This window comes from Gobius niger, assembly GCF_951799975.1.
Source record: "Gobius niger genome assembly, chromosome: 4".
In the NCBI taxonomy this organism is placed as follows: Eukaryota; Metazoa; Chordata; class Actinopteri; order Gobiiformes; family Gobiidae; genus Gobius; species Gobius niger.
The window spans coordinates 33,260,403-33,404,581 of NC_136855.1; the positions used below are offsets into that span (position 1 = coordinate 33,260,403).

The 144,179-nt window shown below is 40.8% G+C and overlaps 7 protein-coding genes across 7 annotated transcripts; 4 read left to right on the top strand and 3 right to left on the bottom strand.

Moving 5' to 3' along the window:
• Positions 1–517: 517 nt before the first annotated feature.
• On the bottom strand, positions 518–14,844 carry LOC306961861 (AP-2 complex subunit alpha-2-like). Its single transcript, XM_079554794.1, has 23 exons — positions 14,554–14,844; positions 11,610–11,678; positions 9,619–9,761; positions 9,357–9,550; positions 9,089–9,218; positions 7,216–7,317; positions 7,024–7,132; positions 6,796–6,946; positions 6,559–6,727; positions 5,074–5,211; positions 4,821–5,003; positions 3,839–3,936; positions 3,536–3,767; positions 3,268–3,447; positions 3,050–3,139; positions 2,624–2,820; positions 2,462–2,544; positions 2,280–2,371; positions 2,020–2,141; positions 1,824–1,940; positions 1,667–1,736; positions 1,460–1,594; positions 518–1,384 (listed from the first exon to the last, which is right to left on the bottom strand). Exons 1-23 carry the CDS (start codon positions 14,618–14,620, stop codon positions 1,307–1,309), a joined length of 2,949 nt encoding a protein of 982 aa, XP_079410920.1. The 5' UTR covers positions 14,621–14,844; the 3' UTR covers positions 518–1,306.
• A 5,029-nt stretch (positions 14,845–19,873) lies between these two features.
• LOC306961678 (tryptophan 5-hydroxylase 1-like) lies at positions 19,874–25,999 on the top strand (the record flags this gene model as incomplete). Its single annotated transcript, XM_079554522.1, has 11 exons — positions 19,874–19,963; positions 20,469–20,624; positions 20,747–20,927; positions 20,986–21,086; positions 21,163–21,230; positions 22,822–23,018; positions 23,114–23,249; positions 23,316–23,442; positions 25,133–25,228; positions 25,459–25,592; positions 25,679–25,999. The coding sequence occupies 11 exons, from the start codon at positions 19,874–19,876 to the stop codon at positions 25,851–25,853; spliced, it is 1,461 nt and encodes a 486-aa protein (XP_079410648.1). The 3' UTR covers positions 25,854–25,999.
• A 3,411-nt stretch (positions 26,000–29,410) lies between these two features.
• On the top strand, positions 29,411–51,480 carry cd81a (CD81 molecule a). The gene is made up of 8 exons (XM_079554576.1): positions 29,411–29,642; positions 37,384–37,498; positions 47,382–47,479; positions 47,564–47,638; positions 48,151–48,273; positions 48,892–48,990; positions 49,362–49,445; positions 49,591–51,480. The coding sequence occupies exons 1-8, from the start codon at positions 29,577–29,579 to the stop codon at positions 49,651–49,653; spliced, it is 723 nt and encodes a 240-aa protein (XP_079410702.1). The 5' UTR covers positions 29,411–29,576; the 3' UTR covers positions 49,654–51,480.
• Positions 51,481–55,657: 4,177 nt separating this feature from the next.
• Positions 55,658–90,388, top strand: pkp3b (plakophilin 3b). Its single transcript, XM_079554703.1, has 13 exons — positions 55,658–56,022; positions 65,789–65,877; positions 67,262–67,887; positions 69,463–69,586; positions 69,673–69,877; positions 70,074–70,233; positions 71,689–71,797; positions 74,081–74,245; positions 76,716–76,898; positions 77,002–77,155; positions 78,181–78,376; positions 79,880–79,967; positions 90,105–90,388. Exons 1-13 carry the CDS (start codon positions 55,818–55,820, stop codon positions 90,144–90,146), a joined length of 2,346 nt encoding a protein of 781 aa, XP_079410829.1. The 5' UTR covers positions 55,658–55,817; the 3' UTR covers positions 90,147–90,388.
• Positions 90,389–93,010: 2,622 nt separating this feature from the next.
• ano9b (anoctamin 9b) lies at positions 93,011–111,394 on the bottom strand (the record flags this gene model as incomplete). The annotated part of the gene is made up of 23 exons (XM_079555481.1): positions 93,011–93,341; positions 95,507–95,619; positions 95,705–95,798; positions 95,880–96,002; positions 97,602–97,746; positions 97,829–97,981; positions 101,269–101,465; positions 101,544–101,641; positions 101,709–101,763; positions 103,231–103,342; positions 103,411–103,447; positions 104,579–104,743; positions 105,196–105,300; positions 106,741–106,823; positions 106,896–106,956; positions 107,031–107,124; positions 107,221–107,355; positions 109,115–109,194; positions 109,261–109,319; positions 109,411–109,460; positions 110,375–110,511; positions 110,593–110,715; positions 111,377–111,394. The coding sequence occupies 23 exons, from the start codon at positions 111,392–111,394 to the stop codon at positions 93,308–93,310; spliced, it is 2,271 nt and encodes a 756-aa protein (XP_079411607.1). The 3' UTR covers positions 93,011–93,307.
• Positions 111,395–123,297: 11,903 nt separating this feature from the next.
• Positions 123,298–126,713, bottom strand: tssc4 (tumor suppressing subtransferable candidate 4). The gene is made up of 2 exons (XM_079555279.1): positions 126,610–126,713; positions 123,298–125,198 (listed from the first exon to the last, which is right to left on the bottom strand). The coding sequence occupies exon 2, from the start codon at positions 125,159–125,161 to the stop codon at positions 124,286–124,288; it is 876 nt and encodes a 291-aa protein (XP_079411405.1). The 5' UTR covers positions 125,162–125,198; positions 126,610–126,713; the 3' UTR covers positions 123,298–124,285.
• A 309-nt stretch (positions 126,714–127,022) lies between these two features.
• Positions 127,023–133,889, top strand: shcbp1 (SHC SH2-domain binding protein 1). The gene is made up of 13 exons (XM_079555746.1): positions 127,023–127,235; positions 127,599–127,823; positions 127,906–128,021; positions 128,122–128,330; positions 128,876–128,971; positions 129,049–129,279; positions 129,355–129,532; positions 129,775–129,895; positions 129,964–130,095; positions 130,542–130,660; positions 131,747–131,833; positions 131,896–132,034; positions 133,459–133,889. The coding sequence occupies exons 1-13, from the start codon at positions 127,082–127,084 to the stop codon at positions 133,758–133,760; spliced, it is 2,109 nt and encodes a 702-aa protein (XP_079411872.1). The 5' UTR covers positions 127,023–127,081; the 3' UTR covers positions 133,761–133,889.
• Positions 133,890–144,179: the final 10,290 nt, after the last annotated feature.

The window sequence follows — 144,179 nt, forward strand, 5'->3', positions numbered from 1 at the left end:
GAGAGGCCAAATGCTAACAACATCTTTGGTCGTTTTGCATGACTGAGGACACGCACAAAGACCAGACGGGTACGTAAATCAACTCGTCTAAGCTCAGGTAAGAACATATCTCAGTGTGGAAAAACGTTGGCCTGTTCCTTTTAAGTTTGTGATTAGGGACATGATGTAAGTTGTGTTTCACTCACGCAGACCTTGCACATAGTTTTAGACAATAAAGGGTCTTGGCTTTCAAATTAGGAATCACACTGGCATATAGGCTGTACGCTCTCCACTCAATACACTTTGGGATTTGGATATACATGACACTGGTTTGTTTCATTGTCTTCATGTTTGGTGCTGCTCTGAGGAAACTCCTGTTGGGATCTTGGGCGATACAAAACTGAAAAAAAAAAAAAAAACTAATCCTAAAATGGCAAATAACAGGTGAGGAATAATGAGTTGTCAGTAAGGACACAGAAAGGACATTTATCATAGTGTGTGAAATACAATAAAAAACACAGAAGACTCGATTCGGTAAGACAAGTACAGTTTATAAAACATAGAAATATAGAAACTTTACCCAGTTTGGCAGTGCTCTTTGTAATGCATTCAGGCAAGTAGTGTAACAGTGTATTAGTGCAGACATCACTCATGTTTAATGGCTCCCTCTGTTACAAAGGCACAACTGTGTCAGAGAAATAGGCCCAACATACGGAGACATCACTCACCAGTTGCTACTTAGTGTGGACTCATTATTTAGAGAGATTTTTGTTCAATATCTAAATACTTTATATGTGGTGGTAACGCTAGATTAATCAACAATAATATTAGTCAAAACTTGTTCCTGAGTTGGACAGAGCTGTAACTAGTGGCATAAAAAGGCCTCAGTAACAAGGATCGTACTGTGTCGTCTGTGGATGTGATATTCTACCTAACAAGTGCAAACTCGGTGGGTGTTTGTGTGCAACATAGATTTGATACGCTATAATTTGGCTCGCACCGCTCAGTCTAAGTAAAGCACTCCTCATAGATGTCTGCATAATAAAGAGTTCAAGCAGCATAAACTGACCATTTGCAAACTTTGGAGCTTTGAAACACAAAAAGCCGTCAGAGCTTCTGCACTGTCACCAACGTGTGGCTAAAGTGCTCACAGTGAGTAAATAGGCATGTTTAAAGCAGTGGCGGATTAGTAAAGCTCAGACATTTTCAACACATTTTACACAAACTAAAAGTAACTTAAAAAAAAAAAAGAACACTTTACACTGTACAACACATACATTGCTCTAAAGTGATACTAGCAGAGTAAAGGCACAGTAATGCTGGCGGTCTAAAACTGTTCAGAGAGGAGATCACAGAGTCTCTGAGAAACTGATTCCCGACTGGTGCGGAGGGTGAGGCGGTACATCTGTGAAACAACAACAGTATGAAACACTACAGGCGTACAGATATATGCAGTTACTATGCAGATGGAAGCGTTTACCTGTGCTTGTGTGTTGGGCTCCAGTCTGAGGAGGCAGCCCACCTGAGTGGTCTTTGTGTGGATGACTCCTGCCCCGACGAAGTTCGCAGGATTAGGATCAACCCCGTCCAAGAAGGCAACACCAAATCCAATGATCTGCCCGAGAAACATGGAGACAGAACAGTGTCAGGCGCGATATTACAAAACACCACAAAAATGCACACCGACCTTGGCTTTTGTAACATCAGAGTCCATTGGTTGCTTGGACTTGAATATCTTTTGAACTTCCTGCTGAGGACTATAGGGAAATCAAAGCTAAATCAGTCCAAGAGACAATACAGCTGCGCCACAAAGTAAAGTTACAAAAAAAAGCAATTCATCTTACGCTCCCAGCTGTTTCCAGCGCTGGAAGAATTCTTGTGAATTCATCTCTGTTGGCTGGAAAAACTTGTTGAGCGTCACAGGAAGTTTGACAGCCATGTTCTGGAGAGCGCCTCCGAATCTGTGCAAAAGAACGAGCGACACGGTGAGGCAGGTCCTTTAGAAGTTTGTGGATGAAGTCAGAAGAACAAGGCCTGCACCTGAACTGGATGTTGAGCAGCGGAGCTTCAGTGAAATCAGAGATGCACTCCATGTTGACGATCTGCTGCATCTGAGCTCCTCCCTCAATCACTGGGTCCACAGGCTTCGCATGGACGTCCAGCTGTGGAGACTGGTTAAGGCCAATCATAGCAAGTCAAATTGAAAAACAATACATTTACTTTACAATACAGCTTTACTTCATTATGGTTCCAACCACTGGATTGTTCAGTCGTTTCACTTTCAAAACCTTTTAAAGGATATGAGATTTGAGGCTGTCTGCGCTGGTCACTGCTGAAGTGAAGCTTTGAAACTGTGCAGAAGTCTTGTTGCCATAGAACACATATATTCGACCTGAAAGACATGCCATGTACTGAATTTATGAAGCTCCCGGGCCGGAGTAATCCGGCATCAACTTTCAGAAACAGATCAGTGATCACTCACCAAGATTCTGTCTGTACTCAGACTTGAGTCCGATCTGCAGGAGCTGGTTCTCATAGAGAACACCATTGTTCTTACACACAAACCTGTGGACACAAAGGCACAGTCAGACTTTTAATATTGGTGTAACTGATGTGGTCAGAAAATAGAGAAATGTGCTTGTACCTAGAAAAGTTTTCCTCTGACACTTCAGCAGCTGCAGCAGGAGCAGGAGCAGGAGCAGGAGCTTGGCTGGAGAGGTCGGAGAACACATCAACCAGCAGACTGCCACTGCCTCTTCCTCCTCCACCTCCTCCTCCTCCTCCTCCCGTCGCTGGGGGTGAGTTGAGATTGAGCAGGTCTGTGAAGGGGTGGGAGGCACTCTGACAAGAGAAAGTAGAAATCATGATTGATGAGCTTCTACAAACATGTTAACAGTCTACAGCAAATGAGTGGCATTCAAATCTCACCATTAAAATATGAGAAAGAAATGATACAAAAGGATAGTATGAATGTAAATGCTCCTGCTAAAATGCCACTAAATGAAGCTTGTCACAAGTTTCAATTCTACTGCGAGTAATAATATACTAATACAGTATGTAATTAGAATACCATGATCCCAGCAGAGAGCAAGATGGGACTAGCAGATGTAGGGCGGGGTCTGTTGGTAGGAATAAGGTCAGCCACCACTGAAGCAGGGGACTGATACGGAATGAAAGAGAAAAAGAAGAAGAGGAGAAGAGGAAGAGTGAATGGAAAAAGGAAGGAGCGGAAGAGGTCAAGAACAGGACACTGAAGCAGCAGATTCAGAAGCGCTCACTCAAACAGACCTTGGTAGTGACGTCATTTGGCTCACTGTTGTTGTTGTGCTCAACATTCCCATTGCCGTTCATGTTCTTCCTAGAATCGTCTATGTCTGGAACATTCAAAGAGCCCTTCTTCTTCTTCAGCTTGGCCAGGATCGAAGACTCCCTCTCTGGAAACGGAGGCATCTCCTCTAGGACCGTGGCCTGAAGGAGAACATGTGAAAATTGTGCATGTTAAGTTTTATTCCCAATTAAAAACGACACTGATAACAAAAACAGCTGCAGAGCTGACCAGTATGTCTGTGCTGGCGATGCAGCTGAGCCTCAGGTACTCCACGGCCCTCTGCTGCAGCTCCACGTCAGCGTTGCGGAGCTGGCTGTCGGAGCGCAGCACATCCTGGATGGTGCCCTTCACCTCAGGAAACAGGTTGATGAACTTGATGTAGGCGGACAGCAGCAGGGCCCGGGTCGGCACGGAGCACAGGTGGAACTTGGAGTGCAGGAGATTGAACTGGACGAGAGGACTGGGCAAAAGAAACGGGATTCAGACGTGAACTATTACCGTTAAGACTAAGAAAAGTGGAGCAATAATTACCTTGAGCGGGAATCACCAGCAATCAGGTTACCGAACTCTCCCAAGATGTACCCTCCCACTTTGACCAGGTTCTCGTGACAAGCCGGGGCCTGAAGTGCCTGTCGGAGTGATCACAAAGAGGTTTGAGGGATAACCTTCTTTCTTGACTTCTTTTTCGACATTGATCCAGAAGTTGAAGATGCTCACAGAACAAAGACCAACCCGGATTTACAACAACGTGTCTTCCAGTGATTTAATATCTTTAGGATAAACTAAATGAGTGCTGTGTATGTCGAATCAATGGTTTATCGGCATGAGACCTTATGCTGACACCACATATTTTAAAGATATTGATCACTGAGCTGCAGTTGTCTACTGCATTGTAGCTAATTCTATCGCTAACACAACTTGCATGCTGGCTGTGGAGTATCTGCAGGCACTACAAACCCTAAAATCACAGAGAAATTATTCACATTACCTCTTTGCCTTCACTTAATGCTTAGAATGAAAGAACTTAAATCAGAATCAAGCGTAGTGACTATTAATGCAAGGACTTTGTTTACTGTATTTCATTAGTCATTTATTATTAATGCTAATCCTTTCAGTATGATAACAAAGATCACATACATCATGACAATATTTCTAAGACTCTACAAAGAATAGCTTTTAAGGATGGTGCTCACCAATAGATCAGATGGATAAACCTCTAAACAACAAAGTTTATTAAGGACTTGGCATCAAATAATCTCCCCGACTCTTCCCACAATACATTACGCCTCTATAAAACACTGATTCAATTTATGCCTTACTGTAACATTATCCGAACTCAATAAAGAAGACTAGAAACGATTGACGTGTGCATTAGTGACCGCAGAAACTTTTAGACAGCCCCATCCCGCCCACAGCTCACTGCGTTGTGGTCGTCGCGGACAACGATGCGAGGAAAGAAAAAACCGCAGACGAGGTTGATGTCGTCGAGTCGCCCTCCCGTCTTCAGACTCACCTCAAAAACAGTCTTGGCGGCGTAGCCCTGCACCTCATCTCTGTTGATGACGATCTGGATGACGCGGTACCACACCTCCTCGCTTACGTGGTCCCCGGCGAAACGGATGAGGTTGAGGATCGTGTCCACGTACCATGTGTAATCAACGGCGTACTTCTCGGCGAGGATGGCCACTTTAAGGACCTGGGATATACACACAGTATTTAAGGTGCGATTCCCCTGCAGTGTTAGTTGTGGTAAAATGCCTCCTTACTATCTCCTCTCTGATGGAGTAGTCTGCGTTCTCCAGGTAGCTCAGCATCTCAGCCACAATCTGCTTGGCGTTGCTGCGGTCGCACATGGCGTAGAGCAGGTCCACGGCGCGCTGGCGAACGCTCACATCTCGCTCGGTCTGTGATTAAATCAATAGAAACAATAGAATTACAAGAGTCCGAATGGAGGCGCCCAGAGTCTCCGTTTGTTACCCAAAGATAATACTAATAATACTGGTCAGCTGCAATGTTGTTCTGTGTTTATATCAACACAGTGGCCAAATGTATGGAGTGTCATTAGTGTCAAAAATGTAGCATAATGTATAGATTTATGGAAGTGTCGCATGAAGCCAAATTAATGTCAAAGTAATGTGAATAAATGATGGTGGCCCTACGTTGGTCAGCTTTATAACCGTTCATGTTTATAGAAGCTTACTGTATAATAGTGGTAATGGGCTCGACATACGGGAGGCAACAAAAGGACAGTGGTCAGCAGAAAGGACACACATCGAGTTTCAGCACGGAGAGTATATAGATTATTTTAAGCTATGAAATTGCCGGGTATTTTACAAGATGTGAAGATTAATGAAATTATTACATGTCATTGATGATGGTTTTAAACATGGAAAGCATATTGAATGTTGCTCATTCGAAGACTATTTGGTGGGATAGAGTTTTCTAATAGGCTTATTACTATTGGGGAATTTATAAAAATCTCAGATCATTGACAAAAGTTGAACATTTTTCAACTTTCTTGGATCGAGTTGCAAATTTTACATCGCCTGTCGCTTGGCAGGAGAAGGGAGGACAATTTCCACCATGTTATGCTAGTTCCATAGGAAAGACGAGCGACACAGCGTCCTGATGACAATGATAGTCCAAAAAGTCTAAAAGCTTAGAGCCTAAACCAGCCAAGCTAAAGGGACTATACGGAGTTTAAAAATGTTAAAACTTCCCCCCCTACATGTTCCAGCCATGTCCTAATGTGTAGAATGAGACCAGACCTATTCACCACAAGTGCCTCTAAAATCCTGCACTGTCACTCAAAAAGGTGTCACTTCGGGTCGAGGTGCCGTCATGCACAAGCTTAATATAGGGACTCCAGTTACAAATAAGACCTGAGGTGGCAGTAGTGAGCATAAAATGACCAACTTGAATCTAGTCTCTTTAAGAGGCTTTGAAATCACTAGTATCGGCCTATATTTTGGCTGTTGGTCTTTCCAGTCTCCTCCATATGGGTATCGGATCCGAAATATCCATATCGGTCTGGCCCTAGTGCATAAGTTTACAGTCCAACACACTGCACCAAACTATCCAATCTGATTCATTTACTGTACATGTGTATTTCTCTGTTAGCTGCAGTATATCAACACAACACTAGATGGCAGCACAACAACAGCAATCAGCAATACATTTACACTCAACAACTCTCCCAAACTTGTGCAGTTTATACTGGCACCATGTCAAAGACCGTTCTCAAACCTAACCTTTAAGGCATTGATGACTGTTTCCATGTGCGTCTTGACGGCCTCGTGAGAGAACTCGGAGCTGGCCAGGGTGCACATGCTCTCCAGGGCCAGGTACCGCAGGTTGGTTTCTCTGTGCTGCAGGAACTGGCCCAGCTGGTTACAGGCTCGCACCAACAGCGTGGGCTCACTGTGAATCGGGCAACAAAAAACATCAGGCCACGTAAATGCATTTCAACAGCTGCGGATGTGACCAACCTGTCGTGGTGGATGATGAGAGAAATGGCTTCAAACAGCACGGCGTTCTTTGCGTTGGAGTGCTGTACTTTCTTTGATTTGGGCGGTTCTTGGGCTTTATTCAGGATGGTTTCCAGGCACTCGGTGAGGCGGCTTCGCAGAGCACCATCCTCTGAATAAATGGTATCGGGAAGAATTAGAAAAGTGGAATAATTATGGATTAGGACTTGCAAAAAAGCGTCTTTATACCGGGTGGAGGATAACACTGTAAAAGGCGTAACAATTTGACAGACAGCCACGGGGCAGCAACAAAGTAGTACGTGTAGTCCTGCAGGTCTATGGAGGCGGAGGTCACTATCTGCAAGAGGGGAACAAAGCAAACACTATTATATATATTAAAAAAAATCATAATAATAAAGATGCGATAGAAGAAAAACCTACTCTGCTGAGCCGGGCCACAGCCAATGAGATTGAGGTTTTGAAGTCGTCAGGGCTCTTCTGCGCCAAAGTGGTTATAAGGCTTGTGGCTGCTGTTACTACTCCCTACAATCACAAAAACACCAGCTTAAACTATTCAATTGTTCACAAATAATTGCTAGGTTCAAAACAGGCATCCAGTTGTCAACAGTAATGACCTTAAGATGTATTGAGATCAAATGAGCTACATAACAAAGTGGAATGAATCAACCAGAGTGTAATACTTTGTCCGTGTCAGTCAATGAGGAAAACCGGAGTGGAAGTTCCATTACTGCTCTGTGGGCCTGAGAGGCCCATAATAATAAGTGATCACAGTGTGTTATAGCGGACGTGGCATGTTGATATAAGCTCGCAGAGATATTGGCCATCTTGTAGACTACAGTATAAGCTTAATGCTGACGGCTTTAGCAAAGAAAGTGACTTTAGTGAAACGACTTTGCTAATGTTAATCCTCGTTAATCCACTCACTTGTAGAGTCACAAGTGAAAGTGAGGCAGCCTTGGTTTCTCGGGGAGTTTCAGCAAATAATTCTCACAGTTCAGATGGCAATGTAACAAACCCCACGGCACTCTTGAATGCATATGAATATCTACGACTTCGACTACAGCGTTTATACAGTCAGAGGCAAGTCGAATTTAATGCCATTTGTAATTCGCAAATTTTTTACTATGCCACAAACACAGAAAAAAATTGGTCCATATTCAATTTCTTAAGGGAACAGGAATAGGAATATACTGGGAGAGGCAAATTGCTAACAACATCTTTGGTTGTTTTGCGTGACTGAGGGCACGCACAAAGACCAGACAGGTACGTATCAGCTCGTCTAAGCTCAGGTAAGAATATATCTCAGTATGTAAAAATGGTGGCCTGTTCCTTTAAGATTTGTAAACATTTAATCAAACAGAAAAAAGAGAACTGGACAAAACTGGCAACTTTTGAGCAAAAATATGTGGTCAATTTCAGCAAAACTGCACCTGAATATGTTCTAGTCCATCATTTTGGTATATTCAATGAACTTATGCCGTAAAAATGGTTGAGCAATTCAATGACTTTTAATGCCTTGCGTAAACCCCGTCTCTCAGGGGCGGACTGGGACAAAGAAAACAGCCCTGGACTCTGACCGGTCTGGCCCAAATTAGTGTGAATACGACACTTCCACAATGACATATTTTAACCTCCTACCCCCCCCCACCTTAACCGAGTGCATTTTCTCCAGTTTGGCTTTATCCTATTCTAAAAGCTTCTCGACTGGAGGGCAACAGTGTAACGCCTCATTTGAAAGCTAAGACCTACAAAAGTGATTGTAACTTATTGGCCGCATTTTTGTCAAATTTTTGACAATTTTGCTTTTTCATTCCCTTTTTTGTGGCTTTTTGGCATGTCTTCATCACGTTTTTGCTGTCACTTTTTGTTGCTTTTTCATTGCTTTGTTGTTGTATTTTTGTCACATTTTTGTCACTTTTTCATTGCATTTTTGTTTTTTTGCTTTTTTATTGCTTTTTTTCCATGCGTTCATCCTCATTTTCGCCGCTATTTTGATGCTTTTATTTCATTTCACTTTATTTATTCTTTTTTCAAGGCAATGCAACATAAAATAAAGCAAATACCCAACAAACAAACAATACATTCCATGAAAAGAAGAACAGGAGTTAGATGAAGAAAAAATCTTATAAACTCCAACACCATTCTTGAAAAAAACTTACAAACTAGATGGCCTTATTTAAGCTTCAGATTTGGGTAAAGCTCGGTTAAGGGGAAAATTTAGATTCCAGACCAGTGGCCCATCTGTGCTCTTCCAGCATGGACATATGGCCGTCTCTCCATAAAACAGACTTACCAAATGTTGATCATTTAATAAATGGACCACACGTGCGGTCCACTCTCCCATAGGCACCAGGTCAGGAGATGTCCTGTTGAGTCTGAGAAGGCACAAAGCTGCACTCTGCTTCACACTGTCCATGGTATCCCTAAAATATAAAAAAGGATACACTTTAGCATGCATGAACAGTGTAGAAAATAAGGCAGGTCTGTTTTGCATTGTTTTAATTATTTCTGACGAGCAAAAATGTGGTGGATTTGTGGTTAAACGTTGTTGGCGCACACACCCTGCCACTAAAATCCTTGGAATTTCGGAAGCGAAGGCCTCGGCCATTTCCCTGCTGCCCACGTTGGCGATGCAGTGGAGGGCCAGGTTCATGAAGGTGGGGTTGCGGCTGGCCAGGTCATTCTTAAGGCCGTTGTTGATGAGCCGGATAAGGTCACTGTTGGAGTTCACCAGCACCGAGATGAAAAGATAACCCTGGGAATGCAAAGGAGCTTATTAGCCACTGTTTGTGCCGTAAGACAAGATCATAACAGGGGGCTTACTATTTGTTTCTCCGTATATTTGTTAGAGCTGAGCAGGTTAACAGCTTCCATGTGTCCAAAGTCAATATCATGTCCCAGGAGGAAGATGAAGAGCAACTTGCAAACGTACTTCTTCTTGCTGTAGCCATCCAGAGCTTTGTCTCCTGTTCAGAAAATAAAAATCAATCAATGTGAAATATCCACATGATGGACATAAGTGATATTCCATTATTCATACTTAGGAAGTACTTGTGCATAGTTAATGTATGACTTAGGTCTGTAGTGCGCACCGTAATAGTTGATGATAGAATGCAAAGCTATGTGCTTGGATATGTAACTTTCCTTTGTTCAGAATAGACATTGAAGGTCATGCTTGTTGTTTTCATGCATGTTCATGTAGTTTAAAGCAGGGGTGTCCTAACCTTTTTCACCGAGGGCGGCATATTGATATGTATTCAGCATGAAGAGCCACAAATCAGTGGTCAGTGCATTCAAACATTCAACGGGGTGTATTTAAGAGCGGTTTAAACCACTCCCCACACTTTTATTTAGGCTTTGAACCTTAATGCCAGCTCAGTCTCACAATAAATGTTATTTTTTTAGGTTTTAATTGTGTGGAATTATTAAAATTGCTGTAAAATTACCATATCTAGCGCTGTGTGGTAATACAACAAGAAGCCTGAGGGTCACCAAAAATTGGTCTGAGGGCTGCATTTGGCCCTCGGGCCGCACTTTGGACACCCCTGGTTTAAAGGAACAGGCCACGTTTTTTACATACTGACATATGTTCTTACCTGAGCTTAGACGAGTTGATACGTACATGTCTGGTCTTTGTGCCTGCACTCAGTCACGCAAAACGACCAAAGATGTTGTTAGCATTTGGCCTCTCCCAACATATTCCAATAGCTCCAAACGGGGGTGAAGTTGGAAGCTACCACACTCTTCAACGGGCACAAAGACCAGACGGGTACGTATCAACTCGTCTAAGCTCAGGTAAAAACATATCACAGTATGGAAAAAAACGTGGCCTTACGGACAACAGTTATGTGTTGTTTGAATTCAACGATACAGTCACATTATAATAACATGTATTAAACCATGTTTTGTCACCAGTACACAGCTTAATAAATGAATAAAGCATAACAATGGGCAGAATAAGGGAAACGTGTCCATATTCATTGTGTTGAAATGCTCAACCACAGTATAATGGCTCTTACGCAATCGATTGCAAAACTATGTTTGAATTTGAATTATTATTTTTTTATACACTCTTTTCTTTGATACAGTTTATTTTACGACTGTCTTTCCAATTGCCACAGTTTAATTTGATTGATGATTTCTTTTTTTCCAAATAGATTGTGATATTGATCCCACCCATTGCTTTGTGTCACCAACATCACACTGCCTCATGTATTATTTAGACATTGGCGAAATAAACGTTCATGCTGAAAAATATATACTGTAAAACCATTGGGCTTATCCTAATTTGACCTTGACTCTCGTCAACGCAATCGTAGTTCTGAGGAAAAAAAGCTCTGCGCTGGCATTTTCTCAAAAGCTGACAAGTTGTAGCCAGGAAGAGGCGCATGTTTCCGTTTGTTTGCCTTGAACCGATGCCTGGAGCTGACTCAGCAGCGCTGTCCGCCACAACCACATACTCACTTCGTACTCCACTTGTAAGGTGTAATATGAATCCATGTACTCAAAGCTCTCAGTGGCAGGGAAGAGCCGTCCACTGGAGTTATTCAGGTAAAGGGTTGTGTATATTTCGGAACATGGCCACTATCTAGGAAACTGTGGTCTAGACATAATAAAGGAGAGGATATAAGGGAGGTCCGTGTTTTCAGAGCAATGGGAAGAAGGCAGCAAACTAATTTTAGACGGCCTGTGACAGGTGGCAGAGACACAGCCCCAGGAGTGATGCGTTTGAACTTTTAAAAACAAGGCTGGCACGTCGCATCACGTCAATGCAAATAAAACAGGTCTGAAATAAAAATCAGCCGACAGCTTACCTTTAAACTTGGAACGGATATTGGCAAGTTCTTTGTTTATCCTTTTGATCTCTGCTTCTTTACTTTTGCCTGTCGAAAATGAACAAAACATCAGGAGATTGTGCAATATGACAAATGACAATGAAGGATACTGCATTACTGTAACTTGTACTGTCAATTCTACCATATTTATCGATGTCACACAAAGAATAAAACAACAACTTCATAATATTTTGCAATGCTACGTATTAAATCAACAAAATACAATCTATATTCACAAAAAGAATGGTTATATAAAGCTGGTCGCATATATACTATAATCTCTCCCCCACAATCATTACACGAAATTTTGACACAGACATCCTTAATCTCAAGGTTCTTCAATCTTACCAGTACAAGTGATGACAAAGTAGCAATTTGCAAGACTTTAAATTCCAATTTCCAAAACTAAGCTCATGACCAATATAATTAACTGTGAGAAGTGGTATGTTTTCTTTGCAAGTGATGTTTATGGTATTAGGAAAATATATGGCTTGTAGGTGAGGGAAAAAGCCTGGGAGTCACAAGCTATCATTAGAAGAGATTAGAATATTATTGCTGGCGAGTGGGTAAACATAAATAAAGGAAAGGGGGGGAAACCCTGGAGGAATTGAGACTCCAAAGGGTACAAAAGGCTCAGTGTGGAGGTTACAGTGTGATATCCATAGATTTACAAGACAGCTCTAGCATAACCCAAACAGTCATTTAATTTCTATAGCTGTAGTTGGAGAAGCCTGTGCTTGCATTTGTTGAATTGAACACACTTTGCTGATAAAGTTTATGTACAGCACAGTTTGCAGCCAGTGTTACTTTCATCGACTAAAATATTCAGTATTAATTTGAGTCAAAGTGATATTTTTGATGACTAAAACTAAATTAAAATTCATGACACTAAAACTATGACTAAAATGTCCAGATATTTTAGTCAACTACTACTACTATAAGACTAAATAAAAATGAAAAGGAGAGACTAAAATCCTCCAAACTTCTATTGACAGTCTGAAAGAGTCTCAGATCATGTAAATTCACTGCCAAAGGAGCAGCTCTGAGCTTTGTTCATGTGGGAGAAGCTCCATGAAGCAGAGGACCTGATTAAATATGATTATAATGAATATATTATAAACGTGTCTACGATGCCGTCGGACGGTTCCCGCAACTTCTCGGTTATTTTGCCGTCACATATGTTTGACGTGGACGTATCAAACTCGCTAAGGTTAGGGCCAGGAGTTGGAAAACGCTTACATTTAAAAACAGGAAAAAATTAAGATTAGGAAAATGGTTTGGAATAAAGTAGGAAACGGTGGGGTCGACTCGTCATTCCGACACTTTTTGATACGCACATTTGATACCCGTGGTTGTAAACTCTACTATCCTTAAGGTTAGGGCTAAGGTGAGGTTAGGGTTAGTTTGTAAACTCTACTATCCTTAAGGTTAGGGCTAAGGTGAGGTTAGGGTGAGTTTGTAAACTCCACTATCCTTTAGGTTAGGGCTAAGGTGAGGTTAGGGTGAGTTTGTAAACTCCACTATCCCTAAGGTTAGGGCTAAGGTAAGGTTAGGGTGAGTTTGTAAACTCCACTATCCTTTAGGTTAGCGCTAAGGTGAGGTTAGGGTGAGTTTGTAAACTCCACTATCCCTAAGGTTAGGGCTAAGGTGAGGTTAGGGTGAGTTTGTAAACTCCACTATCCTTTAGGTTAGGGCTAAGGTGAGGTTAGGGTTAGTTTGTAAACTCCACTATCCTTTAGGTTAGGGCTAAGGTGAGGTTAGGGTTAGTTTGTAAACTCCACTATCCCTAAGGTTAGCGCTAAGGTAAGGTTAGGGTTAGTTTGTAAACTCCACTATCCCTATGGTTAGGGCTAAGGTACGGTTAGGGTGAGTTTGTAAACTCCACTATCCCTAAGGTTAGGGCTAAGGTAAGGTTAGAGTTGGTTTGTAAACTCCACTATCCTTTAGGTTAGGGCTAAGGTAAGGTTAGGGTGAGTTTGTAAACTCCACTATCCCTAAGGTTAGGGCTAAGGTGAGGTTAGGGTTAGTTCTAGTTAGGGGAAGTGCCAAAAGGGGTATCAAAAGGAGACGGCAAAATAGCAAAAACAGTTTGTAGTTTTAAAGACACTGACACTGAGTTCGGGAATATGATATCATATCGCTAAGCATTATGGGACTAGCAGCAATTGTAAACTAATGAAGATTTTAGTTGTTCCACAGCTTTTTTTCTCCACTTTTTATACTGCTTTTTATCTCATGTTAATCTATGGAAATGTATGCTAACAGCTGCAAAGATGGCGGATCTCCATGGTAACTGTGGAATTTCCCGAACTCTATTATAAATGCAAAGTCGACTAAATTTACTTGCAATAGATTTTTTTTTTTTTTGACTAAATCTCGACTAAAAATGAATTACAGTTTCATCAAAAGACTAAGACTAAAAGTAAATAATAATATGTTGTCAAAATGAATACTGTTTGCAGCTGCCCTTACGCACACTGCTTGTTTACCTCCACTCGACTCTTTGACAGTGAATGAAATACCAAGTTGTGCCACGTTTTCTAACGGTATACAACGGGACTCGCATCGAAAGTGCAGGTCTCTCATATACCAAACTATTCCCCGTTTTTGCATTAGTGAAAAAAAAATGACAGTTGAGCTTTATCTTCATTGAGAGTGCGGTCCACGCCCTTCTTCCACATGACGTTAGCTTCTGAAGGCTAATAGTTAGCCTTAATTAGCTGGTGTCGGCTAACCAGCTGTGGGCTGTCAAAATTCTTCACCGATTTCATCACTTAAATTTGCTACAGACGGTGACTATTCGCTTTGCATGCGATTGTTGCACTCTGAAAAGGCGAAGACGTCTGTTGTTAACACGGAAAGTAACTTGTACAGACAGGGGCAAGAAGTATTAGATTAACACATGAGTAATAAACAAACTTACAGTTCCTGATGTCAGAGATGAAGACAGCCAGGCCACGCATCCCATCCCCTTTAGACACCGCAGGCATGTTCGTCCTCTCAAATCGTTGATCCTCAGCGTAAGATCAACGGTGTCAAACTACTTTGTCCCGGAGCAGTGCTGCTAACTAGCTAGCAGGCAAGCAGGGTTGAAGGCAGGCGGTGTGTACTCCTGGGTGCCCCGCTGGATATGTGTGACGGAGACAGCCAGGAACCAGACAGACCGAGGCGGGCAGGGGCATTCAGAGCTCACCGCTCCACACCGCCGCTGGAGGGCTGTCTTCAGCACAACAACACGGACAAGTTGACTGCTATACCTACTGGGGTGGTCAGAAGGATGCTTTTCCAGTTTACACTGTACTTAGTCGAGTTTTTGAGAATCTGTACTTTTTCTAGCGGTACAGTTCCTATTTACTCCTCTCCACAACCCTCTTACACCTGAACCGAGCACATTTTTCTCCAGTTTGGCTTTACCCAAATTTAAAAGCTTCTTGGGGAAAAAAAGCGTCAAAATAGCGACAAAAATGAGAGTAAATTATGAAAATGCGACAAATATACAACAAAAATGTGACAAAAACGTGACAAAAATGTGACAAAAATGTGGCAAAAATGTGACAAAAATTGACAGAAAATTCAACAAAAAAGTGACAAAAATGCAATGGAAAAGTGACAAAAATGTGACAAAAAAGTGACAAAAATATGACAAAAATGCAATGAAAAAGTGACAAAAATGTGGCAAAAAATGTGACGAAAAAGTGACTAAAATGTGGCAAAAAATGTCCAAAAAATGTGATGAAAAAGTGACAAAAATGCAATGGAAAAGTGACAAAAATGTGACAAAAAAGTGACAAAAATTTGATGAAAAAGTGACACAAATTTGACAAAAATGCGACGAAAAAGTGCCAAAAATGTAACAAAAAGTAATAAAAAATATGACAAAAATGCAATGGAAAAATGACAAAAAAGGTGACAAAAATATGACGAAAAAGCAACAAAAAAGTTCTGGAAAAAAAAAGAGGCTAAAAATAGAGAGGGCAACAACGGGGAAAAAGAGATCAGTTTTTTAGATCAGTTTTGTCGGTCATAGCTTTCAAATGAGGCGTTACTCTGACCTATAGGCTGTAAACTCTCAGGTCAAGTAGCTTTTAGATTAGGTGGGTAGGTGGTGTGCAGATGTACAGTTAATGCCTCTGGCTCACCACAGGGAAGAGGTTTTGTCCCGGTGATGTTGCTTTACATATGAATCTGAGATGCTTATGTGTGTTTAACTATAGCCTAATGATTTTTTAGGGCTGGGCAATTCATCAAAATTTTATTTAAATTGCAATGTGATGGCCCAGCCACACAGAGGTAACCAGTTCATATGAGATTGGACCTAATGTTGTTATCTGTCCCTTTAAGAACTGAGCAGTGGTGAGGGGCGGGCCTGGAGAGAGCTGGAGGCGGCCTTATGTGGACCAGACCACTGCAGAGGGGGACTGGGGTTAAGGGGGCTTTGTTTGTCCTTTACTTTTGTTTGTTTCTCCCCTGTGTTTCTGCTCATTATGTTTTGGTATGGTCCAAGCTGTATATAAGTTGCCTTTTGTCTCATTTGAGGAGGTCAGTTTGTTTGTGTTATTTAGTTTCCTTTGCACATTCTATTTTTGTAAAGTTACATTAAGTTGACCTCTTTTATCGGCCTATGTTTGTTGTGGCCAATAAAGTGCCTTTTTTTGAGATTTGAAGCCTTTGTCTCATTGTCTCACTGCTTGGTCCCTAACATGCAATCTCTACTTAATAATAATCATCACCTTAACACATGGCACACCAAAACTTTGAAGCGATCGCAAATGTAGGTCAGAGAATACCCTGAAGGTCAGAGGGTGGCAGACTTGCTGAGGTTAGGTTAGGGTGACTGCCTCAACTTGTAAGTGAGACCAGATGTAAGGATGAAGGGACACACACAGTCTTGAGAATGCATAAGTTAGTAAGCCAATTCAAATAGGTAAAAGCCTGAGACCAAAGTGTTCATACCTCAAACACATAAGCCTATATTTTAATCATATTGGCCAAGTGAGTTAATCCAATTTAGATCTTTCTTAGACCTGGTTTAGTTTTGATTTGATCTTGATCCAGACCTGATAAGGCTATGACAATGCAGCAATAGAGAGTATAAGATTAGATAAGAGATAAGATGATACTTTATTGATCTCACAGATGGAGAAATTGCATGGTATGGCATTGTATGGGGTCAGACATCAATTTAATTGCCTCATTAAGCTCTACCAAACTTTTTACTTCTATTTTTTAACTCTTTTGAAATGCAACTCTTCATTTTGAGTGTTGTTTTGTTTTTTCCAGAAATGCGTCAGGGCTAAAGACGAGAGAGCCCAGAGAGACATTGAATGGAAAATGTCTCCTTGTGATCCACAAAAGCCGAGGTACTCTAATTGTATGAAGACAGTGCAGATGGATCACACTCTGAGATTGCTTTTCATTAAGCCTCTCAAAGGAGCAGAGCTTCACCAAGGTCAGATTTACTAATCACAAAATCCTGCACTGCAGAACTTGTTTCTTGTGAACCTCCATCATTCATTTAGTTCTCAGAGGGAGGCAGCAGGTCATATCCGGCTGTAAATGGGCTTTAAACAGGCCAGGCCTCGGGTGCTGCCTCCAAGACTCAGGCTGGGAGAATTAGCCAGACAGTGCAAGACTTCCTGTCCATAATCATGATTCACCATAGTTGCTGGATTAAACAACATGAGGAATTATTTTGACTATATATGATTTTTTTGGTGCCTCTGTGAACTTTCAACTCTTGATTCATCCTGTAAAAGATCATCTCTGAGACCTAGAAGTACAACATGTTCTCTTCCATAAAAATTGGATACAAAAAAACAGTAGAAGGTGAAGCAAGTGCATCAAAAGTCTAAAAAAAGACCACTGAGGCAAAGACCAGTGCTCTTCACGAACAGAGCATGAAATGTGGAAATAACAATGGTTAATTACTTGCTATCAGGGTGGATTACGGTGGATAAAGGCAAACAAAAATGCAGCATGGAGGCTTCTTTTTTGATTGCCTATCTACAGTAATATACCTTAATAGCAAGTCGTTAGCCATGGTTACTTCCACATAAAACAGCACACTCAATCTTTCTACAAAAAAAAGAAAAGAAAAGAAGTAAACAATCACATTATGCTAGCTATGTGTAAATGAACAAATCTCGACTGGATAGCAGAAGAAAAAGGTCTCATGGGTAAAACTCTCTGTTAGTTATTCTTGATTTATTAATTTATTTCATTTGACCTATATTTAACCAGGAAAGTCCCACTGAGATTAAGAATCTTCAAGAGTCCTTATGAAGAGTCCTGAGGGGAACCTATTGTACATATTTTTTCGTGGTACGGGAAAAACTGGTGGAAACCGAAGCAGAGGTGAGTCAGAACATGCAAACTCCACACAGAAAGGGTCCGTCCTGGTGGGAATCGAACCCGGGACCTTCCTGTTTGCGTCACTTTTGTTTGGTGATTGTTGGATGAGTGTGCATTCATTGAAAAGCACTGTCCCAACCAAATAAGTAAAGAACATAACAAAAAGTGTCTATGCTTTGGGGTGGTGGTAGGACATATGTGGGTCTTTTTTCTTGAAGGTGGGTCAAGGGTTTCAGTGGGCCTTTACCGAAAAATTAAAATTGATCTAAAATGACAACAACGCTAAATAAGAGCACTAGAGGAATGGGATGACAGGAGAGTTCAGCTATCTTGCGCTACAGCAGTGTTAATTTTGACAACATATTTTAATTTAGTTTTAGTCGAGATTTAGTCGAAAAAATCTTTTCAATTTTAGTCTAGTTTTAGTCGACTAAAATTGCATGTCAACTGATTTAGTCGACTTTACATTTATAATATTCATGATAATCATATTTAATCAGGTCCTCTGCTTCATGGAGCTTCTCCCACATGAATAAAGCTCAGAGCTGATCCTTTGGCAGTGAATGTAAATGATATGAGGCTCTTTCAGACTGTCGACAGAAGTTTGGAGGATTCTAGTCTCTCCTTTTCATTTTTATTTAGTCTTATTTTAGTCGACTAAAATATCTGGACATTTTAGTCATAGTTTTAGTCTCATGAAAAACGTTTAGTTTAGTTTTAGTCCAATTTTAGTCGTCAAAAATATCACTTTGACTAAAATTAAATTAAATTATTTTAGTCAACGAAATTAACACTGCGCTACAGTGCATTCTGGGAACTCCGACAGGGATTCTGATTTTGAGACTGACGAGTTCTTGGGAAATACCTACACTACATAGTTTGTGAATAATAGTTTATCTTGTGTATAATGGACTTTATCTAATAGGAGTTGTACTCAGACATAAAGCCAACTGTGAAGGCAAGTGTGTTTTTTTGCTGAGGTTTTGCATGTATGAGTGTGTTCTTCATGAGCTCACGATATACAAAAGAACAACGGAAGTATGACACATGGAATTCCTAAATAAAACGCGTGTTGTAAAGAGATTGGAAAATGCTGAACCATTGCAGGCTGGGATTTACCTGCGCCCAGCTCTGGCGCCATTAGAAAACTATTTGTGTGGTCTACCCCCTGCTAATAATCCTGACAATGTACGTCACGCCTCAGTGCTTCTCAGCATTGTAAAATGACCAAGTGGACTAAGAGGAACACGCATACTGCAAGCTTGAATTATGTATATGAGAGGTGTTATGCTAGATTTTTCATTGCAGAATTTGAAACTTAGGCAGAAAAGCATTTATCACCTATGTCTGTTCAGCTCCAACGTTATAAGAACACGAACAGTATTGTACAGTCAGCATGTCTTTTCTCAAGCCCTGGGTCTATATATATTTTTACAGAGAGTATTAATTTTTTCCAGGTTGTTCCAAAATCAGAACATACTTTCTTTAATATAGATTTCTTTATTGTAAAATTTTCCACACAGTACGTAAACGATTTTCTTACTTATTTTTAAGTATTTCCAGCCCATATTAAGTACAGCCATGCTTTTTTAGCCAAGGCTGAGAGTCATTATTTTGATTTTTAAGTTCCTGTTCATTTCCATTTTCCAAAATGTATACAGGTAACATAAAAAGGAACTCCATCAATGTGGCGTCAAAGCCCTTTTCTTACTCACCATCCTGTTACTAATCACTCTCTTGCTAAAATAATTGTGCACCCTCCCTCCAGTGAGGCAATATAAACGCAGGTCCAGGGCTCTGTGCTAAAGCCAACTGGTTCATGCGCTCTCCTGCCTGCTCTGAGGCTGCCTGCTCTGCCAACTCCGCTAACTCTGATCACTAGGACTTGAAAAATGCACGCCAATAAGACTGATGAGAGCCATGTCGGACTCCAGCGTGACCCCGTGGACACTATTTTTGAGGAAGAACAGATCAACAATGAGGTACGTGTCGTCAAATTAATACTACTCCTTGACTTTCATATATTTCATGACGAAATAGAAACTTTTCTCCAGATATCCTTCAAATCACTTTCAAATTTAGACAATAGAAAGTCAGCTTCTTTCCTCTTTGTAACTTTGTGTTTGTTTTCTCTGTACTTCCAAAACTTATTTTACATTTTAACACCATGTACCTTCTTAAAATACAGTATGTTCAAAGCAATAATAGAAATGTTTAGGAACCGAGATTCTTGCCGACACTAATGTATTTGGAAGATGCAGTTGAACTTATGACCCAAGAAACAACTAAATGAATAAGCATACAGATTATTCCTTGTAATCTGTCCGCACACGCAGGGATTACACCGGGTCTATCAAATCTGATTTCGCGCATCTGAAGTTTATGTTATGTAACCTCAATAGGCGCTAAGTGTAGAGCAGTGTGCCATTTGGAGTTGATGTGGTTGTCGAAATGGTTGTGTGTTTGTTTGTTTGTTTTTTATCTCAGATGCATAAACTTGCTGTCAGTAAAATTGATGAAAAACAGGACAAACGGAGCGCAGAACCTAGAAGGGCGTCGAGCTCTGATAAAAGTGGCTCTACCATCCTATTCTCGCTTAAAAATGAAGTTGGAGGACTTGTTAAGGCACTAAGGCTTTTCCAAGTAAGATTTAGATTGGAGTTTATTGGCGTTGTGTCTGGTGATGTGATGTGTCCTATAATTCTCTGGTTATTACTATATACCGCTTTGCTCAGTGTGCTATGAACAGGTATCTTCATTTGCAGGATAAGCACGTCAACCTGGTTCACATAGAGTCACGGAAATCCAAACGAAGGAACTCGGACTTTGAGGTTTTTGTGGACTGCGACAGTGACCACATTCAACTTAAAGAACTGGCTCAACTTCTTACGAAACACGCGGAAATTGTGGACATTTATCCGGCAGAGTCCTCTCTACCTGAGGATGGTAAGTTTATATTATATTTTGTCAGATAAATGGGGAATTCTAAGGGTTTGTTTCGCAGTGATGTCTGAAGTGCCCTGGTTTCCAATAAAGATCAACGACTTGGATCTATGTGCGAACAGGGTTCTGATGTACGGATCAGAACTGGATGCAGATCATCCGGTAAAAGACAAAACTATGGACTCTGTGTAGTTTCAATGGTCAAAACGGTGAAGAAAAATATCTTTTTTTTTTACAGGGATTCAAAGACAACATATATCGTAAAAGGAGAAAGTATTTTGCAGATTTGGCCATGAGCTACAAACAGTGAGTAATGTCCAAAGAAAAAGTTTAACAATGGCAATTTATATTTTTATGAACAATGAAACTGAGAAAATCTGCGCAGAGCATGTCTGTTGGTGTTTGAACCATGGTGCCCCATAGGACTGGTTTAGTTTTCTACCCTCCTGGAATCGCCACCTTAACGTGGTAAAGAGGTTTGAGCACCCGAATGATCCTGGGAGCTCTGTTGTCGGGGGCTTCGTGCCCCTGGTAGGGTCTCCCAGGGCAAATAGGTCCTAGGTGACGGATCAGACAAAGAGCGGTTCCGAAGCCTCTTATGAGAGACTAACAGGCCCAGTTAGAACCATGAGGCCGTCCTTCTGTGGACCCGCCACCTGCAGAAGGAGCCATTAGGGGCTGGTGCAGTGTGATTCCCCAAGACCCGGGAACAGACAAGTGGAAGAAAATGGATGGATGGATGGATGGATGGATGGATGGATGGATGGATGGATGGATATTTAGTTTTATTTGATGACCATGAAACTGTGCTTTATTGTTCAGTAATCATTGATGGATAAAAAAAAAGGTTTTCACCCCTGAAAGGATTGCCCGTCGAAAAATTGTTTCATTAACATACATTTCTCAAGGTAACGAACAAAGTGAGAATCATGTAATTTGGACACTTGTGTACTATGCAAAGGAGTATTTTTACTTAAGTACTTGACTTAAAGGGACAATACGGAGTTTAAAAATGTTTAAATTATGTATTTTCCTCCCCCTACATGTTTCAACAATGTCCTAATGTGTAGAATTAGCCCAGACCTGTTCACCACAACTGCCTCTATAATCCTGCGCTGTCTCTCAAAAGCGTGTTACTTCGGGTCCGAAGTGCCGTCATGCACGAGCTTAATATAGAAGCTACAGTTACACGTATGACCTGAGGTGGCAATAGTGAGTATAAAATGGCCAACTTGCATCTAGCCCCTTTAAGTAGAGTTTTTGAGGATCTGTACTTTACTTGAATATTTTTTTTTTTTGACTTACTTTTACTACACTACATTTGAAAGATAACATTTTCTACTCCACTACATTCCTATAAAAGCTCCAAAGTTAAAAGTAAAAACTGACCACATATTTTGTCCCACTTTGCAAGAAAGTTTGTCCCTATCGTGTTGCCGTACAGGTGGTTAATTTGAGGGAAGAAGGTCCCGGGTTTGATTCCCTTTCTGTGTGGAGTTTGCATGTTCTCCCCTTGTCTGCATAGGTTTCCTCTAAGTGCTCCGGTTTTCTCTACTCTTAAAAACATATAGCCTACAATAGGATTCCCTCTGGGGCCAGGACTCAAAATTAGATTAACCTATTTACAAAATCCTTTGGTATTCAAAGCAAAAAAAGTACAAATTTTACGTTTAACTTTAAATACTAAAGGATTTTGTACAGCCAATACTCAGTACTTACACTAAACAACTGACTGAGCATCTTTTACTTTTATTGGAGTGATATTTGATCAGCTGTACTTTTTCTTAAGAAACAAAATCAAGTACTTTGACCAACACGCCCTCTGAAAAGTTAACTGAAATCAGCAGGGATAGTCTTTTGTAAGTCCGGTCAATCTAACTAGCCTTTGTGTTGTCAGCGGGGAGCCTATTCCGCGCATCGACTTCACAGCTGAGGAGGTGCGCACCTGGGGAGTGGTGTTCAGAGAGCTCAATAAGCTTTACCCCACTCATGCCTGTAAGGAGTATTTGAAAAACCTGCCCCTGCTGACCAAACACTGCAACTACAACGAAGACAACCTACCTCAGCTGGAGGATGTCTCGCACTTTCTCAGAGGTAGTCATTGAGATGTTGTATGTTATTGAGTTTCATGTTCTGGCCTGGTACTAGCCGTGTGTAATGACTGTGAGCTGTTTTGTGCTTTCCAACAGAGCGCTCAGGCTTCATCATAAGACCGGTGGCAGGTTACCTCTCACCCAGAGACTTCCTGGCAGGTCTGGCCTTCCGAGTATTCCACTGCACACAGTATATCCGCCACAGCTCGGAGCCCCTGTACACCCCTGAACCGTGAGTACTTAAGCTCTGACACAAAGCCCGGTCTGGTAAAGTCATGAGTGTGATTGTTGATTGCAGAGACACCTGTCATGAGCTGCTGGGACACGTGCCTCTCCTGGCTGAGCCCAGCTTTGCTCAGTTCTCTCAGGAGATCGGCCTGGCCTCACTGGGAGCCTCTGACGACGCTGTGCAGAAACTGGCAACTGTGAGGAAACGCACACGACATATTACACCAGTGATTATATGTTACACCACATTACACCCCACCAATAAAAATATGTACAATAGATTCCCCTCTCAACCCAGGATTCCCCGCTTTAATCTCAATGGGATTTTCTTGTTAAAATAAAGGTCCAATAAAATAAAATATAAATCAAAGTAACAATGGATGACATTTGAGCTTAAAGGGACTATAGGGAGTTTAAAAATGTTAAAATTATGTATTTTCTTCCACCTACATGTTGCAGCCATGTCCTAATGTGTAGAATGAGCCCAGACCTGTTCACCACAACTGCCTCTAAAATCCTGCACTGTCACTCAAAAAGGTGTCACTTCGAGTCAGAATTGCCGTCATGCACAAGCTTGAAGGAATTGGCCACCGTTTTTACATACTGAGATATGTTCTTACCTTAGCTTTGAGGAGTTCTTTAGGACCTGTCTGGTCTTCACCCGTGCCTTCAGTCACGTAAACACAGCACAGACGGCGTTAGCATTTAGCCTCTCCCTCTCTCCTCTATAGCTCCAAAACAGGTCAAGATAGAAGCTACCAAGCTCTTCCACGTTTTCCCTATTTCAATATGGTTACGTGAAGTGTTACACTACAAATTATAATTACACAAAATTAAACAATGTGGATTTTCTAAGCGGATAAAAGGGGGAACTATATTGTAAGGCGTAATAATACCAGGAGTAATTTGGCATCCGCACAGTAAAGTGAAGATTACTGCGCGGATTTCGAACTACTCCTGGTGTAAATGCTAACGCCGTCTGTGCTGTGTTTACGTGACTGAAGGCACGGGTGAAGATCAGACAGGTCCTAACGAACTTGTCAAAGCTAAGGTAAGAACAAATCAAAGTATGTAAAAACGGTGGCCTATTCCTTTAATATAGAAGGTGCAGTTACACATATGGCCTGAGGTGGCAGTAGTGAGCATAAAATGGCCAGTTGCATCCAGCCACTTTAACTGTTGAGCTAAACTGGTTTTATACTTTCTCTATGGTATATAGTCAACACCAAATCTAAACCATTACACTGGGCTAGTACCAGGAAAGAACATATTAAAGGCCATGGTTGGTAGGTGTTTACAAGGGCTTAAATTTGCAGGCAATACAAAATGCTGTATCTGGCTTGCTACATATCAATGTCAGGACAGAACACAAAGTGCTGAAGTAAGTCTGTGTAGTTGATAATAACGTTTGAAATAGTAATAGTTCATCAGTCTCAGATGTTTCACCTGGAACACTTTGTATTGCCTTTTAATATTGTTGACTGGACTGGTTTGACTGAGGACCTTTCATGTTTGTTTCAAATGCTCCCTCTGACTTTTGCAATCTGATGCAAGAATGCAAGAGGCCCAGTTACATTTTCTTGTTGAAATGGTGTCAACAGTGCAAGTTGAAAACACAGGACTCATGCATGTAAACACGCCATGCCGGATTTTAGCCAATTTCCATCTGTTTTGCCGCATTTGCACTCCCAACACACTCTCATTTAACCTGGCTTATTGGACACATTTTTGGTGGAAGGGGAAACTGGTGCACCAGGAGGACACACACACTTTTTGGTCCCGATAAATGACAAACTAATAAATTGTGTTTATAAGACATGAGAAGAATATGCATGTTTTTTTTTAGATTATCTACTTTTTTTGATGGTTTGTTCTGTTGCGTTGCAGTGTTACTTCTTCACGGTGGAATTCGGCCTGTGTAAACAGAATGGAGGTCTGCGGGCTTATGGAGCTGGACTCCTCTCCTCTGGCAGTGAGCTTAAGGTACACAATGATGCTTCATAAAATGGGGGTCAGCTGTTTGCTTTCATTATTATGCTATTTTCACATATACAATTCCTTTCCTTCAACCACTTCATGAGCATTCTACCCTTTCGCCATTTCACTTGCTCTTGAAATACATATTGTCATGAGTTTTGAGCAATGCACTTTTACTGCAAAGTTGGTTGCTTTAGTGTGGTTCAACTCTGGTAATCTAATACTGTTTCCCCCAGCATGCTTTGTCTGGCACAGCCCATATCCTCCCATTCGACCCCATGGTGACCAGCAATCAGGAGTGTAAGATAACCACATTCCAAGATGTCTACTTTGTTTCGGAGAGTTTTGAGGAGGCAAAAGACAAAATGAGGTCAGCCCAGCAACGATACAAAACCACAACATCGTATCTATATTTTCATACACACTAGTCTACAGTGAGGGTGCGTTTCTTTGCAGGGAGTTTGCTAAGACCATCCGCCGGCCGTTCTCATTGCGGTACAACCCTTACACCCAGAGCGTGGATGTGCTAAAGGACACCAGCAGCATCAACAGCATGGTGAAGGACATCCGGCACGAGCTGGACATTGTTGAAGACGCGCTGACCAGATTGAACAAGCACCTGAGGGCATGACCTGTGTTTCGCAGCGTGGAGGAGGCGGTGTGCCATAGGGCCTCATGTTAGACCCGCTGTTTCAGAGCAAATCAGTGAAAGCATAAGGGGAAAAGTCAAGTGTCCTATACGATAGCAACGTTTTGTTTTGAATGACTGAAAATCATTAATCTTTGTTGTGTTGTATGTCAAATGTCCCTTGTCAAATGTCAGTGGAAAGGAATTAGAGCATGTGGAATGGCGATGCAGTGATTGAGTAGAGAATATTAGCCTTGAGTTGACTGCCTTGAGTTTTGTCAAATTTATTGAAGCATTTAGCACTCTTGTTTCTGTCAACGCAATGCACAAAAATCTTTGGTTGTTTAGAAACAGTAAAATGTCCTTAGCTTGCATATATCTCCGTCAGTAGCTATGGTTCACTCTGTTGTTGGAAGATGTTTTGTGAGTCCCACTGCCAGACGTAACAAACCCTCTGCTAATTGGATAGAGACAGGCTTCATGTGGATGATACCAATCCTATGCCAATCCTGTGCTCGTCTTAACACGGTCTGTGCAAGTGGTCTTAGCCCTTACGTCAAGTGCGTGTGACCCACATTTCCCAATGTTTGTTATGAATGCCGTGCGATAATGTAATGCTACACTTATTGCAGCTTTCGAACGTGCCCAGATTGCGCCTAAAGGCGAGAGGAGATCAGGCTTTTTGGTGTGGCTGCAGCCAAGCTCTGGAACAGCCTAAACATTAGAGCTGCTCAATCTTTAGAAGTATTTAAAGCAGCTTTAAAAACACATCTGTTTGTGATTCAATTTAAGCAGAATTCTTGATTTGTGGTTTTGACTTTACTTTTTTATATTGCTTATATTGTGCCTGTGTTTTCCCTGCATGTGAAGCACTTTGGGCATGTAGCGTTGTTGTAAATGTGCTATGTAAATAAAGTTGACCCTGACCTAATTGTTGTAGTATTTATATTTATTATTTATTTTAATGTAGGCATAGGTTATTCCCCAAAAATGAGGATGGTTTCAAGGCCAAAGAGCTGTACTGCTTAAAACCACGGGATATCACTCTTAACTAAAACATATAGCCAATATTTTAAATGAACAATATGCCTCCTTATGTCAAAAGGGAAGTCAGACAATGGAGTAGATCAAACAAACAGGCCTCTGAGGTATACAGTGCCCTCTAGGGGTCAGGACACTTTCTTGTAATATTTGACAGTATTGGCTCTATATTACTGTGCACTGTTGTTCCCACTAAACAAATATTATCAGGCTGGCAGTGGAGCCAATGTTATTACATACATCCTCCAGTCCTTTTACAAGGTTTCTACAGGTTTTAGCAAGTCATATTTAATGCTTTTTAAGTCCATTTTAGTGCCTACTACTTTTTAATGCAAAAGAATCATGGCTTATTTCTCATTGTGAGATTACTTAACGTTCAATCAAACGGGGAACAAAACATACCTGTCAAACCCTATAGTTTTTGACAAATGTATGAAGTAAAAATAGTTGAGCAATGTCATTGAGAGGGTTCTGCCTCAAAGGAAAAATTATATCATCGAAGAAATTTAGATTTATTGCCAGTTTGAATGAAATGTAATGCTTTTTTATTTCTTTGAATGCCTTAATTTTGGCATAATTAATTTAACAACCTCAATATTGTCAGTTCTGTTACATAAACTTGAAGGGTAAAAGAAGAACGAAGCTTCCCGGTGGTTGTGAACTGGCCTAGTGTGATTCATTATCATAAGAAGGTCACATTTTTGTACTCGCCCGTCCCAGGGGCTATCTGTGTAGTCTGCGCTGAAGGTTGTGGTAACCCTCACATCATAAGGATAAGTTAAAAGATAACAGAAGTACATTTTAGGACGCATCATGATTGAGACAGAATGGGCAGGCTTACAAATGATGCAAGTATTGAGTGTATGAATTGTGCAATCCAGTACCAGAGGCCAGCAAAATGTAAAATAAGAAAGTGTAATTGCTGTAATATTATAATGGCTGTATTTGGTTAACTTGGGGCTTTCATCTTTCCTTCCTCACAGAACAATAGCCCCAGGTGGTGGAGAGCTGGTGGCCACATGTTGAACGAGTTAACCAAAAATGCAGTCTCCACACACTGGCACTTGTGGTAAGCTCATTAAAACTTAGCACCAAAGGCCAAATAGCTTTTTACCATGATGGATGTTTCCTGTTTCTCACAGAGGAAAGACCATTATTTTATGATTGAATATAAAACCATAATGTCGGCTAACAAAGGCAAGTGCCACCAAAGTTTTACAATGATTTTAGACAATGACATGACCCTTCCCTTAAATATAAGAGTTCAGACAAGTCAGAATCAGAATCAGAATAGTTTTTATTGCCATTGTTCCTAAACAGGTTCACAAACTAGGAATTTTTTTGGGTGAGACGTACAACATTAAACATAAAAACATATAACAGAGAGTTTAGATAAAATAAGCTATAAAACTTTAAGCTATAAGGCTTTAGGGGCATGAATAATAATATTAAAATAAAGGTGAGGTAAAATATGGTAAGACAAACACAATTGACATAGAACAACAACAACGGGATTGGATTTACATATGGTGTTGTAGAAAACCAAACAACAACAAGACTTCCCTGGTCGCACCCACGTCCAATTATAAAAGGTTTGCCGTCCAAGGACCCAAACTGCAGAGCGCACTTGCAAAACACCTACAGTATGATGCATCACTGAGTTAAATGTTTTTAAATCACAGTTGAAAACACATCTTTTCAGAAAAGCTTTCAACGCGTGGCCAGTGACTCGACGGCTGTTTTTATTCCCCTCTTGATTTCATGTTGTTTGACTGATGTTTGTGACTCTTGTTTTTACTTTGAGAAGCACCTTGTCCATCTCATGGCTTATCTTAGTGCTGCTTGGATACACTGGTTCTTTCGAAAGACCTTACTTTGATGCTCTTCAGTACAGGGATCAGCATTTGACTTGAAAGAAAGTAATGGTAAAAGTATAAAATACATTGATTGATTGATTGATTGATTGATTGATTGATTGAATGATTGATTGATTGATTGATTGATTGATTGATTGATTGATTGATTGATTGATTGATTGATTGATTGATTGATTGATTGATTGATTGATTGATTGAACAGTGTATGGACTGACACTGCCTAATGTGGGGCACATAAACTCTGGAGCCTTTCTGAAATCAATACAATTTAAAACATTCAAATAATAATTAAACTATTGAACTCAACCAGATATGTAACGGATTAGTCCAAATTGCCTGTTTTTTGTTTGTTTTTGTTTTGTTTGTTTGCGTTCAGTCATTCATTCAGTCATCATTTGCGAAATCGTTCCAATAAATTCAACCAAATTACCGCTTAAAATAGTACTTGGCTGCATCTTTTACTGTAAAACTGTTAAAAGAAAAACGACTGTCCAAGTTACGGGAAGAAGCGGGAAGGAAAACGATGACACTTTTCCACCCGCTCATACGCTTGGGCATGGTCTGGTCTTACGCACGCTTTATTGTGACATGTTCCGTGGGAAGCGTCGTGTGTCAGGGGCGTCGGGGGCCGCTTTCCTCAGCTCAGAGGGAGGAGGGGGCGGAGTTGGGTGTTGCCTCTGTCTCCGAGCTCCAGTGAGGATTTCAGTGGAGATTGAAACACGCTGCCTGGCCTGCTCCTGCCGCCGCCGCCGTCCCGTTAACTCCGCATTTCTCCGAATATCTCTCCTCCTTCACCGCACGCGCCATCATGGGAGTCGAAGGTTGCACCAAATGTATCAAGTACCTGCTCTTCTTCTTCAACTTCATCTTCTGGGTGAGAAATAAACCACACAGCAACCTTGTTTTGTACCACGCCACGAGTGCGTGCGCGTCGCCCGCCTCCTTTCTTGTCTTGCGCGGGTTTGGGTATGTTTATCCGTCGCGTGCAGCAATGCAACGTTGGAAAAATCAGCGCAATGTCTAGTGATATACTCGCAGCACACTTTTGTTTTCGCATTTCTTCTTCAAAATATGCGTCAGCGTACTGCGTAAAGCAGCGGGACAACGCAGTGCACTCCGTTAAATTGCTCCCATAGGCTGTTGATGAGCACTGATTGTTTTGTGGCGCTAAAATGTATTTATCGCGTCAGGTGAAATTGTTTAGCATAAGATGATTGATTTAAAGTCGTGATTGACAGTTATTTATGCGTAATAACCACAAAACGGTCGTTGCCACATGTGTCCACTTTCCATGGCGTCAAAAACAATGTAGATGCATTTTATTTTCCATTGTAAGGGAAAACAACTGTGTAAGACCCGTTTTCCAAAGCCCAAAGCGAAGTCCGTCTTGCCGAGGCTTTGGGGAACGGCTTTGTTTGGATTCCATCCTCCACCCAACTTTTGTGAGCGTGCATGTTTGTGCGCGCGAGGGAGGTGGAGTTTGGGGGGGGAGGCCGTGGTGGTTTCCATTTGGTGACTCAAGGCCCAGGGCTGGTTGACGGATCATGGAAACGTTTTGAGGGTGTTTAGTTCGTACCCTCCTTTTTTTTTAAAATCCGAATTACTGTGGCACTTTTTAATTGACCATTTAAATCCTTCAGAGAGAACAGTTTCCATCTTTTACCCAGCCTTTTTGCTTTGTACGATACAGGAGATGTTTCTAATCTCACTCCCACTTCAGTACATGAGGAAATCCTGTTTTTTAACCCATTTCTACAGTAAGGGCTGTGGCCAGTCTGTGACGTCACCCCACCTACTGCGCCAAACGAATACTAAGTAGCTTGTGTGTATCATTTGCCAAGTTTAAAGATGGTAATTCCTTTTGCCTCCTGAACGTGGAAGCTACTTACTAAATGAAGACAGAGTTTGCGGCCCACGTCTGGCCACATCCTCACTCTTCCCGTAACTTGGACAGTGTCTGGAATGGACACATTATGTTAGTTAGGGTGCATTAAGGGCGACAGGCGGACATGTTGCAGACAGCTTTGTATAATGAAGGCTTTACTGGAAATAAGCAATCAGCGGGGGTTGTGGCAGATGAGGGCTGTGCAGGTAACATGTCTTTTAGGTTATGTAGGGTAGAAGGTTGTTCGTTAAGTTTCTTACTGTGAAGTTAAGTTGGATGTTTTTCTGGTTACATGAAGTACATTATAATTTCTTTACATTTTTTGTCTATTTTGGAGTCTTTTTAGACCTGGTTTAGTCAGGATTTGATCTTGATCTAGACCTGGAGGCACTAGGTGTGAAGAGCCAAGGTTCATATTACTTATTAATCACAGCGACGCGTATAGTTGTGCCACTGGGCCGAGGAGATGTACCGTCAACCAGCCAAGACACGACAACCATGAGGTGGCTATCGGAAAGTAGCAAAATTACAGTAGATTAGATCAGGGGTCTCCAACCTTTTTTACCCGCCAAACTACTTTTACACAACAAGAACGTTAGAGAGCTACTTATGCTTCAAAAACACTTGTGTAAAAGGCGACTTGGGTGGACTTCACCCTGGAGAATGAGTAGAAAATGACTTGAGTTTAGTCCTTATACTTTACAATATTGACCAAACTGTTTGCAGATTGTGTTCAGCATCTAAAATTTGAGTTATCAAGCATGTAGAGATGTAGAAAGTCTTTGGCGAGCTACTAAGAAAGGCCTGGCGAGCTCCTTGGTTGGAGATCCCTGGATTAGATTAATAGACATTAGATGAAGAAATGGTCACTGGACAGAACTTTAAAAATAACCCTGTTCTCATTGAAGAGTCTCCTGAATATCGCCTTTAAGTAAAAGTGAAAGTACGAAGCTGAGATTATAAATAACACTTTGCCTTCACCACGCACTGCTGTCAGTCGTGACAGTTGGTGCTGGGCTCTAGCTAGATTTAGGGGCGGTTTGTGAGAAGTAACCTGCACACATTCCCGTACAAGTGGGGGGAGACCTTATTCAGAAGTTTTTTTCTTTGAGTTCTAAACAGCATAGTCGTATGAAAACATTTAAACGTAAGGTCTCATTTAACGGAGCGTTGACAAAGGCTATACCTCGAGAGTTTAAACATGACTGAATCTACTGTAGCTGTTTATTTGCAAACGGTACGCTTCCATGTGATTTACTTCTGAGTTAAATGCAGCCATCTTTCTGAGTCATTGAAATAAAGTCTTCCAGATGTGATGGGAGCAGGATAAAGTGGGCGTGGCACAGGAAAGCACAAGTAAAGCGGCCTGTACGAGCTTTATGTTCAACAGCGCTCTATACATTGGTAATCATGAATATCTTATCTATCGCTACTGTTAGCTGCTGTTTTCCCCCATATTTCCATAAAAACTCCACTCCTGCTTTTGTTCTTTATCCTTTGCTTAATTGAATGCCTGTATCTACATCTAAAATTGTGTTCTCATGTTTATATGCTCAGTCGTGTGAACTTTTTGTGACCCATTTGTATGTTTTTTTTGTTTGCGGCTCATGGACTAGGGCTGAAACTTAAGCGAAATCCCTACTTGGGTCAATCTCAATTAGAGCTGGGCAGTTAATCGAAGTGGAATCGAACTCACAATCAGCACTTTGGTCAATCTCAGTAATCTTCATGGGGCTTTAATATCGTCAGGTTTACAGCATTTCTTTGGTAGAAACAGCAACTAGTTTTGGAGTTTGGTTGGGACAATGGAAACTTTTTGTGTGTTAAATAAAACTGGAGGAAATTGTTTTTGTTAGATCTGAGGTTGTTCATGGTAAATGGACTCAACTTATATATTCCTGTTCCTTATTGTAAAGCGCTTTCGGACTGATAAAAGGTAGAAAAGCGCTTTACAGTAAGGAACCAGTCACCCATTCACGCTCTCATTCATACACCAATGTACGCAGACACTGGAGGGTGAAGTGTATTGCCCAAGGACTCAACGACAGTGTGCATTAGTGGGAGCTGGGATTCAAACCCACGTCCTTCCAATCACGAGACGACCCGCTCAACCAACTGTGCCAACGTAGCAAGGGTGTTGCAGATTATCTAGAAGGCAGGCATCAATAAAATTAGTCTTAGATAGTACCAAGACAATGTTGAAAAATGACTGTAAAGTGTTGTTTAAATAAGGCTATTTAAACAACACTTTACACTTTACACTTTACTCTTCTTTCAAAATAATATTCTAATAGTAGTCAGTTTCATCTTTCTTTTTAATCTGAAATACTTCCAAACACCCCCTGAAGGTACCCTTGGTTGGGAAAAAACTGGCCTAGATGTTTGAGGATCGTTTTTGGATCTATTGTTTTTGTGTTCTGCCTTAAAACCATTGAGACATTGTGCCCGAGAATTCCAAGGAGTTTGCTGTTAATGCCAAAGAAATAATCCCAAAGAATGCCTGGTTGTGCATAGGGCTGGGTACCGTCAAATGAATAATGGTATTGAAAGTAGGTGCCGGAAAAAATGTGTTTAAAAATGTTAAAACTAAGTATTTTCCTCCCCCTACATGTTGCAGCCATGTCCTAATGTGTAGAATGAGCCCAGAGCTATTCGCCACAACTGCCTCTAAAATCCTAAAATCCTGTCACTCAAAAAGGTGTTAATTCGGGTCCGAAGTGCCGTCATGCAGGAGCTTAATATAGAAGCTGCAGTTACACATGAGACCTGAGGTGGCAGTAGTGAGTATAAAATGACCAACTTTCCTCTTTTCCCTTTAAACAAAGTTACTTGGTTGTTTCAGCTCAAATAAATGACATGTTTAAAAGAAATAGTCTTTTACGTAATAAATATGTTATCTGGTTCTAAACGACAAATATTTTAGTATAGGCATCGAATAAAGTATTGTATCGTAAACGAAGTATTGTTAAGTAACGGTACCCAACCCTACTTGTCTCTCAGTCTCTCATCTCCCCAATTTAATGTATATCCGTGTAAACACCATTGCTTGTTACACGTTTGTTAAAATGGAAAAACTGACTGTGATGAGTCTTACCAAATGATTGGTAAGACTTGTGAAAAGTGATTGTAATGCGATTGCTGATACATTACATCTCCCGCGCAGGCTCCTCCTCCTCGCGCTTTAACACATAGTCCACTTTAAGGCCTTTAAGTTTTATTGGCTCCTCTAAAGTGCTCTTGCCAGTGTATCTGTCAGAGCTGAACAAGTCCGGCGCACGGGTGAAGAGGCGGCCTGTGCTGTGTGTGGTGGAGTGGTTAGCCCCAGTCCCGCTTCTTTTTTTTTTTAAAAGGGAGACCTCCTGTTTCCATAAATCAAAGTGGACTCTGAGAGGGTTAAAAGGTTACTAGGCAGAAGGGGGGGAGAAGAAGAAGAGGCAGCAGCGTTCGGAGCCGTCTCATGGGAACAGCAGGCCACACCCCACCCTCCCCCTCCCCGAAATACCACCCACTTCAACATGCCCCGCATTCTACAACACCCCCTGCGCGCCGGGCAACGGGCAGAAATAGACAGTGGGGGAGTTAAAGCAGGAGAGGGGAGATCTAACTAAAGATACTGTCGACCAAGGAAGGATGGTGGCAGAGTGATTCATACTTCCGCTTTGCAACATAGAAAAGTAACGTTGCGCCGAAGGAAATTTGGCAAGATACGATCTTCCTTCGGTAGATTCTAGTGAATGCTGTGACATGATAACGCCATGTTTTACACCGTGCTCTTAAGTGGGAAATTTACGACAACAAATGCACCGTTTTAATGAGAAGCACATGCTCGGCTGTCTGCCCTGTAAGAAGCTTTACTCTGGCTGATTTGGTGGCTGCTCCCATTTGTTCCAGGCCTAACTGACCCGCTGAAAATGCATCATTATTCATCATTAAGTGTGATGCCCTGCTTTATAGATTAGTTGTCAGTGTAGTCATTTGAGATGCATTAAAACGTCTTATGTGGGGGTTATTTCAATTTATAATAAAAGCACCTTTTTCAAGCTTTTTATTGTAAGGTTGCCAATGAAATATGTCAGAAAATACACGATCAAATGACATTTTTGGCTAAAGACACACAGGAAATAGGTCTGTGAGCCACTTCGTTGTTTTAGTTCTTTGCAATGAGGGAAAAGTATTCATTATTTTAAAATGATCTGGCCAGTGTCTTTTTAAACAAATTTTGGATTATCGGATTATCCATGTTTTTTTTCACGATTGATGATTGCAAAGAAGATGAGGCTTTTAAGGCCCATTCAGCCCATTTCAATATAGTTTGTTTTTCAACAGGATTTAGTTGCGAAGCTCAGAAGCTGTTCAACTCCAGCTATCTAAATGGAAAATGCAGTTTTGCAACATCTGATAAGAGACAAGCAGGAACAAATATGCAACTATTTGTTAACCTGTTACCTGCCATCTGAGGGTTAGGGTTAGTTAGCAATTGCATATCCAAATCTCAAAGCGTATTGACAGGAGAACTTACAGCCAATGTGCCAGTGTGATGCCTCATTTGAAAGCCAAGACCTTCTAGTTTAACAATATGTGTGATAGAAACACAGGTTACATCACATTTGCCCGTAAATCTGACTCTAACCCTAACCCTAGTCTCTTGATCAGGGGAGATGGCAAGCAACAGGTTAAGCTTCGAAAGTTTCACATTATATCTCGGGGGATTCAAGTTGATCTTTTTATGTTTATTATAGTAAAGTGTGTCAGGAGTCTGTTGTTTAACTTTTGACACCTTTTTTCCAAATACTGCAATCCAAATGGCCAAATCACCAGTCAAAGTTTGGAATAATTCCTCTGTAATGGAGCGTTTCCTTGCGCTGTAGCGGCCCTCGCTGTTGGAACTCACCGCAGCCTGATTTCTTCCATGTTGCTGTGATTCCAGTCGAGAAGGAGCGATGTGCGGCTTCCCCCGAGTGACTCAGATTTCCCACATACCATAATGATGGCTCAAAGACAGCTCCGTCTATTTTTTTATTACCATGTGCTTTGTTGTGATGTTTGCGCTAGACCCTCTATTGTCATCGCTCACGAGCTTTACCTTGACGTCAAATCTTCGAAATGGTTGTTTATGGTTTTCACAGTGCGAGTCGTGATTCATCTCATCCATGTGGTAAAGAGTTGGGAGTTCACTTAAAGTTAGTAAGTCATTTTGCAGTAGCGCTTGTGTGTGTATGTGTGTGTGTTGAATTTCTGCGCTCATAGCAGTGACGGTGTTGATCTGGTTGCTAGGCAGCGTCTGGCCTCCGCTCCAGTATGGCCCCGGCTGAGAAAAGGACAGGGAGGGTGTCTAATCCCATTTTAGCACAAATTTAATAGCCCCGACCAGCGCTAACAAGTCCTAAGTTGACATTTAGATTCGGATCAGTTGATTTCTTCTTCTTCTCTCAAATATTATGTAACCCGAGAAAGCTATTGAGGAAAACGTCTCTTTACGTTGCGCTGCGTGGTTAAGGCTCTTCCTGTGCTTTTGCTGAAGTATAGGCTTCGACGAGTTAAATTTAGAACGTCTTTGTCTTAACAAAAAGGATAAGCCTAATGTAAACCACCTTTTTAAGAACAATATGTTTCACAGCAGCTACATCTCGGTCTTTCCCCAAGGAAACGGGCTGACGGAAGTGGAAAAAAAAGTTGTGGATGTGTGGGGTTAGGCCTTACTTTGAAGAACTTATTTTATTTTCGTTAAATAATCTGTGTAGATACATTTCCACCGAACGTGCGATGCGTGTTGGGGTTGGAACCTTTTACAAAAACACATTTTCTGTGTGGGGCCCGATTTTAAGAGTTAACACTTTCTATTATATTACAGTTTAATTTAAAAAGAGTTTATTACCTCCCTATCTTACACCAGGGCCTCCTGATGGTGGAAAGTTCTGGTTTTCAAATGGGGTAAAATAAAGTGCTTTCTTCCCTCCCTACTGGACAGTGTTCCTTCCAGGGTCTACAAACGAGCGCACATTAAAAAATAAAATAAAAAGAGTTTACTACTTTTGGACAATTTCTACTCTTTTCATAAGTGAGATCTTGTACTTGTCTGTTATTTCAATTCATTATGCCGATCAGAATCTTTGTAATGAAATTAAACTAAAGACAGGTACCTTATTATATAACATATTTTAATATAACATAATTTTAGCCAAGATTTATCTTTCAATTTTAGTCTAGGTTTTTTAGTCAACTTTACATTCTTTCATTGAAGGTTTTGATGATTTTAGTCTCTTTTTATTTTTAGTAGTCATATTTTAGTTGACGGAAATATCTGGACCTTTTTAGTCATAGTTTTAGTGTCATTAACAACTTTTGATTTAGTTTGAGTCTAATTTTAGTCGACAAAATCAACACTGGTACCCTCTAATGCTTTTTGTGTATCCTCCCTCATATTTTTTTTTTACCAAAGTTATATATATAATAAAGTTTTAGCCTAAATACAACTGTGAGAAAGTAGTGATGTTGTTGTTAGAGTACGTTAAGCATTAGATAAATGTTGTGTACTTTGTTTACCCACACTAAACGGTCTTATGTAACCAGCCCTGTAACAGTCTCCTCAAATCACCTTTTGCGGGCCGGCTTAATGTACACTGCGAAACATCAGTTTAGCTTCATTTCACTGCAGCGTAAAGTAAATAGTTTTTCATGTTGCGGTCTTGAACAACCCTAAGTGGAAATAATCATTATGTTTATGTTCCAGCTTGCAGGAGGTGTGATCCTGGGTGTGGCTCTGTGGCTGCGACACGACCAGAAGACCAGCAGTCTGCTCGGAATCGAGTATGAAGGAACTCAGGCCCCCAACACTTTCTACATCAGTACGTACAAATCTAATGCTTATGAAAGAAAAGGCACTATAATGCAAGAAAATATATCTTCATCAAGCTCTAAAAAATCTTGCATCTTGGTTGGGTTTATTTACTTATTTTCACATGTGTCTCTCCTATGGAATAAAAATTTGCTTGTCATTAAAAATAATCAAATTGGCTTTAAATCTAAATGTATTGAAAGATTATGAGATAGCTCGAAAAAATTATACTATAAGTTCATTGAAAATACCCAAATTATGGTGTAAAACATTAAGTTGCAGTTTTGGCTGAAATTGGCCACATTGGTTTGCCAGAAAGTTGTTCTTTCCTCTCTTTGATGAAGTAATTGCAAATCTTAAGAAATTAAATATGCACAGATTTTCTTTCCTCTGTGTGTGCCATTAAAATGTAGTATTTTGGCATAAAAATTACATTAAAAGGAATTAAATTTAAGTTGCTTCTGCCTGACTAAATTGGATAGATAGAATATTGATTGTCTCCTTTCGGGGGGAAATTGTCTTGGACAACTAGGGTAGGTACAAACAAAAAACACTGTGCAGACAATGAAAAGCATATACATCAAAAACCACATGCATCAAAAACCAGACACACCCACACACACATACCTGTGGCAGAGTTCATGTAAACCTAAAGCATCAAATGACCACAAATTTACAAGATTACAGTCAGTCTAAGGCACCAAAGTTACTCCCCTTCGGCCAAAAGTAATATGAAACATGTACAACGCAGTACATGTTTGAACCAACTACAAAGTTAGTGAATGTGTGGCATTACTTTGAAGAACTGAATGGCGATGGAATCTTATTTTATTTTCGTTTAATAATCTGTTTAGATAAATTTCCACCTAACTTGCAAACATTGCTGGGGTGAAAACTTTTTACAAAAACACATTTCTATGTGGGGCCCGATTTTAAGAGTTAACACTTTCTATTTTATTACAGTTTAATTTAAAAAGAGTTTATTACCTCCCTATCTTACACCAGGGCCTCCTGATGGTGGAAAGTTCTGGTTTTCAAATGGGGTAAAATAAAGTGCTTTCTTCCCTCCCTACTGGACAGTGTTCCTTCCAGGGTCTACAAACGAGCGCACATTAAAATGTCTATAGTTTCAATTTATAAAGCCGATCAGAATGTTGATTGTAAAATTAAAGTAAAGACAGGTGCCTTATTACATATTAACATATTTTAAGTAAGGGATAATGTATAGAACGCTGGTCATTATCGGGAAAATAAGTACCGACAGGGCGAACCGGACTTGTTTCGTCCTGAAGGGGCATTATCCTGCTTATTATTCGGCTATTTGCCAACTGAACACACACAACATAAACTTCATACACTTTTATGAAGGCCGAAAGGTTTATTTAATGCCTTACTTTTGCGTGTTGCTTGGCAACGTTTGGCTAGGCTAGTTGCAGCAAGGCTAGCTACTTATTGCTAGCCTAGCTACTCAGTTGAAGGTGCAGTTGGAGGAATGGTGGTGAATCTCTGGGTAAATTGAAAGTCGGACTCATGCTAACTTCACGAGCAATTCCCCCAACTTCTCTCGCAGTGACGGGGACAGAGATAATGTCCGCTACTACGTACGTGCGGAGTGATATGAAAGACCTGTATTACAAGCACAAACTCCGTTGCTCTTGGCAGCGGTCATTATTTTTTTCAGAGGTCCTCAATTAGAAAATAATGACTGGTAGAACGTTTGAAAATCCCATTCAAATCAATGGAGTGTTTTACTTACGTTATGAAGAGCCGTATAATAATATAACATAATTTTAGCCAAGATTTATCTTCAATTTTACTCTGGGTTTTGTTTACATTATTATTTTGGAGCAAGTCAAAAAATGTTAGCCTATACCTGTGTGGCTCAGTGGTCAGAGTGTCTGACCAGTGCACCAGTCGTTCTTGGAGGAGATATTTCACCCAAATCGCCTTCGTGACTGTTGTGTCAGATTAATTTGTGGCAGTTGGTGCAGTTTGGCACACACGCTTCCGTCAGTTGGCCCAAAGGTGTCTTGCCTGTAAGATTACTCCCCGCGAGTGAGTGGTGTGAATAAATAGTGCAATGTGTAGCGCTTTGGGAATCTCGAAACGGGCTGAAGACCCAGTGTCATGTGTAAGATACTTGACTCAAATAATCTGCGTTCTATGACTCATTCGCGTTCTATCACTAATCTTTGTGTAAAAATGTTAAAACTTCTATTAATGTAAATGAGATAAGCATATTATTTGCATTCCATTACTAGTTTAAAGAGGTTCTAAAGCAGATATTGTGTATGTACATTAAAGGAGACATATTATGGCATTTTATGATCATCTACTACACACATACAACATTAATGAACACTTCGAACATTGCAAGAGGCAATACTGACCTAAAACAACTTGGAAATAGAAGCAAGTCATCCATTTCCGGTCCAAAGCCCACAGAATGGGTTCAGCCCTGCCCTTAAGCAAACATCATTCAAAACACAGCATCAATGCGAAAATGTCTCACAAAACAAAACAAAAAACCTTCATGGCACAACCAGTCGCCATGAATGTAAAACATGAAGAAAGCATATGATGGTGAATAAAGCACTGCCCAGTTTCTGACAAAGCGCAAACACGAGGAGGGTTTTCTAGTGATGTAACATTAGTGTCATAATCAGGTTTAGCTTATATTTGTATTGTGAGAAGTACTTATTGGAGCTTCTATCCCATGGTGCTTCTCCTTGACATCCAAAGAAACCTTTTCCTTGCGGAGACACTGTAATAATCCAGAAATGAAAAGTGTAAACGGATGATGCGCTCTACAACATCATGAACACATTTGGTGCTTTTCCTGGATAGACAGGGTGGGGGGGATACAACTAGATGAACATACAAAGGCAGGGCAGAGCAGGATTCATCAGGCAAACGTGGATCGATCAGAAAACCACTCAACTCCAAGTACCCTAACTACACATTGAAACCACCCTAACCAGCTTAAAAGTCAATTTCGCCTAACATGTCCCCTTTAAGTCGGACGCTAATATCCGTTGGTCATAGTTTCCGTAAAATGTCTCGAAAAAGAAATCAGAACGAATGGCTCTACCTTACTTTGTGCTTAGCTGGTGGAAAGAAAGCATTAACTTGTGTCTTGTAAAAGGAAAACTGCAGGGAAGCGAAACACACACCTGGAAATAACCATAGCCAGCACCAGACCACACAGTTTCGAGTTTGTTTTAACTTAAGTCTAAATTTAATAGTGGAGAGGTTGACTTGCGAATATATATGGGTGAACATTTTGAGGAAACACACTGAAAGGCCTCGAGGTCACATTCAACCGTAAAATGCACGTCGACTAGCTGCGTGCTAAACCAACGAGATCAAGTTAATGTGAAGATGTAAATAAATAATGCATGTGGGAGCTAGTATTGACAAACCATTTCCTTTTGGAGTAAATGAACGCGGCTTTATAGTTTCAGACGCTAACAGTGCAAAGATATGTGTAATGATAAGGCCACATCAATATTAATGGCCTCCACAAATGGACATCCTTTAGTTGTTGACACCGTATTGATTAAGGTAAAAAGGTATTGTCCATAACTGATGAGGCAAAGAGATAAAGAGGTGACATTATAAGAGCCTATAAATTTTCAGACTGCAAAGATGTTCGCCAAACCCCCCAAAAAACGGTCTGAATTTTAACCCCCAAAAAATGTGCCAAATCATTCAGGTTACACCCAGGTGCCAATGCTGAAATATAAAGCAGACTCATCTTAATTACATTTGCTAAATTAGTGTCTGGTCTGAGCCGCTAATCCTTTATGAGTGGTGCCGTGTGCTTTTGCGTGATGTTCCGTCCTCGAACTCTGAAGGCTTCCTCCTACAAACTCCTGGGATTCTCAAGATTTGTTTACGAAATTGCTGAAAGCGCTACACACATGCGTCATACTTGAGCGAGCAAGTATGGGATTGCACGGAGGGACGCGCTGTTTAGGAAAAAAAGACAACTTTGCCTCAAATGGTCTTCAGAGTTATTTATAAATCATTAGTGCTGTTGTAGTATATCTTTTCACTTCCAATTGCAATTCCATTTTTTTTCTACATCTAGGCTTGGTTTCATCCTTGTTTTATTTCTGCGCACAAGTGTTGCTATGCAGACTCTGTTTACCGTAACTTCTGATTTCCGAGAAACTCATTATCTAAATTTATCAGCAGACGACTATAAATGTGTGTCCTCATGAGAACGGCGGAAGATAAAGGCTTTTATAGTGCTTGTTTTGAACAGAAAATTATAAATCTCTTTGCAAATGTCACTTGGCCTGTTACAGTAATTAATGACTATAACAACTTATTATTCACCGCTCAATATTTACGATCAGTACGTGTATTTGCATTTTTCCCCCAATATCTTTTTTTTTTTACTTTTACCCAAGAGATTTACATGTTTTGAGTTTCAGTGGCATAAAGTGGGCTTCAATATCATTTATCACAATATCTTCCTGTATCAATACTGAACTTAAAAATTTGAAACAAGCCTAGATGTCAACAACACGCCCCTGCATACATTCCCCCTGGGCCCACAGTAGCCTCCATGTGCGAATATGTGAAGTGGTGTGAAAAATGCCCCTCATCGAGTGAGTGACGTGACCACACCTCAGCGAGGGGGGACACCAGCGACTTGTGACCGGCCTCAGTAGCTTATCATGGGACTTGAAAAACACATGACACTGTTCTCTTTCAAAAGCTGCCCACGTCAAAGCATTCATCCCTCTTTGTGTCCGCATCAATAATCTGACTCATCGCCCTGTGAGGAGCTCGGATCAAACGAGAGGATGAGGAAAAGACGTTGAAACTTGTGTGCTAGCGTGGTGCTAAAATACTCTGGTTCTGTGGCGCCTTGTTTTGTGTTGTCTTCTAGCGGGGGCAGAGCTGCGGTTTTGGTCCAAAAAAGAAGCTTCTCTCCATTCAAGAGGGGAACTACTGAAGGGACTTTTTTTCTCCAGGGTGATTGCGTCCTAAACATTACATAAAGCCTCCCTCTCATACCCGGGGAGAGAAGAAAAAGCCCAGTTCGGTGTCGGAAAAAATTCCTCACTGGCCCACCCTTGTCCTTCTCCTCCTCCTCCTCCCTCCTCTCTCCTCCTTCATCTGCGAAAGTTTTTTCCTCCCCGGGTTGGTTTCTTTCCACTGTCGCTCTCCTGCACTTCCCCATCTGGTTATGGTTAGCGTTGGAGTCGCCGTCTCACTACTTCTCCTTTTTTCTCTTCTTGTTGTTCGCTGTTTCTTTGTCTGCGCCCCTCCTCCTCCGTTTCTCTCCATCCCCTGCTGCCAGGAACTTTTCAATATGGAGGCTACTTTTTTTTTTCTCTCTCTCTTCCCTTCTCCCTCCCTCTCCCGCATACATACAATTACCCTGCAATGTTTTCTTCTGCCGTGCAGGGCTTGGTTTCCGTCCGAATCCATTGTTCCAAGTGGTCTTTGTTTTAAGTTTTTAACAGTACTACTTAACTTTTTGGCCCAAATAGGAATCATTGCAATGGGGGGAAAAAAGTGTAGCTTGTGTCCTATGTGCTGCGCCTTGGAAGCAAAAGGTTGTTGGTGTTTTAAGCTTCAGTGTAGTAGTTGTAATCATGATAGGTAGTAGTCAGTTTCCCTTTTGTGCTGTCTTTTTAAAATGAAAAATCCCTTAACATGTAGCAGCTGCCCTGTTATTTGATACAATTCCATGGCCTTTAAGTTCCTCTTTTAACAAACGTCTGAACTTGTTGCATTACTATCTGAGGAAGTGGATACTTATTCATCATTCTAAAACGAAATGAGGCACAGACTAAAGCATTGTCTTGGCATCATCTGCGGCCACAGTAAGGAGAATCTAATTAAACCCGAGCAAGCAGCACAAATACATTCCATATTGTAACAGCATTTCACATTGGATTCTGGGCGTGGCTGATCAATAGGGCATGGACTTGCGCTGTAGTGATTGCATTTTGAGGAGTCACATGATGAACGCTTGTCTTTTTAATTTGCGAAAGTAGAAAACTGCAGTCTGGCCTGGGGGTGTATTATTCTTTATGCATGAACCGCTGTACATCCAGGACCTCTCTCTGGGTGTGATTCCTCATGTTTCAGAAGAGAGCAGGGCTAATGAGAAGAACAGCTGCACTCAGGCCTAAGCGCCATCGTTTGAGCGCTAAAGTACTTTTCCCACATAATGTGTAACCATAAGCCCCACACGACCATGTAATGGGCTGTGTTCAGCCGGAGAGCAGGTAATTCAGCCACTACCAAACACATCTCCTGCCTCGAGATGAGCAGAGGAAGCCTTCAGGAAGTCATTACTGAGGCCACTCCACTCACGTCCACAGCAAAACATTCAGTCATTAGTTACTAAGATTGTTATTAGTGATTCATAATGGCCAGTATGGCGTATATTTGGCAACAAACAACTTCAACATTTGTATTCTATTGATGTATGCATTACGTATCTATTATTATCAATACATATATATTACCAGTTACAATACAAATGTAAGCCCATATGTTTCCCTCCCTTGTCTTCTCCCCCTCCCACACCGTCCCAGACTGGGGTTCAGCCCAATGTGGGGGCTGTACAATAGATTCTCAATTCAATCATCTGAATACATTTTAGACATGATTTTCCATATTTAGCCCTGCATTATCGGTCTTTTGAAACAGATTTAAGATTTTTAGAAATGTTTTGATTTGCCATGATTTGGTTGATATATAGAAGTTTCTATTTGTTTCCCCTTCATGTTTAATGCAACCTTTAATATTGGTATTGGATATAATTTTTTAGTCACGATCCGTTACGTATTTTGATATGAAGCACCAACATGGCAGTAAATGGAGCATTATGAAACCTACTGTATGTAGTATATTCTGTATACTAATGTTACTGGATCTTTCTTTTTCTGCCTGAAGGATAATATGACTTCAGCCTCTTGACTCACAGACAGTACTGCGTACCATTTCATTTTGTATGTGGAAAGTCACCCCCACGCCCTTTTAAGTAATAAATGCTAAACTTGTGGCAACTTGATATTTTTTATGCAATCAGCTTTTGTTGCTTACGTCAGTCTTGCGTTTAGTCTTGTGTTTAGTTCTTGTCTAGTCAATATGCATGGGAGTTGATCGTGAAGTAGTAGTAGTAGTAGGAGTATTAGGTGAGCAAAAGAAGTGGAGGAAGCTCTTAAGGAAGTTATTACTCTAAACATCCCATTGTCATTTATTACTTGGAAAGATGCCGACACAATCACGTTGATTACTACAGGCAATATTTTTATGCCTACTTGGCATATGTACAAAGAATCTACAAGCACATTAGATGAGATCTTTTCAGTAGCATCCGTAGTAAGCATGCCACAATAACAAGACTCCAATGGCGATTTAATGAGGACAGAAATTATCTTTTGAATTCTATTATATGTTCTCAGTGCACCTAACCATATCTTAAATGGCAGACAAGCTGCAATAAAGATGAAATACAATTGACTTCAGCAAAAAAAAGTATTGCACAAAAAATTCAAATGAGAGCAGCTACAACTGTCGTAGTGATAGCAGTAGAGGTCGTCCGATATATGTTGATTAAAGACCAATATCTCCTGAACCGACAGTGATAGAGACTTGTTTTGGAAAGAGCTCAGCCTCAAAATGAGCCCTCCCACACCTTCCTCGGCCTCAGGGAGCTGGGAAACATGTCACAAGTTCGCACACCTTGGATGGCATTGCATATGTTATGATGCAGACGTTTGCTTATAATTTCAGAACCATACATTTAGCCATAGCGTTTGTTTTGGAATCTGCCCATTTTTGACATTTAAACAAGCTCCCTCTAAAATTCCTAATCATAAATCTCCTGAGTAAATCAGCCGTATACCTTGATCAAAGCGCTCCCTGTTGTCTCTGTTCAACACTGACACATTTTACAGTTCAGAAGCATCATGGACAGGATTATAGACGAGACCGTTCTAAAATTCAGCCATAAATATAGGCGGTGCATATAGAAATTGGAACAAATCATATATCAGTCGACCTTTCGATAGCAGTATCATTCCTCCACAACCAAGTATTTTGTGTCGAATCAACAGCTTGGTCTGCTGGGTTCAACCGCGCTTACATGCATGAGACCCGTTTATGTTCATTAACATGCACTGTCCCGACAAAATAAACCAATAAATAAATAAATAAAGCTTGGCTTTTTAGAGCGGAATTTTTCATTTGCCTTTGCTATTTTCACTTTTGTGTAGCTTCCAAAACACTAATGATACATTTACTGGCATTCGCGGCAAATTAAAAATAAATGAATCAGAAACAGGAAGCAGGTGACGGTTGCGCTTTCATTGTGTCGTAAACAATACTCGGATGACATGTGAAATTGTTGTATGTGTGTATGGTAGGTAAATCCCTTGAGTATTTCCCGTAATTATTGGAAGGGGAGTTCATTAAATGGTGTGATCATTGTTGCCGGCTTATAAAGGAGATTAGAAAATGACCTGGGAAACTGTTGTGATTGGTCAGCACACTGGTTTGTTATAGATTATGTATATAGGAGTGGTTTCAAGACGGGGTTGGCATGCAAAATTATTGAATACTATCAAAGTTAAGCCAAACAATATGTTTCAAGAGATGATTTACTGCTGTATAGATACTAAAAACATGCATTGCTTGTTATTCTTGGCTATAGCTGGCCGTTGCTAAGCCGACAGCGTCTGTAAAAGGAAGAGGCAGATTGTATCTAGGCGGAGAGGAAAAGACATTGAAATAAATGGAATTATTGAGGGCATGATTTGGAATGAGTCAACCATTACACAGGAAGGACAAATGGGTGGTGTTGCTGAGGGGGAGAGAGCCAGAGATTTAGATGGCTGTTGGTCAAACGAGGGGACCGTCGGACCACAATGTAAGAGATGGAGCGAGCACTTGGTCAGTTGCCAAGCTATCGATTTAGAAATTAGCCCTCAGTGTGGTGGCGGTGTGAGAGAGAAGTGGTCCTGTGGCTGGAGTGCAGGGGGGAGGGGACAGATGGGTACGATCCCAGTTAGTGGTTCAGAATCTAATTATGTCTGGACTGACAAGCAGGAGGGATGAAGCAGGGCCTGGACACAAAAGAGGTCCTCTGCCTGTGTGATACAGACCAGGGAAACTCGGGGAGAATGCCCTGGCGAGAGCTACAGCATGACGTCACTGGTTCCCTACTGTCTGCTGCAAAGACGTTTTATGATGACAAGATTAAGGTCATGTTGAAGAATATAGTAGGGCTCATAGTGAATTTGTAAGGCAGTGTTCATAAGAAAAAGGCATCATTCCAGTAAATTCATTGTGGTAAACTTCACAGTCTGAACTGACTTGAAATCATCCAATAAGCTCATATTATCACAAATTTTTAAGAATCTTTTGATGTTATACAAGCATTGTACTTAACATAAAACAAAATGCTATACATCTATAAAGCCAATGTTCTACTTCATTTAATAGACACCATTCTTGTAAGTTACTACATACACCTAACTACCTTTTTATCTCTGCGACTCAATCAACCAACCTCATTTGTTTCCATCCGCGTTTTCTACTGAAGGACAGCTGAATTTCTCCCTGTGGTTATTAACAAAGTATCTGTTATCCAGCTAAAACACAGATGTTTTCCCCAGCCAGGAAAAAACAACCTGTTTTATTTCTTGGGGTGAAAAAATGTAGCTAAGTTACAAGAGAACTCAAAATTACTTGCTGTGAAATGAACATAATTGGATCATGACTCACTAACTCACCATCTCCCCCTCCTGGACATTTCCTGCTATTGCAACTGAAATGTTGAATAATCTTTTCTTCTCTCCAAGAAAACATTGATCTTTTTTGTAAATTGCTTATGTTTGCTGCCCATTTCCCTGCAGGTGTCCACATCCTGATCGCTGTTGGTGCAGTCATGATGGTGGTTGGCTTCCTTGGATGCTACGGCGCGATCCAGGAGTCCCAGTGTCTGTTGGGAACTGTGAGTTTTACACTTTTTTTTAATGTTATTATCTTGTTATATAGTCGAGCATCTCTAATAACACTGGTGTGTTGTTTCTTACAGTTCTTCGCCTGCCTGGTCATTCTGTTCGCCTGTGAGGTTGCCGCTGGAATCTGGGGTTACATGCACAAAGATACGGTAAAATCTTAAACACACGCATTGGATAATTATCTCACAATTATTTCTAAAGTACATCATCAGAAGCAGTGTTAATATTGTCGGCTAAAATATGAAGTCGTAGTAATATTTCTGCTGACTAAAATTAGACTAAAATTAAATTGAAAGTTGTTAATGAGATTAAAACTGTGGCTTAAGTGTACAGATATTTTGGTTGACAAAAATATGACTGAATAAAAATGAAAAGAGGCTAAAATCATCAAAACATTTAATGATGATTATGATTATAATAAAGATTAAAAATGCTACGTTGACTAAATTTGCATGCTATTTTAGTCGACTAAAATTGAAGAGAATTATTTGGCTAAATATTGATTAAAATGAAATTAAAATTTGTTGTAAAAACTAACGCTGGTCAGTAGCACAATCAGATCTGTGCTTGATTTGTCCAATAACAAAAATGCATGCTCTAGAGTAGAACGTGGCCTACATGTGTTATTTGCTTACTGACCCATTTCATGCTCCCATTTTAGGTGTCATCTGAGATGATAAACTTCTATGACTCCATTTACAACAAAGCGATCACACCAGACATCACAGGCTCTGACGATAAGAAGGCAGCTGTCGCCAGTGTGCTCAAGGTCTTCCATGAATCGGTATGACCACATTCTCTGTTCAAATACTTGCTCGTATTTCGTTTAAAACAGTCTAATGGTTTGTAAAGTTACACAATGTCGTGGCAGCTGGGGAGCTTGACCAGTGCAGCAGGTGTGACCCAAATAAAAACGAGCTGCAATTCCTCACTTTTACCATAAGGCAGTGCTAACTGCTGCTTTCTTGGACAGTAGAGACTAGACGTTTTTTATCCCACACACTTACATACAACAAGGCTATTTATGGGAACGAGGATCTCCTCCTTCATGGTTCAAGTGTTCTACAGTGAAAGTAGGCAGTGGGCACACAGTGCAGGGGGCATCGAGGGTGAAACCCAGTGCGGCGTGGTGATTTGCTTTCAGTGGCCATTAGTTGGGAAGTGGAGCACGAGTAATTCCTATCAGCCCTGACAGATGCTCCCCGTGACTCAGCCGAGTGAGTGCAACAGAGGTTCAGCTTACAATTTAGATGCAATGAGAAAATGTTCAAGTTGTGAAGTCGTTTTGATTTAGTTTTTACCAGTAAACAATCTTTTGAGAGTTTGAATTGGTAAATGTAGATATTGTAACTTACTTCTATTGCAAGGTAAAGTAAAGTGAATGTTTCTTTTCGTGTTCCAGCTCCAGTGCTGCGGGAAAGGTGGGGCTGATCAGTTGCTGACATTCATCTCCCAGGCCACTGGCATGAATGACGTCTGCCCAGGTTCTTTTACCACAGTCGTAAGTCAACTCATTTCTTCAGACTACACTGTATATTACAAGAATAATGTCTCAGAAATTTTGATAAATGAAGGAGTATATGTCAAGTGAAAATGAACATAAGCATAAGGGTTACGGCGACTATTTGTTCTTAATTTAAAGATGAAGCTGCTTGCTAATGATGACCTAAAGTGACATATGAACTTGCTCTAAGATTTTGAGAAGAAGTTGACAACTTGGTCCTTACCATTATCTTAACATTTTGCAGATACTTTGCAAACATTGATGTACATTCTTTGTTAGATTGTAAACAGGATCAGTTCAGGTTACAACAATTCACACGTAAAAGAACAAGATGAGCCTAATGTGTGACTCTCTTTGTGTCATTTCAGAACTGCCATGCTAGGATCAACGAGTTGTTCTCGGACAGGATTTATCTGATTGGCATTGCTGCGCTTGTAATTGCAGTAATCATGGTAAGTTGTCGTTTTCTTTTTTTAATCTCAAAAGGCTTCACTTCATGTCCTGAATTGAATTTTTGTATTTAATTATTCAGTATTGCTTTGATTAGTTGGTGTAAATAGATATGATAATAATAATTGTTGTGTGCTTTTTCCCCAGATCTTTGAGATGATCTTCAGTATGGTGCTGTGCTGCGGGATCCGCAACAGTCCAATCTACTAAAGCTTTGATTGCAGTGCCACTCTTCAGAGAAGGAAGGCAGAGCTTGCGCCGTGTTTGTTTTCTTTCTGTCTTTTATAAGACGGAAACTTTACGTATATTGCTTGCTGGACTTAGTCAGCCTTTCAGACAAAACCATCCTCTTTTTGATTTTTTTTTTTTACACTGATTTTATGTTTTAGTCACAAATGCTGTTATGCATAATTGACCTGTTCTAACCAGACGTGTAGATTTGATCACGTTCACTAATGCAGTCCAGTTCATCGCTGCCGTAATTGTTTAGTGATGTAGTTTCTTGCCTATAAACATGCTCTTATATTCTTAGTTTTATGGATGTTTTTTTCACTGTATAAACTGTATATAAATATATATATTAACAGTGCTTTATGACTGCCTGAGCATGGATATTGTATTACAGTAGATTCTTATCCTCAACTCTCTGCTTGAATGCCTTGCCCTCTACTAAAGCAGACTGTGGATTTAAGAACAGCACTAGCGTAGAACTCTTGTAGGCGCCCCCCGTCCCAAAGACCATTGTTCACTTTGCCATATGATGGATACAGTAGCCTATGAAAGGAGGAATGTCAGTTGTAACTTGATGCGGGTTTTGTGTTCATTTGTTTTTTTGGTTGATGGTTGTTCATCTCATGTTTAAATCTTGGAGTGGAAAAAAAGATGCACCCTGAAGCTCAGTGGATGTTCTGTTACATACCTGTCACATTCATACCTTTATTTTCAACAGTCAGGTCTCTTTGATACATAATTATGTCCAAATGGAAAAGAATATAGTCAATCTACTTGTGTGCATTGAGTTCTGACAACTAAGTAATAGTTAAACTTAAGTAAAAAGTGTAATTTTATTGTTCTGCTGAGCTCAAAGTTTTGTTCCAAGTCAGTTTGCACACAGCTGCATCTTTCTTCCAGTATGCACTCAAAAGCTAGTGTTTTATATACGGACCTAACAGATCAATAGACCACATACTACAGTGTGTTCATAGCATAGTGTCACTAATATGTGTAATGTCTGTACTGCCAGGAACAAAAGGTTTTCATCAAACTCTTAAAACTGTTGCAAAATTGCTAGCTTTAGCTTTACTAATTAAAACACCAGACTTTTATATTCCACATGCTAAGAGAAAAAAACAAAAAAAACATTTATACCTGCATTGACGAGGTAGATTTAATTTGCATCATTCGTGAAAATCCAAGTGACTGTGGTAAAGCGTGTTTTTTTTTCAAATTGCAATGGCCATATTTTTACCAGTAGGAGGCAGTGTAGTCACATCAATACTAACAAGGATTATTGGCTAATGTAGGTTGTATTTTCCAGCTGAACTGCCATACATTAATTTCCTGCACTTGCCATGCTCAGATTTAACATGCCATGTGTAACTTGCCTTATCACACTCCTGTGTCAACCAACTAAAAGCTATGTCTTGTTGATGTGTTTTTGAACTGAGAAACAGTTAAAAGTGTCTTGTAATATTTACAGCTCTGAAGTATTGTACTAATGAAGATCATGAAGGCTGTAGAAAACCATATTATATGCCTTTTCTCTTTGTATTGTGATATCTGTCTGGTACGTTGTTAAAGGAGTCTGCATTGAAGGGAGGGGGGGGTTTGTGGCAGTGTCTGCACAGTGTAGCGTCTGCCACAGCAAACACCATCAGTGACAGTGTGTGAACAAGCTCTTGCACGTTTTCAGTGTTTGGTGACCGACATTGTGGATCCACTGCCATTCAAATCTCATCTTCCTTCTCTTGTGGACCTTCGTTTGCCCAAATATAAAGGGATTAAATGTATTTTACAAATAAAGAAAGAAAAAAACAACTTCCAGACTGATGCAGTTATTTGTATTCTTTGTTTAAAAGGAATAAGCCACCGTTTTTCCATACTGAGATATGTCTGGTGTCTGGTGTTTGTGCATGTGCTCAGTTACGCACAACTACGAAAGATGTTGTTAGCATTTGGCCTCTCCCAGCATATTCCTATAGCTCCAAACGGGGGTGAAGTTTAAAGCAACCAAGCTTTCCACGGGCACGCACAAAGACCAGACAGGTACGTATCAACTCATCCAAGCTCAGATAAGAACATATCACAGCATGGAAAAACTGTGTGCCCTCAGTCACGCAAAAAGACCAAAGATGTTGTTAGCATTTGGCCTCTCCCTGTATATTCCTATAGCTCCAAATGGGGTGAAGTTAGAAAGTACCAAGCTCTTCCACGGGCACACACACAGACCAGACAGGTACGCATAAGAACATATCTCAGAATTGAAAAACAGTTGCCTGTTCCTTTAAAAGGCACTTATGCCTGATCTTTTTCTAGAGGTGTAAAGATTTCTTTATTTGATCTCCTTTAGTATTTTGTAAACAAAGATTTGTGGGAAAAACAGTGTGCATCTAACTATAAAGCATTTGTATCGATTTCCTGAACTTGTAGGCTTGTATTCTAGCATTTCTGTGAATTTGACCATAAAAAGTGTCCCTGCAAGTTGTGAAATGTTCCCACAGAATTGTCTCTGTGAAGAATTTGGATGCTACAAATATGTTAGGAAAGTTAGGAATTAGTTTGAACCACAGCTAACGTTTTAATTATACATTACAGTAAATCACTTGAACGAATTTGAACAAAAATAAGTATGGTCCACATAAATGTATTTTGCATTGTTACATTAAGCAAATGGTAGTTCAGTTATACATCTGCAATCTAAAAAGACGCCACCAGATGCCACTGCAGGACTTCACACTATTAACAAAATGTCGACGACGTCCATCCTGCATTTTTACACAAGGGGGCGCAAAGTTCTGGATAACAATTTGTGCAAAAAACCCTGGCCTTATACACAATGATGGCAAGCGTAGTTGATCATAATCTGCTTGGTTATCTACTTTTCTTAGACATAGTAGTTGTGTAGAAGTAATTGGCTTTTACTGTAAAACCCCACGCTCGTCAAGTCCGATTCCCCACATAAAAACTCATGGCATGAACATTCTCATACATGACTTACCGTCAGTCTGATTTGCCTTTATCTGCTGTGGTTATATCCATTGAGAACATGATCCAGATGAGCGCTGACAGTGCATCTGGTCTGAGGAATGCCTTTGAAGATACACACCCTGCACCATCTTGGACCCTTTCAGAGAGAAAAAAAACAATCGAAACGTACAATCAAAAACAATAGCATCCTATGCAATCTAGAGAAAATAGGAAAAGTAGCAAGTAAAATGTTTAGATGGGAAGCGCATTTCACATTGTAACTTAACACTCACTATCCAATAGTTTTTCACACGTTCGTGTTAATTTTGTGACTTCGAGTTGACCGTAATAGGCTTGCGGGTCACTGGATTCCAACACTAGCCTGCCATAATCTTCCGCAGCGTACTGTAACTCATAAAACTCCCCCGATGCTTCTTCAAACAAGTATTTTGCGTCGAGTGTAAGAACTAGTACTGCCAAAAGTCTTTCATAACAGGGGGGTGTAAAACTTAATTACAACTTAATTTGAACCGCTAATGTTGCTGGCTGAACAAATAGGCCGACCCTTTTCTGGAGAGATAAATAAACTTGTCATATTGGTCTTTAATTATGTCAATATAATTTGGAGTATGTCCTTGGTTTCACTGACTTGTTATTGTCAGCTGAATATAATAGTTTCACTTCTCTATCACAGATGTCCAGGTCCATTGCTGAGAGCGCAGGGTCATGATGCAGCTTATGTTACAATAATGACTGATAATGTGTGTTTCCAGCACTCACCCACACCCTCATGGAGTGATTCTCGGTAGCATAGCGCTAAAGCCACATGGCCTCACTGTTTCTGACACAACCCCCTCCCTGGCCCTCTCACATCCTGACATATTACTCCTCTTCGCACTCACTCTAAGATTCCCAAACCTCCCCCAAAAGATTTCTCATGTACGCTCAGGGCGATGAAGTAATTTCCACATTCCTAGAGGTTTAAACAACTATGTGACCGGCTAAATTCAAACGTCTTCTGGTGGTGTTTGTCCTAATTGGGGAGAGCGTTAAATTGCGTTGGAAGTGAAAGGGACGGCACATTCTTGGCCCGCAGCTCCTCGCACCTTAGGACTCACCTCATCACACCCGGGGACTTCTGTGCTGGGCTCTTGCTTGTTTATCTAAAACCTCGTCTCAACCCTCGTCTCTCACTGACCCCACCCGCCTCTCAGTCACTCCCGTTGGCTACACTCATCCGTTCTACTTTATTTTTATGTTCAGCAACGTACTTCCTTTGAATAAATGACGCAACATGTTGAGTTTGCACGTACCTGGTTTCTATGTTGGTTGTTTACGGTTCATTCATCTTCGAAAACATGAGCTAGAAAGACAGAGAGGTCAGACAGAGAGGTCAACAGTGAATAAATAATAATAATAAAAAACTAGAAAGACTTATTTAAGACATTGAAAAGACTTGCATGAGGTTTTCAATTAAAACCACAATTAGGGTACTTTTTTTTTTAACAAACAACATCTTTTTACATTCAACTAAAACAATATACTAACTATGATCCACGGTGGCACAGTTGGTAGAGTGGGTCAACTCAAGATCAAGATACTCTACTTGCCTCCAGTGTCTGTGTACATTGGCGTATGAATGAGAGTGTGAATGGGTGACTGGTTCCTTACTGTAAAGTGCTTTGATAGTGCTAGAAAGTGCTAGATAGTGAGTGCAAGCTGGGAAATAGCATAGATAGTGTAGCTAATGGTGGGCATGTTGCACCTAATATACCTTTTGAAATGGCGTTTATTACAGTTTTAGAGCCCCAAATCTGATATGTAAATGAGACGATGCTGTGTCAGTAAAAAAGAAAGAAAGAAAAAGTAATAGACTTTGCTGCTTATCCACCTGCTTGTTTTAACCCTAGAACACTATCGCTCAAAGTCAAAACCATCACTAACGCCGGGTGTTTTTTACCCCCGATAATACACCCGATCAAAACATGACAATATATGACACATGAGTCGTGTTCTTTTATATTAAACTGTGTCATGTCTAATAACATGAAAGAAAAGCATCATGAGAGGACCATATAAAAATACTCCAAAATTACTGGAAAATTAGGAATTTGGGAACAAAAAATTCCTAAATAATAAAATAATGAAGACGGAAACTTGGTTTTTGGTCCACCCCTGGTCTTGGCACAAACAGCCGCAGGAGAGAGAAACAAAATATGTCATATTTTGAATGGGTATAAATGACCAGCTGACCAAAATAACTATGTGTTGCTCACTTGCTGGGAGGTCAGATACACCAAATTCTGTGACAGGAGCAAAGCTGTAGTTGAAGTCGCAAAATAAATGTGGCAGCCCTGAATGTCAACCTTGAAAAGGGGCAAGATTGCCTGATTTAATTCACTAACCCTAACCTACCTTCTATCACTATTGCTGGGTGAAAATCACCCAAACATGTGCCTGTAGGAAAAAGTGTGTTTTGGATTAAGAAAACACCCAGGCCATCAAAGATGTTAAAGACAATGCTGAAGCCCAGAGACCCAGGACACTCAGATAAACGCAGCGTAATGAAAATCACATAAATGTATTTGTTCGGGTGAAAACCACCCGGCAATAATGTTCTAAGGTAAAGCAAAGCAAACACTAAATTACCCTCTTACTGTGTTCATTTTAAGTTTGACAATCTCTAATTTGATGTCACTGATGTTGAATGTATTTGAAAACATAACTTTAATGGTAAGTTGTTTTGTGAGTAGGTTTTTGCTTTCCTGGAAACTCGCCTGCGCAGTCTTCAACAAGTCTGAAAAAAAGGCAAGTTTCCATCGAAAACAGCCAAGTCTTTTAAGTCTCAGCACTTTTTTTTGTCTTTTTACAATCTGCCTCTTTGTTTTTTGCCTTTGTGCAGTGGGCTGTTGAAATGCTGCCTGTGCTCTGGCCCTGTCAATGAGCAGGTGGATTTGCGCTTGGCCCCAGCCCCAAAGCCAGAGGTCCCGCCTACAAACGAACGGACTCTTCTGTCTCTGAACTCCATTTCACACAGCGGACAGACAGTCAGACGAGTCACTCCCCTCCCTGTCCCTGGACATACCCTCTCTCTCTCACACAGTCATACACACAAGTCCATCAGCCCTGGGATCTGCAGCCTGTACCTCTGGATAAAGTTCTGTTTGCTTTGGGACAGTGCGCTGAGGATGAGTGCAGCGGTAGCGGAGGGCTGCTTTCTGTCCGCCCTGCAGCCCAAAACCTCCTGCACCACCTATGTGGTTCCGTCGGACGGTCCGAGCCCAGACCAGGCGGCCAAAGCCAAGAGGGTGCAGGAGCAGGTTCGGAGGCGGCTGGCCGAGAAGAAGTCCAACTCCCTGACCCGACTGGACGACTCTGCGCTGGGGTCAACAGGTGAGCCGCAGCAGGTCCACTTTCTCTTGAAACGGTGACGGGCAGCGGAGCTTATTACAATGTTGTACTAACTAAGCTAATTAACAACAGGTGCGCGCGCCGAGTAAGCTAGCAACGCGTAACGTTTTATGGCTAACGACCCGTTATAACATCGCACAAATGTAAATCTTGTCTCTAAATTGTACAAAATACTACGACTTGTTGGCATTTTAGGAATGTAATTTGTGGGGCACTGTCTTATTCCCGCAAAGAAGGAACAAAACTTCCAAGCTGTGAAAGTTTGGCTAGTTTTATCTCAAAGAAGATATTGAAAATGACGTTTTTTAGCTTAAATGTAAAAAATGATGGAAAAGCGCCCTTAAATTAAAAAGTTAGTATACGTACCTAATAATGTAGAAACGTGTAGGACACTTTATTTGTCAGAAGTTGCTCGTTGCATCATTGATAAGAGAGAGGATTCAATAAAAACACGAAAAAACTAAATTTATCGCGCGTGCTCTGACCACAGCGTTCGGGAATGTGACGTCATATCGCTAAGCATTACGGGATTAGCAGCAATTGTAAACTAATGGAGATTTTAAAAGTTAAATTACTGGAGTTATTGTTCACATTTAAACACTTGGACAGCACAGTGTGTTAGATGTATTTACCAGCAGTAACTCAGCAGCTCCACAGCTTTTTTCTCCACTTTTTATGCTGTTTTTAGCTAATGTTAGTCAATGGAAATGTATGCTAACAGCTGCAAAGGTGGCCAATCTCCATGATAACTGCTCTGACTCAAAGAATGTGATCAAATTAGGGCGGATTATATTTTGCCAAATATTTTAAGAATGTAAGCATAAGACGTTTAGCTCCTCAATTATTAATTAAATTTAAAAAAAAATCCTCATTTTGTAAATAATGTTATGACAAACTGATGATGAGTGAGTAGGAAAGGGTTAATGCGGACAGGCGGGCATTAAATCACCCGGGACAAGGTCGCCCCAGGTCAAAGACAAATATCCAAGTCCATGGTTCTTTTTAGCCTTTGGATATAGTCCATTCTCGATAAGTTTAGCCTTTATAATGGGGTATTTGGGTGTTTTGCAGTGCATTTGTCAAGCGGTAGATCAGTCAGAGAATGAAACACAAAGCATGACTGAAACAAAAAGTGAATAAAAAGTATTAGGAAAGAAAAAGGTAGGTGTTTCATTACATCTACAAATTAAAATCCCTACAATAACCCCCTACAATAAAATATGGAGGATACAGAACTAATTCTGGACTAAAAGATAATTCTGCATGTTGTCTTTGTGTGGACATAGGTTAAAAGTGTGTTTGTATAAATTAATGCTTGGAGATAAACAATGGCCTAATAATGTTTTGGGGACAACTGCTTTGGATTATATGAAAAAATTCCTTTTGAAGACATGAAAAATATGACTTTTTTATGGGGATTTGCTGACTACAAAATACCATAACTGAAGACGTTTTTGCTACAACCACCTTTAAACATTCCACAGATTATATAATTTAAAAAAAGGCGTAATACACAAAGTAAATGAACATATTTCTCCAATGGTGCCTCTTTTGTTTTGTGGCAGCCATGGATACATATTATGATATTGTGCGAGACGTCACTTCACATGTTTAAAGGGGTCTGGGGATTAGCTCCAGAGTCAGGGGACTTACTGACAGATACAAAACACAAGCTCAAGTGCCTAAAGCAATTCCTGTCATTCGCTCATTGCATTTTTGGAAGGACGAGTGGGCTAGGAATGCAGAAATTGCGAAACCTAACAAAAATGAATAACAATAACTAAAGCAGGTCTACGTTTTGGTTTGAATTGAGATATCTTGATCATGTTGCAAGAAGAGGAAACAATGTGCAGAACAGTTAAAGGGAGCGTCATTCTACATGAAAGATGAAACCGTAGAGCAGATGTTAAGCTGGTGGAGCATTCAAACGTGCAAAACATAATTATTGCAAGTTCTGAGAAGGGACATTTTTCACAGTTTATCAATGGAATTGCACATAAGACATTGGAAGCAAACTTGAGTGTGTGTTTAGTGACGCAGTTGGGTGGGGGATTTTCATTGTTCTCCTTGGACATGATTGCATAAGCAGATGCATGGACAGAGTTTGATGTCATTTCAATGTATAGCTCCTAATAAGTATGTCGTGGCGCTTTTTATACAACTTGAAGAGAAAATGTTATCACAAATGGTAGTTTATTTTAAAGCAAAACCTCTAAGGCCATAGTATCTAATGCTAGAATAATTGTCTTTCCTAGTCAGCTGTTATGGGAACCCCCAATATTGTTATTTCCTGGTTACTTCCTGTGTTTCCCACTGTGGAAACTTGCTTGCTTGACATCTGAATACATGTAGCATAAGCATTTGAATTATTATTATGGTAAATATTAATTATAAATGAGACAACCCTCCCTCCTCAAAACTGTTCTTGGGTTGGTTTTTTGTTTCATATGTGCATGTGAGTAATCCTAAATATTTAGTTTGCCTCACTCTTCTGCTCTCAAAATGCGCTCACTCGCTGACATCAGAATATTGTCATTTGAATCGCTCCTTTTTCCTGACAAAGCTTTGCTCAAATAACCTTGTCTTGTTGTACGTGTTTAGTTTAAAAACTCCATATGGCAACACACTCAAATCAACTGTTAAAACACAGTTTATTATTATGTTGCATATTGTGCTGATCCACACTTAGAATGTTAAAGTCCTCTTTGCACCAGGGTTGGCAGGTCTGAGCAGCCAAACGCTCCCAAAAATATCTGAAAAACACCCAAAATCCTTGCCAGATTGGCTGGAATTTCCTTTGTATTTGCTTGTTTACAGAACCATGTGCTCCACCGATGATGCGGAACTGCCCCTTCCTCTCTCTCACACTGATAAAGCAGCTTGGAGATTTTGTCATTAAATATGTAGATTTTTATCAAGAGATATGCTAAATATAGCCTATGGGCTCTATGAACAGTGACCCCACGTGATTTCCGCCTGGACAGTAAACCAGATGCTGTCCTTCCTGTCCGCTATCTCTTCCCATTAAAAAATAGCTCAAGATTTGGTAAAGGACAGCGAGTAAAAGTTCAGATGTGGCTGGAGCAGGTTAAAAAATATTACGTGAGACGTAAGGACTTCACTGGAGGAAACCTCCGTGTTCATAACGGTGGATGTTTTTGTCTTGAGGCTAACACGGCTAGCACAATAAAAATTAAAACTAGCGCAAAGTTTTGAACGAGCCTGCGCAAAAAAGAATCGTCCTGTTAGTAGTTTAAATAATATTTACTTGTTTACATGTTATATTATAATTTTTTAACACTAGCCTTTAGCTCTAAGATAAAAGCTCCGCCCCTTACGACCACTGACGTTTCCATTGGGTGCTGGATTCACAGGGAACATGATGTTTGTAATACGTTGCTGTGACTCCATCAAAAACTCGTTGTCCTTAACCAGATCCTGAGCTTCTCCTTATTTGTGTGGGACCTGCTAGTTGTGAAAGTAAACGATCGCCGACAGGAAGTACAGCGTCTGGCTTACTGTCCAGGAAGACAGATCCGCCATCTTTGCAGCAGTTAGCATACATTTTCCATAGACTAACATTGGATAAAAACAGTAAAAAGTGGAGAAAAAAAGCAATGGAACAGCTCCAACTCCGTTAGCTGCTGAGTTACTGCTGGTAAATACATCTAACTCACTGTGGTGTCCAAGTGTTTTAATGTGAACAATAACTCCAGTATTTTAACTTATATTTTAACTAATCTCCATTAGTTTACAATTGCTGCTAATCCCATAATGCTTAGCGATATGACATCACATTCCCGAACTCTATGGCCTATTTTACAAACAGAACATCAAGGCCAAAGCCCACGTCGTCCTGGCAACTCGGGCTCAATGTATTGTATCAGTAATATGTTGTTATGGAGTGCCTGACAATACGCATCGTATCGAGGCACCTGTATCGTGAAACGCAAATGTGTTTGTCTAACCATAGTCTTTATTCAGAACGTATCACAACAACTAGGGCCCGGCCGATATATTGTTCGGCCGATATATCTGGCCGATATTTGGGTATATTGGCTATTGGCCGACATCTGCCTTTTATTGGCCTATATCTCCGGAACTGAAAATGATAGACTTTCTTGCACTGGAAAGAGGTCAGTCTGGGCTTTAACATGAGCCCTCCCATAACCTAATAACCTAGGCCTCAGGGGAGCAGAGAAACATCACGGTGAAAATTGGTCACCAGTTTGTTCACCTATTCTACGTATTTTATGTTTTGGAATCTACTTATTTTTGTCTTTCAAACAAGCTCCCTCTGAAGTACCTACTAAACATGAATATTCAGTGCCCCCTGCTGTAACACTTCAACACTGACATGTTTAGAAGCATCATGCACAGGATTATAGAAGATATCAAAAATACAAATATCAGTGGTGCATATCGGCCAATCAAAATCCCCCCAAAATTGGCATCGGCCTCAGAAAAAACCACATCGGTCGACCTATTAGATACAGTATATATCTATGATTGAAACCTTTACTATAATAATAAATGTTTAACTATAGATTATTTGAAAGATAGCAAACAAACAAACAAACAAACAAACAGGCTTTGAGAGTGGAAGAAGAGCTCTAGTAGAATCAGGTGTAGACTTACAGCAGAATGAGCCAAATCAGGGTAAAAATATCTGAAAAAATATAGTGTTCCTGGCTGCCCTAGTTATCGGCTTTTTTTCTTCTTCTTCCTGTTGCTTTTCTGCAATACTTCCCCAGAGAGACTAGACCCTTTGGTTGGTGTTTTGTACAACTATATTCAAAAACAATGAAGTCCCACTGGCAGTTTCCAGACACATATAATATTGGCTCTCTAATACACATCAATAACCCTCTGTCCAGCCTGGCGTGTGCAGGTGTCCAGTCGTGATCAGTAGCCTGAGGAAGCAGTAGTGATTATTTTGGCCTGTGGAACGCTTGTCATCTCTCATTTGTTTCATCCCAGGGGTTTGTTGACCTGGCTTTTAGTCCGTCCAAAAGAAGCGAACACAGGAAGGACAGCGCCCTCCTCCTTACTACAGCGACTTCGGCCAATTATGAAAACAAACCAAGCTGAGTGGCCCAGTCGGAGGCCGGATGTTGTCTAGAAAGAGTAAAAGTTCAAAAACTCATGAGAGAAATAGTTGATGTCAATCATCCCAGGCCAAAACCAACCCACTATCTGCCATTCTGAATATTTGTAAAGTAAATATACACAGATTTTTTGTGTTTTTCCACATGATGAAGGAGACAAAAACATTAGCAACTTAGCAAGTGGTTAACATGTTTTAGGGGTGTATGCCAAAGATCTTTAATAAAACTCTTGATAGGACTTCGCCACAGTACCTAGGGCTGGGACGATCCACTTTTGTCACGATCCGATACATATCGCGATACTCAGGGGCCGATCCAATACGTGTTGCGATACAATAAGTAATTGTGATTTGTAATATGTTTACCATAAAATGTATAAAAAGAAAACAGTCATGTGTCTAAACTTTATAAACCCAATGCCATTTGACAGTTATTGAAGTGTTAAGATAGAAAAGTGCATTAACACAAAATGTAACAAAGTGCTGTGCAGGATAAAAATGCCTCCAAACACAAGTATTGAAAGTATTGCGATACTTGAAAAGTATCGATACTTGGTACTGCAGCACAAAGTATTGCAATCCAAATCTAATCCGATATTTTGTCCTGGCCCTAATAGTACCACATTGGCAAATCTGGCAGCCATATTGTGACTGGCCTTTCAAACCATGTGCAATGTAAACCCCATTGGAAACACCACTATTTTTTTATATCTTTAAAAAAAAAAAGAAAATCTGCTAATTTCATGACTTTTTTCTAAATACTGACTGAGCTTATTTCTACGTGCTACATTTTACATAGATTTTCCTCTTGTAAACATGTATACTACTTAATATGTATACCATTTAATACTACGTATATTACAGGACTGTATAATTGGCGTTATGTATGAGCACTGGCTGAAAGAAGAAAATAGACAGAATTTGATCAATATTTAGCTAGTTAACATGAGACAATACATAGCTATAGAATGAATGGTGCAAAATAGTACTCAGACTACGAAACAACAGTAACAATGTGTGACCTGAGATACCGAGACTTACCAGCGATACAACAAATCAAAAATGATTCTGACATTTTATCAACGAAAAACATTTTAATTGACTTGCTAATAACTTTAGCCATCACCGGCCAGTCACAAGATGGCTGCCATGTTTGCCACGTCAACGAGCGTCATGTCCGATCTTTGGGTTTATGCCATTTACTAAAGAGCAAAAAAAAAGGAGCAATTTGCTAATTTGAGAGAGGGAACAAAGAGGTTGCAAAAGGACGTTTGCTAAACAGCTCCACTGACCTTTGATTCTTATTTGATGCTCACTCATAACCCGCCCAATTGAATTACAAAAGCAGTACCTTCATCACGTACACTGAGCTGCGGTCGAAAGCGCTGTGCTTGCTCTTTGTTGTGAATTGGATTATGAGGATATATTGTTACAGGTATTCGAAATGAAAGAGTAAGCTAAACAAAGCACGGGGACTTACAAAGAATGTCGGATGTCTCATGTTAAGCCGTTTCGTACAGATTTTTCTTCATAATGCTTAGACAGAAGAAAAACACTACTCAGCTTACTCAGTTTACCAGTCTGGTGTGTGGCGCATTCCTTTCCTATGTCCTCTTATGTTATCAGAGGCTATTTTAGACGCCAGCTTTCATCCGACGTGCGGACATAGTTAACCTTTACAACTGATTAACTTATTCAGGTATAAACCAACACATGGACATTGGGCTGTGTTTTTAATGAGCTTCTCTTGAATCATTCTATTCATTTCAGTGTTCAAATTTCCTCTTCTACAAATCATTTCTTGCGTAAATGTGTTTTAGTGTTGTATGCTCAGAAATCAGGGCTGAATTGCTTTCACCAATTCCTACATGCTTTAAGTTGGGAATGTACAATATGAGAAAAAGATGGCACTCATTAACTGTTTTGTATATTGTGATAACAATTATTGCACTATTTTACGAGTACTTTATCACAATGTGCCACAACAAGACCAGAATCAGGTCCAAAACAAGACTGAAATGGAACTAAATTTGGGGAATTGTGACTGAAACTGAATTTTGGCACATTTTAAAGTTGCTATTTTGTTTTAGGTTCAACAACAAATCCAAATCTCTGTCCGATGGAAGTGATTTTGCAATGTGCTATGGCTTTTTTGTGTTTTTGGATATTGTTAAAGGTGGCCGATATTGACAATCATAAATGTCTCTGTATTTTATGGGACTTTCCCGATGCTAGTAAACATGTAAATTCAGATTGTTGCTCAAAAAGATTATTGAGCTAACTACAAAAAGTGCAAAAACAAAACACTTAATAGATCTTTCTGACAGACACACACACATTCATATTTTCTTTTTAGCTGCAGTTTTTGCAACGTTTTTGCTGGTTTCTTGACACTGAAGATTAGGCCGTTTAAGGATTTTTATCGGCCGATGCCAACATGCTCGGCCGATATTTTGACCGATTTTTCCAAATGTTTGGTCTATAACAATGGCCGCTGGCTCCTCTGCTTTGACGACGACACTAGAGGCCGCCATTGCTGTAGTACCTCCATATAGCCGCTAGTCCCCCATTGGAATGCATTGAACCGTAGACACGTTAAAAACAACTTTAGAGCCTGGAGCCCAATTTTTGGGAACTTTCTACAGCTAGATATTCCTCCTGTGATAACGCTGGGTTAGTTTCAATAAAAGACACCAGGCTGGTTTTCGTAAGAAACATTTTAGAAATCTCGCACTAATGAGGGCCGGACTGTTAGCATTGGAGCTGCGCAAACTTCACGTCACACAAGGGCGGAGTCTACAGTGAAGATCCCGCCCATATGCGCTTTTTAGGAACATGGTTCGTCAGAGCTACAGAAGAGGAGTCTGTAAATCCACCCTGATTTCCCCCTCGAACGTGGTCATTGTGGTAAACGGGGAGGAGTGATGAGGAGCTGTCTATTTACATACAGTCTATGGTCTATAATGTTGTAAAAACATAAATACTTGGCAACTTCATCAGAGGCTTTTATCGGCGCTAGATCGGCCGATAGCCAATGTTGTAAAATCCCCAAATATTGCCCTGATGTATCGGTCGGCTGATATATTGGTTGACCTCTTTTGGAAATATACTCGATTTTGTAAATTTGCATATCTTTCAAACTACAATTTCAATATATCTTGCTGATGATATTGTCCATCTTAAGAGATTGTGCCACCTCCTGTTGTCATAACGATAACTTGGTGATTAAGTCATGCAGCCCTAAAATGCCAGTGCTCAGGCGTCCAATTCTTACTGTCTCTCTGAATACAGCGCATTATGAGCTTTATTTTACACACAAACAGTTCAGTTACTATGTGAAGTTTGCAATGAAACTGAATCCACAAGAGTCCATCCATCATTGGCTTGGCTTGATCTTTTTGACCAAATAATGGCCTGAAATGTGAAATTGGAGCCTTCTGAGACCGTCTGTCACTGCTCCTTCATTTGCAGAAGCCACAGCGGAGGAGCCGCCTGCTGGAAGATGGTCTTAATTACTGTGATAAAAAACTTAATTGCAAACACACTTTAGGCAGAGGTTTGGATGGAATTGCTCTCATATTATTACGGATTCTGCCACTTCTGCAATTCTCTCCGTTTCTTTGGAGTTTCGTGTCGCTCCCAGACTTTAGCCTTCTGATTTATTGACACCATGTGAACTACAGAGACACATATAGGGCTAAAGAATGCGGCAGGCACCGTGATATACGTAGAAGTCTGTGAATTTGCCAGAGTCTGGGCTGGAGGTGGAAGGAGGGTGCACGCTGATAAACTCTGTGCAGACTCCTACGCAGCGAGTTCACGATCAGAGGAGACAGCTACCCTACTTTCTTCCATGCTGGCAGTAAATCTTAGCAGCATCAAAGTAAAAACGCATGCTATGGATGCTTTACAGTAGTGAGTTATACTTAAGGATCTCTTTTATTGGTACAGAACGTCAAAAAGTACATTTTTAACTAAACATGTCAACAATAAGTCACAAAAGGAGCGGAAAAGTGGATAACTGTTTTAAGAATAGACAAACTCTACACACAACGCTTACAACAAGGGCTGCACAAATGTTTACAATGTTCACAAATGTTTGTTTATGCATTACAATATCCTATGCAAACAACAAAATGTCTACTGAAAGGACCTCTACGAAACATGTTGTGAAACGCATGTGATTCTTGTTTTAGTTTAGCTCAGCAGTTCATTTTTCAGTCTGTTTCAAATCTCTTATTGATCCCAGACTTGTCTAAAGAATGCACAGTCAGCTACATCTTGATTGATTTCAAAAGATAAAGAACTAATCGCGAAGAAAACAGTTTCAGTTTCGCAAGGAGTTCAGTTCCTACACTGTCCGTTACCAGTGTGATAGAGGCACCGTACTATGGTATGTCTTTGTCCGGTACATAGTATTGTGGTGGAGCTCCCTGACCCTGTGATGCTTACGTTTAGGCATGCAGCCCAGCTCCCTTCCTCAGGCGCCGCTCCCCTGTGCCTCCCCTCTTCCTTCCCTCTCGTAAGGAAAGACCTCATGTGTGTGACTTGCCTCTTGACCCGCCTTAAGTTTGTTTATGTTGAAATGCGCATTCACTGCAGTAATACTAATTTACTGTGTATTTTTTTCCCCCTCTCTAGACTACAACTTCCACACAGCCAGGGGTTACTCAACGAACCATGGCTTTAGTTCCCGGTCGATGATACATACGCCCAGCAGAGTGATGGCAGTAAGCACACTGTTTTTATATGACTACATGTATAAATGACTTGTTTCAATCTAAAAGTCTCGGAGAAGGTATTAAAGCATGTCTACATTCACTCATCACCTTGTTGAGTGTAAGCAAGGACGCCCATGCAGTAGAAGCAGGCGAGTATTGTGTATGAAAATATTTCCTTCCTGTAAGTCCAGGTCTAATTGTCTTGGAGTTGCTCAAAGGAAAATGGAAGCTTGGTGATTTGAAACTAAGAACAATGTGAAAAGACACAGAAGGCTCTGGTGTTGTGGCCTACCCGGCTTTTACAAGAACCAAACCCAAATGAAAGAGAGTTTGTGCTTTTATACGACGTAGGAGCGGCCAAAATGTCTCAGTGGGGTCAGTCAGGAACATTCTGACATGGAGTTTAATGTGTGTTTTTAAGATTTATCGCAAATCAAAAGCACAATTTTTAATAGCCGGAATGAGCAAATTGCAAAGGTGGCAAATGTTTGGGTGATGTTCTCTGCAAATATACAACAATTGAATCTCCTTGGGATCTCAGTATTGTTTATTTTTCCCCCAAAAAAATTGTTGTGTCTTAATTCAAATACACTGCCTGACCAGAAAAAGTGTCCACCTAGATTTGACGCCGGAAAAGGTGGCTTCCCCTCTTCAGGTCGGTGGGGAGTCCTTGCCTCAAGTGGAGGAGTTCAAGTATCTCGGGGTCTTGTTCACGAGTGAGGGACGGATGGAGCGTGAGATCGACAGACGGATCGGTGCGGCGTCAGCAGTGATGCGGTCGCTGTATCGGTCTGTCGTGGTGAAGAGGGAGCTGAGTCGGGGGGCAAAGCTCTCGATTTACCGATCGATCTAAGTTCCCACCCTCACCTATGGTCATGAGATTTGGGTAATGACCGAAAGGACAAAATACAATACAAGCGGCCGAAATGAGTTTCCTTCGCAGGGTTGCTGGGCGCACCCTTCGAGATTGGGTGAGGAGCTCAGTTACCCGAGAGGAGCTCAGAGTAGAGTCGCGGATTGATGGATGGATGGATGCATGGATGGATGGATGGATGGATGGATGGATGTATGTTCTGATCTGGCGTTGCTGCAGGTCAGGTCGAGGTTCAGCAACTCGATGCCCAAAGAATGAGATCTGCTGACGACCTGAACACCCAGAATGCCCAGGTTATTTCTTCTCACCTGATGGCACGGGCATATTCCAAGATGACAAACCCAGGATTCAACGAGCTCACATAACACTGGATCTTTTGACATTGCAGAATCTTATTGAAACAATGCCACAGTGAATGCGTGCTGTAATCAAAGCTAAAAAACGTGTGAGCTTTCTCTGGTCAGGCAGTGTATTAAAGGTAAGCAACTCCACCGTTATTAAACTCCTGTGCTCTTGCAGGTCGCCACTGCCCCTCTGCACTCCGGGTTCTCATCACGCTCCGCTGTGGAAAACGGCTCCAGATCGAACCACGCCGGGACAAACTCGGTCCATCACAGCAGCTACCAGGCCACACAGTCCCGAACCAGAACCAGCCGCTCCAAGTCCTTCTGTCAGGCCGATCAGGAGATATTCCCGCTTACCGTTTTACCCACTCCAGAAAACAGCACCCACCCCCTCCCCGCGCCACCGCCGGGCAGCCTCAGGCGCAGCCTCAGCGGGACACTGGCGCAGGGCAGAGGGCAGTGGCAGGACGAAGAAGTACCGTACCAATACATTTACAAAGGCCCTTCTCACCGCACAATCAGCCGCATCGCCAACAGGCAGCAGAACTACCAGCACAACTCCGGGTTTGGACACGAGGGCTGGATGAGCATCGGCAGGGGCGGGCTGCCCATGGCGGGGGACGGCTGGGGAGGGGCGCAGTGGCAGCAGCAGCAGCAAGTGTCCAGATCCAACCACGGGTTTGGGATGGGACAGTACCAGGGCATGAAACGGGCGTCCTCAGTGCGCAGCGTGAAGAGCGTGGGGAAGGGAGTGGACGTGCTGGACGGAGCATCTATACACAGCAACGATCCTTTAGGAGGGTGAGTTTGTTTTTGTGTTATGTCTGCGTACTTTGCTGTATGAATACGAGCGTGAATGGGTGACTGGTTCCTTGCTGTAAAGGAAACCTAATGAAGAATTAGAAAAGTGCTATATAAGTGGAGACCATTTACTATGTCTCTGGGATTCGCTCTTTTCATTAAACAGCAGTAGGCTTTCTCTTTTAATCCATTTTTGATCTAAACTTTGCACCAGACGCATCCAAACTTTTCCGAAGAGCCTTAATGAAGCTTGTCTAACGTTGCCAGGTTGTGTCTTTCTCAGGTTTGTAACACTGTAGTTTGCTTTGTCTTTTATGCTTTTCAAATGGATAAAGAACAGCGTTTGCATCAGAATAATGGTTTGGAGGCATATTGTTATAAATAAAGATAGAGTATGGCATGCAAATGGACGGTTAAAGACGTTTTTAATCAGTGTTGCCCTCATTAGACCCCACCATCATTTCAATTAACACAGAACTAGTAATTACCCGAGGACCTTGAAGCTTGTTGAGTTAAGAATCGAGGAAATTTTGAACTTTCAACCAACATGAAAGGCACGTATAGAAACTCTAATGATGTCAGTAAATTAGGTGATTCCTATCCTATGTGAACTTAAGGTGGTATTTAATCAAAATCAACAACATTTCTTTTTAACCCTGGCTACAGTTACATGCAGACCAAAAATCTGTTTCTGGAGCGCATCAGATCAGTATTGAGTTATCTGACTTCTCCAGTTATCTGATTTCTCCAGCCAGTTAACTGTAGCCAGCATTTCAAAATGGCGTGACACCATTTTAATGGAAGTATTGGTTTCCCATTTACTTTAGGATAGAGAGAGTTTGAAAAATGGTCTCTGATCAAACTGAGCCCTTACTAATGTCCTCTTCCTTGACATTATACTGTTGCTTTATAATGTAAAAGCTGCAGTACATATGCTGGACACTGTGCCAGTCTCAGTGTTGTGAGTTTGCCTCCTGGCCACTACACTTGCTGAATGTTTCCCTTAAAACACGGCCACTTCACTTCCTGTAGAAAAGCTTTTTTTTGGCCTCTAAGCGTGGGATAAAGAAACACCCAGCACACAATATTTTTTAAGACTTTTAAAGGGCCTATACAGAGTTTAAAAATGTTAAAATTAAGTATTTTCCTCCCCCTACATGTTCCAGCAATGTCCTAATGTGTAGAATGGCTGCCTCTAAAATCCTGCACTGTCACTAAAAACGGTGTTACTTCAGGTCCAAATTGCCGTCATGCACAAGCTTAATATAGAATGTGCAGTTACACATATGACCTGAGGTGGCAGTAGTGAGTATAAAATGGCTAACTGGCGTCTAGCCCCTTTAATGGATGGGCCCCTGAAATAAAAGCATTTTAGAGAAAATGCAAAAAGAGCATGGGTGGTGAGGGAAAAATACTCTGTTTTTTCTTTCTCTTTCAAGTGCAAGTACAAGAGCACCTTTGTCATAGAACTAAAAACACTTCCCGAGCACTTTGAAATGTGACTTTTTGGATATGAAAGAGTAGCATTCATCTGCTAATGCTGTAAATCACTTGTATTTTTTTCTGTGTGTGTAGGCTTCAAGGTTTGGACATGGTCACGGCTGTCAAATACATCTCCGAGCCTGACAGCGCGTTACAAGTTTTAGGAGCGGCCTATATCCAACATCAGTGTTACCATAGCAGCGAGGCCAAAATCCAGGTAAGGAGACACTTCTGCATTTCTGCGCTGAAGGCTGATTGACGTTCTCCGGGTAAATACTTTGACCTGTCGGATTCCCGCTTCAGGTCCGAACTTTACACGGCATTCCAGCTCTGGTGAAGCTGTTCTCCAGCGACAACCAGGAAGTGCAGCGCTTCGCAACCGGCGCCACACGAAACGTCATCTACGAGAATTCGGACAACAAGGCGGCGCTGATAGAGGCGGGGGGAGTCGCACGCCTCGTCAGTATATTAGGAGAACCAGATGAGGAGCTGCGGAAAAATATCACCGGTAATAACAGGAGTGGCCTGGATTGATGTTGACAAATATGAATCATAAACCAAGTCAAAATGATCTGCAATATTTCAGTTCATGATTAATTTCTTCGCCTCGATTTTAAACTAGAATGTTATACTGTGCTTTGAACGCAATCTGTTTTATTGACAAATGTGTCCGAATGCGATCGATAACACCATTCTGTCCGCAGGTGTCCTGTGGAACCTTTCGTCTCGAGATAACCTTAAGGAAAAGCTGTCCAAAGAAGCCTTATCGGAGCTGACAGAGAAAGTAATGATCCCGTTGTGCAGCAGTATCCCACTCAGTCCGTCTGAAAGAGACATCTTCTATAATACAACTGGGTGTTTACGGTAATGGCACAGATTGTACCGATTGTTATAATACAATAACTGTTGACTACTGGGCACATTTGTAAGGTGCATGTCTGTAAACCCATGAGGAATGGATATTGTTACCTGATAATTGCCTGGCCAGTCAAACTTCCACTGTAGTGGGTCTGAAAAAAGGCTGGATCAAAATTACAGTTTGCAATTTGAATGGTTTCAATTGGTTTCATTGAGAAGTTTCTCTCTTGTATTGAGTATTTTCAGTGTTCTATCAAGAGTTCATGTGTTGATAAAATGTGCACTAAAGAGCAATTAATCAGTATAGACCAGGAGTCTCCAACCTTTTTTCCCCGTGAGCTACGTTTATGAAACAAAAGTGTGAAAGAACTACTTATGCTTTGAAGACACTTGTGGAACTACGCGATTTAGGAGGATTTACATGATTATTCTTCAGTTTTCTTAAGCTTCCTCTTAAAGGGATATTTCAGGATTTTTGACATAGGGCCTCATTTCCTAGTTATCCAGAGTGTTACTGGTTTCTGGAGATATTTTTTTTTGTAATTCATGCAGTTCTTATATTTGAAGAGTTTCGTGGCGCTAGGCTAGCGCATTTCTATGGTATCAGCTAGCCTGCATTAAAAACAGTCACAGTGCATCTGAGGCAAATCACTTATAACGCCAGACTAACCATATAAATGTCTGTGTAAAATAATTTTTGGAATATAACTGACCTTGCATCACATGAATGATCGAATTTTGAGGGACTATTTTCTAGCAGATCACTCCGCCGCTGCGTAGCTTATACAACAACGAAGCGGATGCTGCTCAAATATAACTTATTTTAAATGCAAAATGGTTAAATGGCTAGCTGATACCATAGAAATGCACTAGCCTTGCACTAGCCTAGCGCCACTTAACTCTTCAAATATAAGAACTGCATGAATTACAAAAAAATATCTCCAGAAATCAGCAACACTCTGGATAATTAGGAAATGAGGCCCTATGTCAAAAATCCTGAAATATCCCTTTAATGTCTGTACTCTGTTTACCCAAATGTCTCCAGATTGTGTTCAGAATATTCAGAAGAAAAAGAAAATGCATCTAAAATGTGACACATCAAATGTATGTTGAACTAGAGAAAGTTTCTGGCGAGCTTCTTGGAAAGAAAGGTCCCTGATGTAGACTTTCCCACAACTAACTCACATTGTGACCATTTGTCTGCAGTGTGACAGGCTAAACATGATGCATCATGATCTCATTGTTTGTATACGTTTTCAACTTCTACTTTCAACTTTCAGCACTGCAAACTTTAGTCCTGCTGTGTTTTAGTGTGGCAACTCAGAACCACAATTATAGAGAAGAGAGATTTTCTTCTGCTTGACAACGCTACTGAGTTGAAAAGACACGTTTTAGAACAGCCAGAGTACGTGTCTCCAGTGACAGTGCTGTTATTACAAAAGTCTAACCTTTGCCGCGCAGGAACCTGAGCTCTGTTAACGAGAGGACGAGGCAGATGATGAGAGAGATGCGCGGTCTCGTCGACTCTCTGGTGTCATACGTTCAGCAAGAGGCGCGGGCGGATGACAAGGTAACACCTGATTACCTCACAGTCATCCTCTATATCTACATTGTCTCACTGTACTGAGGCGTGATGCTGCTGCCAGTACAAAGAGACGGCTTTCTCGCTCACAGTCTCTATGAATGGTGCCATTTTTACCATTCAAAAGATCGTCCAATTCCATCACTGAGAAGCCCATCTGAAGGCACCTTTTTGAAGACTTACTGTACTGTCCTCAGAGGTCAGATTGTCCTATTTCTGACCTGCAAATTTACCAGTTGTTGGAATTCCTACTCAGGAGTTTAAAAGGTCATAATGGGGCAATGATAATAGAAGTAATTAAAAACACCCAAATGCAATATTTTTAAGTTTCTTGTAGACCTTTAGTTGTCCACTACTCAGGTCAAAACTAAAGTTTCTTATGCAAATGAGACATTGACCCTCATGTGACCTGTATAGCTAATAGGGCTGGGACAATACCCTTTGTCGCAACCCAATATGTATCACGATACTGAGGGCCCGATACGATACGTTTGCGATACAATATACTCCAATGCACAAGTATCACATTTATCATTTTTCATCATAACAAACTGCAATATTTTACCCCGAATGTATTAAATAAGAAAGTGCAAGTTGAGTTTCCAAAATGTATAAATTAAACATAAATCAGTCTGATATTGATTAAAACATTTTTTGAAAAGTGCAAATGGCAGAGGCATTTTAAAGACTTTTGCTGCCAATCAGCACCAAATCTGGATTTAACTAAATTATCTTTAAAATGGTAAATGGACTCAACTTTTATAGCGCTTTACTACCTTTATCAGGCCCGAAGCGATTTACAGTAAGGACCAGTCACCCATTCACACTGTCATTCATACACCAATGTACGACGCAGACAACAAAGGGACTAGACAGAGTTTAAAAATGTTAAATTGTGTATTTTCCTCCCCCTACACGCTCCAGCCATGTCCTAATGTGTAGAATGAGCTCAGACCTGTTCACCACAACTGCCTCTAAAATCCTACACTGTCACTCAAAAAGGTGTTAATTCGGGTCCAAAGTGCCGTCATGCAAGAGCTAAATATAGAAACTGCAGTTATGCGTAAGACCTGAGATGGCAGTAGCGAGTATAAAAAGGAAAAATTCCATCTAGTCTAGTCCCTTTAAGTCAAAAAAGGTGTATTTTTGAATGCATTAAAAGTACTGTGATATATAGTTACGCACATATCACAACATAGAAGTATTGCGATATATTGCAAAACGATGTTTTGTCCCAGCCCTAATGAATAAATACTCTCACCTGCTATCTGGCGCTCTATTGCTCTGTGATGCTCATGTTTGCCACAGGCAATCGAAAACTTCAAACTGCACACAACTGCTCAAATTGTCTACAATAAGTATGGTCCATATATACAGGTGCTCGTCATATAATTAAAATATCACGAAAAAGTGCATTTATCTATTCATTAGTTATTCAAGAGTCAAAACTGTATCAAAAGCAGCATTAAAAGTCTTATTTCAAGCACTTTTAAGTAATTTTGGTCTAAGATAAGATTTCCTTTTTTCCAGTGTAGACTCATTACATGCACAGTGAGGTATAGCCTTTATTTGCTAGAATTTTGGCTCAGCTTGTAAAGTTAACAATCTCATAAAATTTATGATATTTTGAAAATGGACTGTAAGTCATAATCATCAACATTATAACAAACAAAGGCTTGACATGTGTCACTTTGCATGTAATGACTGTATATCATATATTGGTTTCACATTTTAAGATGAATTACAGAAATAAATGAACTTTTTCATGATATTCTAATTACATGACGAGCACCTGTATAAGGTCCATATTTTGTCTTGACTTTAACCAGCTTCAAAACTTCCCAAAACTTTTCAACATAACATAATATAGTGCTATGAATACCTGCCAAGCCCACAGTAAGTTGTTTGTGAAGACAGAAAAGCAGTTCACGGCGCAGATAGCAAAACATTTAGCTCCAAAGCCACAAATGACACAAGTCACTGATAAAATTTGACGGTTGCGAAGCCAGCTCGCATTCTTCCTCTCTCATCGTGGTCTGGCACATTTGACTTCAGTTAGAGCCCTGTCAACAAGCAACACACCCCAAAATACTTTGCGCACATGTGGGTAAACCTTTCGCCAGATGGAGAAGCTGGATAAACATCAGCCTCTTATGATAACAGTGTGATCACTTGCCGTACCGCTGTGTTAGAGGAAAAAAAAAAAGTCTAATGCATTTTGAAACATGCTACTTGTTGTATTGTATTGGGCAATGATTTCTCGACTTCCAGGGGTTGGAGAATTGCCTGTGCGTTCTGAGGAATCTGTCCTATCAGCTGTATACAGAGCTCCCTCCTTCAGTGCAGCTTCGTCTGGAAGGACCAAGGAGATCGTCCGCGAACAAAGAAATCGAACCAATTGGATGCTTCACCCTGTACAACCGAAAAAACACAAAGGTAAAAAAAGAAAACCATGAAAACGTGTGTGGCTTGAAGCATCTGAGCATACATTTCCCTAAAGATTATTGAATTTATGTTTTTACTTTGCGAGATTGTTGCAGAAAGTGTAGATACTATGATAAAACTTTGTGTCTGACTCCGAGCCCCAGTAAGTTCTTATTCCCAGGAGGTTTAAGGCTGCTCTGACATCACATTACGACTAACCTGATTTAGACAAAGGGAAAAACCAGGTCAGAAAAAAAAGGTCAGGAAACAGGAGGGTCCGCTGGAACGCTTCCAAATAGTTTAAGTGTTGCAACGTTTACATAGGAAACTCAAAGCGCACTCACAACAGCAGTTTAGACGTACGGTTTAGGTTCCCAGGTTTAGAGACCTCCTGCCTTTGCCACCAGGGACAGATGAGGGTTTTGTCCAGTTCGTGTAACCACTGACTGTGAAACACTGATAAGGATTAGGGCTATTCATTCCTGGGCCTCAGAGTGCGGTTGATTTTACAGTTTATGTCTTATTTTCAAGTGGCCAGATCTAGAATGTGATCTTGTTTTGGTCTCACTGTTAAATTTAATGGATATTTTGTTGCAGCTTTTGTGAGTTGTTTTATGAAATTGTTTTAATTGGAAAACACTAAGGGCCTGATTTTGTGTTTTTAATCGCAGGCTGTAGATAAGACTTTTGTGCAGACAGGAGGGGGGTTGCAGTAAGTGGCCTGGACAGGGGCTGGACAGACTCCTATGGATACAGACGGCATCTCGTCACAGAAGGGGGCGGGGCTTCGCCGAGGGGGAAAATAGAATCTTCAGAGAAACACAATTTTCCCTCTTTTAGCCATTTTCTGGTGGAATATGAACTTATTTATCACACATAAATAAAGTCAAGTGTAAATCGGATGGATGGAAATCATATGGATATTTTGTCACAGCAGATTGTTCAGTAGAGGTGAAAAAACGGCAGTTGTAGCTAGCGCTAGCTAACCGTTAGTATTAGACCGATGCTAACATGAAGCATCAAGTTAGCATTCTCTGTTATTTATTAATTAAAGTTAAAGTTAAAGTAGTTTTTGAATAATTAGAGAAATTGTCCAAATTGTTTTCCCTCTTAACTGTTTTCAAACATGACCATATATGGGCGATTCCAGAGATGCCGTTTGTATCTATAGAAAAATCTAAACTTTCTCTAATTATTCAAAAACTACTACAAATGTTGAATTATTGATATAGTTTTCTACTAAATAAAGATACAGACATGGAGAGGAGCAAAGTGGTTCAACAGCCCATAAATACATAAATAACAGAGAATGCTAACTTGATGCTTCATGTTAGCATCGGGCTAGACTGGAATATTTTCTGCTACTGTGGGTGTGGGAGGTGTGGGGCTCATGTGCTGGTATTTTGATAACGTTTCTGCGGCTTAGAGCCTACCCTGCGCTCTTATACTGGTCTTAGAGCGGGACCACAGATATATTCGGGAGATGGACAGTGTTTAACTGACAGTGGGAGAAATAGTCTGTGGTTTCTCCTGCGAGCGTTCAAAAAGATGCGCGAGGCTGCACACGATGTTAATGTAAAGAGGCGGAGAGTGAAGACGAAGCAGCAAGCGCTCGTTGTAGTTAGCGTTGCCTAAGGGCTACTGTTGATACCAACTTTTTCTTGAGCAATGCTATTGTTGCGCCAGACAGAAGATTGGACCTAAATACTTTTCAAAGAACAAGGGATTTTCTGAAGTATTATTTTTTGTTTTTGCGTTGTTGATTGATTGTGAAATTATATAAATGTTATAATTAGTTACTTTTTTCCCCTCTATATTCGCTGTTGCTGTGTGGGGTGTGACGTAGCCTGCTTAAAGTTGTGTGCTCCCCAGTGTCCACCATTCCGTGAAATTACTCCTAAACAAATCAGTCTAAATAGGGAAAGTGGAAGTTTGCCGGTTCCTGGCTAGAAGTTGAAGAATTTTAAACCTTTGTTGAAGCCGCTCGAAGATGCTGTGAGGCCTTAAAGTTTTTAAAGGTCTTAAAAGAAGTCTTAAAAAGGTATTGAATTTGACTGGGGTTCCTAGAGATGAATGTATTAGCAATTAGGTTTCAGCACTTTTTGAATCATTACCAGGCTGGTATGAGCTTTCTGATGAGTTCTATCCTTTGTCAGTGTTGGATGAAGTGAAACTTGTTCCAGTCTACCCCTGATGCAGCTCATAATAAGCATCCAAGCAATCAGAAACTCGAGAACTATTCTCCAGTCCACAGGGAGGATCGGTTTCAGAGACGTAACGGACTCGCATTACACATCTCAATGGCGAGCGTGGACAGTCATTGAACCGTCAACCCCACAGCGACAAGCCCATATCACACTTATAAAAGCTCACATGCACAACACACAGACAGTAAAGAAGATGTGACATTTTGATATTGCTGTGACATTTTCAAGCACTTGTAACTGTATCGTTGTCACTATTTGGTGACTCTACCCCGCAGCAGCAAAACCAGAACCTGACCGTTCTGTCCGAGGTGTCCCGGCAGCCCAGGGGAGCCGAGTGGTTATGGCACCCGAAGATCGTTGGGGTGTACAAGCAAGTGCTACTGAATAATGACTGCAGCTCTACTAGTCGTGAGGCGGCACTCGGAGCTCTTCAAAACATCACAGCAGGAGACTCACGGGTAGGACAGTGGCCCAGTGATCAAAGCTTTATTTCATTGCTCTGTAGACTTAATTTAATAGACAGTAAAGTGACAAAAGCGGTTATATTTTTGTGTTTTCCAGTGGCCCGCTGTGGTGAGCTGCGTGGTGCTGGAGCAGGAGAGGATGCTGCCCATTCTGCTGGACCTTCTGGACACCAACAATGACGCAGAGCTGAAGCCGCTCACTGGTCTGCTCCGAAATCTGGCACGACACGCCTCCAACAAGGACCACCTGGGTGAGACACTGAGATCCACTTAAAGATGAGCGCATTTCTATCCGATCACAAGTCTCAAAAACCATAATTAAGCTACAACATACACCACCACTTAGCATCTTCTTGCTTTTCAGGGTTTCCACGGCCATTAAAGGTCATTAAATGAATTATGCCAAAATGAAGGCCATTAAATTGGAATCCAAAAGCATTCATTTGGATTCAAACAGGCATTAAAGGGGCTAGATTCAAGTTAGCCATTTTATACTCACTGCTGCCACTACGTGTAACTGCACCTTCTATATTAAGCTCGTGCATGACGGCAATTCGGAACCGAATGAACAGGTCTGAGCTCATTCTACACCTGAGGACATTATTGGAACATGTCGGGGGAGGAAAATACATAATTTTAACATTTTTAAACTCTGTATAGTCCCTTTAAATCAAATTTTTGTAGAAAATATAATTTTTCCTTAGAGACAGAACACACCCAATGACATTACTCAACAGTACTGCATACATTCATCAAAAATACAAAAACTATGGTCTTTAACTAATTCAGCTGCAACTTTGAATGAAATTATACACAATCTTTTGCTCATACTGTAAGTTTCCCGTCGTGTCCAGTTTGGTTTTGAATATCAAAATGTCCTCCTCATCCTAGATTTTGTTTACATTAAATGTAATGTGGCATTAAAAATAAAGTATTTAAGCATTAAATTAAATTAGAATAATTCATTTTGACTTGCCGACATCTATAGAAACCACACTTTTGTTGCTTTTGTTGAGCTAGAATCTTCAGCTGCATTATGTTACCGCTTTTCTGTTTTGTCTTTGTCACATTTCTGCTTTCCTGACACAGCAGATTTACCCAGAAGTGAAATTGATATTCCCATCAGGATTTTGAAACGCTATTGTGTTCTCTCTAATGCATCATTGGCCGAAGTTTACTCCACTTGTTTAGCTAAGACAGCTGAGATTTCTCCATTTACCACAATTTGACGACAGCATTGTTTAACAAAACGTCCACATGTCGTGTCCCATTGCAGCCAAAAACATGGTGAACGTGCTGGTGTCCAAGCTGCCGTCTGACGGCCTGCAGAAGTCCCCCTCCAGTGAGGCGGTGGTCAACATCTGCGGAGCGCTCAATCACCTGGTCAGTGGCAGCTCCCTGGCAGCCCGGGACATCTCCTACTTCAACGGTCTGCCCAAACTGATGGGCATCAAGAACACCCATGACAACAGGTCAGACATCTCTACACACATCCTGGTCACTATCTTTAGTTTTGTTGGTTAGGAAAAGCTACATTTGCTTAAAGTAGTGTATTCACACATTTTTACAACATTAAGTGTTCTGATCATTAAACAACTTGTGCATTACAAATATGTTATATCAGTAATTATGTTGCAGCATTTCATAAACTAAAATACAAACACTGAGACCTTCAGCAGTGGCCAATACTATTTTATTTCATGTGGACACAGGCATAGTCTGTGACTCAGCCTGCATTGATTAATGCTATTGCTAGCATTAGCACTGCTGTTAACTGCGGCAGTGTTCTACGGCAATTAAGAATATGTTTGTGGAGTGCAAACTGAATTCAACATTTAACACATTGAGTGCCACGCTTTTTTGGGGGATTTAGGTGTAGAGTGCCAACAATCCAGACCATTTTTTTGATATTTGTAGCACCACAGTGTATTCTACGTTATAGCTATGCATCGGTTCCTGAGAACTGTAAGCCAAACAGAGGCTAGTTTTGATCAAAATCACTGATTTTTTTGTAGAAACAGAGATAACGGGGGTTTATGCAACACTCGCCTTTCTGATTAACTCCTCTCTCCAACTCTCTCCTCCCCTGTCATATGTAATAATATATATGAAATGTCCAGATCTAGACTTTTCACAAGTTTTTCATGGTCATTTATTTCACTTCTGTTAATCACAGAGCTACCAAAATCTCACATAATGTGTATCAGAGTGTCTAGTTTCGCAATATAAAAAAACGTTTTTAAGAGCTTTCAAATGAAGAGTATCCATATTCTCTTTAAGTTGGCAGCAGTTTTGTCTTTAAATGGTGAGAGCCCAAACAGGAATTGATTCAGTATCAGATATTTGGAACCGATACCCGATTCTGTATTTTTTTTTTTTTTTCCTGGTTTATGTCTGATACCAGTTTTGTGAACGGCACATCCTTAATAAAGATTAGTCAGATATTCGTGACTGATTCAAAATGCATCTACCATTTTAACATAGTGGAAAACTCTATAAAGTAAATGCATTTTTGAAGCAGACAGCGACACTATATACTATTGGCATACTATTAGTATTAAAGTTTAGAATTGAATAAATGTATCTGCATACCATCCATTAAAAAGATGTACTTGGTAGTGAAGCCAATTTGCACTCTAAAATAGTTTCTGACCAATGAAGGTGATTTTAAAAACACAGGTGAGACGATGTTTTTTTAGTTTTTGAGAAGGAATGACGGAATTTACAGTGTTTTTCAAGAGTTTAGCTTTGCACTGCACAGACCTAATTAGTTCATGTCCTCAAATCACCCCTGTTTCCTGTTTATGTGTTGCCTGTCACATTGTGCCTAATGTTGAGACTAATTTGTAACCTTTTGCTCCTCTGCTGGACACTGTCAAGGATTTTTGGGCAGATAGTCATCGCTGTGGAATTTCCTGCTTGTTGTCTATTGCTTTTTTGTCTTTTTTGTTCACCTCTCATTGTGTTCTGTTTAGCGGTGGGAGTTTGAAAGCGGCCCGGGCGGCCTCCACCGTCCTCTGCAACATGTTCCAGTACAGCAAACTGCACAAGGACTACAAACTGGTGAGACACGTCGCACCCAGTCACTCTCAGAAATCACAGCCCCGGGTAAACACCGCTGATAACTGTGTAATCCCACCGTTTACCAGAGAGCCTCTCTATCGAAATGACCACACAAGAAACACTGACCTTTTTTTTATATAAACATATCATTTTAGTGTTAGTGATTTACAATATTGAGAAGCAGAGTTGTCCTTGGTTGCTCTCTTTCCTTCAGCGATCTCCACAGCAGTTTCATAAAGTCAGCAGAAGGCATCCCTCTCTTTGTCCGGGCACAAAACAGGGCCCCTTTTTTACAGTGTTTTGAGAAGAGCACATGCTTCAGAAGCCCATGTGAATAGAGGCGTTGCCCGTGGTAACAGGGACTCTCAAGGCTTTGCCGCGGAGAATCAGGGGCGTCCAGAACATCACTCACTGTTTTCACTCACCCCCACAGTACTAGCTCTGTGTGCAAACCTCTCCTCATAACTCTTCCAGATCTGTGAGCTGGCACTGCCATCCTCCAGCCTCCTGCCAGGCCCAGACTCCATCACTCCGTTTGTTTGTGCTGATTTACTGTAGCCATTCATGCGGCTGTTGAGCTCTTTAGGCCACCTCCCTCACCGCACACTTAACCTCTTGCTGCATGTAAGACTAAGGCTAAGGTGTGCTTTACTGTCCTCTATTTTTAATTTGTCCTCTGCATTTGACCCAAGCTTTAATGCTGGTGAGGCAACCCGTAAGGAGCTGTGGCTAGCAGGGATCACCAAAGCACACAGAGCAGGGGTGTCAAACTCATTTTGGGTCTTGGGACAAAATGCAGTGTTGTGGGCCACATATAATGTAAACAGGAACAATATAATGAGAAAACATTTCTTAAAAGGGACTATACAGAGTTTAAAAATGTTAAAATCATGTATTTTCCTTCCCCTAAATGTTCCAGCCATGTCCTAGAATGAGCTCAGACCTGTTCACCACAACTGCCTCTAAAATCCTGCACTGTCACACAAAAAGGTCACTTCGGGTCCAAATCGCCGTCATGCACGAGCTTAATATAGAAGGTGCAGTTACACATATGACCTGAGATGGCAGTAGTGAGCATAAAACGGTCAACTTGCATCTAGTCTCTTTAATAAATGAATAATAATAATGAGCTGTGATTTTAGAGCAGTGCTGATTTGGTCTAAAGCCCGACAACAAGACTCATAGATAATAATAACGGCTTATAATTGCGCTTTTCCAGCCTGGCTCACAATTTTCTCAAAGTGCTCCACTATAGTAATTATTCAAGCTGCTATTGTAGCCACAGCCGCCCCTGGGCCAGACTGACCATTTACCACGTGGGTATAATGTGTTGTTTATATCCTGATCTGGACACATGTGGAATCTTTCCTTTTAAACATTGTGGCTGCCTCCTAGTGGCTGGGGAGAGCATTGTTTTTTTTAGTTTATTTATTTGAACAGGGACAGCGTACAATATACATTTAAGGGGCTAGATGCAAGTTTGCCATTTTATACTCACTACTGCCACCTCAGGGCATACGTGTAACTGCAGTTTCTATATTAAGCTTGTGCATGACGACACTTCGGACCTGAATTAACACATTTTTGAGTGACAGTGCAGGATTTTAGAGGCAGCTGTGGTGAACAGGTCTGGGCTCATTCTACACATTAGGACATTGTTGGAACATGTAGGGGGAGGAAAATACTTAATTTTAACATTTTTAAACTCCGTATAGTCCCTTTAACCTCGAAAGGAGAGATGCATTGTACCAGGTTGTAGCACTTGAGCTAATTTCCACCTGCAGTCCCTGGGCTGGGTGATGTCCACAGACAAAGTCTTGCGGTTATTTCTTTAACGATTCATAACTCTGCACCAGGATGGGAGAGAGACGAATAGGTGGACATGATTCCTGAGCAATAAAAAGTTATTCCTGGAGCTTTTTGGCTGTACGGATCCTTTTTTCCATTTTCTAGTTCATCTGGTTTCCAGCACGCCTTTTCAGTTTCAGAATGTGTGTCTTTGCGTAGGACGACAGCTACCTGTTCTAAACATTACAATTCTAAACATTACCTTGTGTGTACATTTTGTTTTGAGAACTGAAATTTTCATTCATGAAAAACTTAATTTAAATTTAAAGTATGATAAAAGACCTGGTTTACATGGGGCATTTAAAAGCATTTAAAGTCAATGGCTAATGAATTATGCCAGAATGAAGGTGTTACAACTGGCATTAAATCTTAAAGATGTTTTTTTTTTTTTCCTTAGAGACAGAATCCACATAGTCAAAAACACACAAAAACATGGTCTAAAACTAATTCTGCCTGAACTTTGACACCATCATTTGCTCAAAACAAGTTGCCCGTTGTGTCCAATTTAGTTTTGAAGTTTGGTTGATTGGATGTTTACAAATCTAGCCTAAAAAGCACTAAAATTGACTTTCTGTCACCTGTAGAAACCCTGAAAAACATCTGGCTGATTGAAGTAGTTCTGCTGATTCAGGCATTGATAAAGACACTAACAAAAAGTGAATCATTTATCATTTTTGGCACGACCCCCCTGATGAGAATCGCTGTTATATTTGACAATACTGCATTGGGGGAAAATGCAATGAAAATCTAATGAGGATTGCAAATGATTGAGTTATCAACACTTTGAACGGCAGAGTAGGGTCCATAGCACCTCAAGCATCCCCAAAGTATAAGAAGCTCTCAGAAAAGGTTGAAGACCCCTGTAATGTGCAGAAGCCAACCAATCTACCTTACTATAAACATGCTGTGAAACCTTGCGCCCCCTACTGTCTAACCTGTTCCTTAAGATCACGCACCCAGTCTGGGTTCATGCATAGTCTTCCTTAACCTCACTCTTGTTCTTTGATGCATGCTTTTGTATCTCAGTAGTCCTTGCTTATAGATGCCATCTTTAGTCTCAGTCTGATCTCCCATGCTTAGGTTTTCATCCGCCTAACGATATGGGACACATAAAGTGATGGTGTCGTACATGGACTCCAGCTGAACTGCAGCAGACGCCTGAAATGAAGAGTTGATTGCATGTCGGCCGACAGGAAATGACTGCCTGTCCGCTCTGTTTTTGTAGGAGCTTTGTTTTTTGGCCCCGTTTTTTTTTTTTTTTTTTGGGCTTCTTCAAACTGGTGATAAACGCAGAGCGAGGCGGCCCCACAAAAAGCACTGGGGCGCTGTCTCATAAAGATGGATTACGGTGAAAGTGGAGGGAGGTTATTATGAGGCTGGATTTTCCATTGTCCTACCTGTAACCCACTATTACAAATTTGAACAGAAAATCTCAGTGTCAGAAGATTTACAGGCCTTGTGTTTTACTGCTACAGTAAATGAAACTATTTAAGCGCTTGAATATATCATATTTATCGGACAATAAAACTGCTTGTAAAGATAAAACTCATAGACGCAGCCCTTTTGGACCGTGCTGTTCGTGTGTAAGTCCTGATATTACTACGAAAATAGCTTATTAATATATTTTTGTGATGACTTTGCGAATGTCTGCAACAAAGGCAAATCCCCCAGACTTAAATGACTCATAAGTGGAGGTTTTGTGGGTTAAGTGCTTGTTCTGTTGTTTTATTTTGGCCACTTTTAGAGTTGCAGACTGTGAATCATGTGTTTATTAGTCATCAGCAGATACAGTGGCACAATAGATTTCCTCTGTGGCTGCAGGAAGTACATCCTCTGTGTGTAAACAGTCCAGTTTGTCGTCCGAAGCGCTGCTAACCTGCGACCACAGTGTATGTAGCAAGTGCTCTTAGTGGTTTATGAAAGATACTGCAAATACTGGGTTGCCATCAGCTGCATGAGTTCAAGTTTGTGAAAAAACTCAGACTGCAGATCTGTATCACTGAGCTTTAAAGCAGAACTAAGTAACTCATGCCCCTAGAGGCCATAAGCGTCACTGCAGGTGTCGTAGCAAGTTGCGTTTTTTTTTACTCATTAATTGTCCTTGAGTGTAAATACTACGCTGACAGAAAAGAGGGAAGAGGGAAATTCTACATCTAATTACACAATGGACATTTTTTCTTTCATTCAAACTTGCCTGTAAATTCTGTTTAAGTGACGCTAGCCCATAGTTAGCTTTGCCCATTAGCTTGTTAGCTTCTTCTTTGTGATTACATTCATTTATATTGCGCCTCCGACCCGAAGGCAGGAATGCTGCAATTGTGTTTTTTTGGGGGAGATGATAGACCCTCCAATCCTCCACTTTGTATTACCCCCAGGGGGACTACGAAAAGGATTTATTAAGGTAAACAAGTTACTTAGTTCTTCTTTAACTTTAAATGGGGACCTGATAGCGGACAAGTGCCAGGACTTTGGAAGAGGAAGAGTATGTTTACTGAAAATGGGAACCAAAACCAAAACATGTCAATTTAAAGGGACTATTCTTATTCTTTATTAGGATCCCCATTAGCTCCCACTGATGTCCTGACACAATAAAAAATTACAAAACAGTTAAAATAGAATACATGAATGTTACACATTTCATATAATCATTCAACCTTATAGGACACATATAGGACATGGTGACTATTGCTCACATGTACTGAGCTAATTGACCTTTTACTTTCAGCTTAAAGTGTTTACTCTTAGTATTTCTGATGTTAAAAGGAAACGCGTTTCAGGCGTTTGCTCCTCTGTACAGAACAGTTCTTTTCATTGAGCTACTTTTGGGTCTGGGAACAACCAAAGAGTTTGTTGTCACTCGGCAAGCCCGCTGAATAAGTTTGTTAAACAAAAAACTGGGCTGTTTGTCCATCAAAACTTTGTGCATGAACATGAGGAGACCGGCCTGTAGTTTGGCCTCAACCAAAACATTAGTGTGGAAAGGACAGTGGATTACAACTCGAGCTGCTCTGTTCTGAGCAATCTGAAGTTTCTGAAGATGCTTTTGTGTAGCATTGGACCACACTATAGGGCAGTAATGTAGGTGAGACAATACTATGCTTTGGACAACAGTTTTCAGAACAGGAGTTGGGCAGTAAGCAGAACATTTCTTTGCCATAGCTATACCTTTGCACATCATACCAACAATATGATCAATTTGATCTGACCAAGACAATGACTGATCCAGTCTGATACCCAACAGCTTTACTTTACAGATACTATATCTGAGTTTAAAAATGTTAAAATTATGTATTTTCCTCCCCCTACATGTTCCAGCCATGTCCTAATGTGTAGAATGAGCCCAGACCTGTTCACCACAACTGCCTCTAAAATCCTGAACTGTCACTCAGAAAGGTGTTAATTCGGGTCTGATGTGCCGTCATGCACGAGCTTAATATAGAAGGTGCAGTTACGCGTATGACCTGAGATGGCAGTAGTGAGTATAAAATGGCAAAGTTGCATCTAGCCCCTTTAAAGGTGCATTATGCAACTTTTTATGTGGAAAAAAAGTCGATATTTGTGCAGATTTGACCTTATAGTGACCCAGTGGCTGTATGAGTGGTCAACATGGCGCCTTTACTTTCCATCACTGTGGCCTCAAGGATTCTCCTGGATCAATTGTTTGGAAGGTTTTCACTGCTCACCAGAAAACCTACACAACAACTGATCCTGGAGCATTGTAGAGACACCGTGATGGAAAGTAAAGGCCCCATGTTGACCACTCATACAGCCACTGGGTCACTATAAGGTCAAATACGAACAAATATTTACTTTCTTCTTTTTTTTTTTTTTGAAGGTTCCACCTTTAACCTCTTAACCCCCACCTGAATCAAGCACATTTTCTCCAGTTTGGCATTACTCAAATCTAAAAGCTTCTTGAGAAAAGCGTCAAAATAATAAATACAACAAAATTAGCAACAGAAGAGCGACAAAAACTCATTAAACAAGTGACAAAAACCATGATTAAAAAGTGATGAAGAAGCAAAAAAAGAAAAGCAACAATAACACAATAAAAAAAGACAAAAACACGACAACAAAGCAACAAAAAGCAAGGAGGAAAAGCGAGGAAGAGAACAAAAAACATGACCAAAAAAAACACAAAAATGTGTAAAAAAAAACTACAAAAATGTGTCAAAAAAAACTACAAAAATACGACAAAAAAACTGCATAAACGCAACAAAAAACAGACAAAAAAGAGATGATACTACGACAAAAATGTGACGAGAAGCTTTTAGATTTGGGTAAAGCGGAGCTGGAGAAAATGCGCTTGGTTAAGACATGATGTGGTTATAAGAGGTTAAACACATCATGTAAAATGTATTTTTTTTATTGTGAATAATCAACATAACAACACAGTTTGATTGTTTACATCATATTTGGGGAGCACAAAATGGTCAAGTTCATAAAAACCTCTACATACTGTACCTTGAAATGCACAATTTTCTGAATTATTTGGCCCATTTTCAATAATTATCAATTATGCTGATTGTCTCTCAGCTTCAGAGCCGGACTGATGACGCTGTGACTGTATGATCTTTGACCCAAACACAATTGTTGTCTTACTGTGTTTTTTTTGTTTTTGCTTTATTGTATCATGTGTGGACACCTGCTGCATAATAATTTCCTTCGGGACAGCAAAGCTGAACCTTGATAAGTTGGTTAAGCATAATTAAATGCTGACGACTATTTTAATAGCCGTCATGTGCGCCAGAATGCAGAAGTTGAAGTGGGTGTTGGCCGATGGTCGACTTCCAGATGGTTTTTCAGTCCATGTCCGCACACATCCGCCCGGTTCCCACTCGACCTCGCCAGCTCCGTTTCCATTGGCCTCTGGTCCGCCCACCTTCCCCTCCCCTGTCCTCCCTGCCCCAAATCCTGATGCCTGGATCTCGTTAGCCCCTGGCCAAAGTCTTATCTCGGGATTTTGGCTCAGCAAAGTTAAATATTTTCTTTGTAGCTGGAGGGCAATCTTGTTAAGTAAAAGTCTTCACAGAACTGGGAGTGACTGCGTTGCTCACAGTCATGTCGTGTATTAGGACATCAGAAGTGGCGTAATAGGATTATTTTTAACTCAAATTGTAGACTTTCAAATCAAGCTGTAATCAAACCATGAGAAATAAGAATATGGAGGATTACATGCTAACAATAACAGTATGTATGCAAAGTATGTAATCTCTTTTGACTTACTATACTTTCTTTTTTTTTCTGTCATGTCAAATAAAAAGGGGTTACTTATCTGTCCCAAAGCCACCTCTGCAGTGTCTGTGCGTCTGACCCGGTTTGTGTTGACGTGTGGTTGTGAGTGATGGCGCTCTGCAGGAATGTGGAGAATCTGGATGAGATGTTGAGGGTTCGCCTGCTTCGGGTCTTTTGGGAGTTTTAAAGCAGACAGTGTTTAGGTGGTCTTGGCAGAGAAAGCTCCGCAGTCACATAGTCCGCAGAGCAGTGAACCCAGCACCGCAAACAATGTGTTTATCTGCTGCTACAGCCACTGTCAGTGTGTTTTTTCCCCTCTGATTGACAGCATGTTGTCCTTGGCTTTAAATTTAGGATTGCATAAGTTACTGAGGAAGACGTTTTATCACTTCTGTGGAAGGGCTAGTCCATTTCTGAGAAAAACTTTAATGTGAGTAGGAGCTTATTAGCTTTGCTTCGTAGTATTTCCCAGAGATAGCAGCCAAACCTGATGAGACTTAAGCGAATATTCACAGTACCATGACTCTGACTCAGGCCAAAATGAGTCTCACATTTGAAATCACTCAAGCGGAGACGATGGTGTTGTGGTTAGTGCTGCTGTGCATGTCCCGGATCACTGTTACAACCTCAGTGTCTTAAGTTTGAGTCCCGGAATCCTTAAATTAAAAGAAATGTATTTGTGTATTTGTTTTGATTAACTTCATGATAGATTTTTCTTTTACAGTACCCGTCTAAAGTTTGGAAACACTTTTTATGTTTTCTTTATTTTCAACATTAATCACATTGTGTAATTCTCAATGGAGCTTGAAGCATTAAACTATGAACAATCACGTGGGATTATGTAGGAAAGAAAAAAAGGGTGAATTTACTCGACGCATGTTTTACATTTTACATACTTCAATGTGGTCAATGCTGTGAAAATTTCAACTGAGTGTGTTTAGTGGAGTTTTAACCTTTGTCCCACACCTTCATTTAGGTAGAAACTTTAAAACCAGGTCATTCCCAAACAAAAAAGTACATTTTTGAGGTTATAATTGAGTAGAATTCAGGCGTTCTGCTCTCCCAAAATTTCATCTGATGGGCCGGGGAGCGACTGTATTTTGCGTTGCATTATGGGTTACATTTGTCTTCGCAACTTCCGGTTCTGTCTGCCGTAGTGTCTTCTTCTAAAAGAGGAATACAATTCTGTAGCTGATTTTTTACAATGCAGACTTTGACTGTTCCGACTCCCTACATTTGGGGGCTCGTACCTCCCGCCCCCCCTCCTGCCTTCAGCGGACACTCAGCCACGCACTGCCCCGCTGTACGGTCACGCCAAGCTCGGAGCCTCGAAGGTCGGGCAGGATAGCTAACCACTGCCCCGGTGTCTGTGAGCTGTCCCTGGGAGACTATAGTAAAAAGCAGCATGTCATAAGCACTGACAGCCTCTGGTTATCTCTGTCTACCCAATACAACTTTATCATGTCTGTGTTTTTAACGTGAGAACATCCAGCTGTGTCAAACAAGTCCGTAGCCGAGCTGCTAACCGCTGGAGCCAACTAGCTTCTTAGCAACTAGTAGCATAGATCAGCTGAAAACAAGTATTGTGCACTAATAATGTCAATAAAGCCGGTAACTATATAAAGCAGCCTTTGAGATGATCACACACTGAGTCGGGCTTGATGCATTTGTGGTTTATTGTGGACTTTTCATCAACAATGAGCTGTAGGCGATTGTCACAAGCTAACGGGGCTAACCTGGAATAACCACTGTCCACTGGCACATGGGCTGGATATGTGCTTAAATACTAGGGAGATCCTCACGTAGACCATGGGTATAGGGCAACACTTTATAATAACTACACCTTATTTAGCCTTTATACATGATGAGTTAACAGTTAATTAATCATGAACAATGCATTAGTTAAGTGTGACTAACACTTAATAACTAGGCCTACTTAACAAAGGAATGAGTCAAGTATGAAAAACGATTCATTATGAGTTTGGCATTAAATGTAATAGTTAAAGCAGTACTAAGTAACGTGTTTACCTTAATAAATCCTTTCCGTAGTCCCTGTAGGGGTAGTACAAGTGTTTATGGGATGATTGTAGGGTCTTTCATCTCCCCCTGGTGTCTCTGGACAGAAAACCATGTTTGCAACTTGACTGCCACCGGACCGGAGAAAGCAATACACACATGTAATCACGAAGAAGAAGCTAACATGCTAACGGGCAAAGCTAACTGCGGGCTAACGTCACTTTAAACAGTATTTACAGCCAAATTTGAGTGAAAAAAAATATTTCCATTATATAATTGGATGTACAGTATCCCTCTCTCCCTTCGCCTTTTCTGTCAGCGTAGTATTTACTCTCCAAGACAATTAATAAGTTAAAAAATCGTAACTTGCTTCTACACCTGCAGTTGCGCTCATGGCCTCTGGGGGAAGAGTTACTTAGTACTGCTTTAAGTAGTTATTAAGTGATGAAGTAGTATGATGAATTAAGTGCTAACTCATCATTTATAAAGGCTAAATAAGGTGTAGTTATTATAAAGTGTTACCGGGTCTAGCTGTAGTTAAAGATCCATAGGACATGGCAGTAGCAAAGAGGGACTAGTTAGCCCCAAAACAGCAGTTATTTTTCAGTCAAGAGCTCCTTCCTACACTTTAAAAATCACTCGCCCCTGATGTCTAAATCAATCAATGGTTTTGTATAGCCCAACATCACAACAGGAGTCGCCTCACAGAGCAGGCACAAACACTCAAATCTGACTGTAGTAGTCGACCCAACACCTAAACGGAAAGAGCTCAGTGAAGGTGCACCGCTCACAACTATAGCGCCCCCTGGGGCATGGAAAATTGCAGTTTTTATGATATGCTTGCAATTTGGCCCATACACCCATCCCACCAAACAAAAACATAAAAGACAGCTATATATTTGAATGATGTGGGCGTGGCCAGGGCTAATTTTGTTTAGCACTGGCCTGTATTGCCGCTTGCTGCTTTAATTTTAATTATTGTCACACTGTTGATTTATTCTATATCTTTCTAATAAAACCTTTGAATGCTTCTTGCAGAAAGGATTTTGCCGCCGAGACTTCACAGACGCCACCATCTAATCCACGGCGTGTCACAGAGAAGCCCGTCCCGCTCCAGGACGCAGAGTAGGAGAGGAGAATCGGTTAAAATGTAACTCACAGACCGTAACACAGCGGAGGACTTGGGACTTGGCAGAAAGAAAACAAGAAGAGTGAGAAAAGGTTCAGCTTGTGTGTGTTCGATTTTGTTTGACTTGCATCAGGGTGGTGTGGGGACATGGATTTACTGGTATTGACTCAGATGGTGGAGTTTTTCTGCCAAAACATAGCTGGACGGTCTTTTCGGTTTGTCCATTAGCAGAACCGGGTAGTTGTGCTTCTCATAGAACTTGTCACCGTTTCTCTGTTGTCATTTCTTTTTTTAATAGTGTCTGTACATGATGAGATTAGAAATACTAAAATATCATTCAGCATTTTAGATTCACAATACGCTTCCTGCTGCTGCTTGTGGAGACTGAACATGTCACTATTTTGTTAAGCCTATTTCTCTGAGAATCTGTCATAGAGATAAACCCTAGATGTAATGTTTTATTTTTGTGTAACTATGGCTTCTGCTTTTTAAAAGTTGTGCAATGAGGCAAGAGAAGTAAACGAATAAAAGAGCCGTAACTGAATCGACTGTGAGTTTGTGTTACTGGGCCGGATCTCAGGGACAGAGCAAGTTAATGTTACCCCAGTTCAGCAAGTCACTTTCAGTAGCTCGTCCACGTTATACGCAAATATCGCCCTCTGCTGGTTGGGTAGGTTAGTGTACAGAGGTGGGTAGAGTAGCCAAAATATAAAAAAAGAACTGTTTGAGCGCAAAAGATCTGATTTAAGTTTCAATATTGACATACAGGCGCTCGTCATATAAATAGAATATCATGAAAAAGTGCATTTACTTCTATTATTCAGCTTTAATTGTGAAACTAATATATGATCGACTCATTACATGCAAAGTGAGATATAGCCTTTATTTGTTAGAATTTTGATGATTATGGCTCAGCTTGTAAAAACCCTAAATTAAAAATCTCAGAAAAAATGGACTGTAAGCCACAATCATTAAAATTATAACAAACAAAGGCTTGACACTTTGCATGTAATGAATCTATATCATATATTAGTTTCACATTTTAAGTTGAATAACTGAAGTAAATGCACCTTTTCATGATCTTTTAATTATATGATGAGCATCTGTAAATGCTGTAAAAAAGAAAATAGAAAGAAAAAAATATTTGAAAAAAAATATTAAAATATATAAAAAGGAATCATTACGAAGAATTAAGTAACAAAACACAAAATAAATCTTATTTTATGTGTCAAAATGAAAATGTGCCATAGTGACTTACTATTTTTTTTTACTCAAGTAGAAGGGAAAAGGGTCACGTATGAAACATTAAATTATGAATGAACACATGGGATTACGTAGGAAGCATTCTTAAAAAATTGCCAGGCTGTGAAGATTACATCACGAAGAAAATGACAAAAGTGCAAAGCAGAAATCAAAGAATTTCAACATGTTTTGATTAAAGCAGTACTAAGTGTCTCTTCCCCCTAGAGGCCATAAGCGCAACTGCAGGTGTTGTTGCAAGTTGCGATTTTTTTTAACTTATTGTCTGTCAGAGTAAATACAACGCTGACAGAAAAGGTGAAGGGAGAGAGGGAAATTGTACATCCAATTACACAATGGAAATATTTTTTTTTCACTCAAACTTGGCTGGAAATACTGTTTAAGCGGCGCTAGCCTGCAGTTAGCTTTGTCCGTTAGCCTGTTAGCTTCTTCTTCGTGGTTCTATACGAGCGATCGCTGTTATTGTTTACTTCCGCAATTTTCGCCGGATGTTTGGTAGGCAGCTGATGCATCCAGGCCTCTAACTCGGTTTTATAAAATGATAGATCTGTTACAGCGCAAGAGAAGCAATGCCCTGTTTATGGACATTGTTTTTGCTGATTATAGGATTTTAATAAAATGTTTATCAAATATGAAAATGTAAAATGCCTACCACGGCCAACGGATGTGACGACATCGCGATTGCTCGTATTAGTGTGTATTGGTGGCTCCGGTCCGGTGGCAGTCAAGTTGCAATTGTTTTCCGGCCAGAGACACCAGGGGGAGATGAAAGACCCCCCAGTCATCCCATTAACACTTGTTTACCTTAATAAGTCCTTTCCGTAGTCCCTCTGGGGGTAATACAAGTTACTTAGTTCTGCTTTAAAACCTAATTCCATATGTGTTCATTCATAGATGAATCTACGATGTTAATGGTTGTATAATAAAAGGAAAAACAATACATAAAAAAGCCTTTCCCAACTGTTACAAAGGAATCATCATGACAGAATTGAGCAACAAAACACAAAATAAATCTATTTTTACATCAAAATGAACATTTGTCACTTAGATTTACTCAGAGTGGCAGTAATATTACACAAGTAGAAGGGAAAAGTAATGTATGAAAAAAGTAATTGCAAAAGTACGATTACCTATATGTATTTGAGTAAATGTAACTGAGTACAACCCACCTCTGTTAGTGTCAAACACCGTTGAGAAATATAAAATACAGTTTAACAGCTACAATAAAGTTACAGTACAACCGTATTTTAATTGTATCTGAAATGGCAGAATTTCGCTTTTACAAAATTACTCAAGTAAAAATGTGTTTACAATTGGTCAATTTTAAAGTCACATTACACGAGGTGCGGACCCTGAACATAGTGAGTTACATAAAATAAGCCTAACAAACAAAAAAAAGACATGGGGTGTGACTCAGGTGGATCCTGTATAAAAGTTTTTACAGTTTACAGTTAATCAAAAACAGTGTTTATTTTTTACACAATACACACATGCATTCTCAAAAAGCATTAATAAATATATCACAAAAAATAAGTATTTGAAAGAGACACAGGTTTCTTTTCAAGTCGATCATCTCTTCGAAGAGCCCTTTCCTTTTCAGCTACAATCCTTTAAAGTAACTGCCCCAAAGTGAGTTATTCCAAAGCGTCATCACAAACACAAACAGTTTCAGAGCTGCTGTTTGCCACGTCCGGAGCAGAGGATTATCTTTAACTTCAGTAATAAATACCGCTCTGTGTATAAAAATGTAAAGTTACCTGAGAACACTTTCTCAAGTCTATAATCCATTCAGGAGACGATTAGACAAAGGAATGACGGGCTCAAAATGTGCACAGAGAAGCAGCCAGACGAGTTAGACTTCCGTGGATCTGTCCCTTCTCCTTTCGCTGAAAAAGAAAGACACCGAATTACACATTATACCTTTTGAAAGTATAATGTGTGCCCAAAATATCATATCCCCAATGTATTTCCTTTACTTTTGTGCTATGGAAAATCTTAGTTTATTACTAACTACATAATAATGCACAACACAAACTTGTTATTAGGCCTTTGTTTGACCAGGATAGTACGGAACCCATAAAGTGCCATAAAGGGCACTTTAGAATGGAGCCCATAAAGTGTCATAAAGGGGCTCCGTTAAAAAAAGGAAAGAAAAAGAATATAATTGTAGTAAAAAAAATAAAAATAAATTGCTGACAGATATTGTACATCCAATTATACAATCGCGATAATTTTTTTCACTCAAACTTGATACTGTTTAAGTGGGGCTAGCCCGCTGTTAGCTTTGCCCGTTAGCCTGTTAGTTTCTTCCAGGATAGTACGGAGCCCCTAAAGTGCCATAAAGGGGCTCCGTAAAAAGGAAAGAAAAAGAAAAGATAATTGTGGTAAAAAAAAAAAAAAATTGCTAACAGAAAAATCGATCTATATATATATATCTTAGGGCAGGGCGATTTGGCCTAAAATCTACATCACGATATAAAAAAAAAATATCACGATAACGATATATTTGACGAAATAATTGACACTGAACAAATTACTTAAAAAATCCATACTAATACTAACGGCAAACTCATTTCCTCACAAATATGTTCTGTCAGTGTTTATGCTGCTCTGATGGAGCTGAGCGCAACATACATTATATCGTGTCCACAATGATATAAAAAATTACGATAGAGAATTATTTCGCGATAAGGATATGTGATGTGAAATGGCCCACCCCTAATATATTCTCCCCTTTTGAGCACACAGTATTTTTTTCTCTCTTTAGGGCACTTTAGGGGCTCCATAGACAAGTACCATGGAGATTCAGAATCTTATTTTTAGGACAGTCCTGGCTAGAGAAGAAACCCTATTGTATTTTTTTTTTTTTTTTTAAATAATGGCTTGCACTTGTATTGCGCTTTACAAGCCTATGTTACCAGGTTTCTCAAAGCCGTACACTGTTCACTGTCAGTATTTATTCACACCATACTCAGTGGTGGCAAGTTGGGCTGGGTACCGTTAATGTTTTGTCGAAACCAGTACTTTAATAATACATGGTTTTCTATACCTGAGCGATCCATAGAACAATAATGTATAATTTATTCCATAAAATACTATTTCTTCTAAATTTGTATCATTTATTTGAGCTGAAACCACCAAGTAACTTCCTTTAATGCTGTCCCTGGACCGGACAGGCATCAAAATTTAGATCTAATATGATTTTTTTTCTATACCAGTAGTACCTAAAAAAAAATTAAATATCATACTGGTGTCGTTTAACGGTACCCAGCTAAATTGTTGCCACAGCTGCCTCTGGGGTAGACTAATGGAAGCGAGGCTGCCTATCCAATATAGGGCAGCACGGTAGCGCAGCAGTTAGCGCACAGCTAGAAGGTCCGGGTTCGATTCCCACCTGGACGGGGCCTTTCTGTGTGGAATTTGCATCAATCAATCAATCAATCAACCTTTATTTGTATAGCGCTTTACAACAGCACCCGCTGAACCAAAGTGCTTTCCATAAGTGCAATATAATAAAAACAATTTTAGCCCAAAATATTTAAGAAAATACATATAAATTACACATGTGCAGTTAGCAGTCAAAAGCGGCTTTAAACAAGTAAGTTTTCAGCCTCGCTTTAAACAGTGTCAGGTCAGTGATGGCTCGTAACTCAACAGGCAGAGAGTTCCAGAGCCTCGGACCAGCCACTGAGAAGGAACGATCACCCACTGCTTACTTTTGGTCCTGGGGACCTCCAGCAGGTGTTGTCCTGCATGTTCTCCCTGTCTCTGCCTAGGGTTCCTCCAGGTACTCCAGTTTCCCCTACCACTAAAAACATGTACAATAGGCCAGGATGTATGAGTACTACGCATACACGGGAGAACATGCAAACTCCACACAGAAAGGTCCCACCTGGCTGGGGATCAAACCTGGGACCTTCTAGTCGGGGAATCACCAGGAGGAAAACAACACAGACACAGGGAGAACATGCAAACTCCACACAGAAAGGCCCCAAACCTTCATGCTGCCCTTAGAGATCATGTCCCCAGATCCTGTCCCGAGTCCACTTACCGGAGTTCTTCTTTCAGCCGCTTAAGTTTGTCATGCAGCCGAGCGTTCTTCACTCGCATGGGGTTGTTGGGAACAAACCAGGCGGCTATAAATTTACACACTACCACCACATGCTGCAAACGACAAGATCACAAATATGAAAACACATTCATCATGGAGACGTCGACCATTTACCCCACACCGAGGCGGATCGCCTACCTCAAAGAGGATGACAAACGCAAATCTCACAGCTAAGACCAGCCAGAACTGCTCCTTCAGAGTGTAATCCTCGTTGTTCCTGTAGTCTCTATAACTGAGGGTTGGGGACATAAAAAACATGCTTCAGGGTTTAACTTGGGATTCAAATCGGTGCAATGCTAGGAGTGACTTGTACCTGCACTCTGTGACATTGAAGCCGTCTTCTTTTCTCATCTGTTCCGGCAGAAAGTCCCTCCGCACAGACTCGTGGGACCAGTAGGCCGTCGACAGCGTGTCATTGATGTAGCCTGACATACAACTGCAAAGAAGATCCCACATTTATTATTAACAAAACCAATTTAGTCCATAGAGTTGGGGATTGTGTCATTAAAACTGTGAAGTGTTGTGGGATCTGTGGCACATTCCATAATAATCAACCAATGGAGATTATCGTTTACATTTGAGACAGTGTGTTAGATGTAGTTGTTTGACTGGGCACCCACTGGGAAAAACATAAATTGACACCTATGAATGTAAGGTACACGGATATAGCAGTACTATACAGTGAGCTCCTGTCTCCTGCCCATAGCCTGCGATTTTAATAAGCCGAATGCCCATCTCGACTGCTTATACGTGGGTCAATCAGGCCCCTGATTTCGGCTACCAAACAAACCACTCCGCCATTGAAATGTGTGAGCTCAAGTAGCGGAGCGAGAACACTGAAGTGTGTTGAGCCATAACTGTGAATTATAAGGCTTACATTGGTTTAAAGACTTTAAGTCTCAAGTGACATTTCTTGCAAATATTTATGTTGTCAATATCTTGAAAGCAAAGGAACAGTCAGGACGGCGGCTCCTTAGGCAGGAGCGGTCCATAGTAGACCATAGTGGACCACAGTGGACCACAGTGGACCATAGTGGACCATAGTGGACCATAGTGGACCATAGCGGACCATAGTGGACCATAGTGGACCATAGTGGACCATAGTGGACCATATGGGACAGGGACCCATAGGATGACAGGACCTGAGATCAGCCTGACACAGACCCCGCCACTTTTCAAATCATTTAAATTTGTCTTGAAATCACAGGGAAAAGTTTCAAAACGGTGTTGATGTTAAATATAGTGGGTACATTTCCATCTGTCAAATTAGCGATCGATTAGCTCTGTTGTACCATCAGATCTCTTGTAAAAAATACAAATGAAGTAAATTTAGAGGCATAGCCTATATGTGTACGTGGATCTCTGGTCACAAATAAAACAAAGATTTCGTTCACTGTCCACCTTCTTATTGACAAAAAAAAGACTTCTATGTCTTTATTTCTCATTCCAGTTTAAATGTCCTTAATATGAGGCCACAGTTTCAGATCCTGCACTTTGTCCAACAGTCGCCTTCAAGGGTCAGAAATGTCTGTCTCACATATTCCAACTGTGTGAACAAGGACTGGTCGTCACTTTTGAAGCATCTCTACAAATGAACGGCCGTTCAGTTCTTTCAGTTTCTGTCTATCTCCGTACGCAGCCCAGGTTGTAAAAATAGACTTTAAGATATTGTAACAAGCTACGAGCTAGCGACATCAAAAACGCTTTAAATCATCAACTTTCCAGCGGTTAAAACGGTCCACTGCCTGTAATGCAACGGGCGACCCGAGACGGGAATTCGACTTATTGTGAGGATTAGTTTAGAATAGATAATTCTCTGAAAGATTATTGTTAACCATTTATCATTAAAAGTCAAGTAGCCATGCCTTTGCAAAGGAGTATCTAGTCTATATTCTAGTTTTAGTTATTGTCTGTATATTATTTGACAACTGCATTAGCAGCACTTTGTTTGATGTTTGGCATCTGTGAGGGCTGGTCATGACAGATGTATGTTTTTTGTTATACTGTATTATAAGGGAAATGTGTGAAGCATTACTCTGGGACGTTCAGCCCCCGGGCACAGGGCCCGTAACGATAGCGGTAGACGAGGCGTGGAATGAAGTCTGACGAGATCCCGATGACCAGGCCGTTGGCTATCACTGCCAGCACGCCGATGACCTCCAGCACCTTGGTCCAAATGCCTAGAGGAACCAAGGAAGGTTTGTCAGGAGAGGCGCAACTTCAGCACATCAGAATGCAGTAATAAAGGAAATGGAAAAGCACCAATGTCGTTTGTTTTCCTGGGCACGAGGCGTTGCTCCAACTGCACCATCTTGATCGCGTCCAATCGGATCTCAAAGATATTGTTGACGAGAGCCAGCAGTGGGGCCAGAGGGAATGCGGCCACAAATATGGTGGTGAAACTGAACTGGACCACTGTGAAATCGTGATAAAAGATATAAGACATGACAAGGCTACATTTTTGTGTGGGGCATAGAGCTGTTACAAGTTCCTGTACTTTAACAATACTTGATTTACGACACTGATACCTGAACAATACCTTTTCCGATACCTATACTAAAATATTTGTCATCTAAAACCAGACAACAGAACGATATGGTTCATTTATGCCAGGGGTAGGCAACGTCAGGCCCGGGAGCCAAATCCGGCCCTCCAGCAGAGAAACCTCTGGCCCCCAATAGGATTTTGAGGATTATTATTATGCAAAGGGATCAATTACCTGTTAAAGTACTCTAAAATGGGAGAAATAGTGTCTATTTTTAGTGAATTTAGTTTTAAATGTCCTTGCAGAACATTCCACTTGGTCATATATAATGTAAAACAGTGATTCTCAACTGGTGGGTCGGGACTCTAAAGTGGATTGCGCACCTATAGGGAACTTTTATTTTATTTTATCATAATTTCAGTCTTGATAGCAAATTTACGGCTTGTTCAATAAAAACATTTTTACAATATTTTACAACAAATACAAGGTTTTATACGATATATGACAAATTATAGCTTTATTTGGGTCGCAGCTTGTCATTAAGGTAATAGTGAGTCTTAGAGCCGGACCACTTTAGAACCACTGTAAAACATTGGCATTTGCAGAAAATGGATCTTAACTTTAGGCAACAATGGTGAGGTTCGGCACTTGGTGTTTTAGCAATGATGAAAATCGTCCCTCCACGACGCAAACTTGCCTACCCCTGATTTATTCCAAAGTAAATAAGTTTGTATCATTTATTTGAGCTGGAACTAATAAAAGCTGTTCCTGGACCCAACAGGCATCAAAACTTGGTCTCAGTGTTTCCAAACCCAGGGGATGGGGACTTGACCACTTGGCAGACATTCTTCATTATGTATTTTTTGGCTGGTGCAACTTATACTCATATTCATACTACAACTTATAGTCCGGAAGATATGGTAGTGTAATAAATATGGCTTAGTTGGTCACATTATAATAATAGTGGCAAGATCCTCGAGGTAGGGGGTACTCTGAGTATAAATGAATGACTCAAGGGGTACGCAAGACAAAAAAGGTTGGGATCCACTGTCTTTAGGTATTACTGTTATCGAAAAATTAAAAGTATCGAAAGCAGGTACAGAAAACAATATACCTGAACTTTTTTTTTTGCGTTTAACGGAGCACAACCCTGGCAGAGCATGGCGTTGTCCTGTGTTGTGTAAAGCGGTTTGGTGAAATGATTTGCCGGATAAGACTATGAGCCTGATCTTGTGGTGGCACACGGAGGGACGCAGGCTCTTGGCGAATTATTTTCCGAGTGGCGGGACTATGTGCTTTGCGCCTTCGCCACATGTGAGAGGGCGTCACGAGAGGAGGTGACTGCTCTAATGGGAGCACCACTGACATTCATTTCCTCGTTTACATTGCGCTCCCTTGTGTTCTTCCTTAAAGGAATAGGCCACCGTTTTTACATACTGAGATATGTTCTTACCTTAGCTTTGACGAGTTCTTTAGGACTTGTCTGATCTTCACCCGTGCCTTCAGTCACGTAAACACAGCACAGACAGCGTTAGCATTTAGCCCCTCCCCCTCTCCACTATAGCTCCAAAACAGGTCAAGATAGAAGCTACCAAGCTCTTCCACGTTTTCCCTATTTAAATATGGTTACGTGAAGTGTTACACTACAAAGTATAATTACACAAAATTAAACAATGTGGATTTTCTAAGCGGATCAAAAAAGTTCAAAAAAGATTTCAAACTACTCCTGGTGTTATTACGCCTTACAATATAGTTCCCCCTTTTATCCGTGTAGAAAATCCACATTGTTTAATGTTGTGTAATTATACTTTGTAGTGGAACACTTCACGTAACCATATTTAAATAGGGAAAACGTGGAAGAGCTTGATAGCTTCTATCTTGACCTGTTTTGGAGCTATAGAGGAGAGGGGGAGAGGCTAAATGCTAACGCCGTCTGCGCTGTGTTTACGTGACTGAAGGCACGGGTGAAGACCAGACAGGTCCTAAAGAACTTGTCAAAGCTAAGGTAAGAACATATCTCAGTATGTAAAAACGGTGGCCTATTCCTTTAAGCCTAACAGGCTCTCACAGGTCAAACTATAAACTTTATTAACCCATCGTGAGCTAAAAAATAATAATATAACAATACGTTTCATTTAAAAGCCCCTTTCAGAACATCCAAGGACACACTGTACAATGGACACATGAAACAATGTTCATGTCTCAAAAAAGAGAAAGAGTTACAGCTTCCGCTGTGGCGCGGGTTTGGCCCGCTCGGGGTGAACGCGAAACAAAAGAAATGCACATGTTCAGCCCCCACAACCCCTCTCCAGGCCGCGGAGTCGATCTGGTTGAAGGGAAAAAAAGTGTCTCCACCCCAGTACTTCCCACTTAAATGCGCTAAGTCTGGAGTGACAAGATCACAAAGTGCGCTCCTACTAAGCGCAAACTATATTACTATATATAGCTATATACTATACAAAGCAACTTAAATTGTTTCAAACTTATTAGACACTATATTCCAAACCAGGCCGCCCTTCTGTACATGCACGCTATGATATTCTCACATATATCATACTGTATGACAGCATGGGCCCAGGCCACGCCCTCAGCCACTAAACATATCAGGTCAATATACAATCAAACTCTAAAGTCCGCTTCCATCACTGCAATATTCTCAAGAAGTATAAATTGTTAAGCTTTGAAAGCTTTAGCGATTTATGTTTTCTCAAACTAACTTTCAAATGTCTCAATAATCTTGCACCTGAGCCATCAATAATAACTGCATAGTTCCTCACCACAAGACTTCCTTTGGTCAGTCTGCCTTTACATATAAAAGTGCAAAGTTATGGAACTCATTACCCACTGAACTCAAAACCATGACTGAGTTTAAAATGTTCACCTCTCGAGTTTGTCGAAACAGAATTGTACCCATTTGTAAATTTGTAAAAGGCACTGAGTTTGTGTGTGTAAATGATTTATATAGTGTATATAGGTAAGGTTTTAAGATAACATTGAAAATGTTAATTTAGTGTAGAAAGGCCCAACCAGGGACTGGAGTTGAAAATTAGCACTAGCTATAAACTCTTTTTGCATCGCATCAGTAACAAGCTTGTTTTGTACTATGTTGACTTGCAATTTCCCTGTCAAACAAATCAATAAATAAATAAAATAAATTAAAATGTTACACTATCGTCTGCATTTTGAGACACAAGATCGGGCCCAATATCTGACCTACCCATCTCCAGGAACTCATTGAAGAGACTGAAGGCGTCCGTCTTGGTCAGGTGATAGTTCTTCAGCCATTGGCGGAGCTTGCAGGTGTCACACTGCTCGACGGGCCGCCCCTCCTCTCGACAGGCCCTTCTGTAGCAGCGACCGCACTTCCTCCGCAGACTCTTCGTGGCGTTTCTTTTAATGAGACTCTTCACCCACCTGGGGAACAGGGACAGGGTGAGGATATTTGACTGGAATCAGGGAACAGTCCTAGAGGAAGAAGCAGCAGTCACCCACGGGACAGTGAACTCAAAGACGTTGTTGAGGGTCTGTTTGAGCAGCATGATGACGGCCATTTGGATGAACAGGTCAGTCAGGCAGCCACTGGGATGGCACTGAGGGGCACACAAGTAAAGTTAATATGAAGGAGTGTGGGTTTAAACTTGACAATGTGGATCTTACCTCTTCTAGTCGCCAGGATGCAAGTCTCGTGTAGTTTCCTGGGTGTCCATTTATCCTTAAAAGGGCAAAGTCATGTTTATTTAGAACCGTTTCAACTAAAAACAACAACTTGGTTATCTTTGTTTTAGCCATAAATAAATAAAACACGCAGCCAATCAAACAACTAATGCTCTGAAGAGAACTGTTCTGTACAGAGCTGTGGTTCTGTGGAACAAGCTACCTCATTCTTTAACAGCCTTAGTGTTCAAAAGCTGTTTTAAAAGAATGGTAAAAAACACGTCCTAAATCATGGGATATAAGGTAGTGAACAATAATCTCCCAGATTAGGTGTATTGTAATATTGTATTAGCATGTTCTTGTGGTGTTCAGAATCTGGATTGTTAAGGATTTTAATGTATTTGTACATGTAATGATGATTTGTAATATTTTAAATGTAGCATTTCATGGACCCCAGGAAGATTACTTACTTATTATTATTACTTAAGATAGGCCAGGATGAATGATGTGTGTGAGTGAATGTATGGTGGTGGTCAGAGGGTCCGTTGGCGCAGACGTGTGCAGTCGCGAAAGCGCTTCTGACTGTGTCCCCCAGGGGAAACTGAAGCTACAAACGTAGTTTACCACCACCGAGTATGGAGTGAATTTACAATTGTCTCATGTAAAGCGCTTTGTGACCATGTCTGTGAAAGACGCAATATAAATAAAGATCTTATTCTTCTTCTACTATTTTAAGGTAAAGATTAATAAACAAATAAACAAATAAACAAACTAATTTCAATAAATCTGTCCATGGGGAAAGTTGGGCCCAATACCTGATTTTTGAGAACAATGAAAGAGGAAGCCACTAAATGTATTTGTTAGTTGTGGTCCAAACTCTCTCCACACTTTTGTAACATGTTCGTGATGTCCCAATTCTTCACAAGCACTTATTTACAGACACATTTCACAACTTGCAGAGTCACTTTTCACGGCACAGAAATGCTACAAGAGAGCCTGAGAGTTCATGAAACTGATATAAATGTTTTACAATTAGATGCACAGGGTTTTCCCACAAATGTTGGAGTTTACACTATACTAAAGGAGGACATTATTTGCCACACGAGCTTGCATGATAAATGATCTAATACAGTTAATTATGTCCATGTTTACAATTGCAAAAAAGCAGTTCTTTAATTTGAAGTCTGAACTTACAGACGGCGTATTAGTGTAAATACAGCAAATGTCAACAGCTGATTCATGACATTCCTGGAGGAGGTAGGCCTCCTGCTTTGGATTGCTGTCAAATGACTGATCCTTTGTTCGTGGCATCTCTGCTTGTGCCAAAACTGATCAGTATGTTTCTGATGAAGAATTCTTCACTGATCGTAACGCAATATGAAAACACTTGCTAAGTCCAATCATTCGCTTTTTTTACCACATTCAAGTGTATTTGTCGTGCATTTGTACATCATGTTTTACTATCATTTGCTAATGAGAAAATCGATTAAGACAAAAACAACCACACTATCTTTGTTGGAGGTACCTGCCCAGGAAGAAGGCCACGTAAAACAGCGAGGAGAAGAGGGTGAAGAACTGGAAGGTAAACATCTTGACTGTGAAGCTTCTCTCTGTGGCTGCAAACGAGTTGGTCTTCTCTGCAAACACAGATCACACATCAACTTTTCATTTCATGTCCTATATTTAGCACTGACAAAAAGCTTACCTATGTCACACAGTTTGAGGGCCACCCATCTGTTTACCTGGAAGAACAAAGGCCCAAAATAATCAGTAACATCAAACATGTAGTGCGTGTCTTTTTATAGACTCTACGCAACAGGCTATTTTATTTAGTTGCTATTTAATACTTGTTATGCAGCACACCCAGATGTATGACAAAGAAACTTTGTATATACGTGTGTCATCTGTGACGGCTTTGTTTTTGTGGAATGTCTTAAGGAGCAGATGCTTCGCACATAAATGAACAGGTGCACACGAGACAATGCATAATGCTCGTTTAACTGAAAAAAAATATCTCCTGCTCACTGTATATGATACAAAAACACACAAAACATTTTAACACATTAAACTAGGCCTCTGGCTTTGTTCAACATAAAACATTCAGAGTGCGGAAGAATGTTGGCAGCATGCCAACTAAAAGAAATGCGATTGTAATCTCTTGTAAATTCACCTTACTCAATAGGTCAACCGTTTGCACAAATACACACAGGGATTTTAATTGCCATCTACTGAACCGAACCAAATTTTTGGAATGTGCATGGATGAAATTCCCTTTTATGTGAGCTCACCTGGGTCTGGATTCCCCTGAGCATTAGAACTATGTAATCACCAACGCTTTTTCGAAAAAGACTAGTCAGATATTTTACATGCGGCAACCGATCCAAGAGACAAGTTCTCACATTCGTGCGAAGAAGAAGAACTTTATTTGTACAGCGCCTTTAAGAAACATAGTCACAAAGTGCTAGACAATTTCACATTCACCCCACGCTCAGTGGTGTTCAGTTCCCCTGGGGGAGACTGACAGAAGCGCTGTCAGGTGGGAATCGAACCCAGGACCTTCTAGCTGTGAATCACGAGCTCTGACCACTTTGCTACTGTGCTGCCAACGTGCGACCCTCTTTTCGTGTGAACCCGTTTTGTAATGTCCCTGAAAGCATGTATGTTTTTGAGTGCTGAGCAGGAACCTGCTGAAAATCTGTGTCTAGTTAGGGGCCAGATTTGTTTATTAATCTTTTCCTAATTCATACATAAAAATGAAAAAAATATATAACATATCCAGTCAAAACAGCTGGAAACAAGTAAAAGTGGAACTGTATCTGCAAACCCGTACAGGCACAAGATGTTGCATGCAGTGTTTTGAGATTGTGATATACCCTGGTCATGATCTGGATGGTGAAGTAGTGCAGCACGGCGCCCAGCATGACGGCCACAGTATTGGCGTGGTCACTGATGAACCCCCAGTCGGCGTCGGACATAAGAGGAGCCGCCACCACTCGGAAGACCACGAGTACCTGGGCCAGGCCGATGATGATCATCAACTGCAACACACGGCACGGATCAGCAGTCAAATATAGGCCTACCTGGTATATTTATAATGGTTTCACGCTGGGGCACTAAAACAGTGCCTCCTATCTCCACAAGTCACTACACTCCAATGCTCTGTTGTTCCCCCTGAGCTTGTTTTGACTCATTGACCTGTTGCCCTGAACTGGGGTGAAACACTTCAATCCAAAACATCCCCACACAGACAATTCTCTCTGCGATGGTATTGCGTATTGTTGAGTAAACACAGGAGCAGTTTGAGAGCATTCCTGTTATTCTCTGTTGTCAGTGACCTTTACCTGCGCTGGAGGAGGGTGCATTTTTCACGGTGCATCTTTGCTCTAAATACAGCTATCAGCTTTCGGTTACGCACCACACCTAACAGGCTCTATAAAAAGCACCATATCAGCTTTATCTGAGAAAGACGTGCAGTGACTTATTTTCTCACCATGAGGGTAACCAGAGCCAGGACCAGGATGCTGCGCAGGTATGAGTGCTGGAAATGTTTGGGTCTGCAGAACGGATCGTTGACGATGTCCAAAATCAGCTCTTCCTGTTGAGGCAGAAACAGACAATAAGAATTTCTATAGGAAGCACTGGTGGGAAGAAACAAAGTAAAGTAATTCTTAAGGACAATACTTTTTTTTTTTTACTTTACTTTAAAAATATTCCCATTTGTGTATTAAATATCTTAATTCTTTCAGGGATCTCTTTGTAGACGCACACAACATGACTAAAAGTGAAATTGTTTACATTTCTGTCCAGCATCCAATTGTTAAGATCTTATATTAATACGCTCATTCAAATAAAGGCTATTTTGAACATATAAAGAGTTAATATTGATGCAGGGAGTGAACGTTTAAACTGTTAGGTGTGATCCCCACGTCCCAAACACATACAGACAGACGGCAACTGGTCATACAAGGGGCATGGCCGAGCCAATGTTATGGGAATCACCATTTTCTACTCTTTTTAGCCGGAATATAAACATATTTATCACACATAAATAAAGTCAAATCAAAATCAGGTCCATATGGAGTTTTGTTCACAGCACACTCTAAACCTTGGCTACAACATGTGACAGAGGTCAGAGCTGAGCTGTTACTGTAGTATTTCCTCCTTCATAGTTGTGAGCCACACATAACATGTGTTCATCCTGTTGAAGCCATCGACAGTTGGTAACAGTTGCTAACCGATAGCATGCTAACGTCTTGAGCAGCTTAATCACTGTTGATACAACAAAATATAAAAATCACAGAGAGAGGTTTTCTGTTTCCTCTTCGATGTGTTAATTTAGTCTGAGGAGTGAAGCAGATCTTTAGTAAATCCTGCTGTGACTCGACAGACAGAACTGCTAAGTCTGTGCCACATTTGCAGTTATATCACATAAACGTGTTTTAACTGTTATCTTCTTCAGCAATGATTACGAGTACATAAAAATGCCACGGTCAATGCCATTTCACTTTTTTTTATCCTGAGTAGAGACATTGTTGCATGTTGTAGTACTGCATAATGCTACTTCGGTATTCAAAATGGCCACCGAAACTATGCTGATGTCATCAGAGACGCATGTATATGCTTCACAATGTAGTCACTAGAAATGATTGTGAATTCACAGACTGTTAAAAACCATTTGAGGTGACAACCTTATGACGCTCTTTAAGAAAATAATAATAATGTATTAATTCAGTGCTTAATTTCTTCAATGAGAATCATAAAATGTAGGCCTAAGAAGTGTTGAAAATCAAGAAAAGCCAATGTACCGGAGTAGGACAAAACAAGTTTCATTTACCACTAGTACAAAACAACTAGATACAGGGCCTTAAGTGATTATTTGCACCTGTAGGCCGTCTGTACTTTTACTTGTATGTACTTAGTAAACAAATGGCGTTCTTCCAAAACGACAAAGCCTAGAGATATTTTTTGTTTTTTGTATTTTCATTAGCAGCTGATGCGGCAGCTTTATGACTAAGATATTTAAAACGCTGCTTACTTCCTCCTCGCACCAGTCGTACACTTTCCATTTCGACACATGAGCCGCTCTGTGTCTTTTCCACAGCTCCAGAAACAAGGTGGCTAAAATAAACCAGAAGCAAAGTAAGAAAGATGAAGCTCAAAGAACATGCGAGCGGCAGAACAGAGACGCACCCCAGATGGCCATGAACATCGCGAACGCCACAGTGCCCTCGTTATCAAACAGATGACTGACCTGTGGAGAAAATCAGATGAACTTTTATTACATATTAGGCAAAATATTGATAAAAAAATGAACTGTTGGCATACCTTGGCGTATGTGCATGTGTCTGAAAGCTTCCACACTGCACACTTTTTATCACAGCGTGGACACATGATGATGTCGGCCTCGCAAACTTCTTTACTGCGTATATCGAAGCCCATGTTTGAAATTGTTAGCGGCTCAGTTTACACAAAATGACATCAAGGCCTTTCTTAATTTAATGATACGGAGACTCACATTAGTGGGTTGGTTCGGAAAAAAGCCAGACCGTACAGGAAAACGATAACTCCCAGGACAGCCGCCGGTACGAGCAGCTTCGTGTACCAGCCCAGCCACAGGTAGTAGAGAGCCACCTTCTCCCCAAAGTAATGCCTGGACACACAAAGACACAAGCAAATACATTCATAAAATATACTTTTACATTTCTGACATTGACTTTGATGTATTTTTGAGTATACAGAATTTTTGTGAAATTAAGCCAAATGTCCAAATACAGTTTCCAAACAAACATCAATAAACCTTTTTTAACTGTTTTGCCTTTTAAATTATTATAAATGCTAATTACATCACACTTTTAGGGGTTGATGTAGGTAAAGTTTGGGAACCACTGGTCTAAAGTACATCAATTACAACTTCAACTCAATTTCATTGTTTAATACATGGACAAACCTGAACAGATGTGATGAAATAAATAAAAAACAGGATTATTATTACGACACCATCACATTGTAGAACATGAAACCTTTTCTAGATCATTTGCCGTTTGGTAGAATCTGCCTGTCATTCTTTTGGAAAAAAAAGGAGCATTATTTGCCACACGACCTTGATGGACTAATCTCACTAAAAGGTAAATGGATTTCTGAGATGACTATAGGGCTGGTCGATATGGCCAAAAAATAAAATCTCGATTTTTTTACTCAGTTTGGACAATTAATCTATTTTATTTGAAATAAACTTTCAAAAGTCTCCTTATCTTTCATATGAAGAAAACTGCTCAGAGTCCTGCTCATTAACATTTAATAATGTAAACTACAATTAGGCCCAATAAGAAAACATAACCTTTATTTAAAAATTGTTCTCAGAAGTAAAACTTCTTAATAAGCCATGGAGTTTTCAAAAGTGTTTTAGTTTTCTCGTCTTTGTGTCAATCACAGCGATTGACAACCGTCTCCATGGAGACTCAAGGGAAAGGGGCGGAGTTAAATGGTCCGCTCAGAGCAGAGTGAGAGAAAGGCACAGGAACTGACCGGAGGAAAGTGAGAAAGTTTGTTTTAGCACCAGAAAAGTCCACCCGCGTCCTCTTAAAACACGTGGCCTTTAAGAAGCAGCAGAGATTGTCAGAAAGTCGCTGCTTCACCGCTCGTATCATTTCGCTACAGAGCGTCTAAAACGCTGCTTAATCGGCCGGACACGATTTTACGATTTAGCCATTTTCCAAATCGTCTATTTTTAAAAGCATGAATTAATTGAATCAATTCGATTCATCGCCCAGCCCTCGATGGCTATAGAAATCATCTAATACAGTTGATCATCTCCATGTTTCCTACTGTGCAGGAAATGTCAGCAGCTGATTTATGACATTCCTGGAGGAGGTAGGCCTCCTGCTCTGGGTTGCTGTTAAATGACTGATCCTTTGTTCTTGACAGCTCTTGTGCCAAATCTGATCAGTATGTTTCTGATGAAAAATCCTTCTCTGACTGTTATGTGAAAATACTTGTTTGGTGCTTTATTTCCCCACATTCAATAGTATCAGTCATACATATTTATATCATGTTTCACAATCATTTGCTTTAGGAACCTTCCAGAGGTGGTTCAAGTCTCTAGCGATATATTTTAGTGTTTGCCTCGACAATGAAAAGACCACTGACTAAACTATTAGCTGCACATGTTTAGGTTTAAAGGAATAGGTCACCGTTTTTACAAATTGAGATATGTTCTTACTTGAGCTTATACGAGTTGACCTGTTTGGTCTTTGTGTGTGCCCTCAGTCACGTAAATGTTGGTAGAATTTAGCCACTCCCGGCAAAGGTATAGCTCCAAAAGCTAACTGGGGTTGTGATTCCTAAGTGAGGCACAGTCTTGTAGTTTGCATGAAGAGTAGATAGAAATGAAAAATAAAAAGGCGACTCACCTGACATCACTCAGCGGCTGTCCTGTGAACAGTCCGGACCATCGAGCCCAGCTCTTCCCCAGCTCCTTCTGCTGCTTCCTCTACAAGAGGGCCATGGTTAAACGTTACATAAAGACACAATGTTATCACTCTGAGGTAAAACAAACCTCGTGGAGGCAGAACGCCGTCTCAAACACGTGAGCCATTAAGAGCTCATTCAGGTTCTCTGTGGGGTAGGATTATATCAAACATGGTAAATATATTCTCATCAAACCACGTTATTAACATTTGAAATACAAAGCTCCATCGTCACTCACCTCCTGTGGTGGTGTACGTGTTGTGGATAATATAGTTCACAATGCGTATCCTAAAGAAATGGGTAGAGTTAGTGAAACAAGTATGACGACTCTTTATTTTAAATATCTATATTTATATCATGCAAAATCGACTTTTTGGAGCCTTGAACCATGTTGTTATACTATTTCCTTATCAAAAACACCCCCAGAGTGGTTTTTGGCTTCATTCATGCAGTTCTCAGCAATCCTCCGCCCTCTCTTGGTGAACGACTGAGTTGCGTCAGAGCGGAACGGAAGTGCTCGACGTCTGTAATGTAACGTCTTAATTCTATGCTTACGGCCTGATTTTAATTTGTAAAACAGCTTTATCATTATTTCTGTAGTAAGAAAGAAATAAAGGAAAAAAAAGGTCAGCGCTGCCCCTGACAAAACAAACGCACCCCTGAGCGTCTGAACAGATGTCATGTTTGCACCGAAAGCTGTGAAGAAGGAGCTCTTTCTAACCTACTCTGGACATGCCTGTTCTTTTTTCTTACCTAACGATAATGTCACGGAGAAAAGCGAGTTTACGGGGACAGAACTTTATTCAACTTTCCTACAGAAGAGTCGACTCGCCAGAAGTTGGAATTTATTTCCGGGATTCAGCGACTATCAGGCAAAAGTGTTTTTCTGTGACTGTCTCTTGATGGATGCTTGATGAACCTTCGCCAGAATCAAAGTGGATTAACTTGTATAACCAACCGAGTCCCATAACGTAAACAGCGATGGACCAGAGCGGTGAGTCAATCAAACTTCCCTTCTGGTTGTGTTGAGTGTGTTTGTAAACCCACAACCATGAGTTAACCGGTTATCAGGGTTGTTCACTATCCTGGCTGTAAGTTTAGCTCATGTGTAATGGCACCTGTTTAAGTTGTTATTAAGTGGGTCAAAGGTGAGTGACATCAAATCTCTATTACAATGTGAACATGTGTTTACTCAGAAGCACCTCGTGGCTTGCAGCACGTCGCCTTTGGGATCAGACCAGTTACAGGAGTCGGACACTTTGAGCAGGTACATATAGTCTTCAAACGTCTCCTTGGGCGCCCGCAGGCCATAGAACACCTTTTCTTCATGCTCTATTCTCTGTACAAGCAAAACATTCAGAACACTTCACACATGAAATATTCCAATCCTGTATTTAGCCTCATGTCGGCAGAAACTCACGTGCACTTTGAAGTTTTTCCGCTCCAGTTGACGGATGAAAGCTTTTGCTCTCTGGCTCTTCAGGTCTTCGTCATCTTCATGTTTGTGGGACACCAGCACATAGTCGAATGTCTTTTGAATGGGCTAAGAAAGAACACCATCATTTTATTATTGATGATAAAGAAGGATGGAAACAAATGAGCTCTGGGCTGAATAAAAGTGACCAAGTGAGTAATTGTGTAATTGGATATTGTACATCCAATTACACAATGGGGATTTGTTTTTTTACTGAAATTTGGCTGTAAATACTGTTTAAGTGGCGCTAGCCCACAGTTAGCTTTGCCCGTTAGCCTGCTAGCTTCTTCTTTTCTTCTATTCTATCAGTGGCAGTAAAGTTGCAATTGTGGTTTTCTGGCCAGAGACACCAGGGAGATGAAAGACCCCCCAATCATCCTATTAACACTTGTGTTACCCCTAGTGGGACTAAGGAAAGGATTTATTGAGGTAAACAAGTTATTTTATGACAAGTAAATCTACTTAAACTACTGTATAACTTAGGCATTCTATCCAATAAGAAGCTGCAGATGCATATCCCGGGTTTTGTTTGTAATATAGGGCTCATCAGTATATATTATTTAAAACAATGCCTCCTGCACAGCAAAAACAATAGTTAATTGTTTTGGTTCATTGGATGAGGATAGTCATTTATTTGTTTTGTGATTGTTACCTTTTCCTTTGTTCCCACCTGGAAATATTTCTTCCACTAATTTTCAGTAGTGATGTCACAGATGATGTCATCACTTACATCATCAGCATGTATCATCTTTGTTTAAAGCAGTACTAAGTAACTCTTGCCCCATAAGCGCAACTGCAGGCGTCGTAGCAAGTCGCAAAGGCGAAGGGAGAGAGGGATATTGTACATCCAATCACACAATGGAGATATTTTTTCACTCAAACTTGTAAATACTGTTTAAAGTGGCGCTAGCCCGCATTTAGCTTTGCCCGTTAGCCTGTTAGCTTCTTCTTCGTGATTCTACTAATGTGTATTGGTGGCTCCGGTCCGGTGGTAGTCAAGTTGCAATTGTGGTTTTCTGGCCAGAGACACCAGGGGGAGATGAAAGACCCCCCAATCATCTTATTAACACTTGTATTACCCCCACAGGGACTACGGAAAGGATTTATTAAGGCAAACAAGTTACTCAGTACTGCTTTAAAGAATAAATAAACACTTAAACACTTTGACCAATGAGACCAGTGAACCGGCCGGTCAGGTCCAATCAGGACTTTGCGATCTTACAGAATATCACTTCACAAAGGAGCTCCACTTGTTTACTAATATTCCAGATCTGGCACAAAGGCACAAAGGAAAAGCCTGAAGAAAACATGTTGGATCACGTTACCCACTGTGCCAGTTGCACTTTTATTCAGTGACTCAACGGGATTGTGTTCCAAGAATCTGTAGCAGACCACTTCACCTGTTACGTGGAGGTAATACAGTAGATATGGGGTAATGGAGGGTGAAGCGTACCGCGGAACGAATGAGAGGCTCCCGACTCCTGTCCCTCAGCTCAAAGGGTTCCTTCAACACAGAGAAACAACATCTGCTTAGCTCATTTATAACGGACACAACGAAAGGTGTGTCTTTGTGTGTGTGTGTGTGTGTGTGTGTGTGATAACAGCTCGGGTGAATCACTTTTATGAATGGAGAGCAGTTAACTGACAACTGATTGGTCAATAAAGGCAAAACAAGCTTTTTCTGTCAAAATGTTCAGACTCACTTGTTCATTTCATTTGATCATAACATGCATGTGTGGTTTCATTCTCAGTTATCGGGCACAAAGTAAACAGAGAGTTTTTATTAATCATGTCACAATGATATTAAAGAAAACACTGAAGATTGTTGTTTTGTTTTTACTGTGAGACGAGATTAGAGCTGGGTGATTTTCCCTCTTAACCCTCACCTGAACCGAGCACACTTTCCCCAGTTTGGATTTACCCAAATCTAAAGGCTTCTGGAAAAGAGCGTCAAAATAGCGACGAAAACAAGGATGAAAACAAAAAAGTGACGAAAAAGTGACAAAAACACTTCGGAAAAGTAACAACAAAATAAATTTAAAAAATGACAAAAAGTGACAAAAAACAACAACAAAGCAGCAACAAATGAAGGACAAAAATGTACCAGAAAAACAGTAACACAACAAAAAAGTGACAAAAGAGCGACAAAAAAGTGACAAAATGTGACAAAAGAGTGACAAAAAAGTGACAAAAAAGTGACAAAAACATGCTGGTAAAGCAACAATAACAAAATGAAAAAGTGACGAAAAGACAGTTCAGAAATGTGACAAAACCACGGCAATGACGAAACATAAAAGTAACAATCAGTCATTTTTCTAATGAGACATTACCCTGTTGCTCTCCAGTGGAGAAGCTTTTAGATTTGGGTAAGGCCGAACTAGAGAAAATGCCCTCGGTTCAGGCGGGGAGTAAGGGGTTAAAGTGCATCAACAATCACTGTAAAAAAAAAAAAAAAATGCAAAAAAGATTTTTAAACATTCAAATTATTAAAACAAAAAGAATCTAGACCAAACAACATGATTTTCTAAGAATATGAACCGATTTGACTTACCAACTCGCTAGTTAAATCAAATTCATACTTTTCCAAGTCCTAGAAGAGATAGGATGCATTTCATAAATGACACATGATCTTTCTCTTCTCCTTGGTCGACCAAATCGGCAAATCAGCAACAAATATGGTAAAAAATGGTATAACATTCTAACCTTTTGTGCTCAGAAGAATATTTTACTGCAATGGATTTCTCATAAGTCCCCTACTGTTTCTGGATGGCGAAAGCTTATATTGGAGTTAGTCCCACTTTTTAACATGCCTGGTCCGGGTTAAAGAGGGGGTATTATGCTTTTTTCAGCCACATAGCACCAGTCTATAGGACACTACAATGATGACGAAACCTTCTGTTGGTCTGTCAATGCAGTAAATTAGAATAACTGCCTTGTATAAAATTGCTCTTTCAAAATGGCGTTAGCAAATGACTTGAAATAGGCCTCTGTCTCTTTAAAAACCTCTGACCCTTTCCGACACGCCCCCTCCACACGCTGTCTGTGGCATCACAACAACACTCCGCTCGTTGTCTCAAGTATTGAAACTACGATCGGTGCATTTTAATTTTTATTGTTGGAAAGGACCTACTGTTTATCACTTTGTGAACAATGGCCACACAGGATATTATTTGGAGACGAACCTTCCACACCGGACGCTTGGAAGGGGCTCTTGCCTGAAAAATAACTGCTGTTTGGAGGCTATCTCTTTGCATCTGCCATGCCCTATGGATCTCTAACTATACCCCCATGGACGACACCAGGATCTGCAGGAGCCCATACGATTCAAAGACGGACATTATCTGTGCAAGTGGACAATGGTTTTTCGAGGTTACCCGTTAGCTTGTTATAATCGACTACAGCTCATTGTTGATGAAAAGTCTGTAATAAACCACAAATGTGTAAAGCCAGGCTCATTGTGTGATCATCGTAAAGGCTGCTTCGAGTAGTTGCCGGCTTTATTGACGTTATTTGTGCATAATATGCTGCCTGTTTTCAATGAATGTTGTGAAGGTGAAGGTTGTTAGCTTGTCGCGGCTAATAGTGCCTTAGCTCCGGGAGAAACCACTCGGCTACGACTCACTGTAGATGAAATGTGAGCAATAAACTACACAATCAACAAGCCAAGCTCCGTGTGTGATCATCATAAAGGCTGCTTCAAGCAGTTGCCTGTTTTAGTGACGTTTTCAATGCATAATATGCTTGTATTCAGTGAATTTTCCCGTTAGCTTGTCGCGGCTAGCTTGTTAGCTCCGGGAGAAAACCACTCGGCTATGACCCATTGTAGATGAAATGTGAGCAATAAACTTCCAAATCAACAAGCCTGGCTCCGTGTGTGATCATTGTTAAACGGTTCTTTATGTGTGTGGTGGTTTTATTGACTTTATGTGTGCATATCTCTCGTTTTCACGTGATGACTCGAGGTTTAGCTTAGCATTAGCTTTCTCCGGAGGCTCTGTGCATCATCAAGGCCCAGCGCAGAACCAGACACTGAAATAAGTGTTCTTGTCACCGGTTTTAATCCTGGGTGTTTCGGTAACAGAAACACTGATGTGTGTCTTTGTAAAAGTCTGCTGTGGCTCCGGTTCACAACACATGAAGCTAATCATCCATGATGACTCTGTTTACTTCTTAGGGCTAGACACTGCGGGGAGGGGGTTCTGCTGAAGAGCAGTGGTTGGTTACTCGGCTGGTGACGAAAGGTCGGAGGCGTATCCTGGAGGTCGAGGGCGTTTCCTGAAGGAATCAGGCGTTTTATCCCTAAAATGGCTGCCATCAGAGTTTCTACAGATTACTCGAAAATACGTGAATGTGCCAAGGCAACACTTCAGGCATGGTTTTAATGAGGGAATGACTTAATAACATGATGTAAAGCTTGAAAAAGTCGATTTTGCATAATAGGCCCCCTTTAAGACGGATATATTTTATCACATATGTGACCACCATTCTGTCTCGTGCATTAGTCAACCTCTAAATAGACTTCTTCTTCTTCTTCAATGTGCAAGCTCCCTCCTGGTGTGTTGCTGAGCAGCTGTGTTGCGTTGAAAATGAAAATTAATAAAAAATATTAAAAAAATAAAAAAAATAACACATGATCTGCAATAATGATCATGATCTGATTTGACAAGTTTCTCAAAGCGCTACACTGGAGTCCTTATTCAGCTCCCCTGGGTGGACGGGCGAAAACGGGGCTGCCGATCTGCGCCATCGGCAAGGCGGTAAGGCGAGTGAAGTGATTTCACCTTATAAAAGGTGCCCACCTCAACCATCCGAGCCAATGTAAGATGGTGTCGCGCCACACTCCATATGGAAGACACTGAATCCACATTTCTGTTTCTGTCACTACAACAAGATTGTCTGATGAAAGCTGGAGAATTGACGAGTTGACAAGAAGTTTATTCTCCTTGAATCGTTTGTCTTTTTGTATCCGAGTAAATAAAGTGCACATTTGACTATCTCTGAATATAACCAGCAGAAACATCCTGGTATGCAGAGTGGATACTTGTTTCCTCTGGGAGCATCATATAAACCTTTCACACCATGAGCCATCTATGAAATAAATGAGCTCTTTGAATATAACATTGTAATAATGCATCGGTTTTATATAGCGCTTTTCTGGAAACTCAGACACTTTACATTGCATTATTCATTCACTACATACTTGATGTAAGCTACGATTGTAGCCACAGCTGCCCTGGGGTAGACTGACAGAAGCGAGACAACCAGTCTGTGCCATCAGCCCCTCCGACCACCACCACTCACTCACTCACTACATTTGGTCTCTCTTGTAAAAGAGATCTAAGATCTCAATGGGACTAACCTGGTTAAATAAAGGTTAAATTAAAAAAAAATTGCTAGGCTGGATGGTCTCCCATCCAAGTATCGACCAGGCCCTTCCCTGCTGAGCTTCCAAGGTCTGACGGGATCGGGCAGAGCAAAGGCGGTTTGGTCTTCAGCAGTGACAGCACCCACCATAACGCACATCACATAAACCTGTTAACCTGAAATTATGACCAAAACAACAGTCATTTTTTACCAAAGATAAATATCAAAATAAATGTTCCCTGGAAAATGCTCACGACTTACCACAGTTTGAGAAACACTGATCTAACCAATACCGATGTAGATTTATGATTAAAGTAACGTCTTCTGTAGGTTGAAGTCAAGTTGAGAACTAGTGCCGAAACAACTAATCGAGTATTGAAATAGTTGACAACTATGTTAGTGACAGATTAATCCACTCAAATAGAGCAAAAATAACATGAAAATTTTGTATTTTTGATGAAAAACTACTTTGTTTTTATAGTTAGGGTATGTAGTGTTTTGTACATTGTAAATTTCATAAATATCTGACCACTTAAAGCTGGGGTATTTTTCCTGTTCAAACTTGTTTCTAGCTCTCACACTCCCTCCTGTGTATTCAAATATTCAAAGAATGTAATTTCATGCAAATTTAACACCCAGCATTGAGTGGTGACAAAGTGAAGCTGGGGCAGCCAACGCCAAGATAAATTCTACTACTTTAGACTGACTTCTCCCCTCCTAGAACCACCACCGTGACCTGGTGGAGGGGTTTAATCACATTATGATCCTGGAGCTCTGTTGTCGGGGGCTTCGTGCCCCTGGTAGGGTCTCCCAGGGCAAACAGGTCCTAGGTGACGGGTCAGACAAAGAGCGGTTCAGAAGCCCCTTATGAGAGACCAACAGGCCCAGTTAGAACCATGAGGCCGTCCTTCTGTGGACCCACCACCTGCAGGAGGAGCCATTAGGGGCTGGTGCAAGTGGAAGAAGATGGATGGATGGATGGATGGATAGACTAGACTTCTATCATCCATTGCTCAAAAAAACTTTAGTTGAAGACATACAACAAGGTCTCTATTTTGCTGTGTTTACAACATACTTTGAGGTAGCACAATAAATGTATTCTACAACACCAAAAAAATCAGATACTCCAGCTTTAAGAGCCTCCCACAAACATTCACTGTAAGTTTACTCCATCACCACGTCCTCCACTTTAGCTTTATGTGGGAAAACGTTAAAAACAAAATGCATTCACCTTTCACAGCCAAGCCAAGCAATTCCCCCCCAAAAAAGTTAGTTGCAGCCCTTCTGTTCACTTTGCTCCTCATGAAAAATCATAAAAATACTTATATGTATCAGCAATAGTGACACAGTTCATGAGATTAACTAGAATGGGGCAGTATTGAGACATTTGCTCAGTGAAGAAGGACAGGACAATCAGGTTGACTAAGGTTCTAATCATCCTGAAATTGCGTCTACCTTGTAAAGACCATTTGTAATTGTAAACACCGGGCAGAAATGTGCTACGGAGACTACAGAGATAAGAAGGCTATGCGCTCTCACAGCCGGGTGCATGTCCCGACCTGTCAAACAGTGAAACCTCCTGCTCCTCAGTGCTCAGTTGTTTGGCTGTCTCTCCGCTCGCCCACGCGCTTCCCTTCTACCTTCAGTTTACAGCGACGGAGATAACGTTAAACTTAGCCATGTTGCTGTTTTATTGGGACGATAAACCTTTGCATAGGTGTGACCACAGTATCTTTGCTTCATGGCTGGGCTACAACAGAAACTCCACTGCCCTTTAACACTTTTGCTTCTATCTTTAGACATGATTGTATCTACATGACATCGCTCCATTACAGGCAGCTTCAAATTAAAACCAATTAAAAGGGCTATATCTATGTGCTGCAAAGACAGGTACTTGCAATGAATCACTCTTATAAAGAAAGTCGTTTTTCAGTCGTGCACAAGCAGTCCAATATACAGTCCCCTTTCTTTGAGGTCATAACAAAACTGTTACACTTCAATATCTTTCACAAATATAGTTTGTCGCTGACATGACTGACAAGGCAGGAGTTCTTTTATGTTATATAGCAGGAGTAGGTAAGTTTTCTTGGCGGAGGGACGATTTTCTTTATTGTAAATAGACCCAGGGCCGAAGCCGCTGATTATTAGCCCAAAGTAAAGCACAACACTGGAAAACCACTTAAAATTGCTTGAATTAAAGTTCTTCTATGTTGAACTTGAATCGGTTTGAACTAAAGATACAAATGCTAGCGCCAATGGAACAAGAATAAAAAAGAGAATAACTACTACTAGAGGTTTTATCTCGTCTAAGACCAGACCAAATCTACTCAAACCGTAGATTTAATCTGTTAATTCAAGTAGATTTATGTCATTTCTTCCTTAATAAGATTATTCTTTTTTCCAGTGCACTTCTTTCAAATGCCAGTGTTGTACATAATATATGACCTAATTGGGTGTATTGAGAGTATTTCTATTTTTTTTTATCCCATTTAACTCTAATAATGTTAAAAGTGCTCTCTGATTTGTGTAATAATGTTTCTCAAAATCATCTTGAGGGCCAGAGGTCGCAGCTCCATTACCCCTGGAGCACATTTTAATTGACACATTCAATGCTAATTACTGTATCATCCATCAAATAATTATTTCATAACTGTTTGATAAGCCTTTACAGCTGAAATTATGATCAAAACAACTCGATAACAGTCATCATAACAGACTCTAGTGCTTCTCCACCAACAGTTTAAAAAAATATTTACTGAGAAAGGCTCGTGACGCACAGAAAAAGGTCCAGCGACTCACTTTTGGACTTTTTGAACCACTGTATTAAACAACACAAGCATTAGACCTGTGGTTGTCACACTTCTCACACTAGTATCACCTGACAAAACCTTTGACAAAAAACACACCCAGATTGGACTAAATTACATACATATTGTAAACCATGTCTTAACCAGCTTATATGCATTTGCTACAGATAATAATAAAACAATATATATCTATTTACAATGAATAAAGTCCTGCAGAAGCCTGAGTAGACCTGGTAGGATTGGGATATGGACATCTTTAACTTGTCCAACCCAGTGTCTCCTTTCTTACTTGCTGATAATAATAACAATAATAATTTTTTAAAAAAAAGGCTAATCAACACAAATCTTATGGCTCACAAGTTGTGCAATTTCAGGCCTTCGTTCACTTTTGAAAGCCACAGTAAAAACATCACTGTCATCATAGTGAAAGCATGCGCGCGCAAATGCCATTAGGAATTGTTTAGACACTTAACCCACTTTCATATGTTTGTTCAAAAGTTTCTTACCTCGGCCTTCCTGAAAAACATGTTGGAGTAGCGTTGAAGTTCGCTCAGGTTCAGCAGCAGCAGCAGGAGCAGGAGCAGGAGACATCCAGCGCCGCCAACATACTCCAAAAGTTTAGTTTCAGCGCAGACGCACGGACAGGCATCACGGCTCCATCCTCGCGATTAAAACTGTGTCACAAAGAGCGCTTGTATTGCGTTAATCTTGTTGTTAACTGCTCTACTCTTCCGCATTTTTATCAGCCTTAGCGCACATGTCCGTCAGAGGTTGAGAGGTAAAGTCTAGGCGTGCCTGTCTTTCGTACCTGCTCCAGGTGACGTCTCCCTCCAGCTCACCGCTCCGGGACAATGCGAGAGGCGTTCAGGCGACACTCAGAATGTGGGTAAGAAACAAACTGGAACAGGGTTTTACATAGATTTGCATAGGAGCTGTTAAAAAAAAAGACACAAAAAAAAAGGCACATACCATGAAATTAGGGAATAATCTGCAATTCAAAGTCAAGCCTATTTCTATTAATACCTCTTAAGTTTTTACTCCGTACACAAATAACCTCACTGATGGGTTAAAAATACTTGAATAATCTACTGTAACTGGCTGATGCAGCTGAGGATCATATTAGTGAGTATCTGTCACAGGATTTCACCACAAAAGTGTGATCTCTGAAACTAGATGACACATTTTTTGTGGTTACAGCGTGTGATTAATACAGGACAGTGGTTTTCAAACTGCACTGCATAGAGGTTGGCTACTTTATTCATGTAATATAGCCTACATTTAAATTTATAAGCTCAGTGCAATTTAGAAAAAGCTGGACGGACGGATGCTTGACGGCGTCTCTGGAATCGCCCATATATGGTCATGTTTGAAAACAGTCAAGGGGGGAAACAATGGCGAAAAATCTAAACTTTCTCTAATTATTCAAAAACTACTTTTAAATGCTTTATTACTGATACAGATTGCTACCCAATAAATATACAAAGACATGGGGAGGAGAAAAGTGGTTCAACAGCCCATACATACATAAATAACGGAGAAGGCTAACATGATGCTACATGTTAGCACCGTGCTAATGCTAACGCTCGCTACGACTGTGGTTTTTTTCGCTTCGACTGAACAATCTGCTGTGGAAAAACATCCATATTTGACCCGATTTAGACTTGACTTTATTTGTATGTGATAAATAAGATTATATTCCACCAGAAAATGGCTAAACAGAGTGGTATAGAGTTCGGGAATGTGATGTCATATCGCTAAGCATTATGGGATTAGCAGCAATTGTAAACTAATGGAGATTTTAAAAGTTAAAATACTGAAGTTATTGTTCACCTTAATGTTAGGTGTATTTACCAGCAGTAACTCGGCATCTAATGGAGTTGTTCCAAGGCTTTTTTTCTCCACTTTTTATACTGTTTTAAGCTAATGTTAATCTTTGGAAATGTATGCTAACGGCTGCAAAGATGGCAGATCTCCATGGTAACTGTGGAATTTCCCAGACTCTCTAAATCTATTTAGACCAATGTTATATCTTGTTTATATAAGGCCCAAAATGATAGAAATGTAATTCATAGGCCACATTTTGCAAACTGTGTATTTAATTTATGAAATGTATTTATTTATTTGTTTTAAGGGTTTCTGGCCCCTACACTTTATAAGAAAGGACAACTCCAGAGCAGAAGCGGGTAGAGACATTCAGCAACTTACCTGAGCTGGGACTCGAACCCACAACTCTCTGCCACTTTAATTTTCAAGCACATTTTCTCCAGTTTGGCATTACCCAAATCTAAAAGTGTTGGGGATCTGTTTTGTTTTCTGCTCACCCTCCCTTTTTCTGTTATGTGCAGGGCGTGTGTGACAGGGGGCGTGGCTGGCTCCTCCAGGGGAATGAGGCACACCTGAATCAACTCCACATTCATTTCAGTCTTCAAGACCCTGGGCTGCACACCACTTCTCTGCCAGATTTTTCCGTCTACTTGGTAGAGTTTAGTGTTAAGAAAGCTGTGTGAAAACTATTTTTTGGAATCTAATATTTGTTCCCTGTGCTCAGGTGCCTCTCCTGGAGTGACTTTTCTACCAACCTATCGGCCAGCCAGCCCCCTGTCTCCACTGCCCATCCTGCCTGCCTCCTGTCTGGAAATACATTTTTGAACTTTGTTTTGTCTCCGGCTCTGCTTTGGGGTTCCTATACAAACCTTAACAAAAAGCTTCTTATAACAGTCAAAATAGTGACAAAAACGAACAGAAAATGAGGATGAAACGCAACAAAAAAGTGTCAAAAAGTAACAAAAATGCTACAAAAAGGGGCAAAAAATCGATGTAAGTGTAGCAGAAATGTGATGAAAACGCAATAAAAAGTGGCCAAAAAAAAGTTACAAAAGAGCAACAAAAAGTGACAAAAAAGGGATGAAAGTGCAGCAGAAAAGTGGCAAAAATGAGATGAAAAAGAAAGTGAGAAAAAGTGATGCAAGGAAAAAGATCAGTGAGGTCTTAGCGTTCAAATGAGGCTTTACTCTGGCCTGTCCAGTCGAGAAGCTTTTAGATTTGGGTAAAACTGAACTGGAGGAAATGCGCTTGGTTAAGGCGGATGGTAAGAGGTTAAATTAACAGTATCAAGAGATGGTCGGTTCTACCCTTTATAATAATATACATAATCACCAACGTAATGTGTAGCTAAATATAGTGCAACAAGAGTTATAGCGTCTCAACACACCTCATTCAACAATCATTTCCAAGAAAAGCCAATGCCTCATGGAATGAAAATACACAGAAGGCCTTAATCAGCTAACGTCACTCAGTCCTACAGTGACTAAGTGACCATCGTCAAAGGTCTACGCCCCGCCTTAACCCACACACTTTGGGAGAGGCTGCCAATAAAAAAAACATGCTGAAAAAGACACTGCGCTCATTTCAGTGTTAATAGTCAAACGTTAATTAAAAGTAAAGAAGATTAAAGAAATATTTGTATAACTTAAAGCTGCTTTAAACTTTAGTGACCAATTGCTGGGTTGCAGGTGACATCACAGTGTTCTAAAGGCCTATACTATTATATTGAGGAAAAATCATTTTGTCTTTGAGGAAATGTTTGGTCTTGTACAGAGAGATCATGGACCCAGTGACTGATGTTATCATTTTTTTAACCCATACATTTTCTTTTTAGCTATGACTTGTGGAAGTGTCATGCTGTTAGTAGGAAAAACTGGCTCCTGCCCCCGCCAGTGACATCATAATCTAACCTGCAACCCAGCAATACACTCCGACCATAGCTCTGAGGCCCTCACAGAACAGCTGTAATTATACTGAGAGTAGATTACGCACAGGTGGCCTCTATTTAATGGTTAGGCCAAGGTGTGAACATTCTGCAGTCATTATGAATATTCTAAAAGCAATTTAATGCACTCAGAAAAATTGTGTGAATACGCCCCACTTTTCTACTTTTTGAAAAATAACAGAATCATGTATCATTTTGCTTTCACTTCGCAGTTGTCTCTTACTTGTGTGTGAACTTTCAGTAAAACGTTCAAAATAAAATCTTCATGTTTATGGTTGTAAACATGACAAAATGTGCAAAAAGTTCAAGGCGTATTAGTACTTTAGAGAGGCGCTGTAACCAACTTATTGATTCAAAACTGCCATGCAAAATCCAAGCCTCTGGGACGATAAAAGTGGACAGAGAGAGTGTTGTGCCGTGTGAATGTGGCATATTCAAACAAACCTTTTAAGATAACAGGCAAATGAAGCAGCTTTTATCGCACTGAACCACTTTGAATGTTTGAGTACCCAAACCTTTTAAGGATAGGAGAACATGAAAGGTATAGCTAATCCATTCTTCTGAGGTCTGCTGCTTCATTTTCGCAAAAACAACAAAAAACAGTTGATCTTTTAAGTTTCGAAAGACGATTTACTTTTACACAACATTTCGAAAACACACACAAAGATAACTCATTGACAATATCGTTTAACTCGACATACAAGTACAGTTAAGGCCTACAAAAGAAAATTCTATACATTATAAGTCATACAAATTATTCTGATACAGATTTTTACATCTTATCTAGACGACTTTTAACGACAAGTTGCATCCAATTTATCAAAGCAAGCAGGGAAATAAAAGGCGAAACAGTTTATAACAAGGTCAAGAAAGTCGGTTCAAAAAAAGACCATCATCAAGTGTGGCCATTTTTAATTACTACAGTAGAGAGAGTAGAGATCTAAAGTTATTTAAAATCAAGCATAGTACAAAAAACTGCCCTAAAGTCCTTCTACTTTAGTACTAAATACACCTTAAAGTCTACTACGATGGTCAGAAGTAAGAACGTTATGTCAAACATCGTAACTTTTGAGTCAAATGGAGTGAAGATGGTCACAACTACAGTGATCTAGGGCCGCAACTGAACATGTGTTTGTCATTAAAAAAAAAACTATAATAGTCGGCACAATCCGATTAGTCGTTTCAGCGCTAAACCGTGCCCCGTCGTCACCTCACCGCTAGGAAGTGTAATAACAGTACATGTTTTGTTTACGTTGGCAGTCAATCTACTCATCTACAGACGCAGGCACATAGACAAGACAAAGCAGAACTTAAGGAACAGTACCATTGTAGAAAGATTTAAGAATCCCGACGACCGCGCAATTAGAAAGGCAATGGTTGATTATTAACACCAAAAAAAAATTGGAATGGAAAAAGGCTCCAGACCCACTAACCGATGAAGTGGCCGACTAAGCTAAGCTAGTATTTTCAAGTTCTATTTGCGTCGATATTTATAAGGAAGACAAATGTAAATGCAATATTACAACTTATTAATATGCTGCATTGTATTTAACATTAGACTAGTGGCAAAACCTGAAAATTGACTTCAAAATCTCCGTCCTTTAGAGATTTTCGTAGCTTTTTTTTTCTTTTTTTCATTTTGCCATCAGTCTATACACACACTTTTCCTATATTCTTGAATCATAGCACTGGTATGAGCCTAGATGTGGCTACTCTCCGCTGTGCTCTTCCTGTACATTTTGTGGTGAGTTTTCTTGAGCGCAGCAAATCCCGAATTAGCCTCTTGTGTTACATCATCATCATCTTCCTTTTCGACGCTAATCAGTTTTTTCTCAACGTCCGCGTCGACTTTGTTTTGCTTCTTTTGCGCTCCTTTCTTGCCCTCTTCCTCGTCGTCCTCTTCCTCCAAATGGCAAAGACGCATGCCCTTTTCCTTGCCCTCTTTTTCCAGCTTGTTCGCAGGCTGATCCTTGCCCACCCGGTTGGGTTTGGAGAAGATGATTTTCTCCTCGGAATTGAAGGAGTCCCGGTTTACCGGTTCGTCTTTCTTTTGCAGCAGACTCGCCAGATACTGATGTGCCACCCGGCTATTGCCCCGGTCGCTAGTTTCAGCAGCATCTTCCAAACTGTAGTGGGTCCAGCGATCCGGATTCACCATGTAATCAGGGACCCCGCGTTTCTTTGCCGGGATCGGGCTGGCCGAAGGAGGATGACTCGTTTTGCGGCTCGGCGGCGGAGCAGGGCGAGCGAAAACGCCATCTATGACATTATCCTGGCCCAAAGAGGAAGACGTCATTTTGGCCATGGTATCCAAGCAGTCGAAGATGCTGTGACTGCGGCTGGAAAATCCAGAGCCCCCACCTCTGAGGCTGAAGGGGTTGCTTTTCGGGGCAGGAGCCTGGGGTACGTTTTCTGTTGCTTTGTCCAGGTCGTCGTCATCCTCATCGTCATCTCCATCCAGCTCAGGGTCAAAGGGCGCGTTGTTGGGGGCTTCTTCCGGCTCGGATTCGTCACTGGCTGACAGCTCATTCTCATCATCGCTCTTCGGCGACTTGCCATTTTTATCGTCACACATTTTTTTACCAAGGGGATAAGGAAGTCTCACCAAAAGTCTAAGAGAACAAACAAGGGGTTAATGAGATGCACCTTAGTGAGAAAATGTCCTAAATCGTTACGTAACTGACTTTATCAAAGCTGATAAAACTATTCTGACCACAGTATTAAATGTTAACACAGTTAACAATAGTACACAATCACCTTTAAGGCTCTATACCTGTTTTTTTCTATATCTTTGTTTCCATTGTTTAGATTTAGAATAGTATATAACATCCCAATTCTTAACAGGTATGAGTTTTTAAGCATTCATTTCACTACCTTCAGGGTCACTTTTTCAGGATATTTGTCACAATAATGCTTACAACAACAATGTACCTGCATTGTAAGCATTTAAATAAATGTACAATGTGTTTTCACAGATGTCTACTTTCAAAATTCACTTTAGGAGGGAAAAAAGGTTAATTCCACTACCTGGGAAAAATATTACTTATAGGGCCTTTAAGGCCCAGTGCAAGGTGTATATTAAAAATTGTGCCTCTCAGTGTCATAACAGTGTTTACAGATGTAGTGTAAATAGTATGTGCTTAAACACAACTCATGGTTTAACTGTCATGGTTTAGTCACAATGTGATTTTTTTTTAGGTTGTGTACTTTATCTCTGGGTTAGAATTAAACCCAGTTAACCCTAGACTTAAGGCGTATTGATTATCCACTGAATCTATTCTTATTACTTACAGATAATGGGCCACAGACATTTTGTGCTAGTGATCATTATAAAATTCAGCAGACTGTCATCAAATGTGTTTTTAGAAACTATCCTAAAGTTAATAATTTTACAATAACGAAACACATTCATAATGATACTTGTTATGGGCTTCATCAGGTCTGAATGTAAATATCAGAGATATCGACTCATGTTATTCTGTAAGCTGCTCCCATTTCCCTCTAAGCCATTGTTAGTGAGACTAACGGTGAACGGCTGAGATCTTACAGTCTAACACTCAGTCTGGTGTCTGTTTTAGCAGCTTTGAAACTGTAAAAACAGATTTTTTTTCAAGTTTCTTTGTGTAAAGAAAAGGAAAATCTGTAAAAGACATGATGAGTACCAAAGGCTCATGATGAATGAGGAAAACACTGCGCGTACCAAGGACACACATTCACACAATTTCAGGTTGTCAACATTTGCGACTTTATTTTAAAATTTCGTATATTACACCACGTTTTTGTAACGTTGGATGACGTAGACGTATGTGGCAGTGACATCCCTTCAGTAGGCATGGGTTCTGTTTTGTTTATACGGTAGCTTGCTAGGTTAGCGTGCTAATGCTAACCACTGCGACATTGTGCTGTGCGAAGACTGAAAAGCTCCGTACACCCAGATCGCCGACGCCCCAGTATAATCACTTCTTTTGCTGCACAGCATAATGCTGAAACATGAATTAGGTGGATGACATTTGTCATCTTTACCTTTTTGCTGGCACAACGACCTGTGCAGGTTGTGTCAGCTACACACTTCTTCTACTGGAATGAGGGAGTTGCAGTACGATAAATACAACAGGCGCACCATCTAGCGGCCATTGATGAAGGTACACGCAGGCACATCGAGTATAAAAATGTCATTTCAAAAATTTCAATTTTGTTTGTCCCCTTTCTGTTGGAAAAGTAACATTCACCTTCTAGTATTATTGGCTAATATAAAATTAATATAAATTAATAATATAAAAGTCCAGCTCCAGCCGTGCGCATGCGCAGTGTGGACGGTCTCATTGGGCAGCGCTGTTATGAAAGAGGGAGGGCGCTTCTGTTCGTTTACTTTCTCGGATTGGCTCCGCTCTGTGAACCGGGGAAAGTTTGAAAGTAGCTGGGTGGGTTACATTTTTATGGTTGTGCACGGGTACACGGACATTTCTGTTTGGTACTTGTGTCTGCGTTGAATTTAATGGAGTCTTGTGAAAAACGGCCGGTTGTAGATGCGAGCATGGCTGAAGTGGTGTCAGATTTAGACTCGTACGTTCATTTGGAGCTCGAAGAGGAAAACAACAACTGCTGCACCAGCTCCGATGACGGACCAAACGAGGCCCCAGTGACTCAAGGTTTGTTCAAAATAATGATCCTATCGCTAAATAGTCTTTGTTTTTTGTTTTTGGGGTAGGCCGAGAATTTTAATTCGCTTTATAGATTTATATCGAGCTATCAAGTTGACAATTATTAACTTAGACAGTTGGGCCGTGCAGATCATTATGTTTTAGTTAGGCTAACTTAACGTATTTTTAACATAGCGTATTTTACTGCTTTGGAACTGACTTGATTTTCTTGCCTACTGTTGGTCTTAAAGTACATCTGTTTAATAAGTAACTCGTGGAAGTGGTTAAGCCAGGGCCAGTACAAAGCAAAGGGGTTTTACTTGGGGACTACAGAAAAAATGTGCTCATCTAACGCATTTTTGTTCCAAACAGCTCTTTTTCAGGATGCAGAGGATGCAGAGGATGACGAGGACAGTGAGAGCAATGAAAGCAGTGGAGATGACAGTGGGACAGACCACTTTGGCACAGAGAAGTCAGGCACTCAGCTGCAGAGGTGTGAACGTCATGTCGAATCGAGCTCCAACCTCCCAGACACTTTCCAGACCAGCCACCTGCTCTTCTACGAGAGGTTCAAGGCCTACCAGGACTACGTGCTGGGTAAGACTCTTCCACCGTTACCGAAATGGACCAAAACTACATGAATAAAGTAGAATATTAACCTCAGATTTTTGTTCCATAGGTGACTGTAAACCATCAGAGGTGAAAGCCTTCACAGCAGATTATCTGGATAAGGTTGTGGAGCCGTGTGACTGGCAGGCCCTGTGGTCCACAGATGTCTTTGATGTTTTAGTGGAGGTCCGTTTTCAAAAGAAAGTTGCTTAACACCAAAACATGACACCGACACCAATACAAACAGGGATACTGGCACTTCCACTGATGCTGTTGTTGCTTACAGATTCGAGACGTGGACTTCAAGGATCTCAAGGCCATTGTGCGCCTGGTTCTGCCGTTGCAGTGTGAGGCCAAAGGCTGTGAGCTGAATGAGGAGAACATGAAGTCTCTGCTGGAAGCCACGCAGCACCAGGTCCCGCTGAAGGAGCTGCATGTGGTTTACGAGGAATCTGGGGAGTTCGATCAGACCGCACTTGCTATTGAACATCTCAGGTGGGCTATTTGCTGTGAAATGCTGACGATTAGTGACACATTTAAGAACAATAAAATTAGAAGAAAAATATGATTTCCAGAGTTCTCAGTAAGAAGGTCCCGGGTTCCGGGGCAGCCGGGGCCTTTCTTTGTGGAGTTTGCATGTTCTCCCAATGCCTGCGTAGGTTTCCTCCAACCACTAAAATATGTCCAATATGCCGTGTGGATGGAAATCAGCCCATGGCTACAATCCTGCGTGGTGTGTTAACATGCATGAGTCCCATGTGTGTTTATTAACATGCTCTGTCCCCACCAAATACACAAATGAAATAACATTATTTTTCAGGTGATAAATGCAGAAGAAAAGCGTTCCTATGGCGATTCAAGTCTATCTTATCTCAGGAATTTATTACAAAAGTTATTTACAAAATAAGGGCTTACTACGTTTAGCGTCAGAAATGTCTGGATGTACACACATGACCTGAATAAAACTATAATAATAATACTCAACAATGCAGTTTGTGTTTTGCTGGACCTGAACTTGTATTGTGTCATTTTAATCTTAGATTTTTCTACAAACACATTTGGAGACAGTGGGATGAAGAAGATGAGGATGATGACTTTGACTACTTTGTCCGATGTGTTGAGCCTCGTCTCAGACTGTGAGTTCTGTCCCTCCCTTTTCGATATGTATGCATCATGCACACTTAAATTTGGATAAACTATTGTCAACCTGTAGGTACTATGACATCTTGGAGGACCGAGTGCCCTCTGGCTTGGTCGTAGAGTACCAGACCTTACTGGATAACTGCTCCAAAGTCTTCAAGCAGTTCTCTGTCCTGCGCAGCGGCATGAGCTGCGATTCAGACTCTGAACTTGACAATGTGTCGATGGTGGAGGGTCTCCAACTGTACGACCAACTGGAAACCTACAAACGCAAACTGCACATCATTGAGAACCCCCTGCTACGGTAGGGCGCTACATTAAAGCCAACAAAGTCAGGCTTTTGCACTGTATTTACAGGTTTTTTCCCTCCATATTCTAGATATGTTCTGGGCTACAAAGGCAATGCCAGGCAGCAGTGTGTGCAGAGCCGCGGGCCCAGAGACTCCGGGTTGAGGGTGGTCCATGTGGTCACATCCTCCTGCACCACTGTCCAGCTCCAGTCCCTCCTGAATGACAGACTCCTGCCCATGTACTCAAATGAGGACACAGAAATAAAGGTGAGCAACAACGTTCTGTCTGACTCTGTAGATCAGCTGGACTCATCCTGGGAGGCGTGGCCTGATCTGCAGTTTTCATATTCTGAGCATTTTTGCATGTGTTTTTCAATTAATTTTTTTCTCTGAACAATATGATGCCCAAAAGGAGTAAAGGGAGACGTAAATTACTATAAAGCACATTAAAGTCTAATAATGCATAATCATTGCAAGAAACCACCATCTTATGCGTTTCTTTTGTTCAGTTTTACGGAGAGCCAGTGTCGGCCGTGGGCTCTTGTCATGAAGGCGATGTGGTCATTGTTCTGCCAGGCATCTACAACGTCACCAACTCCATCAACCTGCCAGATTCTATTACGATGGAAGGTAATATTGAGCCTGATGCTCATGGGAAAAAATACAAATAAAATGCATTAATGTCGTGTGTCTTTTAGGCTTTGGTCTCCCAGATGAGGTGGTGATTGAGAAGAAAGGAAAGGGAGACTCGTTTATCGACTCTACGGGAGCTGCCGTCAAAATATCCAACATAAAGTTTATCCAGCATGATGCTATTGAGGGCATTGTGTGTAAGTGTCTGTCTTTGTATGGCTGCACAATGTTGGTAACTGTACTTTATTTTAAACACATCCAGGAGAAGCAAACGTTAGAGTAGACCAATATATGAACTGTTATAATATAAGAATTTGCCATTTTTAATTGATTGCGAGTTTAGAGGGACTATACGGAGTATATAAATATGTTTAAATTATCTATTTTACTCCCCCTACATGTTCCGGCAATGTCCGAACATGTAGAATAAGTCCAGACCTGTTCACCACACCTGCCTCTAAAATCCTGCACTGTCACTCAAAAAAAAGTTGTTGCCGTCATGCACGAGCTTAATATAGAAGGTGCAATTACACGTATGACCTGAGGTGGCAGCAGTGAGCATAAAATGGCCAACTTTCATCTAGCCCCCTTAAATTCACCTAAGCATAATTCTGACCTTTTTTGTGCTGTGTTGGATACGCAGGTGTGCGTCAGGGGAACCTCAACATGGAGAACTGCGTGTTACAGTGCGAGACCACCGGGGTGATTGTCAGGACATCAGCCCAGCTCACCATGAACATCTGTGACCTCTACGGATCCAAGGTACAACGGACAGACCAAGATGCACATTATTTAGTGTTAATCCAGTCAAGAGAAGTACATCACCTATAATGGTCTGGGGTTGACACAATTGGTCAGGTCTCGGTTTAGTAACACTATGTGACCAAAGAATGAGGTCTGCTGACTGAACCTGAATGACCAGGTTATTCAGTCATTCCATTCCTGACCTTAACTCAGTTGAGAATCTGGATGTTCTGGAGAAGTGCCCTGACTCCAATCATCAATACTAGATCTTAATGGGAAATGAATGCAGCTTTGGACAGAAATAATCTTTGTTAAAGCTTGGCACAAAAAATGGCAAGGCAAGTTTATACACAAGGCAATTCAAAGTGCTTCACAGTTGCATAAATATAAGAAAACAAATACAATCAATAAAAACATCAACATAGAATTAATCAATTATAGTAAGAGGCAAGAGTGTAGATAAAATGCCACAGCAAATGCCATAATCAAAGCTAAAGGTGGTCCAATGAAATAATAATTCATTTTTGATCTGTGGGTTTTGGATGACCAGGCAGTGGATGATAAGAATTTACATTTAAGAACATTTCTACGCCTCTGCACCTACAATGACTCACACCTTCATTATTGGATGCTCTACAGCTTGGGTTATTCAAGATACCATTTCATCTGATTGATAAACAGCCGGCAATAAAGTGTACCTCTCTGATACTATTTAATGTGAATAAAATCAGAATCAGAATAGAAAATCAACAGCAAGGTCTGTAAAAAGATGCTCAATTCATGCGCAAATGAGTGCATATTTGAATCAGAAAAGATCGCGCTGGTACTTGTCGTGGGTGTGCCTGTTTGCACACTAGGTCCAATTTGCATTTTATTCTCAATCGTTGAAATATTAATGTTTGCATTTTATTAGAAACATTTATAGTGCGTCTACTTTACAACACTGACACTGACAGACCTGACTGTGGAAAATGAGGTCAATTCTTTACTTTCTAATTCAGTTCTGGCAGGTTTAAAGTCAAGACAAGCCCATTATCTGAAACAGGAGATGATTTTCTTCCCTTAGGCTGTGTCTGTGTCTTAACAAATTGTCCGTTTCCACAGGGAGCTGGCATCGAGATTTACCCCGGCAGCGTGTGCAGTCTGATTGGAAATGGCATCCACCACTGCAAAGATGGGATTCTCGTCAAGGTGAGCTCTTTTGATTTGTCACACCGATACTGATTAAATGACGATATTTTTAATCTCCGCAGGACTTTGCTGATCCGCTGGACGCAATGCCCTCAATCACAATGGAGAACAATGTCATCCACAACAACGAGGGCTATGGCGTGATCCTGGTGAAGCCCAGCACGGGGGAAGAGCAGGCGGTTTCTCTGGAAAAGCTTGAAGGTAAAGTGTGCAATGTCCACTAGATATTTGCAGCTCACACAGTTGATGGGCTAATCTCTCAGGTTTATGAACAATTGATGAACATGCTTACACCGCGTTCCAAATTATTATTATGCAAATGACATTTTTCTCAGATTTTCTAAACTGTCAACTCAAATGAGAGCCAGCATAATTTTCAAGTCTTTAACTGTTAGAGGATCATAAAGATGCGGTTGGAAAAAAAAATTCCCAGCGATGACAGTATTTTAAAAAAAATATATATATAGTAAAAAACCTCAATATACTGTTCCAAATGATTATGCAACTCAGGGTTTCCACACATTTTAAAGCTTGTATTCAAAAGCTATTTCAATCAAAAACGTCTTAAGTTATATTTTAACATAGGAGCCCTTCTTTGATAGCAGCTTCAAAATTCTTAAATCCATTAAACTTGAGAGTTTAGCAGCCAGTGATGCAGACGTTTTCTTTACAGTATGACATGGGGCGTTGTCATGCATGGAAGATGATCTTGTTCGGGAAAGCACAGCTCTTCTTTTTGTACCATAGAAGACAGTGGTCAGTCAGAAACTCCATATATTTTTCAGAGGTCATTATCACACCTTCAGGGAGCCTAAAGGGGCCGACCAGCTCTCTACCCATGGTTCTGGCCGAAAACATGACTCCGCCCCCTCCTTACTGACGTCACAGCCTTGTTGGGACATTGTGGCCATTCACCAACCATTCACTACTCCATCCATCTGACCATCCAGGGTTACACGACACTCATCAGTGAACAAGACTGTTTGAAAATGAGTCTTCGTGTATTTCCACTGCAGCCGTTTCTGTTCATCAGCTTCCATGAACAGTTTAGGGGAGGCCCGGATAGACGGTTTATGCAAAACTGCAGCCTCTGGAGGGTCCTACACCTTGATGTTTGTGAGACTCCAGAGGCACCAGCAGCTTCAAATACCTGTCTGCTGCTTTGTAGCATCTGTTCTCTTAATCTGATGTGTTTGTCTGGCAGAAACCGTCCACATTGTGCCTTTATCTGCACAAACCCGTGTGTGTCTGAATCAGCCACAATCAGTATGATGATTACACTTAATCTTTCATGAAATAGCGAAGGTTTTCACACCTAGACCAAGGCATTCAACTATTTCACGCTTTTCATCAACAGAGAGATCCTTTTTCTTTCCCTTATTGCTTGAACATGATGATCTGCTTAATAATGTGGAACATCCTTTTTCAGTAGTTTTTCTCTTAACTGAGCATTAATCTGACAACTAATCATCCCAGGTCTCTGAGAGCCCTGAGACACAACACCATCCATGAGTTTCATTGAAAGATGTTTTTTTTTTTTTTTTTACCTTTATGGCACTGAAATACAATTTGCATAATAATTTGGAACGCAATGTAATACAGAATATCTTGTCTATATTTACCAGAAAACTCCACAAAGCCAGCTGAGAAACCGCACGGCTCTCTCACCGAACCTCAGCTCGTCACCACCTTCGCCACGCCCCCGAACAAGCCCCCCTCGGACGACTACACCGGGGACGGCTCGGACGGCGACCTGCTGGCGGCTTCGGCCAGAAAGTGGCAGTTGTGTCGCCAGCTGAGCCGCAGCAAAGAGGCCACCTGCAGCCGGCCCGTGCAGGATCTGCTCAACCACGAGATCTTTGTGTCGATTCAGGGAAACCAGTTCAGGCGCAACGGGATGGGAGACTTCGGCACCTTCATCTGCTGAAACTGAACTTGCCCTGACGTCTTAACACAAAGCCATTGTCCATAGTTACTACTTCAGTTGTACATATAAATTCCAAAGAGTATTTCCGCTTTGATCTGAGCCAATTCACTCGATTAGAGCCATATTTTGAACCCCATGATTGTGCAGTAGGCACTTTTTTGCACATGCTTTTATCTTATTTATTCTTCTGGGCTAAAGATATGGAGTCTGATGTTTTTATTTTATTTTTTTCATATATAAATATACCTTCTGAATACACTTGTCACTTTGGAAGCTAATTCTTTGCTGTAATATAGTTTTGTTCAAGAGGTTTTGGTTTGTTTGTTGGGTGCACTGAATTCAATGTCACAGTAGGAAAATTGTTCACCTTTACTCACGGTTTACAAGGTTTTTGTTGTATTTACGTCCACGGTGGGGGTTTAATGGATCTCCACGTGTTTTATAGATTGGTGGTTGTTCAAACGCTCGGATACAAGCCCTGACAATTTTTAATCAAATGTATTAATACTCCATTTGTAAAAGTGACGGATTAAAAATATTGTCGAAATCCCAATGTGTATTACATATTTTACTGGTTACTAAAAAGCTGCACTAAAAATACATGTATGTGATTTTTCATTGTGCTGCGTTTATCTGAGTGTCCTGGGGCTCTGGGCTTCAGCTTTGTCTTTGACATCTTTGGCCTGGGTGTTTTCTTAATCCAAAACACACCTTTTCCTACAGACATGTAATAGTGATAGAAGGTAGGGTTGGGTTAGTGTATTAAATCAGGCGATCTTGCCCCCTTTCAATGTTGACATTCAGGGCTACCACATTTATTTTGCGACTTCAACTACAGTTTTGCTCCTGTCAGAGTTCAGTGTCTCTGACCTCCCAGCAAGTGAGTGATCAGTTATTTCAGTCAGCTGGTCATTTATACCCGTTCAAAATATGCCATATTTTGTTTCTTTCTCCTGCGGCTGTTTGTGCCAAGGACACAGCCTTCACCAGAAAGGTCTCACGTATCTCAGGAATGGATGCACCAAAAAACAAGTTTCCATCCTCATTATTTTGTTCCCAAATTCCTAATTTTCCAGTAATTTTGGAGCATTTTTGTCAGGTCCTCCCATGACGCTTTTCTTCCATTTTATTAGACATGACACTGGTAACTATTCTCACTGAGGCATTTCAAAAAAGTAGTAAGGAACTCGTGCTCCTACAGGCCGTATGCCCCACTGCAGGTGTCGTAGCATGTTACTAATTTTCCGTGAGAGTAAATACTACGCTGACAGAAAAGACAAAGGGAGAGACGGATTATTGTATATTAGGGCTGGGACAAAATATCGGATTGGATTTGGATCGCAAAAAATTCTTCCAACAGACTCAAAAGTAATAAATGAAATATTGGTGGATGAAAGTGGATAAAACAGACTCTGCTCTGCATTATCAAAAACGGATACAGCATGAACAAACTATTTTTTTTTTTGTCTTGAAGATGTGTTGCACATTATAGGATTTAATCTATGTTTATAATATCACTTTTGTTTGTAAAGATCCAAACTTCATGAATTTAGGCTTTGACTGACCCATATAGTTTCCAAATAGTTTCTTTAACAATTTGGATAATACTGTTGCCATCAATACTAAACATGCTCCTAATGACCAGCTCAACACAGATAGACACTTGGGGCGACAGTGGTGCAGATGGTGCAGCAGGGCATCTCATGGTCGGAAGGTCGAGGGTTCAAATCCTGGCTCCTGCAGGTGCACACCATTGTTGTGTCTTTGGGCAAGACACTTCACCCACCTCGCCTCCAGTGTCTGTGAACAGAAGTGTGAAAATTAGCCATTTATTCATTTGGACAAGACTCAGAAGCAAGTGTCACTCACATGTATCCAGCCCACGTCCCTCTGGAGCAGTGATCATGTGGCGTTGGGGTCAGGACGCCCTCTGCTGGTGCGATGGTCACGCCCGGATGTGGTCAGTCCCACGGACAGTTCTTTTCATCTTTAATATGTGGCATTAGTCATAAATGGAAGACAAAATTCACCATAAGAGCGATCGCTGTTATTGTTTACTTCCGCAATTTTCGCCGGATGTTTTGGTGAATGGTCGGCAGCAGCTGATGCGTCCAGGCCTCTAACACGGTTTATAAAATGATAGATCTGTTACAGCACAAGGGAAGCAATGCCCTGTTTATGAAAATTGTTTTTGCCGATCATAGGATTTTTATCATTTGTTTAAAACGTAAAATGCCTCCCACGGCCCCCGGGTGTGACGACATCGCGATCGCTCGTATCCCAGAATCAAAGAGTTAATGCAGCCGTTTCTGACTAAGGTTCATTTAAAATTTGCCTTTTATTTTAATTATTCTACTTTTAGTTATTAAAATAATCAATCCAATCAATCAATCAATGGTTTTGTATAGCCCAATATTACAACAGGAGTTGCCTCACAGGGCTGCACCGAACATTAAGGCAATAAAACAGAGCAGTAAATATTACAATGTAAAGTTCAGGCGAATGAAGTATTCAGGCAAACATAATGTCTAAATAAGCGTCGGCAGCAGGTGGCAGCAGGTGTCCGCTGTCCTTAGACTCTCCAGCACAGCGAGGAAAAACTCAAAAACCCAGGGGGAAAACGGGAAACCTTGGGGAGAACCACAGAAGGAGAGATCCACTCCCATGGACGGACAGGCCATAGACCGAGTGCCGAAGGGAGTCCCTCAGCAGATGGGCCAAGATCGCAGACCGTCCAGTCCTTGGTGTCCAAGTCTGGTAGGCAGAGTTCCTCTGGTCAGCCGAGGTCCTCCATTCGATCTAGAAAGGCACTCCCGAGGGGGAGTGGGACAGGAGACACCATGTGAATAGTAATGAACAGACTACAGATAAAAGAAATATTGTAAATAAGTCTATGCCATGTTTCTACAGGTTTTAAAAACAAAAACACAACATAGACAAATCATCTCCTCACTTAAACATTTTTTGGGGAAATAAAAACTGCAGCAGAAGAAGCAGGATGTGAGAGAACCAGACCTAGACCCCTACAGTTAAATCAGCTTTAATAATCATTAAGGAACAGAACTGACAGCACGGTAGTACATCGGTTAGTGCTCATGCGTCACAGCTCGAAGGTCCCTGGTTCGATTCCCACCAGGGACGGGGCCTTTCTGTGAGGAGTTTGCATGTTCTCCCTGTGTCTGCGTAGGTTTCCTCCGGGTACTCCGGTTTCCCCTACCATTAAAAACATGTTCAATAGGCCAGGATGAATGAGAGTCTGACTGGGGGACGACAGATGTAAATTAGCCCAAGGCTAAAATCTGGTGTGGCGTGTTTACATTCAGTAAATAAAACTATATAAGAAATTTAATTCGAAGAACTTTATTTTTCATTTGTGGTCTGGTCCACTCGCACATCCAAACCAACTTACCAAGTCTGATAGTTGCGAGCTTACCTAAACCAAACTGAACTTTTGGTCCCTGTTACTTCAGTATAATAATATTTGCCCTGCCAAGTACCACCAGGCCCTGATAAATATCAAATATCAGGACTAAACCAAATAAAAAAAAGATCTAAACCTAAATTTAGACCCAAAATGGACAAAATCATGCATAACTGGTTTTAAATCAAACACGTAACTACTAAGCAGATGACCCGAGTACCACCTGAAAAAGCCCAGGCACCACCAGTGGTTCAAAGACTACAGCTGGAGAACGACTGCTCGAGTAAATTTACAAGTATATGTTTTAGTATTGGTTTGGTCTGAACTGACTTGGCTGTGTGTTGTGTAGTTGTGTAGTTGTGTAGTTTTCTACCCAGGACTATGTATCTAGTGTATGTTACCCTTATCTTAAAAATTGTACAACATGGATTCCCCCCAAAACAAAGCCTCACCTGAGACAGGTGCATGCCACATCTTTAAACCCCTGACCTCACGACGGATCAGACAAATGCCATTCTGCTTTGACACAAGCAGCTAGCTGTCCTCTCCGTGTGAAAGTCGGGGCCTCAATGCAACAGTCACCTGTGGATCAGGTGCGACTCTGTTTTTAGGGTTCACATGTTTGGTCCCTGTCGCTCTAATTAATTTACCGGTGTGTGTTTGTATTGGTTTGGTCTGGAGTGATTTGGCTGTGTAGGTGTTCTGCTGCTACTCCTATCTTAGAATAAGAGGGTTCTCCCCAAATGTATGACAGGCCCAAGTCTGAAGAAATGTCCAGAGATATTGACGCTTTGTCCGTCACTGTCCAAGCCCACAGAGAGAAGCAAATCAAAGTCCAGAACAAAGCCTCACCTGAGACAGGTGCATGCCACATCTTTGAAACCCCTGACCTCACGACGGATCAGACAAATGCCATTCTGCTTTGACACAAGCAGCTAGCTGTCCTCTCCGTGTGAAAGTCGGGGCCTCGATGCAACAGTCACCTGTGTGGAGGTGTGACTCTGTCCTGTTGCGTTCACACTTGGTCCATCTGAAGTGAGTCCTGCTGCACTTCCTGGGAATGACCAGCTCAAAAGAAGCAGAATCTTCCTGGGAAGCACATCAGGGTTCGTTTCAAATGGACCAAATGTGAACGCACCCTAAGACGCCCTAATCCTCCTGGGTCCCAGACGAGGACGACGAAGACTCTAGCAACAACTCCAGACTGAAGCCATGATAAGTTAACCTTCACAAATACCACAACCAAGTCCAATTCTCCACCATGAACCACCATGTCAACTAATAGACACTCAACATCCACTGCTCTGCTCCTCTTTTGATCCTGACTCTGAGGGCTGAGCATTGGGACTATATCCTGACTGGCTAAAAGTGGAGCTTCGCAGTATAACGCTATTCCACTGTCTGAATTGTGTAATAATGCAGCCTCTAACTTATCTGATCTTTCCTCTGTTTCATCCTTTTCATCTGTCACTACATCCATAGGCCAGGTAATATAGCTATTATAAGTTAAGGTGATACAAATTAAACTTAAACCACTTGTACCAGCTGCATTTGTTTTGTCCATCTCATCACAAACTCCCCAGAAACCACCGCATGCATCAACATGAGCTGATATAAGGAGGATTTCCTCGCCGTAGGAAAAGTCATTCATTGCTTTCTTTGCTTTTAATACTGCAGTACTTTCTCTAAAGCCCTCAAGAGTTGAAACTATGCATGCCTTGTCAAATAAACTGGTTGCAGTGTAGGATTTGACAAAGTGTGATTTAGCTATGTCCCTCAATGCTTTGGTAAGTGGCTTTTCACCACATGAGACATCTAAGTCTTCATCCCCACCCAAGGACCTGGTGGTATGGCTTACAGGCGGGACCGGGACAGGTTCATCATTATCTGAACTGTATACATAGGCCTCTGAAGGTTCTCCTTCAGAGGAACTGAAAACAATTTCCTTATCAAAATGTTTCTGGCTGTGCAGAGGCTCCCGTCTTTGATGAACTGGTTGTTCGAGGTCCCACAGACTGATGTCCAGCATCTCAAAGACGAGGCAGGTGAGGCCCATGTGATCGAAGCGCTCTCCTAAGCTGACCATGTTGCAGCGGTCACTGTCCAGTTCACCGATCCTCTCCGGCATTCGCACCTGCAACAACAAAACACAGTTAGACGTGTTCAGTATTCATTACCGTGTAATTTAAACCTGTGCTAATTTTTATTTTACCTACTAAAATATTCTGTCATAATTTTGGTAAAGTTTTTTCATGGTGACTAAATTAAACTAAAACTCTTGTAAAAATGTCTTTAAAAGTTGAGTTCTGCTTTTCAGTAGATGTGCTGAAATATATTCATAAAAATAGTTTCGAGGAGTTTTGTGAAGTTATTACAGTGCTCAACGAACATGAGATGACAGTCGAAGCTAAAAATCTGCTCATTTGTAAGAGAGACTGCTATAAAAATATATTTATTTGTTCGATGTCAAATATATTAGCTTATATAAGCCTCTTTGGGGCATTTTAGCATTTTGTAGTGAACAACATTCATATTAGCAGCCATTTCTATTTGTGACAGTTCATTTCAGGTTCACCATCTAGCATTTTTGCTTCTCTATGTTTACAGTTTCACTTTGTACTTGAATGAATGCCAAAGCTACATTATTGCTGCAACTTCAAGAACACGTCTTGTCTTTGAGTCACAGTTTTACTTTCGAGTTGAAAAATGTGTCTCAGTGAGGACGAGTTAAACTACATTAAGTATTGGGTTTAGTCCACGAACTTTACTTAAAATTTTCATACACTAAAACCCAAACAAATTGTTTTATTAAATCTAATTTTATTTTTGTCAAAAGACTCAAACTCAAGCCAGATTAATATATGTCAAAATTAACACCGGTTCAGAATAAATAATGGAAAAATAATTTTTACCTCGTTTTCCGCCTCTCTGATGGCGACAGGATCCATTTTCAAAGCTACTTTCTCCGTCGTGTCCACGTTCAGGCCCTCCACCACCATGCCGAAAGAGCCCTCACCAAGAACCTTCACCACAGAGTATGTGGCATTGTGTTCACGGAGCATCTGACCCACGGTTATATCTGCAATGTGAAAAAAAGAGTTAACAACCAAAATAACTTTGAACACACACACAAAACACAGTAATATCTAAAGTAAGAGTTAAAACCTGGCTGCTTCATCAAATTCAAGTTTAAACAGAAAATAGCAAATATTTTAAATGTATTCACTTCGAAAATCCAATATATTTTTAGTTAGTTATGAACTGGGAATGTTTAACATGCTCTGTAAACAAAATTGATTAATTTGATTAGAAGCAATGCTAATTTTCACAAATGTTACTCACCAGAAACCTCTAGACGCGTCGTCTTTTCCTCAGCATTTTGCTGGATGTGCAGGGGCTCACAGGGACTGGCCACATAGACGTCATCAGGCTGTGAAAACACCCGTATCACTGGAGAGTCGTCAGAGGAGTCAGATGGTGCTGATCTGGAGCTATCATTCTGGGATATGTCATCTGTATCTTCTGAAATCCTTAAAAGAATTTCTATGCCGTCTTCTTTCTTCGTGATCCACTGACTTGAACCTGACTGAGCTCCATCGTCACTTGAACTGTCTTCATGGGCGTCAGAACTGGCCACAATTTCCTCCTCAAAATGCTTATTGATGTGGACGGGGTAAACTTCGTGAGGGACAGTATTTTCTGATTGGGCCGTTCTGTAGCTATCTTTCTGGGATATGTCATCAGAATCTGAGATTTCCCCTTCTGAAATCCTTAAAAGAATTTCTACACCATCTTCTTTCTTCGTGATCCACTGACTTGAACCTGACTGAGCTCCATCGTCACTTGAACTGTCTTCATGGGCGTCAGAAGACAGTTCTCCTTCAGAGGAACTGGCCACAATTTCCTCATCAAAATGCTGGTTGACGTGGATGGGGTAAACCTCCTCTGGCTGTGAAGAAGAGTGATCCGTAGAGAGACTTGTCAGTTCTTCTGAGCTGGAAGAACTCTCATCTTCACATAATCCCAAGTCCAGAGCGGACTCCTCACTTGAACCTTTGCGTTGGGCGCTGTCTGGAGACGCCGTTGGTTGTCCTCCATGGTGGACGTCAGACTCAATGGAAATAAAACGCTGCATCGTGAGTTTACAAACCTTTGAGCTGAAAAACAAAGAATGTAGAAATTAATATCTTGCACAACATAGCCAGAAATATTATACTATTTTAAGGCAACTAAATATTCTTGAGCTTCGTAATTTACATCCACTAAACTCGGTTACACAGTCTTCTCTGTCTGATGTTTGTTGCTTTTAGATTTCAATTGTATTAGAAGATTATATTAAATGGAAAAAATAAAATGATTTGGACACTAAATTAAAACCTGAAATTAAAAGATGAGGGAAAAATACAGATTTGATCTAAACTGACTTTAAGGCAATGTTGCTTTAAAACTGACGTGACATTTGATTGAAGCGTGACACTTACTAATCACTGTCCTCCTCCAGGTGGGTCATGGTGATGAATGGGTGCTGCAGCGCCTGCTTTGGGGTCAGTCTGAGTCTGGGGTCCACGGTCAGCAGCCCTTTGAGGAAGTCCACAAACACTCGGAGGTCCTCAAGGTGCTCTGGGTCGTTCACTATAAATATCTGCAACAGGAAAATAAAAGACAGGAGTTAGATTTTCAGCCGCACATTGATATAAAATCAATCTGCAAATACTGCTGATGCTACTACTTTATGCATTTACAATACAATAATTACTATAATAATAATAATAATATATTATTAAAATAACATCTTATCATGTTGAGTAAAGTAAATGTTATGGATTTGAACACTCACATCCACCAAATCGTCGAAAGTCCTCATGTGCTTCTGTAGTTCAGATGGTTGTCCTGGGTCTACGTGGGTAACACGGCTGAATTCTTCAGGCGTCATTAGTCTCCAAGTTGATCTCCCCTGGTCATCTTCTTCCTTTGTGAAATAGTACTTAGAGAACAGTCCGTCCTGAATCATGTCGTCAGGAGGCATTCCCAGCAGGTCCACCATCATCTTCATGGATTGATATCCGGAGGCAGGAAACAGGTGCTCCTCTAGAAGTAGTAAGAACAGTGTGGAGCCCAGGCCAAACATGTCGATGGGAACACCAAACTCACAGCCCAGAGTCACCTCTGGAGCTCTGTATCCAGCGGGCTGCTTCTTCTGTCCCTGTCGAACCTCCGCGATGGGACATGCCAGGCCAAAGTCGATCAGTTTGACCCTGTACGGCTCCAGCTTCCTGTTGGTCATCATCACGTTATCTGGCTTTAGGTCGGAGTGGATCACACCGACGTCTTTCAGGGCATCGAAGGCCACCAAGAGCTGCTGCGCTATAGGCCGGATCTCACTGGGAGACAGCGCGCACTTATGGTCCATGACCAGGTCCCATAGACTGATGTCCAACATCTCAAAGACGAGGCAGGTGAGGCCCATGTGATCGAAGCGCTCTTTGAAGCTGACCACGTTACAGCGGTCATTGTCCAGTTCACCGATCCTCTCCAGCATTCGCACCTGCAACAACAAAACACAGTTAGACGTGCTCAGCATTCATTAGTGTGTAATGGCACAGCCTATTAAACCTGTGTTAATTTTACCTACAATATTGTGTCATCATTCTGGTCAAAGTCACACTTTTGCTGACTTTAAACAAACTAAAACTAAATTAAAAGTAGTTAATAGTTAATGATGTCTAAAGCTACAGATGCACCGATCCAGCTATTTTGCGTCCGATACGATACCGATAGTGGGGATTTGAGTATCTGCCGATATCCTATATTAACCGATACCAAGAGACTTTCTTAAAAGTGGCTGCTGTGAGTGAAAAAGTGAATGATCCTCTTTTTTTCATTGAGAGATGAAGTATTTTCTTTTTGACAATGTCCTTGGGACAGGCTATTTTACATCAACAGCTCACATGAAGTGATCTGATCATTACAACTTGTGCATTACAAACATGTTATATCAGTTATTCTCTAACAGCATTTCATAGACTAAAATACAAATACTTGGCCGCTCCAGCGATGGCCGATTATATTTTATTTGGCCACTGTAGGCCAGTTTCTGCTGCATTTTTGCGCAAATACATTTGCTGAGATTAAAACTAACACAGCGACTGAATTCTCCAGGCTCTTCCCGTCAAAATGACATACAGCATGTCCATATTCACTTAGATTTAGTTGGTGAAAGTTGTGTTTTTAGAGCGGTGAGAATGAAAACTGGTGTCGGTTCAGTATGGGATATTTGTAGGCCAACCCAATATTGTATTTTTTCCAGTATCGGCTCTGATATCCGATACCAGCATCGGATCGGTGCATCCCTAACTAAAACTATGAATAAAATCTCCAGATATTTTTGTTGACATAAACTAAAGAATAGACTGAACCTTGACTGACACTCAATGACATTTTTGACTCGGTCACAGCTAGATTAACCTCTTAACCCCCGCCTTAACCACGCACATTCAGCTTTAACCAAATCTACAGCTTACAGGCCAGTATAACAACTCATTTGAAAGCTAAGGCCAACCATACTGATCTAAGAGGTTATCACATTAAAATCAACGCTGGTTCAGACATAATCATGGAAGTGTGATCATACCTCGTCCTCCGCCTCTCTGATGGCTGCAGGATTCTTCATTATTTTAACGGCCACTCTCTCCATCGTGTCCGTGTTCAGGCCCTCCACCACCTTCCCGAAACAGCCCTCACCAAGGGACCTCACCACAGAGTACGTGGCATTGTGTCCGCGGAGCACTTGGCCCACGGTTATATCTGCAATGAGAACAAAACACAAATGGTTAACTCCAAAAGTATTTAGAAAGGTAGAAGGACGTCGCTGTGATGTTCGGTGACACAACATCATGAAAAGCCACAATATATGGTCAAATACTTCTTGCACATACAACCTGACACTAAGACTGGAAGTAATTTAACACATTTCCCTCATTTGGTTCGACTTTAGCCTC

Coding starts and splice junctions, on each gene's coding strand:
- cd81a (XM_079554576.1), top strand. CDS start 29,577: ATGGGAGTCGAAGGTTGCACCAAATGTATCAAGTACCTGCTCTTCTTC. Junction 47,480..47,563: donor CCCAGTGTCTGTTGGGAACT/GTGAGTTTTACA, acceptor TGTTTCTTACAG/TTCTTCGCCTGCCTGGTCAT. Junction 48,991..49,361: donor CAGGTTCTTTTACCACAGTC/GTAAGTCAACTC, acceptor GTGTCATTTCAG/AACTGCCATGCTAGGATCAA.
- shcbp1 (XM_079555746.1), top strand. CDS start 127,082: ATGGAGTCTTGTGAAAAACGGCCGGTTGTAGATGCGAGCATGGCTGAA. Junction 128,022..128,121: donor TCTTTGATGTTTTAGTGGAG/GTCCGTTTTCAA, acceptor TGTTGCTTACAG/ATTCGAGACGTGGACTTCAA. Junction 130,096..130,541: donor TGCTATTGAGGGCATTGTGT/GTAAGTGTCTGT, acceptor TTGGATACGCAG/GTGTGCGTCAGGGGAACCTC.
- tssc4 (XM_079555279.1), bottom strand. CDS start 125,161: ATGTGTGACGATAAAAATGGCAAGTCGCCGAAGAGCGATGATGAGAAT.
- LOC306961861 (XM_079554794.1), bottom strand. CDS start 14,620: ATGCCTGCGGTGTCTAAAGGGGATGGGATGCGTGGCCTGGCTGTCTTC. Junction 7,133..7,215: donor CTGTGGCCCGGCTCAGCAGA/GTAGGTTTTTCT, acceptor CCCCTCTTGCAG/ATAGTGACCTCCGCCTCCAT. Junction 3,448..3,535: donor TCGCCAGCACAGACATACTG/GTCAGCTCTGCA, acceptor GTTCTCCTTCAG/GCCACGGTCCTAGAGGAGAT.
- pkp3b (XM_079554703.1), top strand. CDS start 55,818: ATGAGTGCAGCGGTAGCGGAGGGCTGCTTTCTGTCCGCCCTGCAGCCC. Junction 74,246..76,715: donor ACAACCGAAAAAACACAAAG/GTAAAAAAAGAA, acceptor TCTACCCCGCAG/CAGCAAAACCAGAACCTGAC. Junction 79,968..90,104: donor TGCACAAGGACTACAAACTG/GTGAGACACGTC, acceptor TGCTTCTTGCAG/AAAGGATTTTGCCGCCGAGA.